At 50.5% G+C, this 134,046-nt stretch overlaps 14 protein-coding genes across 32 annotated transcripts in view; 8 read left to right on the forward strand and 6 right to left on the reverse strand.

The window, feature by feature from the left end:
* ptpn3 (protein tyrosine phosphatase non-receptor type 3) overlaps positions 1-12,629 on the forward strand; it is a 13,048-nt gene extending 419 nt beyond the window's left edge. The window contains exons 2-27 of one of the 2 annotated variants that reach the window (XM_086155325.1): positions 364-420; positions 873-1,013; positions 2,759-2,893; positions 3,036-3,078; positions 3,204-3,285; positions 3,817-3,861; positions 3,954-4,006; positions 4,225-4,339; positions 4,456-4,543; positions 4,635-4,723; positions 4,797-4,860; positions 5,192-5,397; positions 5,465-5,593; positions 5,672-5,833; positions 6,512-6,614; positions 6,693-6,770; positions 6,839-6,895; positions 7,328-7,484; positions 7,572-7,741; positions 7,993-8,083; positions 8,245-8,306; positions 8,421-8,567; positions 9,053-9,181; positions 10,234-10,379; positions 10,511-10,646; positions 11,855-12,629. In XM_086155325.1, coding sequence (XP_086011451.1) covers positions 945-1,013; positions 2,759-2,893; positions 3,036-3,078; positions 3,204-3,285; positions 3,817-3,861; positions 3,954-4,006; positions 4,225-4,339; positions 4,456-4,543; positions 4,635-4,723; positions 4,797-4,860; positions 5,192-5,397; positions 5,465-5,593; positions 5,672-5,833; positions 6,512-6,614; positions 6,693-6,770; positions 6,839-6,895; positions 7,328-7,484; positions 7,572-7,741; positions 7,993-8,083; positions 8,245-8,306; positions 8,421-8,567; positions 9,053-9,181; positions 10,234-10,379; positions 10,511-10,646; positions 11,855-11,923 — 2,625 coding nt within the window. In that variant the 5' untranslated portion in view covers positions 364-420; positions 873-944 and the 3' untranslated portion in view covers positions 11,924-12,629. The remainder of the gene's footprint in view (positions 1-363; positions 421-872; positions 1,014-2,758; positions 2,894-3,035; positions 3,079-3,203; positions 3,286-3,816; positions 3,862-3,953; positions 4,007-4,224; positions 4,340-4,455; positions 4,544-4,634; positions 4,724-4,796; positions 4,861-5,191; positions 5,398-5,464; positions 5,594-5,671; positions 5,834-6,511; positions 6,615-6,692; positions 6,771-6,838; positions 6,896-7,327; positions 7,485-7,571; positions 7,742-7,992; positions 8,084-8,244; positions 8,307-8,420; positions 8,568-9,052; positions 9,182-10,233; positions 10,380-10,510; positions 10,647-11,854) is intronic. The other variant, XM_086155326.1, reaches the window with a different exon arrangement.
* A 1,579-nt stretch (positions 12,630-14,208) lies between these two features.
* Positions 14,209-33,827, forward strand: epb41l4b (erythrocyte membrane protein band 4.1 like 4B). 2 transcript variants are annotated; one of them, XM_086155327.1, is made up of 23 exons: positions 14,209-14,511; positions 16,351-16,455; positions 16,558-16,600; positions 16,868-16,946; positions 17,212-17,256; positions 18,072-18,124; positions 18,753-18,873; positions 19,249-19,336; positions 19,420-19,508; positions 20,278-20,347; positions 20,433-20,602; positions 21,203-21,312; positions 22,172-22,205; positions 22,395-22,428; positions 22,571-22,692; positions 24,983-25,110; positions 27,518-27,636; positions 27,718-27,831; positions 29,144-29,187; positions 29,283-29,429; positions 29,639-29,759; positions 31,134-31,264; positions 32,473-33,827. In XM_086155327.1, the coding sequence occupies exons 1-23, from the start codon at positions 14,209-14,211 to the stop codon at positions 32,534-32,536; spliced, it is 2,334 nt and encodes a 777-aa protein (XP_086011453.1). In that variant the 3' UTR covers positions 32,537-33,827. The 2 variants fall into 2 exon arrangements, with proteins under 2 accessions (XP_086011453.1, XP_086011454.1); XM_086155328.1 differs by lacking the exon at positions 31,134-31,264.
* A 3,012-nt stretch (positions 33,828-36,839) lies between these two features.
* On the reverse strand, positions 36,840-47,433 carry esrp1 (epithelial splicing regulatory protein 1). Of its 4 annotated transcripts, none has more exons than XM_086155332.1 (16): positions 47,070-47,433; positions 46,405-46,551; positions 46,188-46,304; positions 45,896-46,007; positions 45,445-45,588; positions 45,036-45,090; positions 44,839-44,949; positions 44,626-44,758; positions 44,467-44,509; positions 43,878-44,197; positions 42,289-42,516; positions 41,962-42,202; positions 40,947-41,127; positions 39,373-39,499; positions 38,846-38,968; positions 36,889-37,129 (listed from the first exon to the last, which is right to left on the reverse strand). In XM_086155332.1, exons 1-15 carry the CDS (start codon positions 47,199-47,201, stop codon positions 38,867-38,869), a joined length of 2,193 nt encoding a protein of 730 aa, XP_086011458.1. In that variant the 5' UTR covers positions 47,202-47,433; the 3' UTR covers positions 36,889-37,129; positions 38,846-38,866. The 4 variants fall into 4 exon arrangements, with proteins under 4 accessions (XP_086011456.1, XP_086011455.1, XP_086011458.1 ...); XM_086155331.1 differs by having other exon boundaries at positions 36,890-37,129; positions 41,950-42,202; XM_086155330.1 differs by lacking the exon at positions 38,846-38,968 and having other exon boundaries at positions 36,840-37,129.
* Positions 47,434-48,179: 746 nt separating this feature from the next.
* On the forward strand, positions 48,180-62,693 carry virma (vir like m6A methyltransferase associated). Of its 3 annotated transcripts, none has more exons than XM_086155341.1 (27): positions 48,180-48,274; positions 48,705-48,817; positions 50,085-50,171; positions 51,724-51,772; positions 52,396-52,561; positions 52,646-52,765; positions 54,361-54,618; positions 55,048-55,778; positions 55,929-56,066; positions 56,158-56,402; positions 56,506-57,033; positions 57,128-57,282; positions 57,360-57,442; positions 58,395-58,488; positions 58,578-58,966; positions 59,042-59,197; positions 59,277-59,512; positions 59,586-59,835; positions 59,912-60,129; positions 60,206-60,338; positions 60,465-60,608; positions 60,679-60,833; positions 61,000-61,096; positions 61,306-61,472; positions 61,559-61,908; positions 62,008-62,154; positions 62,239-62,693. In XM_086155341.1, the coding sequence occupies exons 1-27, from the start codon at positions 48,212-48,214 to the stop codon at positions 62,457-62,459; spliced, it is 5,493 nt and encodes a 1,830-aa protein (XP_086011467.1). In that variant the 5' UTR covers positions 48,180-48,211; the 3' UTR covers positions 62,460-62,693. The 3 variants fall into 3 exon arrangements, with proteins under 3 accessions (XP_086011467.1, XP_086011469.1, XP_086011468.1); XM_086155343.1 differs by having other exon boundaries at positions 54,361-54,588; XM_086155342.1 differs by having other exon boundaries at positions 54,364-54,618.
* A 128-nt stretch (positions 62,694-62,821) lies between these two features.
* Positions 62,822-66,611, reverse strand: rnf41l (ring finger protein 41, like). 2 transcript variants are annotated; one of them, XM_086155344.1, is made up of 8 exons: positions 66,432-66,611; positions 66,158-66,307; positions 65,859-66,088; positions 65,636-65,775; positions 65,388-65,414; positions 64,614-64,776; positions 64,407-64,527; positions 62,822-63,450 (listed from the first exon to the last, which is right to left on the reverse strand). In XM_086155344.1, exons 3-8 carry the CDS (start codon positions 66,062-66,064, stop codon positions 63,073-63,075), a joined length of 1,035 nt encoding a protein of 344 aa, XP_086011470.1. In that variant the 5' UTR covers positions 66,065-66,088; positions 66,158-66,307; positions 66,432-66,611; the 3' UTR covers positions 62,822-63,072. The 2 variants fall into 2 exon arrangements, with proteins under 2 accessions (XP_086011470.1, XP_086011471.1); XM_086155345.1 differs by lacking the exon at positions 65,388-65,414.
* Positions 66,612-67,549: 938 nt separating this feature from the next.
* Positions 67,550-77,368, forward strand: rad54b (RAD54 homolog B). 6 transcript variants are annotated; one of them, XM_086155337.1, is made up of 16 exons: positions 67,550-67,837; positions 68,033-68,199; positions 68,284-68,446; positions 73,400-73,591; positions 73,666-73,965; positions 74,041-74,203; positions 74,287-74,512; positions 74,903-74,989; positions 75,082-75,202; positions 75,277-75,416; positions 75,492-75,788; positions 75,889-76,052; positions 76,133-76,394; positions 76,471-76,537; positions 76,750-76,953; positions 77,025-77,368. In XM_086155337.1, the coding sequence occupies exons 2-16, from the start codon at positions 68,053-68,055 to the stop codon at positions 77,246-77,248; spliced, it is 2,757 nt and encodes a 918-aa protein (XP_086011463.1). In that variant the 5' UTR covers positions 67,550-67,837; positions 68,033-68,052; the 3' UTR covers positions 77,249-77,368. The 6 variants fall into 6 exon arrangements, 5 of the variants coding, with proteins under 5 accessions (XP_086011463.1, XP_086011460.1, XP_086011462.1 ...); XR_015106816.1 differs by lacking the exon at positions 77,025-77,368 and having other exon boundaries at positions 74,944-74,989; positions 76,750-76,815; XM_086155334.1 differs by lacking the exons at positions 76,471-76,537; positions 77,025-77,368 and having other exon boundaries at positions 76,750-76,933.
* LOC147229724 (fibrinogen silencer-binding protein-like) lies at positions 70,570-72,115 on the forward strand. Its single transcript, XM_086155339.1, has 2 exons — positions 70,570-71,290; positions 71,565-72,115. The coding sequence occupies exons 1-2, from the start codon at positions 70,884-70,886 to the stop codon at positions 72,112-72,114; spliced, it is 957 nt and encodes a 318-aa protein (XP_086011465.1). The 5' UTR covers positions 70,570-70,883; the 3' UTR covers position 72,115.
* A 1,824-nt stretch (positions 77,369-79,192) lies between the features above and the next one.
* Positions 79,193-82,542, forward strand: gem (GTP binding protein overexpressed in skeletal muscle). Its single transcript, XM_086155918.1, has 5 exons — positions 79,193-79,615; positions 80,371-80,840; positions 80,926-81,002; positions 81,130-81,331; positions 81,413-82,542. The coding sequence occupies exons 2-5, from the start codon at positions 80,516-80,518 to the stop codon at positions 81,676-81,678; spliced, it is 870 nt and encodes a 289-aa protein (XP_086012044.1). The 5' UTR covers positions 79,193-79,615; positions 80,371-80,515; the 3' UTR covers positions 81,679-82,542.
* A 982-nt stretch (positions 82,543-83,524) lies between these two features.
* cdh17 (cadherin 17, LI cadherin (liver-intestine)) lies at positions 83,525-94,241 on the forward strand. Its single transcript, XM_086155919.1, has 19 exons — positions 83,525-83,664; positions 85,280-85,336; positions 85,454-85,549; positions 85,636-85,773; positions 85,857-85,995; positions 86,411-86,569; positions 87,008-87,160; positions 87,620-87,825; positions 87,929-88,060; positions 88,209-88,359; positions 88,461-88,670; positions 88,760-88,836; positions 88,910-89,098; positions 89,212-89,456; positions 91,029-91,159; positions 91,396-91,626; positions 91,708-91,818; positions 92,445-92,561; positions 93,655-94,241. The coding sequence occupies exons 2-19, from the start codon at positions 85,289-85,291 to the stop codon at positions 93,738-93,740; spliced, it is 2,619 nt and encodes an 872-aa protein (XP_086012045.1). The 5' UTR covers positions 83,525-83,664; positions 85,280-85,288; the 3' UTR covers positions 93,741-94,241.
* Positions 94,242-96,711: 2,470 nt separating this feature from the next.
* pdp1 (pyruvate dehydrogenase phosphatase catalytic subunit 1) lies at positions 96,712-102,722 on the reverse strand. Its single transcript, XM_086155340.1, has 9 exons — positions 102,587-102,722; positions 101,526-101,790; positions 100,484-100,651; positions 99,777-99,988; positions 99,135-99,216; positions 98,510-98,604; positions 98,256-98,424; positions 97,755-97,973; positions 96,712-97,674 (listed from the first exon to the last, which is right to left on the reverse strand). Exons 2-9 carry the CDS (start codon positions 101,775-101,777, stop codon positions 97,312-97,314), a joined length of 1,560 nt encoding a protein of 519 aa, XP_086011466.1. The 5' UTR covers positions 101,778-101,790; positions 102,587-102,722; the 3' UTR covers positions 96,712-97,311.
* Positions 102,723-103,368: 646 nt separating this feature from the next.
* Positions 103,369-117,365, reverse strand: tmem67 (transmembrane protein 67). Its single transcript, XM_086155920.1, has 28 exons — positions 116,937-117,365; positions 115,696-115,784; positions 114,676-114,766; positions 114,504-114,603; positions 113,499-113,562; positions 113,356-113,427; positions 113,210-113,272; positions 112,955-113,109; positions 112,770-112,878; positions 112,606-112,692; positions 112,355-112,420; positions 111,447-111,600; positions 111,242-111,362; positions 111,055-111,160; positions 110,860-110,916; positions 110,678-110,776; positions 110,009-110,107; positions 109,471-109,557; positions 109,299-109,389; positions 109,084-109,226; positions 108,803-108,943; positions 108,642-108,722; positions 108,445-108,561; positions 108,259-108,375; positions 108,064-108,171; positions 103,836-103,938; positions 103,578-103,720; positions 103,369-103,502 (listed from the first exon to the last, which is right to left on the reverse strand). Exons 1-28 carry the CDS (start codon positions 117,154-117,156, stop codon positions 103,422-103,424), a joined length of 2,964 nt encoding a protein of 987 aa, XP_086012046.1. The 5' UTR covers positions 117,157-117,365; the 3' UTR covers positions 103,369-103,421.
* Positions 117,366-118,667: 1,302 nt separating this feature from the next.
* LOC147229729 (uncharacterized) lies at positions 118,668-126,396 on the reverse strand. Of its 5 annotated transcripts, none has more exons than XM_086155354.1 (13): positions 125,539-126,392; positions 125,268-125,324; positions 122,929-122,959; positions 122,156-122,233; positions 121,916-122,055; positions 121,557-121,682; positions 120,666-120,711; positions 120,498-120,569; positions 120,310-120,424; positions 119,923-120,100; positions 119,736-119,840; positions 119,490-119,577; positions 118,668-119,206 (listed from the first exon to the last, which is right to left on the reverse strand). In XM_086155354.1, exons 2-13 carry the CDS (start codon positions 125,310-125,312, stop codon positions 119,163-119,165), a joined length of 1,068 nt encoding a protein of 355 aa, XP_086011480.1. In that variant the 5' UTR covers positions 125,313-125,324; positions 125,539-126,392; the 3' UTR covers positions 118,668-119,162. The 5 variants fall into 5 exon arrangements, with proteins under 5 accessions (XP_086011480.1, XP_086011479.1, XP_086011478.1 ...); XM_086155353.1 differs by having other exon boundaries at positions 125,268-125,401; positions 125,539-126,391; XM_086155352.1 differs by having other exon boundaries at positions 125,268-126,391.
* On the forward strand, positions 126,064-133,697 carry tex10 (testis expressed 10). The gene is made up of 16 exons (XM_086155346.1): positions 126,064-126,171; positions 126,476-126,675; positions 127,635-127,822; positions 127,913-128,239; positions 128,311-128,532; positions 128,618-128,870; positions 128,948-129,060; positions 129,146-129,393; positions 129,534-129,669; positions 129,899-130,068; positions 130,656-130,833; positions 131,246-131,456; positions 132,527-132,607; positions 132,691-132,875; positions 133,010-133,217; positions 133,293-133,697. Exons 2-16 carry the CDS (start codon positions 126,496-126,498, stop codon positions 133,413-133,415), a joined length of 2,823 nt encoding a protein of 940 aa, XP_086011472.1. The 5' UTR covers positions 126,064-126,171; positions 126,476-126,495; the 3' UTR covers positions 133,416-133,697.
* invs (inversin) overlaps positions 133,697-134,046 on the reverse strand; it is a 22,567-nt gene continuing 22,217 nt past the window's right edge. For both annotated transcript variants that reach the window (XM_086155347.1, XM_086155348.1), the window contains one exon: positions 133,697-134,046. This exon is cut by the window's right edge and continues 290 nt beyond it. The gene's annotated coding sequence lies outside the window, so the exon portion shown is untranslated.

Below are 134,046 nucleotides of genomic sequence, written 5' to 3' on the forward strand. Positions count from 1 at the left end.
GACCGAGGCTTGGAGAGGCGGGCCCGGGGAGCAGCTCCCCCGCGGGGCAGGAGCTGAGACAAACACACTTACCAGGTCAAGTGAGATTGTCGCAGGTTGTTTTTTTTTTTTTTTAAACCCTTGCTTTGGAACAAGTGTTTGTTTTGTGTGTCTGAGAACGTGAAAACTAGGTTTGTCATTTGTTGATGTGGATGAAACAGTTGAAAATCAGCCCCCCTCCTCCAACCATCACCCCCCCCCCCCCATGATGTTGCATATCCCTGTTAGCCCTGAGGGTCAGTCCAGGAGCAGCTCCCTGCTCATGAATTCCAAGTGTGTCACCGTGTTCAAACATTAACCCGAACACACTGTGTGCCCTTTCAGAAATAGGCCGGCGGGATCCATTAATCCCTCACCTGGACGCCAGCAGGACGCATGTAGGTATGCACACATGCTCACACACACACACACACACACACATACACACTCATTCACGCACCCGTACACACAGGAAGCTCCAAAAACAGGGTCATTTACAGATTTGCGTTGTGATCGTGCGCGGCCCTGGTCGTAGATGGGCGTTTTCAGCTTTGAAAATGTTTAACATTCTTATCATTCAGTTGCCTGCGAGAGGCGGAGAGATGCAGAGGGAGAGCGGCCGACGGAGCAGAGGGACATGTTCAGACCCAGGCTGAAAAATAAGGAATTAAACACACACACACACACAAGTGGAGTCACTCCTTCGCATTCATGGTGCATTACTCACTGCGGCCTGATGCTCCATCCAACACATATATTACTCACAACGGCGTGTCATCCAGAGGGAGGCGCTCTGATTGGTAGACAACGGCCTGGAAACATTTGACACTGTATATGTGTGTGTGTGTTTCCAGGTCCCTCTCAGCCACCGCCAAAGGGCACGCTGTTTGTCTTGAGAGGGAGGCAGAGTTACCGTGGTAACAGACATGCCAAAACCGGACCTGCTCTGCCTGGTTCAGCTGCTGGACGGAACCATCCAGACCTTCAGAGTCAGCGTGCGTGACTAACACACACACACACACACACACACACACACACACACACATTCCTATACATGAAAACACATACATGTATACACACAGACAATTATGCACATTTACACGCACATCTGTATACACAGAGTTTTTTTACACACAAACACATGTGCTGCACTTATACACACATATAAACTGTATATTTGTGTACACATACGCCGACACATGCGCTCATTTATACACAGATATTTGCATTCATGCAAACAGATTTCTCCTCACACACACATATACATGCGTACATACTGACATGTATGCCTGTATGGACACAGGCGCATACACTAGTATACACACATATGTTTTCACACACAAGTAATGTATATCCATATACACACACAGCATTCATATGAATACATGCGCTGGTATATATACACACACACACGCACATATTTGTGGAAACACACACACTTGTATGCACACACACACACACACACACACACACACACACACACACACACATGTAGAGCTGCCTGAACTTATATTGAAAACTAAAGATTGTTTAAAAACAATTTAGAAAGCACCTCAGCATTTACAGGGAAGTCTCTGTAAAGTCATATCTACACTGTAAATAGCACACACTCACACACACACACACACACACACACACACACAGAGTTTCCTGTCCATATCTGAGATCAGATGTTGCTGCTATCCGTCTCTATGGTCTGTTAATGATTTTATCGTCTGCTCACGATTCTTCCTCCTATTGATCCCCGTGTTCCTCACCTCTGCTCCGGAGCAGAGACGGAGGAGGAGCCTGGACCAGGTCTCCCACAACTCCAGGTCTGAGGTGTCCGACGCCAACAAATACACACAAACATAACCTTATAGTGACAATGAGACGGTCCCTTACAAAAAAGCGACAAAAGATAATCATGTCTATGTAATCGAATTAAATCAGCACACACACACACACACACACACACACACACACACACACGCACATACTGGACTGAGATCATATGTTGCGGTGATCTGTCTCCCTGGCAAAGGCGGCGTCGGTCCTTCGCTCTGATCCCCATCGATCCGCATCTCCTGTGCGGCGGTGACCTTGATGCGAAGGACGCCATCGCTCTCTTACTGCTCGCAGGCGGGAGCCGTTTACGGCGCCGCCGTGTTACTGCACGATCTGCACCACATCGACGAGGACGCATACACACACACACATGCACGAAAGGCAATCACAGTATTGCTTTGTTGGATGATGTTTTTTTTATTTGAATTGCTGGAGCGAGGGAGAGTGAGAGAAAGAGAGGGTGAGCAGGTGCTGTTCAGGTCCCGGTATACATCCTTCCATCTCTCCATCCTCCGTGACCTGCTTAGCCTCCTGCATCTCCTCTGGAGAACACCCAGTGAGCGCTGCTGCTGAGCTTTACAGTAAACATCATCGCCCTGGGTGGGGCGTGCACATATGAGTGTGTGTGTGTGCAATACATAGTAGTGTGTTTACAGCCGGGCCATGTGGGATTAGCCGTGTGAAACGAGTTTGCTATGTCACACTGCGGGGCCGGTTGTATTCCCGCCCCGGGTCTGGAGCACCTGCTCCCATCTCCACACACTGGCGTGTTAGACATTTGCACGTCAGTGCCTCTGAGCCCCCAGTGTTCGAGCGATGGGATGCGGCGCCGACCCCTCTCCTCTTCCAGCCTTCCTTTTCCCGCCTCCGTCTGTCTCTGGAAGTAATCCCTGTGTGTTGTCTCCTCCCTCAGAAGCAGGATGAAGGCTCGGTGCTGCTGGACCGCGTGCTGGACCACCTGGGCCTGCAGGAGCGGCAGCTCTTCAGCCTGCAGATCAGAGAGTCCGGCTCGGCCGTCCCCTCCATCACCGCCAACACACCCTCCCCTGTGAGCCTCCCCGCTCCCCCGCCAGACTCTTATTTGCCGCTCAGACCTGCAGACCCACAGGGTGCACTTATGTAAACCTGTCTATTTTCTATTTTCTAAAAGCCCCGGTTAGTCATTCTGCTTAATGAATTTCTCTCCCCAGCGGTGGCTGGAGCCCGAGAAACCCTTGAAGAAGCAGATAAAAGGTACTTGAGTCTGGAGCTGAAGGCTCTTCACAAGCACATGTGCACGCCATACATATCTTCATATATCTGCTATATATATTGGTGTGAGTGGACGGTAGCCGTAAGTGACTGACATTTCTCCGCAGGCCTGGCCTCGCCTTTCTATCTCACCTTCAGAGTACGTTTCTTCATTTCTGATCCCAACTCCCTGCAGCATGAGCAGACGCGGTGAGTTCCCCGGCCCGCGACCGCCCTCCGCTCTCATTGGTTGGTTTTTATAGGAAGGTTCTGACAGAAAGGTCACTCAGACAGAAGTCAGGCTTTTCTTCCTGTTATTTGCGTGTTCATAAATCACACACACACACACACACACACACTCTTATAAACACACAGCTAAGCAATGCTGCAATGGAACTAACAGAAGTATTTTGACTGATCCAGTTGGAGGATTTTGACACCAGCGCTGGTGTTTTGTGTTGATTATTACTGGCTTTATGTCCCTGTCGGGACCTTTAATGCCCCCCCGGGAGCGTGCTGCTTTTCAGTCCAGGATGGACTGATGCTGAGGTCAGCTCAAGGCCAGGGTTCGGCCAGATAGAGGTTGAGTTCAGGTGTCAGATGGTCCATCAGTTGTTACAAACTCAGCAGATCCCCTCAGGAGTCACAATCCCCCCCCCGGTGAGCCTGCAGGGGTCGGCCTTGCTGGGGAACCACGGCTCCCGGGCATGTGGTCCTTGAACTTCCTCCCCTCTCCTGCAGGCACTTGTACTTCTTGCAGATCCGTAGTGACATCAGGGACGGACGGTGAGTGCCAACACACACACACACACACACACAACGAGTCATTCTCTCCTGCTGCCTTCCTTAGCCGCTGTAACCATGGTGTCCGTTTGCAGGTTGCAGTCTCCGATGAGTGCAGCTGTGGTGTTGGCCTCTTACGCCGTGCAGTGTGAGTCTCCACGTGTCCATGAACAACAACAACTGATGGATGAGTTCATAATGACTGTGTGTGTGTGTGTGTGTGTGTGTGTGTGTGTGTGTGTGTGTATGTATAAACAGCTCTCAGCAAGCAGGAGCTCTGCTCGGGCATCCGAATGCCAGCTGCTCATGTGTTTGTTCTTCCCTGGACTTTTATCTTCTCCTTCCCTCTCTGTCCGTCCCGTGTAGCCGAGCTGGGGGACCAGGGGTCCCGTTGCCCCGGTTACCTCTCAAAGTACCACTTCATCCCTGAGCAGGATGAGGACTTCCTGTCCAAAGTGGAGGATCTGCACCCGCAGCACAAGTAACCACCGCCACCAGTTTGAACACGTTTCTCGCTGAATGTGACTTTCTTGACAGCTATGGGTGTGTTTGTGTGTGTGTGTGTGTGCGCGCGTGTGTGTGTGCACTCCCTCCCAGGGGCCTGAAGCAGAGCGAGGCTGAGCTGTGTTTCCTCAACACGGCCCGAACGCTGGAGTTGTATGGCGTGGAGCTGCATGCCGCCATGGTACGCCGGCCGCCTCCCCTGAAGCCTCTCTCTGCCTTCATGTCACTCGTTCCCTGGTTTCATCCCTCTCCTCCCCCCCCGACCCCCCCAGGACACCAACAACGCCCCTCTGATGGTGGGTTTGGCGTCGAGCGGCGTAGCGATATTCTGCAATATGATTTGCTCCAGTTTTTTCCCCTGGTGAGTGACGGTCCAACTGAGTGTTTAATTTGAAGTGAATAAGCCCTCACCGCGCTGAATTCTCCCACCACAGGGGGAACATTGTCAAGATTTCCTTCAAGAGGAAGCGCTTCCTCATCCACCTGAAGCGTAAACACGTGAGTCCCTGCTTTTGTCGTCAACCAGCTCGGTATGTTTTTATCGTGGGTCTCCAACCCTGTCACTCTGCGGTCCATCGTGGTCTCCTCATGGTGTTCCCCTGGCCACTGTGCACCCTGCCGTCCCACCCAAAACAATAAATATTTGGGAAATCCTTGAGAGTCTGTATGTATCACCAGTTGATCAGGGCCTTTGTCTGAGGGATGCTGTGGTGAAGAGAGGAATAGTCTTTCCATGGCTGCACCCAGTGAGGGAGGGACTGTGGACTTGTGAGCCAATCAGAAGGTCTGAGAAGGTGTGTGTGTGTGTGTGTGTGTGTGTGTGTCACAGGGCGAGACCCAGGACTGCGTGATGTCCCTGGTCCTCCCCTGCCCCAAGACCTGTAAGAACCTGTGGCGTTCATGCGTGGACCACCACTCCTTCTTCAGCTGCGGCCGGGCCGCCCGCAGCCCCAGAGCCAACAACAACAACAGCGTGCAGTCGTACAGGAAGCTGATCACGCAGCACCTTGGTCTGGGGAACAGCAGGAACGACAGGTGGAGGACCTTCACCTCCTCTGGGATGCCGAGCTCCTCCTGATCCGTTGTCCGTGTCCTCCAGCAGCAGCGGCCCGGTGTGCCAGCGCGTGGTGGGCGGGATGGTGTGGAACCCGGTCCTGCACAGGTCCATCTCCTCAGAGCACCTGGAGACGAAGAGCCTGCCGTCCAGATCCCCCCCGAGCACCCCCAACTGGTACGACCCGTCGCAGAGCTGGAGCGCCGTCCTCCTCGGCGGCGCTCGCCGAGCTGACCGCTGCGCCGTCGCCCACAGGAGGAGTCCACGGGTGCGTCACGGCGTCCGAAAGCCCCGGCCGTCTTCCATGGAGCTGACCAGCGACCTGAAGGACATGCCAGAGGGGGAAGACGTCTTCTACACCTACAGGGCGTCCGTCAGCAGCAGCAAAGACAGCGAGGGAGACCCTTCGCCCGATCAGTCAGTATTTGAGAGAATCAGAATCAGAATACTTTATTGATCCCCAGGGGGATTGTTGCTTTTCGTTGAAAGCAGCTCCCTCTGTAGAGTCAAGTGGGGAAGAAACAAAATAGAACTCAAAGAAAAATAAAGAATAAAATAGCGAATAATAAAAATAATAGTAAAGATTGAAAAAAGGAATAAAATTAAGTTAAAGGTATGTAAAAATATATAACATTTACATACCTTATAACATATAAAGTATGTATAAATTAAAATTTATATTTTTATAGAGGACAGGAGGCTGAAACGCTGCCTTTGCTGCGTCAATCTGAAAGACACAGAAGGCCAGAAGGTCCCTGGTTGGATTCCCACTTCCTGTGTGGAGTCCCAATGTTCTCCCCGGGTCTGCGTGGGGTTCCTCAGGGTTCTCCAGGTTCTTCCCGCTGTCCAAACACATGCAGGAAGTTCAGTGGAGACCCTACATTGTCCAGTAGTGATGCCTGGATGACCCTGTGAGAGGCTGGCTAGCGGTCCAGGATGAGCCTCGCCTCTTTCCTAATGACGGGCAGCGCGTGGTTTGTGTTCGCCATGGCGACCAGCGGGGCTGCGTCACCTTTTTTGTTGATGGGATAGAGGTTGTTTGAAACAGAGTTAATTTGCCTGTTGTGTGTCTCAAGTCCTCTCCTCCTCCCGCAGCACCTCTGGGACCTACACCCAGGGGCCAGATGACGTTCTGCTGCAGGGTGACGACAGCTTTGGAGACGAAGAGGGCGGCGGCGGCTCGACGTATGACAACAAGGTGCGTTCTCGCACGGCGAGTGGGTTTTGTGGGGGGTTTGGAGGCGCGCTCACAGCGGGTGCCGGCGTGCCCACACAGGGAGGCCCCGGAGAAGGAGACCTGCTCCTCATCCACATCACCCCCGACCACGAGGGCAAGTTCGGCTTCAACGTGAAGGTGAGTGACTCCGGCAGACGTCGCCGTCCTCCTCAAACCTTTGGTTTCACCTCTTGCCTCCTCCCCAGGGCGGGGTGGACCAGAAGATGCCTCTGGCCATATCCCACGTGAAGCCCGACTCTCCGGTAAGATCCTCCTCGCCCCTGTCTCAGCCGCCCGTGTTTCAGCCGCCACGTTTGCCGGCGGGTTTTCCTCTGAGTCTCCTCGGGCTGCTTCTCACTGCCTCGCTGCGGTTTTGTACAAAACTCTGAAATGCAGATAGCAGATGCTTTAGATGTTCTCATGTCCAACCTGCAAATCAGCTGTCAGTCAGAGCATTGCTATCTTTCCCCTCATTGGCCTGCCGTCAGAGATCTGACTGTGATAAGAGTATCATTAATCACACACACACACACACACACACACACCTGACATGATTTGTGTAACCACAGCACGGTGTTAACTCCTGAGCGTCTGACTGACAAGGCTTATGTAACAACCGGCTCGTCAGAGTCGAGGTGTGACGGCTCGCTCCGCCGTGACGGAGATTAAACTCCCGACATGCCGCTCGTCCGCAGGCGGGTCGCTGCGAGCCGAAGCTCCTGGAGGGAGACCTGGTGGTGCTCATCAACGGCCGAGACATTTCCGAACACACTCATGACCAGGTGGTGATGTTCATCCGGGCCAGCAGGGAGTCTCACTCCAGGGAGCTGGCTCTGCTCATCAGGCGCAAAGGTGCGAGTTCGACCGAAGCCGCTCGCCGCTCGGCATCCTGTCATGGCTCGCTCAAGACGCACGGCCTCCTTGCATCCCCGATACCAGGTCCCGGCCGGGCGGCGGTCCTGCTGCAGCTGCCCCCCGCCCTCATGATCAACAGCCAGGCGCAGGCGGACAGGTCACCCGGCCGCTCGGAGCGGGTCGCCACTCTGGAGGAATCCATGAGGCAGCTGGAGAGAGGAATCCAGTCGGGCACGCTGTGTTTCCACTTTGAGGTATTTCGCTGCGAGGGCTGGGATTTAAAGTGCTCGCTGAAATACCTTTATTATGACCAGGAATTAGTCTGTGCCGCTGCGGTAAGCACAGGGCTAAGTGCTGTTTGGGGGCAGATGTTGGCCCTAATCTCCACTGGAGAAGCTGGCGGTGGGACGCCGAGCCCTGCGCTCTGCCGCAGGGTGTGTGTTTACCCATGTGTGTGTGTGTGTGTGTGTGTGTGTGTGTGTGTTTGCATTCTTGTCATTTCCAGAATTTGTACCGGAGGAAGCCTGGACTGTTGCTGAGCTGCGCTCGGCTCCCCAATAACACCGACAAGAATCGATACAAGGATGTTCTGCCTTGTGAGTGCCCCTCTTTCGCCGCCGCCGCAACCTGTAACCCCCTCCCCCCGCAGCCAAGTGCCTCCTCGTCCAACCTTGGTCTTGATCCCGCCACTTTCGCACCTCATGAAATTTAATTGGCTAACCCGGCGGTGCGTCCCGCTGTCTTGCTGTGCTTTCAGACGACACCACCAGGGTCGTCCTCCAAGGCCAGGAGGACTTCATCAATGCAAGCCACATCACGGTGCGCCTCGCCGCCGTGGATTCAGACTTCCTGTCTGCGTCAGACTGTCAGTGTAAACATCCTGTGTATGTGTGTGTTTTTGTATGTGTGTGTGTGTGTGTGTGTGTCTCGTAGGTGGCGCCCCCGGTGTCTGGTGTGTGTTTGCGTTATGTTGCGGCTCAGGGTCCCCTGCCACAGACCTGCACTCACTTCTGGCAGGCCGTCTGGGAGCAGCGCTCGCACACCGTCATCATGCTCACCACCCTGACGGAGCGCGGACGGGTACACGTAGCGTCGCCGCACGTGCTCGCTGTGCACCTGCACGCGGACAACACGTCCGCCGTGTCAGCACACCCTTTTAGAAAGAGAGACGGCTGTGGGTCCCGGCGCCGTCTCAGCGCTGACTGTGGAATCTAAGATCGCGAGAACATGCAATATTTTCAAAAGGGGCGTGATTGAGTGAAGCCGTCTCCATCCCGGCTTCCTTGTTGCCTGGTAACCAGATTAATTGATCAGATCGCGGTTATACATCAAGAGCCACGACTGTCCCCCTTCTTGAGGATCACACACACACACACACACACACACAAATTGCCAATCAGCTCAGATCTCGCTCCTGATGAATTGCCTTTGTCTCCTAGACAACGGAGCGCCGGAGCTCATCACGCCGCTGCGGTTTGATTTCCAGGAGAGCAAAAAACACATCTGAAAGCGCCACCCCCGCTGATCCTCATCTGATCTGTGGGCCCCTGTGATTCCCTTTTCAGACCAAGTGCCACCAGTACTGGCCGCACCCCCCGGAGGCCAAGGACTACGGGCCCCTGCGGGTCCAGTGCCACTCGGAGGAGTGCAACCTGACCTACGTGACGCGGCAGTTCACCCTGACGCACACACAGGTACTCACGAAGCCTCAGTTGTCGTTGGAAGTGTCCGTCTGGAGATAGAGGAAGGCAGTGATTGGTGCGAAGGTGATAAACCCTCTGCGTGCAGCTCAGAATATAAAAGACCTGGAACGGCGCATGCAGTAGGAGATGGAGATGGTTCTTTGCTCAGTTTTGCCGCCCTTCACCGCAAACACCCCCTTAACCCTGTGGAGATTTTCCACTCCTGCTTGAACATGCAAGCCAGGCATGACCCCCCCCCAAACACACACACACACACACCCACACACCCCTGCCACAGAGACACACTTGCTTGTATGTTGGCGCTACCGTGAGCTGCTCCCGTGCCATATGTCACATGACAGAGCTCGCCGCGGGAAGCAAACACTCCTGGCCAACTGAAGGCCCGCACACAGCCGCGTCTGAGTGGGTGGGTGTGTGTGTTTACACACACACACACGGGCGAGCGGGCGGGTGCCTCAGTGTGTATCGACAGCTTCGCTTGTGCACATAGGTGGGCGTGCAGGTATTTATTTTTCATAAACCTGGTCCTTGCAGATTAATCAACCGTTTTCCTGGTTAACTTCCATGGATAGCAGGTAAATAAACAGATTATGCTCAAGGAGCCATGAAGTATGAATACACACACACACACACACCCACACACACACACACACACGCTCTGCTGAGCCCATCTGCTCCCCTGGCGGAGCCGGTTAATCCCTGCATGGACTCCCAGGACTCGGGCCGGTCCAAACACCCAGCTCAGCCTTTCTCCTCCGTGCTATCCCTCCTGATTCCTCACCCCGACCTCACCTGTTCATCTGTTTCCGTGAGCGTCCCCGTCTCTCCCTAATCTCCATATCACCCACTGCCTCACGTGCGCTTTTCTTTTTGCTTCGCTCACCTGTTTTTCCACAGCACCCCTCGCATGGAATAATGGCCCTAATCCTCCGCACAGGATGGGGACTTGCTTACCACGGTTTTCCATGTTCCACTTTCATGATGTGTGTGTGTGTGTGTGTGTGTGTGTGTGTGTGTGTGTGTGTGTGTGTGCGCGCGCTCAGCGAGGTGAAGAACGTTCAGTCACACACCTGCAGTACGTGGCATGGCCGGACCATGGTGTACCCGATGACCCGTCAGACTTCCTGCTGTTCATCAGCTCAGTGAGGGAGAGGAGGAGAGGTGAAGAGCCACTGATGGTGCACTGCAGGTAACACACACACACACACACACACACACACACACACGATCCTCTAATTGACCACTGCTTTTGCCCCCCCCCCCCCCCCCCCCCCCCCACTGTACAACTAATACTGCTTGCTTTGAATATCATCCGTCCAGCGCCGGGATCGGGCGGACGGGTGTCCTGATCACCATGGAAACGGCTCTGAGTCTGTTGGATCGGGGTCTGCCGGCGTTCCCGCTGGACATCGTCCGGACCCTGAGGGATCAGCGAGCCATGATGGTCCAGACCACGGTACCGAGACCTGCCGCTCGCTCTTGTAGCTCTCGCAGACTTGATGTTTGTCTGGTATCCCGTAATGAAAAACAAGCCAAGCGTTTAATTATTAGTGGTTTTTTAAGCAACGGCTTAAAATCATTTCCGCCTGCTCCCAGAGGAGGGCCGGAGCTGGTTGGATTACTGGCCCGTCCTGATTTACTTTCTTCCCTCTAAAACATTCACTCAACATGGAGGATGAATAGATGGATGAATGAATCGGCTTTCCTGCCGTTTGTCATCGACTCCTTCAAGCGAGGGCCTGTTTCTGCCCAAGATATGGGACGGTTCAGAGGAAAGGTCTGGCGCTGACATATACCGTGGTCACAATTCATCTCACCCCCCTCATGTTGTCAGGGCAACCTTGCCAGAAAGGGCGGGGGCCGGGAGTCCTGCCCGGCGGGGGAAAGTCTCCCCGCTCAGACGGGATGACCCGCTGCCAGGAACCGGCTCCAGAGCAGGTGCCGCCTCCCAGCGGCGCCCTTATTTTGAAGGGACGCTTCCTCCCGGCTGGTTTTCCGCTGACTGGACACCTTCTCGGTGTTTGGCCCGTACCTGTGCGCGATGGCGGCAGAAAACATGCAGCCGGTGGACGTCCTGGCACGCCGTTCAAACGTATTCATGTCTGATGCCGGGGGCAAAGACGTCCTGGAGGTCAGCTTCCGTTCAGAAAGGAGAAGAACGGTTTTCCTTCACAGCAAAACCAGTTCATTCCTTCTTAATTCCTCAGATTTTTCTTGTTGCTCTCCTGACAGTCACTTGTATTAAAAAAAAAAAAAAAAAAAAAAACCCACAGAGTGATTTGAATGCAAGGATCAGTTGGTGTGCGGCTCGGAAGGCGTCTGCCGGGAAACTCCCCAGGAAGATTCCAGAAGGTTGCATGGTGTTCTTCCTTTTGCAGAGCGATCACTGTTCGTCTGAAGGAGATCTCGGGTTCTGTTTCCTCAAATGACTTCTTTTTAGTTTGAAAACAGTCAAAAAAAATCATTTTGTGTCCGAAAAGCGTCCAGAAAGCTGCAAAGTGTGGTTTGTATTAAATGTTACTCAAACTGGATTAAGTAATCCCTCCGCTGGGGGATATTTTTAGCCCGGGATTATTAAAGTCTGTTGGCTGAGCGAGTCGGTGGTCCCCGTTTCCCGTTTCCCGGGACCCCCCGGTCCTCACCGTCCCTTCCGCTGTGTTCCAGAGTCAGTTCCAGTTTGTGTGCGAGGCCATTCTGCGAGTCTACAAAGAGAAGCAGGAAGGATCTGCGTAGCCTCAGCCCGCGGTCCGGACCCCCACCTACACCCTCCCACCTCCCGCCGGGGGGTCGCCGACCCCCTTCTGCTGACTGACTGGAGAGCCCAGGAGGACGGGCGCCGGAGAGCCAAGCTGCCGCCGACTGCGTCCTGCACCCAGCCCGCCTGCCTTACGTTTGCCGGAAGCCTCTGGAGGCGGACGCAAGGCTCAGGGCTGACGCCTCCGATCAATAAACCGCGGGTTTTCACTCAACCAACGGGTTGAGTGTGTGCGGCGGGCCGAACGCTGTGTGTGAGGTCGTCGTAGTGCAGCTAACCCGCCGGAGATCCACCAATCCACCTTCATCATTCCTAAATTATTAAGACACTAAATAAACACTGATTTCTACTTCGTCCTCCGATGCCTCCTTTGCTCCCGCACATCTCCGGGGGTCTCGGGGGTCCAGACGCTGACAAAGATCCCAGATCAGCTGGTCCACGGGTCAGTCTTCTGTTGACGGAATCGTGGAGAATTCCGACCAAGAGGGATAGAGATCTGACACTCATTTCTTCTTACTGCTCCTTTTTCCTGTGGCTTTTTAGGGGATTTCCCACACTATTAACTCATTTTGTGGTTTCCTCACAAGTCTTCCAACCATTTCCTCTTCTTCTCGACTTCCTTGAAATATTTCCTTGTGAAACAAACTTTATTTATGAATAAAAAGATGACTTCTTAGTTTCAAATTCAGCTTTCTCAAAATAGTCCAATTTGATTCCTGCAAATAGTTCTCTGCACGCCCCGCTCAGGGGTCAATGCAGACCTGAAACCTGCAGCTGCAGGTGACACGAGCCTCTCCGCCGCTCGCCCTGAAAAGATGCACTGACGTGAAGAGTGATTTACCCGTTTGACCTCGAGCCGAGGGCCGCCGTTTTAAATGATGACGCCGGCAAAGGTTTATTTGTCCCTGAGACCGGGACTCTGGGGAGGATATGTGTATGATGTTCATCATGCATCACGTCTGGAAGACGCTGCTGCACAAACACACACAAATTGCTGCATTTTGGGTGGTTTGATACCAAACATGGAGACAGATTATTACTTTTATTAGCATTATTATAATTATTTACAGGCGAGTTTCCAACTTGAAGGGTCATCCAGTGGTGTGAATACAGAACAGACTTCTTCTCCACCTTTGACCTGCTCCCTTCAGAGCTCTCCAAAGCAAATCATCTGTCTCAGACATCGAGCCCTTCCTGTCTCTTACCCTCCATCCATAAACCTCCTCTCTGGTCTTCCGCTAAACCTCCAACCTCAGCATCCTCCCACCCAGATTTTCTCCATCCCTCCTCTGTCCATGTGACTCCAGAACATCTACCGTGTGATGAAGTCCTTCCTGACTCTCTCCATCATCCTCACTCCCAAGGAAAACCTCCACATCTTCATCTTCAGCCTCCTGCCTTTTCAGTGTGACTTGAAACTTGAATTGAATAAAACATCATCAGTGTACTTCCACAGAATGCAAATGCATATGAATGTGTTGCATTTGTCGTTATATTTGCAATGCAACGACGGGGATTTGTCTGAATCCACCGTGTGTGTGTGTGTGTGTGTGTGTGTGTGTGTGTGTGTGTGTGTGTGTGTGTGTGTGTGTGTGTGTGTGTGTGTGTGTGTGTACAGCGACGTAGCCCTGGGATGCTCCCCCTTTAGGCGGGCGGCAGGTGGCGCTAGTGCGCCTGCGCCGTCGGGCCAGTCAGGAGGAGCAGAAGTTTGTTTCCGCGCATGCGCAGACCGGGCTGTTTGTCCGGTTCCACTGGTTGACTTTTACCTGCGAGGCTGGACGAGTTTCGCTCCGCCGCCGGGGGTTGGAGAGACGAGCCGTCCGTCCGCGGGGCCCCGAACCCCGGACCCGGAGCCCCTGCACTCACCGCTCCCTCTGCCTCCGCCTGAGGGCCCCCGGAGCGGGTGACTCAGGGCTTCCCGCTGCGGAGCGTCGGACGGGGGTTCTCCCGGAGCTCCGCGTCGGTGCGCAACAGCCGGGAGGACAGGTGCAGGAGGAAGAGAGGAGGAGGAGGAGAAACGGAGGAGGAGGAAGAAGAGGAGGAAGAAGAGGAGGAGGAGAAAGAGGAGGAGGAGGAGGAGGGCTGCAGCCCCGCCACTCACGCCGGATCGGATGGTTGTAAATCAACTGGTTGGCGGCTCGGAGCTCCATCCGCGGGACGGTCGCTAGTATGCGGCCGGAGTGACGGCCAGCCCGGAGGAGGAGGAGGAGGAGGAGGAGGAGGAGGAGGAGGAGGACACCGTTTTTACCGGGACACCGGGACCATGATGGGCTTTCTACGCCGGACCTTCAGCCGCCGCTCCCGGAGCCGCTTCCAGAACCGGGAGCGGGACGTGCGGGACGGCGGGGGAGGCAGAGGAGGGGGGAGTGTCGGCGGCGGCGGCGGCGGCGGCGGGGGGGTGTCGGGGAACCCCTTGCTCCTGGCCCACCAGCGCCAGGTCGTCCACACCCACGCCGTGGTGACCGGCGGCGCGTCCGTCCACATCCCGGCCGCCGGCGCGGCGAGGAGCGCCGTCACCTGCCGCGTCCTGCTGCTGGACGGCTCCGACGTCAGCGTGGATCTGCCGGTGAGTCCGCCGGGGGGAAGGTGGGTCGGTCCGGAGCCCGTGGTGCGTTCAGGGGTCCGGATCTTGCGGTGCGTTCAGGGGTCCGGAATCTGCGGTGCGTTCAGGGATCCGCAACCTAAATAGGGGTTTCTGCAACTTAATTGGAAGCAATTCTGAAAGTTTTTTTTTTTTTTTTTTTTTTTTTTGGAAAAAGAAAAAAACTATTTAAAATTCCAGCCGGAAAGTCGTAGGTTTTCCTGTTTACGTTTCATTACTGCTGCTCATTGGTCTTAAAGGGACAGTTTGTAACTTTTGTAATCAGCTGGCTCCTCACGCACACGCATACACGCACCGCAGCTTCATCCAGATGGACTCCATGCTGGAGGATAGGATGAAGATATGGTTGTAGAGTAGATGTTAAAGGTTTGGTGAAAAATAAAACCAACCTAGTAGGTCACCTGTAAGCAGGAGAAACACCTCCTCACACCAACGTTCCTGATGCTGGTGTGGAGGTTCAGGGTTTGTATATATAGTCTGGTAAGTCAAGTAAGACCTGAAGCACCTGAAGCTCCAAGATGGGTGAGCAGAGAGAAATTACCATGGGAGCTGCGGAGATGGACGTGGACCCGTCCTCATCCCATCGGTCTGACCTCTGACCTTTCGGCGTGTTAGCAGGTGTTAGCCTAGCGGTGGAGGTTTCCTGGTCAGGTCTACGACTATAATGGGACGTTTTGGCGCTAGCTGGTTAGCAAGCGCTAAGCGCAGACGCTGGACTTCGGCTGGTTTCTTCTTCCACCCTGCGAGTGCGAAGTTCTGAGCTGAAGGCCTTCTGGACGGGTCTGAGCTTTGAGAAGATCCAAGATCTGCCTGTGAAGCCAAAGCCCTACACAAAGAGCTCTGGACTGATAACAGAGTGGTCTGTGTGTGTGTGTGTGCGTACGTGTGTGTACCATGCACTGAAAGGTGTAAGTCCAGCCCACAGGTCACATTAACTCCACCTTCTCCACCGAAGATGGACCAGACCTTGCAAGCTGTTTTCTCCTCCTCAGCCTCTTCCTCACTCTCTCTCTGGGTTTATTTGCATTTGATTTCCCTCCATCCCTCCTCCGCCCGTCTTCCCTCCATGTGTCATCCTCCCTCCGGCCGTCCCGTACACTCCCTTTCCCGCTCATCATCTTCACTTTCACACTCCCCATCCTCTCTCATCCCCCCTCCTCAGAGCTCCCTGATCTGATTTAGCGCCGCAGGGCCTCTGCGTGACAGTGTGTGTGTGTGTGTGTGTGTGTGTGTGTGTGTGTGTGTGGGGGGGGCTTCAGTGCTCATTCCTTAGGTGTTTTCAGTTTCCAAGCTTGTGTGTGTGTTCCTGCGTTGCCTCCCAGGGCGGGATGGGAGGGCGCCTCTAGTCCTCTGGAGAGTTTGGCAGTAATAAGGCAAAGCGTTGCGGGTCGCAGGTGTGCTGGGACCGGTTTGCTCGCAGGTTTCCCCAGGTGTGCCTGCCTCACACCTGTTCCAGCCTGTTTACCGCCCGAAACACCGAGGCGGCGGGGGTGAGGTGGGGGGCGTGGGGGGGCACGGACCCTCCCTGCTGCACCCGGAAGGCTGTTTAGCCACAAAAACACGACCGTCTTCCTTAGACTTGCTGAACGAGGAGCCGCCCACATGATGCGTGATCCCCTCCCGACCCAGTAAACAAACGCAGGCTGCCGCCCCCTTCCTCCCCACCCAAATTATGAGAATTAGTTTTGGAGTCAAATTACCCGGAAAAGATGGGATTAACTCTCACAGAGAGTCCAGGCGCACACAATGCCCCCCCCCCGACCCCCCCACCGGAAACTACTGACCTTTTGTCCTCTGGTCCAGAGCAAATCCAAAGGCCAGGACCTTTTCGACCAGATCATGTACCACATAGACCTGGTGGAGACGGACTACTTCGGCCTGCAGTACATGGACGCCGACCAGGTCTCGGTGAGCGGGAGCAGAAACACACACACACACACACACACACACACACACAAATATGTCTATCACGTTGCATTCTAACTGTGGTTCTCTTCTCCACCCCGCCAGCACTGGCTGGACATGTCCAAGATGATAAAGAAGCAGATACGAGGTAAATCGCGTTTGGACCTGTGAGGCAAATGTGTGTGTGTGTGTGTGTGTGTGTGTGTGTGTGTGTTTGTGTCACATGCACAGGTGGCACATTACCAGATCCATACATGGTGCTTAGCGCGTGCATTTGCAGCTTTGTTTGCGGTCCACAATGGAAAAAAAAGAAGCAGTGTTTGGGTGATTGACAGGCAGGGGTGGAGGGGGCGGGGCTTATACAGGAAACAGGAAGTGATGAAGCAGCCCTCATCCTCCCTCCTCTGCCTTTCAGACGGGCCCCCCTTCAAGCTCTTCTTCCGAGTGAAATTTTATTCTTCGGAGCCGAACAACCTGCGGGAGGAGTTTACGAGGTAAGGAGGAGTGGGCTGCCGTGCACGCCCACGTGCACTGCCCTCCCCGGGGTTTCCTGAGGAGGTCCAAAGGAGGCGCCGGGCTAATTACTCTGCCGCCGCCGGCGGGATCCAATCAAGGCCGGACGGACGGAGACTTGAAACAGAGTGTGTGCGTCGGAGGCTTGGGATGCAGTCCAGTCACGTCCACCCTCTCACCCTCCTCTCACCCTCCTCTCACCCTCCTCTCACCCTCCTCTCACCCTCCTCTCACCCTCTCACCCAGGTACCTGTTTGTGCTGCAGCTTCGACAAGACATCCTGTCGGGCAAGTAAGTGTTTGCGAGGAGCGATGGTCCAGGTGTGACGCGGAATAATAATAATAATAATAATAATAATAACAACAACACCTCAGGTGTTGTTTGCATTGACTCCCAGGAGGAGGAGGAGGAGGGCATAGCGCCCCCTAGTGGTCGAGAAACATATATAACAACATAATGTGAATATAGATTGACCCAGTTTGAGTTTATAGGCTTTTATAGGTTGAAAGTGAGGTTGAAATACATTCATTTTCCGTCCGGTTGAATGTTTGAAACACTGACGATCACCTGAACGCATTGGCACCTCCTGCTGCGTCCCGTCTTGGACTGTGAAACGCCCTTAGCTTAGCATGAGCGAGCCGGGGACGTCGAACGCCGCGAGGTCACATTTGCGTTTGGTTTTAGAACAAACAAGATAAAAACGCACGAGCGACCTTTGGATGCCGACGAGCACCTTTTACCGGCAAAGTCGGGAGAGTGTGCCAGTCAGACACGCACACAATACTGACGTGCGCGCAGGCCGGCTACCGGAGGTTCCGTAAACTCGACACACACACACGCATGCACGCGCACATGCACAAGGTAGTGCGCTACCCTTTTCCGCGCTGCTCTATCTGGGCCACGGATCCCCCGAGTCCAGCTCTATTATAAAGCTCAAGATCAGGAGCAGCAGAGGGTTGCTTATTTTAGGAAAAAAAGGATTGCTTCACTTCTCCTTGACACACACACACACACACACACACACACACACACATGCATGCAGTGGCGGTGGGGTTTTGCTTTGTTGTGTCTGCAAACGTCAGTGTTTCTCCGTCCTCTCCGTCCAGGTTGAAGTCTCCGTACGACGTCTCGGTGGAGCTGGCGGCCTACTGTTTACAGAGTGAGTCCGTGAGCGGAACAGGCGGTCCTTTCCTGCCCTGAAGGCCTCCTCGGGTCCAGATGTCGGAATCGGGTCGATCGATTCCTCCGTCACGCGGATGTTAATGGAGAAGTTGACAGCAGGTGGATCTGCAGGGGGAGGATTCAGTCAAAACCCCTGAGCCAGTAAGAGGGCGGGTTAGAGAGCCAGTAAAGGCGATTATAATACCAAACGCAGGGAGAGGAAGCTGAAGACCAATTTGGGGATAAACGGGGGGGTCAAGATAGCACTGCTGGTGCGTTTGTGAACCAGACGGTTTGAGAAAAACGCCCGGGTTTTACGGCGTGTGACAGCAGAGGAAGGTGTGAGCGGATGAACCTTGAGCAAACACTGCTGCCGGGACAAAGTGCAGCAGAATTATGGGCTTCCTGGCGTCAGGCCGAAGTCAGGTCCTCCTCAGAGGAACCGGTGAAGAAGATTTCATCGGGATAATTTGTGCGTGGCGGCGAGAGACGCAGGCGATGATTTATTTTTGCAGGGGGGGGTCATCGTAAGGTCAACGGGTCCCTGCTGAAGCTCCACTGAAGTGTGTGTGGGAACCGCCCAGCGTTTGTAATACTATCCGTGTGTGTGTGTGTGTGTCGTCCAGGTGAGCTTGGGGACTGCGACCCCCTGGAGCACTCCCCCGTGCTAGTGTCCGAATTCCGCTTCACCCCCAAGCAGAGCGAGACGATGGAGGCGGACATCTTCAGCAGGTGGCTGGAGCTCAGGTGAGACCTGGATCCGCTCGATTTTCGGAACCGGCCATGGAAGTGCCGACTCCCCGACTCCCCCCGCTGTCTCCTCATCGTCGCTCCGCTTTCACCGCCCTCTGCGGAGGATTAGGGGTTTAATCCCCGGAGGGTCTTGATTGATTCTGGGCGTATTTAACCCGGCTGCAGTCCCAAAACCCGCCGCCGGGATTAGATTACACACCCATATGCTGCGCTGCACGGGAATGGGGGAGGGCTTACAGCGATCAACCAACGCCCTGGTGCAAACACACACACACACACACACACACACACATGCATACAATGCAAAGCTGGCCGAGGGCCGGTGCTTCTGCGGCGGTGGTTCTGATGCCGTCCGCTTACCCCTCCCAGGGGGAAGAGCCCGTCCCAGGCAGAAATCTCCTTCCTCAACAAGTGCAAGTGGCTGGAGCTCTACGGAGTCGACATGCACTTCGTCAAGGTGTGTGTGTCGTCCTCAGCCTCCCGCCTGAAGGTGTGTGTGTGTGTGTTGCTGGGAACTGAAGGTGTCTGCTGTATCTCCAGGGCAGGGACGGGGGAGAGTACGCCCTGGGGCTCACCCCTACCGGCATCCTGGTGTTTGAGGGATCCAATAAAATCGGCTTGTTCTTTTGGTAAGTGGTACAGCGTGTCGTGGCCGCCGTGTTTTTTGTCAAAGCAGAGCGTCCATGTTTGACGGCGCTGGAAACAAACCTCCGTGGAGGGAAGCGTGCAATTACAAATCAGGGATGCTGATCCAGGAGGCGCCCTGGTGTCACACAACATACACACTTCAAAAATGAAGATTGCTGTTGTGATGTGTAGTGAGAGGTGGAGGAACATTTAGAGAGATCCAGGACGAAGGGCAAGTGGTAGAGGGCAGGTGATTGGCTGAGGGTTAGATGGAGGCAGGTGATTGGCTAAGGGTTAGATGCAGGCGGGTGATTGGCTGAGGGTTAGATGCAGGAAGGTGATTGGGTGAGGGTTAGTTGCAGGCAGGTGATTGGGTGAGGGTTAGATGCAGGAAGGTGATTGGGTAAGGGTTAGTTGCAGGCAGGTGATTGGGTGAGGGTTAGATGCAGGAAGGTGATTGGGTAAGGGTTAGATGCAGGACGGTGATTGGGTAAGGGTTAGATGCAGGGAGGTGATTGGATGAGGGTTAGACAGAGCAGGGGATTGGCTGAGGGTTAGATGCATGCAGGTGATTGGCTGAGGGTTAGCCAGAGCAGGTGATTGGCTGAGGGTTAGATGCAGGCAGGTGATTGGCTGTGTATAGCGACGCTAATACAGGTTGGCTAACGTCAGGTGTTCAAACAGCGTGTGAATGAGTGCTTTTGTTTGCTAGCTAGGATGAGCTGGTTGAAGGTACGAAGTAACCGGTGATCTCTTGTGTCGTTCCTTCAGGCCAAAAATCACTCGGCTGGACTTCAAAAAGAGCCGCCTCACGCTGGTCGTGGTGGAGGACGACGACCAGGTTTGCCCCCCCGCTTTGACCCCGCAGACAGACCAACATGGCCGCCGCCCTAGTTGACGCCGTTTGTGTTTGTCGCCCGTTGAAGGGCCGCGAGCAGGAGCACACCTTCGTGTTCCAGCTGGCCAGCGCCAGGACCTGCAAACACCTGTGGAAATGCGCGGTGGAGAGCCACGCCTTCTTCCGCCTCCGTCAGCCGACCGCCGGAAAGGCCGGCCGCAGCGACTTCACCCGGCTGGGCTCCCGCTTCAGGTTCAGGTGAGCCCCTCCCCCTCGGCGGGCGCATTAGGCGACATATCAGGGATTACACGTCCCATAAAACAGAGGCTTTGTATCTATGGTTACTGGGTATCTATGGTTACAGCGGCCTGTTCCTATGGCGACTGATATCCCCCTTTATATTGTTTGTTTTCATCTCAGCCTTTTATCAGACGTGGCCAATGCATGTTCTGGTCAAGCGCCGGAGGGGTGTTTCCTGTCACGCGTCTGAGCCGCCGCTCCACGGCGTCCAATGTGTAATTTACATTTTTTCTGTTGTGTTTGGAGACGGCGGCCAAGTGACAGCGTTTACATGCAACAGGTTCGACTCGCCCTAATTACTCCCCCTGATCTCCATCCGTGGGAAATCATGCCGGGTTGAGCGACCGGAGGAGGGACGACAGTCGTGTAATTGAGCGTTTATCCAGAGTCGACAGCTGTCCGTGTTCCATGTGCAAACACAGCGCTCTGGTGTTTGACTCGTTTTTTGCGGAGCACCGCCGGGTTCCCTCCGGGCTCTCGGTTGCAACTTTTTTTTTGCACGTTTTGTTTAAAAATACAAACAAATACCGGAATCCACCCTTTTCTTCGACGTCTCAGCGGCAAGACGGAGTATCAGGCCACTCATGGGGGTCGGCTGAGGAGGGCGAGCACCTTCGAGAGGAGGCCCAGCAAGAGATACCCCTCCCGCAGCCAGTCGCTGGGTAAAGGTGAGTGTTATCAGAAGGAACGGTGTAAACCCTCCCTCCTCCCCCTGTGTGAAGGTCACACACTGCTAAAAAAAGCAGCAGGTACATGAAACAGACACAAGTCATTTAAACACCTCCGCTCTGGAGGTAATTACAGTGCGAGGTAATTATAATTACGCCATTAAAATACCGGCATCGCCCCCTTTTACTGTAAAACCCCAGATATTTGATTACACTCAGGTATGTAATTTCACTAATGTGACTCTTTGTCAGTTGACGCCGACCTGCAGGCTGTCACATTGACATTGTGCCTGGAGGTTCTTCAGCTGCAGGTGGTAATGCCGGGGGCACCTGCATTACTCACCTTTGCCTGTTTTCCTCAAAGTTTCCTGCTGAATACAGATCAGCTCCATGAATAACCTCATGCAGGAATTACCCAATGATTTTACCGGCTGGGTCAGTGCGTTAGGTTGGATTCCCACAGGAGGCCTTTCCGTGTGGAGTCTCCATGTTCTCCACGTTCCTCCCGCAGTCCAAACAAAAGCAGGAGGTTTCGGTGGCGACCCGAAACTGTCTAGATGTGTGCATGAGAGTGTGAATGGTTGGATGTCCCTGTGATGCATAAATGACAGGGTGCGTGGTCGTACCTCTCTATATGAAGCTCTGTGATTGGTCCAGGGTGAACTCCGCCTCTCGGCCAATCACAGCTGGGATAGGTTAGGAATAGGAATTTTACTGGCTACAATATCAACAATATATTCAAGTGATTGAATTGACTGATAATTCAAAGGTATTGAGGTCTCACGACGCCTAGATTTCTTGAAAACTTGACATTTCTGCTTCTCTTTTCTTTGCCGACATCCTCTCCTGATGCCATCAGCTGCCATTTCTCCAGCCAAGCTATCACACATCAGGTAAGAGCAACCTTCAGTCTTTTGTCCAACATCCTAGACGGGGATCTGAAATAGCCCCTTTGTAAAGCAAAAGGAAATAGGAGGGAAATATTCCCCCTCTGCCGCGGGTTTTAGAGCTGCAGTGCTTATTTGAAACACTGTGTCGTTTTGAGAAATGTGCCCCGAATCATTGTTGGCATTCTTCTGCAGCTCTCATGCCAGCCCTGATCCCAGCCTTCATCCAGTGAGTGACCTCAGATAACCTACTTTCTCTCTTACACAGACACACACACACACACATGCACGCACGCGAACACTGATCTGGCTTCGCCCTTGTGACAACATTTAATTTCAGCATCTCTTCAATCCTCCCCCTCCCCCTCCAGTACCAGCACAACATTCCCATCGGTCACGAGCCGTGGCACCTGCCTCACCCGCCTCACCCGCCTCACCCGACGCTCACTCCCCCCGTTTACCTGCAGCCCTCCGGACTCACGCCGCCACACAGGTAAGAGTATTCTCGTTGCGCAATCTCTCGCGGACGATGTGTCTTTCTGCCTCGACGAGAAAGTGACTGCGGGACAGGATGCTATTTTTAGCTAAATTCACTTATGTGGCGCTCCACGCTCTCCGTTCCATCGCGCTACGGTGGGAAAAGAATATCACCATTTTTACATTTAATAAATATACACAGTGTCGACAAAGATGAATAAAGCGAGCGTGTTAGATGCAACGATGACTAGTTTTAATTTACTTTAATTGGAGTGTTGACAAAGAAGAATAAAGGGAACGTGTTAAATACAGCGATGGCTAGTTTTAATTTACTTTAATTGAAGTGATTGCAAAAAGTTTTGCATAGAACATAGCGTCACATCTCAATTAAAAAATGACACAGTTAAAAGAGATGTTTCTTTTGTTCCTCATCGTCAGATTTATTGTGGTTTTTTCCTCTCTAACTGCTTTTCTGTCAGTTTGAGTGTATTTACATGGGATTTCTTGGCTACTATTGATATAGCATTGCTTGCTAACCGCCAGGATAATTCTGATTTCTAAATATTCTAAACTATCCAGTTTACTTATCATGTCAGGTGAAGTGATCACTTAATTAGCAAGAAAATGTGCACAACAAACTAAAGGGAAAGAAAAGGATTTTTCAGGTTTCAAGGTTTTATTGGTATCAGCCATATTTCATCACATCTCACATATCACTCATAAACGTCATGTGTGGGTTTGTGTGTCTCCACCTGCCTCTACTTATCCCCCTCCATGCATGCATGCATGTGTTTGTGTGTGTGTGTGTGTGTGCGTGTGTGTGTGTGTGTGTGTGTGTGTGTGTGTATGTGTGTGTGTGTGTGTGTGTTCAGGCGCTCTGTCATGGCAGCAAGCCCTGTGTCCAGTCACCCCCCTGCTCTGGAGCGAACCGGCACCAGCCTCTCTGGATCCGTCAGTATGGTTTACAAGGACAGGGTCATGACTGCCCTTTGACCTTTTGTTCGTCCCCGTGAAGCGTGACGCTTAGAAGTGACACCAAAAACAGACTTCTGCCTCAGAGAGAGAGGCGCCGCCAATCATCACCGCCATCATCCTCCACAGTTTCATCCCATCATGTCAGAATGAGCTCACCTTGTCAGAGAATCCACCAGAAGACAACATTAATGATGACAGGGGACATTTTTTGATAGCTCTGCGCCTTGGTTTGCCTGCAGACGGCCACGTTTAATCACTTTGGGTGTTTTTTAATCTCATCATACGTTTTAATGCAAGGTCTCAAATCTGCTCGGAAAGTGAACTCGTGTAAATGATTCAAATCCCCTCAATTACAGGCGAAATGCAGCGACGACCAGAGGGGTTATGACCTTTTACGTAGGCAGGCTGGTTTAGGGATTTAGTTGCTTTATATGTGATGCTCAGTGTGAAATAGAAGCAAACATACTGTATCTGGGGTTGTTTTTTTCTTTCAATCGAGGTTTCGAAGTAAACTTTACGAACATTATGGCTCCGTCAGGTTAGATTTTTCTAAATAAGGAAATTGTTTACAGAGAATGTGGCCAGTGTTTTGCTGTGTGAAAATGTGTGGCCTTTTAATGTTTACTGGAATCACATTGTGCCTTTAGGGACGTTGCCATGTTGCTTCTCTAATAAAGAATACGTTTCAAAAGCCAAAAAACTGGCAGCGCTTTGTCCTGTGATGTATTCTGTTTTGCCACGTTGATCGGCCTCTACTGTGTCGTATTTCTTTTTTAATGTTTATCGATTATGTTGGATTGGGGATACACCAAAATAAAGGCATTTAAAGTTACCTACTATCACAGGAATTGTTATAAACCAAATGCCGATAAAAGCCCAGGCCCATCCAAAATTCATGTTCATATATATATAAGCTGACCCTGCGGTTACATAGGAAAATGAAAATATATATGTATTCTTTATGCTTTTTATTGATTGATTACGATGTCTATTGCTGATTTTTAGATCATATTTAAATTTGTGTTGATTCTTACTTAGTTTAGTGGCAGATTTCTTGTAATTATTCATATAATTCACTTCTTACAGACAGCTCATTAATTTTTACCTCACTCTCCTTACTATTGTTTTCCAGGATTAGACATGTGGCCAAATTATTGAAGGAAATCAAAATATGAATAAAGCCACATGAAATAAGTACATCAATAAAAGCAAAAAATAAAAATAAAAAACCTTACCCCTGCTGTGGTTATATACTATCTCCTTTTCTGAAAAAGGTGAAATAATATATTTAAGTAGTTAAAAATGACTGTGACCACCTGTGTCCCCTCCAGCTACCCTCTAGGTGGTCTTGCCTCAGACTACCAGGTTAGCATCGAGGAGAATGAGACTTTTTACCCCGGCAAGTTCCGCCGCCACACACACAGCCACAACATGCTACGCCAAACCCACGCCGATAACGGTGAGTAATGACCGTCTTCCACGAAAAACTAGGTTATTTCTTTTTCTTCGTCTTAACTCGGGTTGTTTTGTTATCATCATAGCAAAGATGCTAACATACGTTGTCAGACATGAGCATCACTGGGTAACTTAAGCTAACACTGGTCGCTTTTTGGTTAAATTATACATTAACGAATAAATACATTTTAAATTTGTGATAAATATGCTAATTGGAATTGGTAGTGGTCTCAACCATTTATCAGAGAAATAATTTTGGAATGTATTCACGTTCTGTGGGGGTTAGCGTATCGGTATACACCCACCCAAGATTATGGGCAGGTAGGTTGAGGGGGGTCTTTTTAGCTCGTTAAGCTGGTGTCTAACAGTTAAGCAGTAGTAAAGTTTATTGTTTCCTACCACTGTGAACCACATTAATGCACTAGAGTTAACTAATGTAACTTTAGATTATGTTCTTAAGTGTTAACATTATTTAAAGCAAGCCTTAAATGACCAGTTGAAGCTACAGATATCCCCTTTAGTTTCACCAATTAAGCTAGCTTCGCTAGAAAGAGCATCGCGCCTAAAATTGCGTCACAATATTTCTATTTTTCTTGGGTTTCGACCTCCAATATTTGGATGAATCGGTCAAAACACCATTAATGATCACGGCTCTGATGGTGAGTTTACTTATTGTCAATTTTTCCTATTTGATAGTGAAGTTGTAATTTTGCGCAGTTATGCCAGCTGAGCATTATTTTAGCGGCTCCACTGCTTGCATCACTGTGCTCTGCCCACTGCAGGAAGCCAAGACCAATCAGAGCTCTTGTTACTGCTGGGCTTGACCCACTTAATTGCGGTCATCTATTTGAGCAGGCTTCACTCAAGCTTCCACACCTTGCCGGACTTTTGGTCTTAATTAGCCAGCTTCAGATTAATTAAAAGGGACTTTAATTGGTGTTTGGATGTTAAAAATCTATAAAAGTGAGCCTTAAATGGTTGTGTTTAGCTAGTAAGTACCCCATTTAGCTGCACCAACTAAGGAAGCTTTGTTCAGCTACTAAGACAATGCACTGAGCCAGCTTCTCTATAGCTTCCTGTCCATGCGACTTCTTTTAAGTCTTTTTTTTTTTTTTTTTTTTTTTTTTTTTTGGAAAATTGTCCCATATATACAAGCTCAAATTCAGTGACTTCAGTCATTACTTAATTCAGTTACTAAAATATGAGCCTTAGGTAGGATTAGTAAAACATTTAGCCCCTGTAGCATCATAAATTAAACTAGCTTATCTTTCCAAGTAAGACCAAAAAATCTAAGAGGACATAGTCACCTAATTCTACTTTATACTTGAGTTTTGACCTCAGTATTTGTACAAGTCTGTAAATTCACCGTTGTTTAACACTACTTAGTTGGTGAGTTGTCTCATTGCCTGTTTTTCCTCTTTGACGGTGAAGATTTAGATCTGCCCAGTCATGCTAGCTTAGCATGTTTTAGCGCCCCCACTGCCTGCATTACTGCTCTGCCCACTGCGGAAGGCCAAGACCAAACAAAACTTGTTACGTCTTTAATATGTCCGATCTTAAATATAAATAATGACCAGGAGTAACCTGCAGCTTTTATTTATAGTTGTATTACCAGCAATTGATGAGGATATTGTTTACGAAAAGAAGAAAGTTAGGCTCAATTCCAGCACAAATTTAAAACCCAATCTGACTTCTGCTGAAACCCCTGATATAGAAAATACTTAGATGATTTAAGTCCCACAATTTAGGAGCACATATATTAAAAGAAGGGGTCATGTGATAGTCTCCAAATTCCCTAAAGCCATACTTCGTAATTAGCTGCACCAGAGCTTCTTTCAGTGGAGTTGGACTTGAGTCATACTCCGGTTACAAGTATGACATCAGACTTGACTCATCATCATACATGACTTGCAACTTTATCTTCAGTCTTCTGACTCATCAGATTTGATACTTTCCACAAAAGTGTAAGTTAATCAGCTTTACGACTTGGAAATGGATGAATGAGAACATTAAAAAAGGTAATTTGTTACTTAATTGGCTTAAATCTTCTTCATGTCATTACATTTGCATTTACATGAGAACTTAACATTTTAAGGCTCCACTCTTGAGCTGCAACTACTCTTTTAATGTTATAAGAGAGTGTAAAGTGACCAAATTAAATCCAAGAGCTTTCATATCACATTAGCAGTTTTTTTTTTTCCAGAGAATTTCTCTGTTGGCTTCAATTGATATTTTATTTGCTATTGTGTGTTTTTTCTTTCCAGTTAGATTTCTAACTTACTTCAGGCCTGTTTGGCCTGTGTAAAGACCCATGATTTGTGAATTCTAATGACACATGCAAATCTGATACATGTACATGTGTCAGAATATTGAGAAATAGTTTCATTCTGTGTCCATGTTTCCCCCATCAGATACCCATCCTACTCCCCGTTCAGCCGAGGAATTTGATGTCTCAGCGTGTCTTCTCAAGCTTCGGGACTCTGATAGCGACTCTCCTCCTTGGCCTTCACTGCATGTCAACATGGATAAGGTGGGGAAAGTCTGTCACGTGTTCTTGTTCTCTTGCACTTTGGTGTTCATCACATCTCTGTGGTGGTTGCTACCTCTGCAGGGAGAGGAGAAGCGTCTGTCTGAGAAGTCCCTGCACCCTCCGGCATCGCCAGACATTCTCCCCAATCAGCCCAAGTGTAACATCCTCAAGGCCCAGATGGAGGTGCCATTCAGTGTAAGTTGGAAGCATGCGTTCTCTCTAACGTCATCACAGCAAAGTGGAACCAGGAACATGGGGTGGAGTCATACGTCACCTTCAGCATACCAAGACCAACAGGTTACTCTTCAATTGTGAAAAAGGTCAAAACTTTCCAAGACCTTAGTTGCAAACAAAAACATCACACTGGTATAGGAGAACGTACTGCAAAACCATAATTTTTATGTACCAATCTTTGTTTCCTTACTTAATCCTTATTAAATTGTTACTGTAACAGTGGTTAGGTTGTTGTTACCAGTCTTTAGGTTGTTGCTACTTTAGTTTATTCTTATAAAGTAGCTATGCTTATATTCAAAAAGTTTAATAAAATATAACAATGATTTAATTAAGATCTAAGTTGTTACCTGCATGACATCTGCTAAGTTGAACAAAATGTCATTAAGTTCCTTCAGTTGGAATTCAACATTATAACTAATTGTGGAAAATGTATATGTGTCTCAAATTATGGAATTAACATTGACCAATTGTTCTTAAGATTTGTGTGTGTGTGTTACATGAACAATCCTCACAGTTCTAAAATTATATTTAAAAACACAGGGTTGAAAGACAAAATAAGTTGACAAAAATCCGCAATTAAGTGCTACAAAAGTGACTGATAACTATCAGTTTGTTTGCCAAGTAGATTAATACATTACATACATTGATAAAGTAACAAACTAAGAAATTGAAAATCAATTTGTTATAAACTGAGGTCACCAATAATAGAATAGAAAAAGGACAGATTAAATGATTACTTCAAATTTTTATTCTTACGGTACATGTCTCTTTGTCCATGTATCCATGTAATCTTCCCATCTGTCACTCCGTCTGCAGAAATGTTGTTCGAATGAGGCCAAATGGCCCAGTTCTGTCAAAACATTCCTGCCAAGAGGGTGCCATTCATTTTTACAGCTTGCAGTTTTAATTTTCCGACATAAAGATCAGTCATTCAACAGATGACGGATGACCCATTATGTTTTTGAATCCCGACCCAACACGTAAACAAGAGACTCAGTCAGTTAAGGTGACTGTGGGAGAAACTGGTGCTAAAGAGACAGTTTTTCTCGCGCTATGTCAGACTTTAAAATGACAAGTTTGATCATTTCTTTTTTTTAAGGAATTTTTCTTTTTTTTTATGTTCCGTAGCTCATTTGTGTGTATTATCTTGTAAAATTTCACTGATAAATGGTTGAAGTTTTAATAAATAGAAGTAGATTTGTGGATGAAACTCTCTGTAAAACGGGGGGCACCGGCACAGGCGGACTAACATCTCCATTCCTTTCCTCTCCAGAATGAACATCCAACAACTCCCAAAGGAAAGCACTCCAATGACAGGCCAGTAGCCTCACCCTTTCTTTGCTTGTTGTCACAACCCACTGCCCATGCACACTCATGACATTGACCGTTTGTCTGCTGACACCCGTCTCCAGTCGCGTGGACTCATCCCAAGACTCTGCTGTGTCCAGTTCGACCGTGGAAAAAACTCCCTACAAACAGGAATGCAAGCAGACACCAGAGAATTCTCTACCCACATCTAACACCAATCGTAGAAAACGACTGGTCAGACAGTTCAGTTTGTAAGTCATCTTCGTTTATTCTTGACGGCAACCTGTGTTGAAGTGTTCGTGGGGGTACATTGCACCCAGGAAATAAATTCTTCACTGTCAGCTTGAGTGTTATTTGAAGGATGTATGAAAGTCCTATTTCTGCTCCTTGAGATCGACATTTCACTCTGCGGTCGTGCTTGTGGATATCCCACCATCTCTCTTTTTTTTTTTTTCATCAGTAACCATGAGGATGATGATGATCTACCTGCGGCGCTTGCAGCAATCTCCTTTCAGAGTGGAGCCAAGTCAGGCTCCAACAGCTCATTGGACAAACAGATACAACCATCCATCTACCCAAAGGTAAAACATGCTGGTGCAGGGGGAGTAACAGGTGGTTTCTCGAAGCCTCATTTAGCCATTCATTTATTTATTACTTCAAAAATAAATTACATTCTAAATGAATGCAGATTCTGATGTGTTTGGACAGGCCTATTAGTACATGTCGTGCAACATTGGTATTTTTCAAACACCTCCCGGGTGTGTGGGTCATGGGTCTCTGGCATGGATTAAGACTGCACGAGGCCGCTGGGCACAAAATCCTTTTCAGATGGCTTCTGCAAGAATTAAAGCACCAAAAAATGTGATAAAGCATCTCTGATCTGACCCTCAATGGTGTTCATTGATAAAGCCATTAAAAATGTAATTTCACTTTTTTTCCCAAGTTGTCTCAGGAATATTAGTGGGTTTGTTTTTTTCATCCCGAAGAACATTTCACCTGCCATTGGAAATGTGTTCTGTCAGTATTTTTAATTAGAGAACAGAAGAATTACATTAGATATCCTTCAGATAACTACTGATTGTAGTTGTTAAATCCAAATGATGACACTGGCCACTCAAGGATTCAAAGTGTTTGTCATATGCACATTGAGGAAATGTTTTTCACTGTACAATGAAATTCTTACTTTACTTTATGCAGTGAGTAACATAGAAGAGACCGGTAATTCAGTAAAGCCATAAAACAAAGTCAATAAAAGATGGAATAGAACTTAAAAACTCAAGTGTGTTTCAGTCAAAAAAAAAATCAACTGGGGGTGAAAAGAAAAATACACAAGTGTAGCCCTTGGTTGAAGCTTTCCTCCATGTGTAAATGAACAGAAACAGTATCTACAAAATAAGCACAACATTACTACAATTATACACAAAGACCATACATCCAAGTTTAACTCAATTTTGCTGAGACCACCTTCCCTGATAGAGACAGTGCTTTGGAGGACCCCTGGAGGCTGGAGGCCCTTGGGCTCTGGTTTTATGTGGCCTGATGGTTTATCCCTGCTTGCGTTGGTCTGCTTTATCTGCAGCCTAGAGATTTAGTTCTGCATTTTTAATTAATCCCAGCTACTTAGGCTCTGCGGGCCCTAAATGAACATAAAAAGTAAGTGCTATCTTTTAATATGAAGTCATTAATTGCAAAATAGTTATCCCTACATTGACAGATGTTGTTAGCCTGGCAGCCACTAGCAGGTGCAAACCATCTCTATATCTAAAAGGAATGGGAAAACAGGTCAGCGTTTCAAAGTTGAGTGAAACAAAATATAAATCATAAAGTACCCCAATTGAAAAGTCTTTGGGGCAGCAAGAAATCCATTGATAGACATTCTCTCGACAGATGGAAGGCAGTTTCGCCGGTCAGTCAACACAGGACTTTGATTGAGTGTGCATGAATGTGTGTTACAGGCAGAGAAAATGCCAGCTCTGGAAGTGGGCAGTCTATCCCGCCCCTCCCCCTTGCCTTCCCCTCACCCTTCTCCTTCCGACAGTAGCTCCATTCCTCAAGTGGTCCCTTACCTCGCTCCCCCTAACCACAGGTAACTCCCCTCCTGTCTGCGCTCTTTCCAAGCCTCTGTGTTCCTTCCTTTGTCCCAGCATGGACGGCTCAGTGCACACACCCTTCTTCCACCAACCCACTCCATGAATCAGTACTTCGGATTCTTATCAATGATACCATTGATCTCACAAATGTATGCAATGAAAACTCATGCGGAAAAGCTCTTTACTTTTGAACCGTTGGACAGTGGTGGATGGAATAAATGTTAAGCTGAGGTAATACATCAGAAACCATCGCTGTCTTGGTGTGTGTGTTAGTTTGGTTCTTCAAACGTAGAGTCATGTTCTGTTGAAATGGATACATTTATCAGTTAATTCTGAATAGTTACTGGCTCAAAGGGATATTTCCTCTCCACATTTTCATAAAAATCCTTACTTCAGCAGCCATTCCAGCCACCAAACTTTTATTTTGATTCCCTTGTATATTCTTAAGGCTTATAATGCAGGGGCTTGATCATGTATCATTTATGTCCTGATTATTTAACAACTTCTGTCTAGAACCGTCAAGAATTCAGATAATCTAGATGCTTGTTGAAAGAATTTCTGAAATCTTTAACATCCCCTCTGTGAAAACTGTCATCATTTTCAATATTTGCATATTGAAATGTATGCAAATGTGCAAATATATTTTGGTAGGAGAAAACCTTGTGAAAAAATCTAAAGTGTGGGTGTTAACTTGAAAGGAAGCAACAGAATAAGAAAAGAAATGAAAAGAAGTAGAAAATTATGAGCTTGTGAGATTCATTATCTCTTAAGAGCTATTCAGAAGATTCTATACTCTTAACAGTGGCAACACCAGTTATAATCATAGTAATAATATGGACTATTACAAACAGTATTCATGGTGGGAATATTTTATGCTAATTTCATTGATTAAAAATGCACTCATTACCTCATCTTGCTTTTTCTACTTATTTCCATCCCAAATTTACTCCATGAAGGAGTAAAATTACTAAACATCACAATATGAGGATGAAATCACTTAGATTCAGACAATTTTTTATTTTTTTATTTTTTACATTTGCTTCCTCTGGATCAAACCCTGCATGCTCTTCTATATTCTTTAATCACCTTAAAGTTGAGTGTTTAATTTTCATTTGTCGTGAAAGTGCTGCATGTCTCTTCAGCTCAAAGATGTTACTCTGAACTGAAAAAAAAAGCTCACCTTTGTTACTTGTTTGTTTCAAAGCGGAGAGGAGATGCTAGCGGAGAGGGAGAAGATCCTGCGCGCGCTGCTGATGACGGAGCTGTGAGACCCTGACCCTTTGGACCTCAGGGGACAGTTGCCAGGCCCGGTCGAGTAGCAGGAAGTGGACAGTGGTTTTGGATTGGTTCGTTTGCATCATCCGTTCGGCTTTAGATATTTCCAAAAAGGCTTTTGATATATTTGCTTGTTATTTTAAGGTTCTTTGTATTCATCAAACTGAAAGAGTATTTGGTAAGAGATGGGTGATTTGGTTTATTTGCTCACTGACTGTTATACATTACAGAAAAGTTGTAGATTTGATCAGTGTTGACCGCATGATGTCAATCCAGGTGAAATTATTTGCTCTTGGATTTTGTTCATAGTCACCGTGTCCCCTTTGACACTCAAACTAAGTTTTAGACAGTGAGTTTTAGACCATCGACGTCCATGTCAAAGGGTAAGTCGTACCGAAAGGATCACATTTGTCAACTTAACATCAGAACACAATATTAATATGAAGCGGGTGAACTCCAGTGTCTGTTCTTTCCATGAGAATATTCCATATTACTCATCCAGCTCTGTGAATGACCATTTTCTGATAACAAAGTGATGGACTTATGTTCTAAAACACCTGCTTGATTGGTGGAAGTGATGCACAAAACAAGACTGAATTCAGAAAATTGTGCACATTTGAATGTCAAAGGGATCATGGACTAAATTGAACATGTGTGCATGATGCAAACTTAAGAAGGTGAGTATTCTTTCAGTTCATACACGTTCAGATCTACTGAAAGTGTAGTCTGAGTTGTAATTGTGCTACTAACAGCAGATACTGTAAATCCATTTTTTTTTTTTTCTGTTTTTTCCCCTCAAAGTAGACATCTGTTTTGATGCCCTGAACATGCTGTGTTTTTCTTTGAAAGAAACTCCACTTTCTGGAGGGAGGGACGCTAAAACTAATTCTGACTGGAGTCTTTTCGGGGCGGGGGCTCTAGCCTGGGCAGCTTGATATGTGTCTGGATCTCTCCACTAGGAGGAGACAAATCTGCAGTAAGTGCTCCAGCGGCAGCTCAACTTCTGTATCTCTTACAAAAGGTTGCCAGGAGGAAAGTTGCAAAATGTATGCAGTTTGTTGTGTTTTTTTTTTTTTTTTTTACATGCAGTTTTCAACTCCAAATGCAAAAGTGACCTCAGAATCATGTTCATGGTCATAATTTCAAATGACTTAAGTTCATAATGACTGTTTTGTATTGTCATAATCCCATGAGGCAACCACAGATCTGCCACTGTAATGTGTGTGTTAATTGTTTTCTGGTCTTGACTGGATGGTATTAAAGGCCACATGTTCAGTTCAACTCCACGCAAGCAGCATCTCTGGTCTTCACGCTTACTTTGGGAATGTAGATTTGGCCTCGCCCTGCATGCCTGTGTGCTAGATATATGTGTGTGTGTGTGTGTGTGTGTGTGTGAGAGAGAGAGAGATGGACTTACCCTCCCTCTTCGGGAATGCAGTTATAAACGGTATTGCTGATTTATCCGTTCCAACACACCTACCTGGGACAAAACAATGAGTCAGACTTTAATTGCAGCTCTGTTCTGGCCTGTGAAACCTATAAGTCATCTCCAAAACGAGGAGATGAAGGCCTACAGATGGGAAAACTATCACTTGTGACAAATCCTAACTCCCATATGACCATTGACAGGTAAACTTGGAGTTGACATAAAGTCAAGAGGTTCACATCATTGATATTTGTTGGTGTTATAGTTACACATCTGAGGTTTGCATACTGACAGTTTTGTGTAAGTTTTTTTTTTTAAACTAAAGTGTGTGTGGGGTTGGTTGGTTAAAACAAACAGCTTTTTTTTAAGGAGGAAAATCAAGAATTCCTGCTACTGGAATAATGGAGTCATTTTAATCATAACAATGTGATCTGCAAAAACGTTTGTAAAAATTTGTGCAAATTTGGATGTTGCATTTTTGAGGTGGAACATCAGATTGAATATTTTTCTTAACTTATTACACTTTTTATTTTTCTATTTTTTTTTACATTCTCCATTTTTATGTTAAAGACATACTCTGGTAACTGCTAACTCAGTTCTGGCCAATCTTTGCTATTTGCCACCACTAATAGCCTTTAAAAGCTGATTGATGAGGACTAGAGAAGTCACGTGAGTGCTTGGATTCTGGGTAGAGTGAAGAAGTAACCACCCCTTGAATATTAAGTTGATCTCAACGCTGCTGAGGTATTTACGCAAGTTAGAGTAGTACTACTTTATACCTGAGGAGGCAGCAGAGTTTCATCCAGCCTGTCTTAGAAGCAGAGGGTGAAGAGTATTTTTTTGTCTATTGTGCTGCTTTAGATCCAGAAAGCTGGTGTCCAAAGTCCTTGTTCACATGTTCTGACAATATCTAATGATTTGTACTACATTACAACTTTAGTAATTTGTTGAGGATGTTGCCTAAAATAGCGAGAGTAACATTTTTGTTTAAGGACAAATCAATGGTATTTTCACAAGGAGCCTGTTTTTTTTTTTTTTCTTTCCCCACCCTAAAGCTTAGGATGATCGTAGGGTCCTGAATCTTGTTCTCCAGGTCTTCTAAACCTGATCCGTATAGCAAACAAACCAGTTGCGCTGACCTACATGCGTCTTTGGTGCTGCTAATAACAACACCAATCACACCGGATTCCAGCTCTGCCTTTTCCCACCCTGGAAGCTGTAACAGACTGTCACTTCATTATTCTAACTTGAGGTTTGTAATGCTTTGAGGAAAATATGTTTGACAGTCTTGTCACTGTAATTGCAGTATATATATATTCTAAAACAGCTGACTGAGGATCAATATTAGCAACATTGAGTGTTAACACGCCAAAAGGTGAAGGAAACCTCCCTAGGAATATGTGCGAACCTGCATGAATCCAATGTAATGCCCACATCAGATACATCTGACACAAGATGAGGTGATAAAAGTTTGTAGAGAAAAACACAAGTGTTGTGGACTTTGCTGAATGGATATTTATGATGTTGCCATGCTGGTTTAGGTGGTGTGTTTTTGTAAGTGGGAGAAGGAACATGTTTAAAAGGGATGAGGCTGGGTGGGGTGCACAAGATTGTGTTACACAATGCCAAATCTACCCTGAGGGGTCTGACACGGTTTTGTCTGCCCTCCTCCTCTATTCCCCCTTCCTCCTCACTATTCACTCTTCCACTCTGAGAAAAAAATCCTCTCAGATAATGTGTTTAGTGTGTCTGAGTGACAATAGTTCCTCTGCTGTAGTATGTGTGTGGGAAACAGGTAATCTACGTGGACTGAGCGAGGGAGTTCCCAGTTTTGCCTGCAGCCACATTCTGTCATCACCAACTCCACCTGCGTGTTTTTGTTCCTGTGCTGCGGCCAGCGCAGCAGGAATCCTTCAGATTAGTGTATGGAAAAAAGGTTAGAAAAATAAATTGAATGAAAAATAAGAGACGAGAGTGTTTCATGTTTTTTTTTATTTTTTCAGCAGGACATCTCGCGCAGGAGATTCAGATCCCACTTGAGGATGAGTGTACAGAAACCCCCGCAGTATCACTGCAGGACAGGCGACAATACAGGTGCTACTCACGTCCTTCTTTTCCTAACTGCACTTGTAAATGATGAATCTACTTTTAAAAATGTCTATCTTGGGATCTACTTGATTTTATGGCATCCGTTACTGGGATATAAACCATATACAGCGTAATAATTGTAATTATATGTTCTTAAATGTCGCCTCCTGAGATGGTAAACTGAGAACTTGTGACACTGGTGTCATACCCCGTGTGGTAAAGATACAGAGAAGTAGGGCTGTTCTCGGTTCAGCTGGGAGTCCAGAGCTGGACAACTTTGGCATGAGACAGACACATAGAAGGCAGAGGAGGTGGTAAATGAAGAGCAAGATGTTACATTAGAAGGTTTGGCTGTTCTGACTAACTCACAACGTAATTTGTGTTAGAAATGGTAGATACTGCCTTTACATCTATGAATGGTCAATCAGCAGTGCATTGGTATTTGGCATCATGTAAACATCTTAACAGTTCCGTGACTTAACTTCTTCATGCACTAACTCTCAGTACAATCAACTCGTACAATGTGTATCAAGTGTGTATAAACACAAAGAATATGGCATAAAACATATTAGGTATTAAAACATAGACACGGCTGTGTATAATACTCACTCGTCTGTCTTGCACTCAAGACACGCAGACTTTCACTCTTCACAAAGATTCTGCTTTGTTGCTACAAGTCGTTCTTCTCTAGTTCGGCTAGCACATATAACAGTGATTATTATAGTATAATAATACAAAAAAAATCTAAAGCTTTTAAAATAGACATTGTGCAATATAAGACAAAACAGCTATTATTGGCTATGGCCACAAGTTTTGGTATAAAATACAATAATTTTTTTTAAGATATAAATAACATCTAAAAATCTACTTTTGAAAACCTATCAATACAATACAAGTCTTGGACATGTACCAAATGGTCACGCGACCTCTGTGACCCCTACAGCAGGGTCAGGTCCAGGTACTGTCCCATCGGCTTGGCCATGTGGGCGGGGAGGGACATGAGAGGCGTGTCACTGCCGCTGGACTGACCAATAAGACTGCTGCTCAGGAGGGAGATGGACTCCACGGGAGTCTAGGGGGAGGAAAAGTATGACAAGGACAGCACTGTTAGCTTAGCACAGGTTCGATCTATTCAGAGCACAAGCACCAGATGTTACCCATCACCCTCTCAGCTGCCTGAGGCCACACCGGTTAAATTGGTGTTGTGGACTAAAGTACTGACGCCAGCCAAACTACCGCAGATTGCAAGAACCAAGTGGAAAACAACATTTATTTCATTTGTGACATGTTGACGTTGTCGCAGAGGGAGCACAGACGGCGGGGCTTTTGTCAGACCCGGATACCACTTCAAATGCCGCGAGATGCTTGAAATAGAAAGGGGAAAGTAGTAACACTACTCAGGTTGGCAGCTCGGCAAGCTGTCCTGGTATGCGTTTAGCCAGTTGGACAGTTCCTTGCTTGAAATGGCCCACCCAATAATAATTAAGGTGTTGTACTTTTGACCACAGTTAAGATTAACGAATTGAAGAAAAAAATAGATCACGAGGTGTGTTAGCATTATTATCTAACCAGGGATAGTGTGCTGATAACGACTGGCTTTAACACCCAGGAATAGTGGGTGTGCTTCTGGAGAAATACTTTAAGTTTGCAATAATATTTTTAATTTTGCGGACTTATTTAAGCTCTGTAATATCTGTTTAGACCATCCAGGAACGAGATAACTTCTTAATTGGTGAGCACGCAATCTCTAATGTTGACTGCGCTATTTTTTTTGTTGCTCTCAGATTGTTAGAAACGCAGGAAAAAAATCTGCCTTTTCAACACCAGCGGATATTAGATTTAACTCAATTTGTTGGCTTTATCTGCAATTGGAAGCACCACACCCGCCTGAGCCTAATTTCTGCAACATGTCCAGAGGCTTTTACGGTTACGTCTGTGGGTAATTTTGGCATTTCTTTGACAGCTCATCCACAAACTTCAAACTGCCATTCTCATTTCAGTTGTGCTTGAAAAATTAAATTTGATATCGAGACTCAAGTTGTAGAAGATAATCTAATGCAGTAAGAAAATGGTCACCAGGTTCCATACGGGTTACTAGCCCTGCTTTGTAATGTGATTAAAAAGTCAAACATGTTTACCAGCCAATTACACTACAAGAACCACCCTTTTCCACAACAGCCTTGCCAACATTTAAAAAAACAGAAAAATAATTTCACACTCAGAATTTAGACTGAAAAGCGATATGACTCTCTGCTCCCCCCCGCCTGCAAAAGTTAATTCTTGGGTAGTATGTGAATTTAATTCAAACTACTTGTAAGAACAGGCTATGGGGGCTTTTCATTGCTTCAATTAAGCGATGTTACTTTGACTGAACAACTCATAATAAAACACCTCTGGGAAAACTGTATTTAGTAAAAAGGTCTTGGTAAAAAGCCACTTCCCTCCACACCTGTTACCTTTCAAGCACCCAAGGATAGCTAACCGTCAGTTAGCAATTAGCTGTACCCAAACGTTAGAGAAGAAAGAAACATAGGAGGTAGAATCAGATCCAGACAATCACAATGAGAAAGAGCCTTTGTTCACCCTTCAAAACAATTCCAAAGGAAAGTCCAAGAACATTCCCCTAACCACCCAGAACAGCATTCAGTGTAGCTGCTGTTGGTGGTTAGCGGAAAGTCCTCTGTGCTAATTTGAAACGCGGCCATCCTGTCGTCAGAACCCAAGCCAGAGCTACAAGCACGGACTAAGGTGAAAAGAAAACCTTCCTGTAACCTCCGCTAATCCTTACCTGTTACCTGCCTCAGACACCTTAAATACACACCCATTCTTTGGGCTGCGTAAGCAAAGTCCTGGCCGGGTCAGGGGCGTGCACAGGCCCGTGGGTGTGCATGAGGGCATCCTCGGGGGCGTACTGCGGTGTGGGCAAGGGGAGGAACAGCAAAGACAGACAACTAAGGCAAGATAAATCACAAACACACTGGCCTAAAACAGAAGGGCACGTGAAGCTGCGAAAGTCAAAGACACGGTCTCCAATTCATAGCATTGCTGAGACTCTGCCCTTTCTGCCACGGCGAATTAAGACCGGGGTTCCTGATATTCAAGTCTAAGCAGGCAGAGATGTATGTGAATGTTAGACGAGGGAGAGGAGACAGGACAAACGAGTTTGCTGGCCTCTGGGCAAACACGGTGGATGCCTGACAGTTACACACCCACCACAAGAGGAGATTTGAATACTTGTTTCCCGGAGTGAGCAGTCAAAGCACGCTCGTGTGAACCCAACGCACCGATTATAAGCTACGAAGAGACACGCTTTACCTGATATCCTGCATTGAGGAGGTCCTTGCTGTTGTAGGTCAGACCCGGCATGCGCACCAACCCCCCGGGAGACGAGAGGGAAGAGGGGGAGGGGAAGAAACCCACGGTGGTTGGAGACCCGGGGGGACTGGGCAGGAGAAAAAGGAGGTAAACACAGGTTTGTAATGTGAAAAAGCCCAACAAAAACAAAGTGAAAACGGCTTATTGATGAGTAAACACAAATACAGGGAATGGCACGACCCCTAACGTTTGACCATCATCACTGAGTGACGCCTCACTCGATGACAAAAGGTTGAACGTGAAGTGGTGGAGGTCACCGATGTTTACCGGGACCTCTGATAAGACGGGGATCAGTCATTAACTACCCTTGCCCCACCCTTGCTCCTTCCAAAGGAACATTTCAGCCAAAAGAAAACCTTGTTCCTCTACACAGAAGGTTTTTGTCAGCTCTTTGCATATATACCAGTCTGCAGACCATCTCAACGTCTCTGAGCACCCGTGTTCTTCAAATTACCAGAAAAACCAGGTCCAGTTCTCGGCTTAAACGTAAACAGTTTTGACAGAGCTGAAAAAATCCCCTGGCTCTTGAATCTAGCTGGTACGGCTCCGGAGCGGGTCATTTCAGGATTAGTATGGGTTTGCAAACCTCCGATCTGATAATTCCATGGTTCTGCTTTTGAAGAAACAAAGCAGCCTGTAGAGGATGTGGGTGGAGGTAGAGAAGAAGTTTACAGAAAAAAACAAAACTAGTCAAGTGCTGAGAAAGTGGTTAAAGCCTGTTTCACTTAAACCTCACCCAGATAAGTGAAGGACATTGTCCTTAGTTCAGTAACCAGCATAAAAGACTGGAGGCCGCAGAGGTGGAGATGTGGAGGTTCTCTGAGAGTGAGGACGATTGAGAGGATCAGGAAGGAGTCCATCAGAAGGACAGCACATGTTAGATGTTCTGGAGGTAAAGTCACACTGAGATGGTTTGGACATGGACACAGGAGGGATGGTGGAGATCTGGGTAGAAGGATGCTGAGGTCAGAACTAATGGAGGGAGAGGAGAGTGGGAGTTGGAAGGAGGTGATAGGCTGTGGAGACCCCATAAGGGCGCGGAGAAGAAGTCAGTGTACAAGAAAAGACGAATGAATGAACTCAGGTTCTCAGCTCTCCCATCCTCACTCAACAAATGTGAACGTTCACCTCAATATCTCTGGGTCTTAAGACAAATAAGTGGATAGATAATGCACCACGTTCTGTCCCCTTCCCTAGAAACCTTTGGGTGGCCATCAGATGCATCACAGCTTTCCAAGCAATAGACTTAACCTATTCAAATCACCACCACACAATGTCCCGTCCTTATACACTAAAGCTAATACGGCTGTGTCGAAGAGTTAAATAAGAATAAAACAGAGGACTGTTTTGACCTGACGTACCAGATGACAGTATTCAAACTCACACCGACAGATTCTGCTTCTGTTTCAGGCTAAGATACGAGAATATATTTCCCGCTAAAGGTCACCTGCCAGTACACTGAGTTTCTACACTGGGTTTGCTACGTTAGCATGTAGCTTCCCACGATTGCATACCTTGGGTAGTAGGCTGTGTAGTTCATGTAGAGCTGTGCTGCGGCGGGGTAGTAGGTGGGCCCTGGCGGCAGGGGACGGGGCGTTAGCAACACCTGGCCAATGGGAGGGTAGAGGGCAGCGGCGGCCTCGGCAGACAGGACCGGTGGGGCGGGGGCGAAGGAGTAGGACGGTGGAGACAAGCCTTCAAGGGGAAAAGGCACACGGACAAAATGGGCTTTGAGCACCGAACCTGAGATGAGGTCTGCGTTCGGTTCGGCCCGGAGAGGCACTCATGCAAACTTGCAAACAATGACCACATTAATTCACACCTCACAAGCGTGAGCGTAGGTCGGTAAACAGTTTCAATTTCCTCTTCCGACAATTTCTCAAGAGGTCAAGTGGATGGATATTGTTTGCAGTTACATGCCTCCGTGGTATTAGCTAACAGGTCTACATTTCCCCAAGCAGGCACTCTAACAAATAATGTAGACACCCTCCCTTTAAGATCCACAGCATCCATGAAATCTCAAACAGACACAATTGCGATCCCAGGAGACATAAATCAGGCAGACGATCAGATCCTCGCCATTTTGGGCGAGAAGATGCCCGAACCCTCTCCGCTCGCTCAGATCTGCCCTGGGCTCAGTCTGTGGCTGAGATTCGCTTTTTAAAATTATGCCTCAGCCCGTTAGCCCTTGTGTCCACCCCTGGGTTTTCTCCTCAGCGGGGGGAATGCAGACGGGGACACCAACAGGAACTCAGAAGAGCCAATCAGGATGTGTGAACGATGTCCGATTGATCAAACGGTTAATGTGCATGCAGGCTGGAGAATGAATCACGCTGAATTATGTAGAGACGCACACAAACACACACACAGCTGTGAATCTCCTGGTTAGACCAGTGTTGTCCAACCCCCCCCCCCTCAAAGATCTAGATTGGAGAAAACCCAGCCATCGCTCCCCCGACGGCAGGAGCCCACCTACCCGGCAGTCCCGAAGCACCCCCAGCTCCCACCAGCACTTACGTCTGGACTTACATGGCGGCGGGTTGAGCCCTGTCCCACTTCTGTTCCGGTTGTGTGTGTGTGTGTGCGTGTGTGACAGCGAGCCGCCCATCAGCACCAGGCCCATCTCCTCGGCGCTGCAGGGGAACACCTCCACGTAGCGGGTGTTGGCCCCCCTCTGGTTGGACATGACGTGCTTGTGGAGCCGCTGCGAGGCCAGAAGTGCTCGCTCCGCCGACGTCATCTGGATGAAGCAGTCGCCCGACGGACGGCCCTGGAACCGGGAGACCCAGAGATGACTCCTGCGTTCTGGTAGGCACGCGCCCAAAGCCATCCTACCACAGGCGGTCATCTGCATACCTGCTGGTTGAGCACCATGTGCACGCCATGGGGTCTGATGTCATGCGTGAATTCTCCAAGGAAGTTGAGGATGTCCTCGATGCTCGCCGTGTACGGCAGCCCCCGCAGCCTCAGGCAGTCCCTGATGCTGCCAGGAGGGGGCAGGAGAGGGATCGCGGCAGGCAGGACTGACAACAGGGGGGCCGGGGCCACAGGGATCAGGGGGGCCGATGAGTAACGGTTCAAAACCTAGAACACAAGAAGACATGACAGATGACTCCACCTGCACCGTGCATCCTTAGTCAATACAAAAAAAGATGAGGGATAGCAGGGGAAACACACTGAGACACTACAGGCATTGGAAATAATTCAAACCCTCCTTGGTTTTGTTTTCTGGCTTTTTTTTTTTTTGTCCCCCCCGCTGCTTGAACATCCTTAAAAGTCATTAAGGCCTTTTTTGTGCTTCTGCAAAGCTGCTTAGAGGAGTAGCCTCTAATACACGCCGATGGTTTTTGTGGTTCATTCCACGCACGTCTCAGCTGAAAGTCCACATGTGGAAATATGCGTGGGTACTTTGTTACCTCGGATTCTAATTTATATGAAGAACTCATTATCTCACTCCTTGCGTTTTTCATAATGTGGAAAGCATCGTAAGTGCATCTGCCAGCCTTGTATTGACACACACACACACACACACACAGTGTATCGGGCCTCCTTTTATCAGACTCCTTGTTTAAACTGAGGACAAGTCGATGCAAAGTTATGTGTGTGTTGCCATGTGAGACTGGAGTCGGCTCATTGCCAACAGGACACCCGTGTGTTTACATTGCAGGAGCGAACCAATAAAAGCCCTCACGTCACCTAAAAACACAAGGCAATGTGCCTGCACGGGCATCCGTGTGCGGTGAATTTACACATTCGTGTAGCGAGGAGCGAGAGAGCATTCCCCTCCTGGCGGAAAGAACAAAAAGGAAAAGAGTAGCTATGGGTTCTGTTTATGTATCTTCTTGGAGGAAAAAAAACTCAGCCTGCTTAGCTGGTCTCCACCCTAAATACCTTTTCAGTATGTTCTACACTTAACGCCGGAGAAAAGAAACACGCCCTCGCTTCGTCACCTCGACATGCAAACAGAAGCACAGGATTCCTGTTTTTTCCATCTTAAAGATGAAAACAATTCTGTATCAAAATGGAGGAAACCCGGTCATAAGTGTTTTTAAAGGACTTATTTAAATACACAGACAGTGTTTTTCTTTCTTTGAAAAATCAGGATTCATTATTTTATTCCAAAGTACTTTTTTAAATATTTTTTAGGTATAGGAACAACTAAGTATGCATTTACATACCGCTTAAAGTCTGCAAAAAAAAAAAACGTAAAAACATGCATGAGAGTAATCACAGTAAAAATACCATTAAATAATGAGTGCATATCAGGGGAAGCATCATTGTTCTCACCTTCTTTGAAGAGTAAATCTTTACAAAAAAAAAACAGCCCCTGTTCCTAAGCTGATATGACACATCCGTGTAATAAAAGTTATCTGAATATCCTGGTATTTTTCCAGCCCCAGCTAAAGGATCCACATGCGCACACACACACACACACACACCCTCACCTGCTGGACTTCTGCTGCGGTGCTTTTGAACAGCTCAATGTATCTCCTCCCCAGGATCTCCTTGTGCTTCCTGAGAGCACACTGGGCATGTTCCTCACAGGAGAACAGCACGAAGGCGTCGCCGGTGGGCCGTCCATCCGGGTAGCGGACAAACAGGATGCCGTCCTTCCCGCCGCTGACCGGACACGAGTCTTCGGGATTATCCGCCGGCGAGAAGAAGGCGAGCACCTGCTCGTGCGTGGCGGTGAAGGGAAGCCCCCGCATCCTCACGATGATCTGGTCCTCGCGGGACAGGAAGGTCGCCACCTCGTTGGAGGTACCTGGCAAAAGCAAAAAGCACATTTTAAGCATTAGTGGTGACCCTAAACACAAGAATTGTGTGTTTTTTTTTTTAGTTTGACTGGCAGTTTGAGCTCTAGTTCCTATTTGGTTTTATGGAGGGAAAATAAGAAGGAACTGTTAAACTAAAGTGTCTTTTATTAATTTGTATTGATATTATGATGTTATGACAGTTTTTTCATTGTGATATTTCTTATGGTGTTTCGGAATAGTAGCCATGCAAGTCACAATTATGAATTCGATTTCGCACCTCCTGCAATCTTCAGGAAATCCTCCCCCGTCGCTTTGTAAACCTGCAACAGCATGAGCGGTCGTTGAGCCACATGGGCGGGGAGCGAATGTGGAGCGGCGCGCCGCGAAGCAGGGCCGTGGATTGTTTCGGCCCGTCCGCGGGATTCAAAGCGGTCACCTCTATGTATCTGTTGCCCATGTGGTGTTTGTGTCTCTGCAGGGCCAGGTCTCGGTGCTCCTCGCTGACGAAACGAACCAGGGCTTCTCCGTTCCTCCTCCCCTGAGCGTTCAGACACAGCGCGGCCCCTCCTCTGAGAATGCCAAAACACGCCGAGGGTCAGTCCACACGGCTGCTGTCCACCGCCATATTCCACGCAGATCCTCCACTCACTTGGCGATGTTCAGCCCTCTGAAGAACCGAGCGATGTCCTGGTCCGAGGACTGCCACGGCAACCCCCTGGCTCTGATCACCGTGTTGTCGGACACTTTCTCCATTTTACTGCTGCACGCAGCGGGAGCGAGACGGCGGGGCTGATTTAACAGGCCGGGAAGCGAACGGGATATTTGTCTTGGACAAACTTTACTTACCAAGTGCCCGACTCGAATTTCTCGCTGACTTTTTCAGGGCTGGAGAAGGTGTGACCTGCGATGAAGAGGAAGCGAGGTGAGCGTTCAGAGGACGACAAGCATCTTTCTAATGGTCCCCCGTTCCAACTGTGGAGTTGGAGCGCAGACACCATTCAGGATGTGTACGTTGACTTTTCTTTCAGTAATTTGGCGCCATGTTCTCTGCACCCATTTGCAAAAACACTTCAACATGAGAAAACTACTCGTATGCATATTTCAAAATAAATGACATCATAACTGTGCATGTAATTATTTCAGATGAGCTCACTTGTACAAGCAGCTGGGGATTTTTCAAAGGTACAGTGAGGATAAATTGTGATTAAACGTCCATTTCTCAGATGGTACCTTCACGGAGAGAAGAGATACTCACATATGGGCTCAGAGAGCAGGGCGAGAATGATACGGGTCATAGCCTGGACCTGCTGCACCGCCGTCTCCGGAGGTAGACCTTCTTGTGGCTCTGGGGAGGTGGAGGAATCCTGAGGAGCTGGGACTTCCACAGGTATACTCAGGGCTGGGGTGGGGGGCGTCAGGGAAAACAGACCAGAAAGAATAGAACGTGCAGGAGGAGGGGGATCGGGCGAGTCAACGAGGAAATGTCCAAGAAAAAGATGACTTTTCCCGCTCTGATGGGTTTGTGGGGTTTTCCATAATTGGATAAACATGCTTCCATTGAGCTCTGACCAAGGTGCTGTTATTGTTTTCGTCGAGTCCAGAAACCAACCCAAACCCCAAATCCCCGGCTGATTGAGTTGTAACTGAGCCTCGCCTCAGAAAGAAGTGACTCGAGAATACCACGATCTGGGAACACTGAAGGATACACTCCGCCATGGCGTGTACATTCAAAGGCTTGAGGTCGGACGAGGGGAAGTGCTTCTTGAATTCTTTACGGAGGTCAAAGAAAGAGTAGAAACAATCCGGGACCAGGATGTTCTGGCGAGAGAGAGAGAGATGAGCATCAATAGCTGCTTCCGCTGGCACCAAATCCATTCAGGAGCTCCCTGCTGACACCACACTACCCTTGAAGGTTTCCCGCAACAGCGAGCGATCATCCACCCTGGCTGTCAGGCCTTCACACACACACACACACACACACATACACACTTTGCTCACCTTGCTCGCGGCCTCGGGGTGAATTACTTGACGGATGTGAAGCTGCCCGTCGGTGCACAAAAACACTGACGTGCCTGCACCTGCGCTGTTCACGTCATTAGTCAGTTGTAGATGGAGCTGCAATGACAGGCAGTGAATTCAAATTTAAAGTAGTGCCGTACCCCTCTCACCTCCGGGGTCATTACTGCAGCGTCAAGAGGAACACATTAATGATTACCAGGTTGAGAGCGCTTTCCAGGCTGGTCGCCGTAAAGACGCAGTCGGCACCGGATCCATTTTCCTCCTCCTCCTCCACCACTACCACGTCCTCCTCCGCGGGATCTGAGCCGTCGGGCCGGATGACCAGCTCATTCACCCTGCCCAACTGGTTCAGGTCCGGGAGGGAGGAAGACAAGACACTGAAAATACCACTCGGAACTCTGGGTGTCACTGTATTCTAGACTCATTGTTGAAAACCGCAAGAAAATATCCCTAGCTCTTCTCAACGAGAGCATTCAAAAATGTACGGTGGGGGGGGGAGTGGAGTGTTTACGGCGAGGGGACACGTTTCCCTGCACAGCCAAAGGGTTACTTCGCTGTCTGCAGTGAAGCCAGGTAGTCTGAGTGGCTATTCGTGACACAGGAGATAAGGACCAGACAAATAAATACACGGCAGCACAGTGAAGGGCAGGGAATGAAAAAAAGCGGTGGGAACTTGGGCTCCTGGAATTAATCTTATAATAGCTGTACCCGCTGGGTCAATAAGGTAACCTCATCATAGCAGGGTGACACCTAACAACTTCATAAACTCATAATAACCAATTATTAACGTTTCTTTCCCTTTTATTTTCCAAAGTAGGTTCCTGCTCATAGAGGGTGTATAACCTTCTTCTACTCCTTTACCTTTTTGGACTTCACATCCACCTGCTGCCACGCCAACCGCGCCAGCTCCTTCTCGTCGGACCCCAGCAGCTCCCCACCGGCGCCACGCGTGACGACGCACACCGCCACCAGGTAGTCCACCTGCGCCGTCATCTGGAGCGGGAGCACCGGCCCACGGCGGTCCCGGCTGCACTAGAACTTCCTTCACGGGTGGGTGTGGGGAGAGACGAATGTTCGCACTCTCGCACGCACATCCACGGAGGACGGTGGGTTCAGACACCTGAACAGGTAAACAGAAACAAACAAACAAAAAGTGGGGTATGTGGATCCGGATCTTGTGAGTGTGTGTCAGGAGGACCCTGCCGTGGCCACCATCACGCAGAAATGGCTGCGCTTCCCCGCTTTTCAAGCGCGGCCCTACCTGTCTCACCACGTGACCTTCACCTGAAACCTCGCCCCTCCCCCGCCCGTCTCAGGTGGGTTAGAGTTTGGGACGTGGCACCCAAAAAGTCCGCCCATATATATATATATATATATATATATATATGTGGGTGTTTGTGTATGTGTGTGTGACGTGTTGGAAGATTTATCTTTTTATTGCGTGATAATTTGAGCTCATCCGGCTCATTACATGTGAATAGGAACAATATATTTTTCAGCCTCTTTGTCACTTTTATTGTTCGGTTTCATTTAAATCTGGACATTGTTTACGTGGGGTGTCCTTGAGTCATGAATAAGGTGCCTTAAAATGAATAATTGTTGTTTAAATCTGCGTTTACACAAAGTCCTCCTTGTCAATTGAATTAATAGATCATTCATCTGTAGCGTAAATCGAAAGAAATATAAATACTTCACTTTCAATGTCGGAAAAGTTGAAAAAAAAAACGAACCAACTGTTGATTTTTGGTAATGTTATTCATAGTCGAGTATTGTTGTCCTGATTGCTTCACTAATAAAAGTGAATGTTAGGGATAACATAATAAAACGACAATAAAAACGAAAATCTTTTCATGTAATTATAAATGTGATTTAAGATTGCGATTAATCATCATCCATATTATATTTCCATTCACCGCTTTTAGCCGCGGTGCGTTTGCGTCCTGCTCCGGAAGTAGTAATAACGAACCGGAAGTAAACCCCGGGCTCCGTGGTAGCGGACAGCGATGGCGGGGGATACGGCAACTGAGCTGCTTTTTCTCGAAACGTTTAAACATCAGAGTGCGGAGGTAAGAAAATACACGTAAACATTGATTCAAACGCGACGTTGGTTTGTTTAAATATCGAGTTATGCGGTGGATCTTGATAGATCAGCAAGAAAGTTCAAAGCTAACAAGCTAACCTCACCGTTAGCCATAGCATCATTGTCATAAACAGTAAGATAGTTTGTGCTCGTTTGTTTACTAAATCTCCCTCCGAAATGAAGAACTTCATTCCTTCATTGTAGCAGAATTCCACACTCTTGATAATTTACATTCAATGTGACTATTTTCTCTGCTAATTTTAAGCTGACGGATGCGGAGTGTAAAGTTTGGGCAATGTTTACACCCGAACTGGCTTCAAGAGCGGCCATGTTTATTGTGGTTCGCTGTGTTTACTTTGGTCAAATGATGGTTATTAACTGTTTCACTCCCCGTCTTTCCCTGCAACCAATCTCAGTTGACCAACATCGATGTGGTCCGCTTCCCCTGCGGGGTGCTGATCACGGAGCTTCGTGTCATTCCCCCAGGAATCAAGGCTCACAGCGGCTTACCCGATAGCAGGGCATTCGGGTAAGTCAAGTTCACTCTGTGATTTCACCTGTGGCGAACGCTGCAGACCATACTAAAGAGAATAAACGTGTTTAAACCATCTTGACTGTTGTAGTTATAGTGAACGTGAATACCGTTCAACAACATTGTTTCAGGACATGCTTCAGTTACACATCGGAAGCATTAAATACGTTCTTATCAACACTGTAGACGTTTCTCTCTGATGGTAGATATGAGAGAAGATCCTATCACAGATACTTCCAAACTCATGTTTACATTTTTTGCTCAAAGAAAGTGTGGTACAGACTGGACCAGTGAAATTGTTACCACACTTTTATTTTCAAACATTATTATTATTGTTTTTCAGTGTACCGTAGTTGCATTTGGCTCATTTATTTTTTAGCATTTCACAGCTATTACAGAGATCCTCAAGTTAATTTAAAAAAGTTTTAATTGGGCTGGGTCTGTAATGTGTCTCAGTGCTCGAGTTATAAGTGATGCACAGTGTGATAGCATGGTGGACAAGGGGGATGAAAGTCGGTGGTTGAAGGGAAATTTAAATATGAGATGCTTCTAGGTGGAAGTACAAACAACCATGTCATTCTTTGCATGTTATGGTGAAGTAGTTTGAGTGTCACAGGGGTACCTCCACCTTCTGTTAGCACCTCAACGCTAAACCAGCTAAACTAAACTAATGCAAAACAACAACAAACTCAAACGCATTCGAGCTGACAGGCAGGCGACGATAACATGTATGCTAATATCAGCAAGCATTCAACATTCTATCACATGTTGGGGTTCAAATCCGAAACAATATAGCTTCAGTCCTAGTCAGATAAAAAGCTTGACTGACTGAATACTCCTCATTGTGTTGTGGTGGTGAACTCAGATCTCATCAGTTTAGCCTTGAATATTTGCAAAATGCAAATCAGTTGTTCTAAACTACAGCAACAAGTTTCTATGACAAGTCAAATGGTGTTTACTCTGAAGATTTACATGAAACACATTTGTCAAATGATTTAATAGACCTTTGGAGATCTTCTGTCCCTGGGGCCGTGGTGCTTAAATCCTGTCCTGCCATCTGAACTTATAGTAAATCCTTCAAGATGAATGTTTTGATATGATTTGGCTTCTGTTAATCAACTCAACCAGGCCCGTAGAGTGGTATTACAAACACGATATCCAGGGTCAAACGTCTGCTCTTTTTTGAATTTACACTTTTCTCGTTGCGCCACAGAACTCAAGGAAACATGTCCTCCTGTCCCATTACTTGTCTTTGTATCTCCAGGGAAACCTCCCCTCACGCCTTCCAGCTGGAGCTTTTCTTCAATAATTTGGCCAAACTGAACAGCCCCACCTTCAACAGGCTCGGCAGGTCGGAATCACTTTTTCCCTCCCGTCTCCTTTTTTCCCCTCCCTGTATTCTTTGCAGCTCTGTTTTCTCAGTTGTTTCCTGCTCAAGTCTCAAATGTGTAGAAGATTTAGATATCTGTCTGACCCGTAGAACAAGTCGTAGTAGCAACTGAGCTGCTCTGGGAAGACGTGTGTGTGTGTGTGTGTGTGTGTGTGTGTGTGTGTGTGTGTGTGTGTGTGTGTGTGTGTGTGTGTGTGTGTGTGTGTGTGTGTGTGTGTGTGTGTGTGTGTGTGTGTGTGTGTGTGTGTGTGTGTGTGTGTGTGTGTGTGTGTGTGTGTGTGTGCGTGCATGCGTATGTGCTCATCCACCAACCGATGTTGGAGTTTTCTTTTGTCGTGACGTTGACCAACTGGTCACACCAGAAACTCCAGCTTAGGGCGACGTAAGAACTGAGTCTAAGTGGGATGGAGGAGCTGAGGAATGTTTGAGTCGAACCTCCTCATTAAGTTCATAACAACAGGTGTGCACGTCAGGCGGTGGGCACGTGTGTTCTCAGAGCTGGTGAAGATTGTGAATTCAACACACCCATTTGCTCAGGAAGGTGTGTGGAGTGTACAGACCCTCCCAGAGTTGAAAAGGAAGGGGACACTTTAATGGCTTCTTCTGGATTTATGGTAATTTTTAGTAAAATACCAATAGTCCAGTCAGACAGGAAGTACAAACTGGACTTGGAGGCCAAATTGAATATGTGTTACGCTTCCAGCGGCAGTTAGCGAGCTCTATACATTCCCTCCAACACTGCATCGTCATAGTTTTACGTCAATGCACATCATTGCGTAGCACTTGTGGAACCGGATAGGGGGGCAGAAATGTACATTGACAGTTACATGTAATTTACTATTTAGAAGATACATATTAATCAAAGCACATGCATTTATTTTTGGATTATATTCAACTTTGTTGTCATTACATATGTACAAGTATAAGGCGGTGTAATGTAATGCAGTGTAGCAGCTAACCAGAGGGGCTAAAAAGGAGCGTGGGGGGAAAGATATGATAGATAAATGAACAATATGTACACGGTGTATTTTGTCAACAATTCACGAGTGATTTACAGATGGGGTACGAATAACGTATTCTACACATGGATATGTGCATTAAATGGAGTAGACTTTAGACTGGAACTATAAATAAAGTAGAAACAGGTGTTAAGTTATACTGTACACAAATACAGTTGAAATGGATATTAAATAGAGCATAAATAAATATAGTATCCAGCATGTCCGCTGGTTCAGAACCCTGTGAGATGGGCGACTGAAAATCATTTCTGAAACATTCAGTGTCCACATACACACACACACTATGTGAGGCATGCCAGCAGCCGTCCGCAAAAACCTTTAACCCCTAAAAGCAACAGATTTAGGTTTCTCCAAACTGAATCTGCCAGACACACTGAGAACACATGCAACTGAAAAACAATTATATTTCTTTCAGTGTCTTTCGATTTGCTATAAGTGTCCTGGTGGACGGACTCACAGTTGTTTAAATTTCCCCCGTCTGCTTTCCCCCTCAGCTTGGAGTATGACGAGAACAAGTCCATTGTCTTCAGACCCAACGGAAAGGTAAGGCAGATGGTGTAGATTAGATTAGATAATACTTTATTGATCCCCATAGGGGGCATGCATTTGTCACAGCAGCGCAACAATATCAACGAATATGAATATAAATATGAGACACAATTAAAAGGACATAGACAATAATGTGGATCGGAACTGATGACAGAATGACAACAAGGATAAAAATACATGGGACTGTTCTGAATGTGAGTGCCATGAGTTTGCATTGTTTGTGGTGTAATGTATAATGGACAGACAAGAAGGTATGTGTTTTACATATGGAGTTTTGAAGGTGTTGGACAAGTAGGTAGTTGCAAACATCCTGGGACACTTGCCACAGTTGTGATAGGATAAAGAAGGGCCAGAGTGTGTAAGTTGCACTTCATCTGGACTTCTCAGGTGGGAATCCAGGCCCCTGAGGAAACTGATGCTTGATGCAAATTCGTTTTTCTTTTCCCTGCCCTCACCTCTTGCCCACTGCACTCATACCGCTCCATTATGGGATGTTCAGTCTGAAAGAGGGCCCTTTTTTTTTAGTTTTGTAATACAGAATCCTGATCGCAAAGACCTCCGGGGGTCAAGCTAATGTCCAGCTGAGTCAAACGTGCGGCGGTTGTGTTTGTTTGCAGGTGAACACAGATGGCCTGGTGCTGCGTGGCTGGTACACCAGCCTTACTTTGGCCGTGTACGGGACCGCCGAGCGCCCGCACGGACACGAACAAGGCTCGCCCCCTCCGCCGCCGCCCCCGCCCCCCCAGCAGCCTTGCGGGCCCAAGAGGATTGCTGTCAAACCAGGTGGATATGACGGGGCTGACGTCGAAGCGCTGTCTGGGAGACCTTCTTCTCACGCGGACATTTCTGCCGCTTCTCTGTTTGCAGAGTGGGAGAAAGATGATCAGTACAACGGTAGCCCGCCCAGACCGGCACCGCGGGGGCCCCGCACCCCGCCGGGCCCCCCGCCGCCCGACGACGATGAGGAGGAGCAGGTCCCCGTGGCGGGTCAGAACTCTTCATCTGTTTGCTTTTCAGTTCGATCCATCCAGATAAGATTTATTGATCCCCGTAGGGGACATTATTTTGTCACAGCAGTGCAACAATGACAATATCAATAAATATTAGTATATATATGAATAAAAGAGACAATTAAAAGATAGCAAAAGACATCCACCAAAATTAGACGGCAAAATGAACAACAAGAATAAAAATAGACCACAGAATGGGGGGAAAAAAAAACCAACAACAGCAAAGGTGAGAATAGACAACCAAAACAACAACAAGGATAAGAACAAAAACAGTGACAGTAACAATGACAGAAATAAACAGGATGCGACTCGTGTTAGTGTATGTACCCTGAACTAATCTCATATCTAGAAGGACTCAATCTGTTTTAAATCTGATTAACAGCTTCCCCCTGATAAAGGCATCTACATTTCACATGACTATCTATTTATGTAGTCTTTAACCTATCTTTTCTCATCCAGCCATCTATCAAATAATTGCCTCGCCCAGTAGAACCGACTAATCCAGCCAGTCTGGGCTGCCTTCTCCCTGACTGGTTGAACGACTCGAAAGCCATGGAAGCAAATCTACAATGAAGTTTCATGAAAAATAAATGCTTTTCACAGCCGGGCCAAAGATAATTCGATTATTTGCGCAGAACAGGCTACTAGGCGGCACAAAGGTGTAGCGGCTAGCACCACGTCTCCACGTTCTCCCCATGTCTGCGTGGGGTTCCTCAGGGTTCCTCCCACAGTCCGAACACATGCAGGAGGTTCACTGGAGACCCCACATCAGGGGTGTCAAACTCAAATACACAGTTGGCCAAAATTACAAACTGGGACAAAGTCGCGGGCCAACATTCATATTTATAAAAAGAAAAAATCTTCCTCCAAATATAACAGTGACCCTTTTCACCCAAACAAGTTGTGCTTAAAAACTGTAAATGGAACAAGCAAAGGTTAATACTCGGCAATATATAACTTAATATTGAAATTGAAATTTAAAAACACATCAATGGCATTTATTATTTAAATAAAACTTACATAAAAATTATGTGCTTCTTGTTATTTGCAACCTTCTGAGTTAAATTTTAACCTTTTATCACAGGCTCATAATAAATGTAAAAATGAAATAATAATAATGATAATGTAGTGCATCAAGAAAACACTAATTATAGCTCAGTTTGCTACACACCGATCTACTCTGATCATCTGCCTTTTTTTTTTTTTGCTATTTTTCCGAAGGGTAGTACGTTACCAGTATTAGCATAAGGTTGCTATGATAACTGTCAACAGAGGAGAAGACGTTTATGGGCCCTGTCATGATTTTCGTGCCAAAACACCAGCAGGGCATTCTGGGATTCGTGGTATAAGCGTTACATGCGCTGTCGGCCATAATACCGGCGGGCCGGCACATATTATTTGGTATGGCTTTGCGGGACAAAAATAATTACACTGCGGGCCAAAAGTGGCCCGCGGCCCAGAGTGATTCAAAAATGACGGTACTGCGCGGGGGGTCGTACTGGTTAAACCATCTGCAGCTCCTGTGGTGTGGCGAAGATGTATGTGCTGAATGAGGTGTCCTCCTGACCCCAGCAGTGGGCGGTTTGGTGAAGGAGGAGCCCGGCGAGGGCTGCGACGACTACCTGGAGGCCGTCTCTCCGGAGCGATCGCTGCCCGCCGACGAAACCTACTCGGACGGCGAGCAAGAGGAGGAAGGCGAGGAGGAGGACGACGAGGAGGAGCAGGAGGAGGAGGAAGACGCGAGGACGGAGGGCAGCGCACCGGATGAGGAGGAGGAAGAGGAAGAGGAGGAAGATGAGGGTGAGGAGGAGGAAGAGGAGATGGAGGAAGGTAGGGGAGTTCTTTTGTGAGAGTAGGATAGTCTACAGTCCCAAATGGACGCGCCGACCCGCGGCCTCAGCCGGCGGCCCCAGCGGGAGCAGGGTCCATTTGGGACTGGGCCGCGTCCTGAGAGAGAGTGTGTGTGCTGGCATGTTCATGCTCAGATCTGCGAGCTAGCCCTCGACCCCCGGCCTCACTGAAGGCGGAGGAACCGGGCTTGTACGCGGGTCGGCCCAGGCCTACGCTGCATGCCAAACTAACCCTGCATGTCCAGGAGCGAGGAGTCTGCCAGCATACAGTTCTTATCAGAGAGGGAGCCTGTAGATGTGAATGGCCGTCTCACTCTCGCTTATTTTAATATCCCAAGTGTGTAAAGCGTTTCATACATGTGCTTTAAACGGGCAACCGCGCTCAGATCCGCATCTTCTTGCCGGCCAGGTGACGACGGCTACGAGCAGATCTCCAGCGACGAGGACGACCTGGATAACGGCAGCTTCAAGTTGCCGACCTTTGACATGGACTACACCCCCGAAGACCTGGCGTCGGTCCCGCCGGTCCAGTACGACCCGTACGAGCGGGAACTCAGGCCGCTGCTTTACTTCACCCCGCCGTACAGGACTCGCTTCGACACCCAGCTGGAGAAGGCCAGCACCGAGGAGCCCAAGGACCCCGGCGGCTCGGAGGGGCCGGCGGGCGGAGAGGACACGGACGCCGTCTCGCAGCTGAAAGAGCTGCTGGGAAGCATCGGGGAGGACAGAGACGCTCGCTGGGTGGCGGCCCTGGAAGAAGCACCTGGACTTCTAAACAAAGGGATGGCTTATTTAATCAAACAGGGAGAAGCAGAAGGGGCCGAACACATTGGACTCCTCGCCCGGTGGGCTCTGCAAGCCCTCAGCATGGAGACGGCCCTCACGCAACCCATCGCCCTCAATCTCAGACAGCTGAAAGCCGGGGCCAAGCTGGCGTCCTGCCTGGCGGAGAGCCCGCAGGGCCTCGGCGCGTTGCTGCACGACGGAGCTCTGGGCGTGCTGCTGGAGCTCCTCAACGCAGACCACGTCTCGTCCACGCTGAAGCTCAGTATCCTGAGAGCTCTGGACGCTCTGACCAGCGCACCCGCCGGGGTGGAGGCCTTCCTGCAAGCCGGCGAGGCAGAGAAGAGCGGCTATCAGGTTAGCACTCGCTAGCGGCGAGTAGAGGCCGAGAGGGTTTTGTAATCATCACAAAGGATGCGGAGTGGTGAAACCCGACCTGACGCTCGCTGCAAACGTCCTTCTTCATCTCCATGTAAGTACCTGCTGTAAGTTGCGTGTCCTTCGCAGCGTCTGGTCCAGCTGTTCCTGCGTGAAGAAACGGTGAGGGTCATCACTGCCGGCAACGCCATATTGCAGAAAAGCCACATGTACGAGTTGCTGCTGGATCTGCAGCGCACAGCGGCAGCGTGGAGCGAACCCCAGCAGGTACACGCACGTTAGCGCATTCGTATTCGCTTCAACAAGACGAGCGTCCAGCCGGGAGACCTAGGTTGTTTTTTCTTCCATGCATTTACAGAACGAGTCTCACGCCCAGGAGGAGATGGAGGATGCTGAATGCCCCATGGAGGAGGAGGCCACGCCGAACCCCTCGCCCGTGAGCGAGGCCGAGCTGGATCGGCTGGCGGGGGTGATGGAGGAGCTGCACCAGCTGCTGGAGAGCGCCCCCTCCTGCATGGTGCAACCCCCGGGGAAGGCCTTCCCGACCTCTGCCAGAATAACCGGGCCGCAGGAGCGTGATGACCCCTACCCGACGCTGTACAGGTAGAGCTTATAAGCATACGGAAATGGAAACTCCACGTCCGTCCGTTTCACTTCAACAAGATTATTAGTGCCATTGATCTGATTGTTTTGCCGACTCTTGCAGGTACATGCATGCCTGCCGTTTCCTGGAGAGCGTCACTGTCGCCCTGTCGGCTTCGGCGGCGGCCGGCCACCTGGGGATCACCCAAGCCGTGCGGGAGCTCCTGCGTTTCCTGTCCCTGACGCAGTCGGGCCTGCTCTTCCTCCTCGCCCAGCCCACGCCCACCAACCTGCTCCTGCGGCTCCTGGCGTCCGTGGCCGAAGCCGAGGGGGAGGAGACGGCCTTCGCGGGCGCGGAGAGCGTTCTGACGGGGCCGTGGTTCGGCGAGGAGGGCTTCGGCGTCTGGTTGATGCAGGCCCTGCACGCTCTGCAGGGGGTGTCGGAGCTCATGAGCCACGTGGCCACGGGAGGGGACGGCGGCGCGGGGCTGGAGGAAGGAGACAACGCCGAGGTGCTGGGCATGCTCCACGCTCTCTACCTCATGACACACACCCTGACCGGGAGAAGCGCGGTGGCCCACGTCTTCAGTCTGGACACCAACCTGTCCTGTCTGGTCACTCTGCTCCAGCACCACAGCAAAGACGGACAGGGGTGAGGCTCACCTTCTCCTCCGTCGGTTGTTCTCGTCCAGCCCGAGCGCTAACCTCCGATCCCCCTTTCCCTCCCCGGTCGTCTTCCTCCGCAGCGAAGCAAAGGCCCGCAAAGCGGTGACCTACAACTACGCGTGCATGCTGGTCCTGCTGGTGGTCCAGAGCTCCAACGAGCTGAGGATGATGGAGCAGTACGCCGCACCGCTGCTCTCTCTGGCCAAGGCCGACGACACCAATGCAAAGTTACAAGGTGGGTTTTCCCCAAAAGAACGGGAATGTACTTTTTTGAGTGAGTTTGACGTCCCTCCCGTTGCGTCTGTTCCTCAGAGCTCAGTAAATGGCTGGAGCCTCTCGAGAAACTCCGCTTTGAGATTGGCAGCATCCCCGCCCTCATCGACTACATCAAACAGGTACGGATCCCAAACCGTCCGCGGAGGACAGGGGAAATACTAACCTGCCTCTCCAGACACATTTCAACCAGTACATCATCACTCGAACAACTTCGTCTGGAAGGTGTGAGTCAGGGTTCACGTGAACCTAGATCCATATTTCACTTTCTTTCCTACAACGTTCAAGTGTTGAAACACACTTTTGACATTTTTGGTTTCAAGTTTCAAGTAAGGTTCATGAACATAAGAAGCAGCCACGACCTTGACAGCAACATCAGAAGGGGAAGTATATCATTTGAGTAGTAAAGTTGTCCACCGTCTGACGGTTGAAAACTTGTTTCCCAGCACAATGGGACTCTTTCTGTGCCCGCCTACGCCGCTTATTCCGGGAATAAGCCAGAAATCAGGAAGAGATGGGCTCAGACTTGGGAAAGGAATATAAATCAGCCTTATTCACACAGAAATAGCTTAAATCCGAGAAGCCGTGTGGTTAAGGTGAGCAGTTGGTACCGCGCTGCATGTGTTACCTTCCATAAAGAGCATAGCGTCCGCTGGCAGGTGATTGAAATGAGTCTGTCGACAGGCGCCGTCCCCCCCCTGCCTCGGGAGGTTCACATTTCACGGCGCCTTATCTCCTCCCAGAGGCCATGAGAGTGAGAAAGGGGCGCGGGGGTGGTGCTGGTGGATGGGTGGGGTTTTTTACGACGCTGCCGGTTTGTGTTTGGGCCCCGCGGTGACGGATGTCCCGCAGACGTTCTCTCTCCCGGAGTCTGGCCCCGAGCGGCGCTGCTCCTGCACCACAAATCAGCCATTAGCTCTCATGGAAGGCTATTAAAACGAGCCTCGCCGCCCGCCGCTGTACACCGTCTCCCCTGGAATGCCGCGCTCCGTCGGGACTTGTCGGCGGAATCTGAGCGGAAACGGCGTCTCTTTTCGGCCGCGGCCGATAACATGTGCTCCCTCTCCTCCTCAGAACGTGGAGAACGTATTGACGGCGGAAGGAACGGGGCTGGTCACCGCCCTCAGGGTGATCTGTCACATCGGCTGCCCCCCGCCCGCCGTCGAGGGTAAACGACCCGCGTGACCCCGGCGGAAGCGTGTCACAAATTCAAAGTCCGCCCTCCGTCCAACACCTCCGTCCCTCTCCCGTCCTCAGGTCAGCAGAGGGACCTGAAGTGGAGTCTGGCCGGGGTGCAGCTGTTCTCCGGCGAGGGTCTGGACACGTGCGTGCGTGTCCTGCAGAAGCTGTGCGGCGTGCTGCTGCAGCCGTGGCGCGTGCACGGACACATGGGCCCCACGCCGCAGCGCTGCATGATCCTCAGCATCTGCATCAGCACCCTGCGCCTGCTGCGCGCCATGCTGATGGAGCTGCTCCGCGGGGGGGCCTTCCAGTTCAGGGACACCCGGGTGGCCAGCGTGCTGGTGACGCTCCACATGATCGTCTGCTCCATCCCCGCCTCCGGGCGGTTGGACGGGGAGGAAACCAGGGTGCAGGCGCTCATCGTGGACGTGCTGCTCACCTTCACGCAGGGGGTCAACGAGGAGGTGCGTGAATCGGGGACGGGACTGAGAGACGGACGTCTCTTCCGCGGGGTCTGACGCCGAACTTGCCGCCTCCAGGTGACTCACACCGAGGAGACGCTGGCCAGCAACACCTGGTCTCTGATGCTGAAGGAGGTGCTGGTGTCCCTGCTGAAAGCTCCCGAGGGCCTCTTCTCCGGCCTGACGCTGCTGTCTGAGCTCCTGCCTCTTCCGCTCCCGATGCAAAGCACTCAGGTACGGCCGCGGAACCCGGGAAGGATTCGTCTCACGCCGCCGTGCAACCGGTAGATGTGAAAATGTCTCCGCTGCGCAGGCGATGTCCATCCAGGACGTGTCCGTGGCCCTGAACACGCGGAAGCTGTGGAGCATGCACATCCGGGCGCAGTGGAAAGTGTTTTCCGAGGCCCTGAGGTGTGTGTGCGCCACCAGCTGCCCCCCCCTCCTGGCCATGCTGCGGAGAGTGTGTGTTCAGCTGGCCGACCTGTCTTCACCCACCGCCACGCTCATTATGAAGACCCTGCTGGAGCTGCTGCTGGAGGAGCTGCAGCCGTGAGTGGAGCGCAGGCGCACGTGCGTCCCGGTGCCGCGAGCGGCGTTTCTAATGTCGTCGTGCTTCCCGTAGCGCGGAGGGGAAGGGCGCCTGCTGGGGACAGGTGCTGCGCCTGCTGTCCTTGACGGACGCCCTGGTGTCGCAGAGGGCCTGCAAGAGCGCCGTGTTGCACCTCCTCTCGGGTTCGGTGTCCGGAGACGAGCAACTGGCCGAGCTGTTCCCCCTGCTGCTGTCCCTCCTGGTTCCCCCCGCAGAGCACTGCCTGCAGCAGCAGCAGTGCAGCGAGGTCATGGGGACGGTCTTACAGTCACTGTGTGACCAGGTGGGTGACGGAGCGCGCCCGACGTCGCCGAAACCCTCCCGGAGAAAGCTGAACGTCTCCCTCCTCCGCCCGCCAGGACATCTCTCTGGTGATGGCTCCGCCGGGGGAGAGCTGCCTGTCCGAGGCGGAGCAGCTGGCCAACGCTCTACCGGGGAGGGAGATGATGGCTTCGGTCTGCAACGCTCTCCTGGAGGTCCCGGGGAACGCCGACAGCAGCGTCCCGCTTCTCCTCACCTGCATCAGGACGTTGACCTTCCTCACGGAGCACGACTACGGGCTGTACCACCTCAAAGTGTAAATCGGAGGAAGCTCGCCCGTGTTTACCCCTCCGCCTGTCCCCGACCGCTGACACTTCCTTCCGTGGTTCCAGGGCTCTGAAGAAACACAGCCCGGGGCTGTGCGCTCTGCTGAAGAGACTCGTCTTCCCTTTCAACAAGGACTCTGCAGACCTGCTGTCAGCGCTGCTCGACTTCCTCAGGCAGATGGTCAGCACGGAGCAAATGGTGAGTATAGATGTGTGTGTGTGTGTGTGTGTGTGTGTGTGTGTGTGTGTTCTCCGATCTCAGAAATCGCTCATCCGCCGCCGGTTCAAGTGTGTGACGGTTGTGAGTGTCCGTGTCTCGGCCCAGTGCACCGAGGAGGCTCAGGGTTCCGGCGAGGAGCCGGCCTTCACCCCTTCTCCTCGGCTGCTCAGCGGCTCCGAGATGAAGACGCTGCTGCAGTGGGAGGAATCCGAATCCCACCCTCTTCCCACGCTGGAGAAGCAGATCACGGTACGCCGACCCGCTGCTTTCAGCGGACAAGTCGTGGTTGGACGTCGGTGGTGACGACGCCTCTTTGCAGAAGCTGTGCAAGGAAGATGACTCCCTGGAGACCATGCTGGAGAGCGTGATCGTTCTGAGGCAGACGATGGAGGCGGCTACCGACTCGCCCGCCACGGCCGACACCGAGCCCACGCTGCCCGTCCCCGAGACCCTGGGGGCCCAGTTCAACCACAGGTACCCAACCCACACTGCCCACCCATCAGGGAAGATCTCCATGGACCTCAGCGCTCCCAGAATACTTTGCAATGGGGCGTCGGTGGTTGACCCGGGCGAGCTCGGTTCTCTCCTTGCTCCAAGTCCTCGGATCGACTCCCCATTGTTGTTCTGGCTCTGCCTGCAGGACGGTGTTCGTCCTATCCGAGGCCCTGGACGAGCAGCTCAAGGCGCTGTGGTTCTCCCCCTTCCAGACCGACGACATAGACACCGACCTTGATATGGTAAGCGTGTCGGCGTGGCGACCGCCCCGGCCATTGCAGAACATCGAGGCATCCGTAATGGATGGAGATCACGTTGTTTTCACCATCCGTCCTCCTCGTGAAGCCGCATTTGCTCAGACTCTGCTGCGCCCTTAGAAACGTTCAGAAAGGACAAAGGGTATTAATGTAGGTGCTGAACCGGCGGCCTAAAGCAGACCTCTCTCCCCCAGGCCAAGGTGGACCTGGTGGGTCTGGCCCAGGAGTGCTGTCCAGAGTTGGACCTGAAGGCGGAGCTGGAGCGCTCCTTCCTGTCGGAGCCCTCGTCCCCGGGCCACACCAAGGCGCCGAAAGGCTTCCGCCTGGGCAAACACAAGCACGAGACCTTCATCACGTCCAGGTGGGGGTAGCGCCGGGTTCTCCTCGCCGTCGGCGTCCTCGGCTCCCGGGACCGAGTCGTGAACGTGTGCTCGCATGTGTTCGTAGCGGCAAGTCGGACTACGTGGAACCTGCGAAGAGAGCGCACATCATGGCGGCCCCCCGCGGCCGCGGAGGGCGAGGGGCCTTCGGGCAGAATGTCTCCCGACCGCACGACATCTTCCGCCAGCGCAAGCAGAACACGTCGCGCCCCCCCAGCATGCACGTGGACGACTTCGTGGCGGCGGAGTTCAAAGACATCGCCGCCCCCATCGGCCTCTTGCCCCCCAAACGGCCCCCGAAGAGCTCGCCGAAGCCCCCCGCACGGGGGCTCTTCACGGGGAACAGGGGCAGGGCCGCCTTCCACAGCCAGACCCGCTTCTTCACCCCGCCTCAGCCCAAGGGGGTCCTGCTGTCAGGTGAGGACCACCACAGCCGCGGACCTTCTGGTTCGGTCTGGACCGGGGCGGGTCCTCGGGTCGGCCCGCAGAGGGCGCTAACGTGCCGTGGCCTTGCAGGCAACTACACCCGCAGGGAGGGGGGCCGGGGTTCGTCCTGGAGCGGACAGGTTCCCGCCGTCAGCCACAGAGGAACCTACAGCGAACCTCGAGGAGCCCAGAGCAACTTCACACGAGGACCCTTGCCGTCCAGACAGATCCCCGCAAGTGAGTCGTCGCACACACCCCCGAAATGAATTTCCACATTCCGTAACAAACCGAACCTGACGACGCTTCCTCTCCGTCCCCCAGGCCCGTATCGCCTGGCTCCCCGGGATCGGGCCCCGCGGGGCCGAGGAGGCACGGGGCTCTCGTGGCTCAGCGGGGGAACAGGTGGCGGCAGCGCCGGGGCGGGCGGAGGAGGCGGAGGAGGAGGCGGGGGAGGGGGAAGAGGATCCCAGGGAAGCAAGTTCAGCGCGGGGGGAGGCAGCGGAGGAGGGAGGGGTAGACACGTCCGCTCCTTCACCAGGTAAACACACCTGGACGCAGACTGAGGCCTCCGGGGGCCACAAAGGGACCAATCGGAACGCTGTCCGTCCCGTCGCCACGGACACGCGGCAGCGGCGGGACGGCGTCGTGTCAGCGACCTACAACTTCACGTTGTGTTTTACCCGTGCGAGAAGAGGAGCCCGAACACAGGACCGCCTTTGTTTTCAACCAGCGATTGACTTGCTGAAACAAATTAAACCGACCGGTGAATTAAAAGACTGAACGGCTGAATTTTATTCATTTATTCATCCATCCATCCATCCGTTTTCCACACCACTCATCCTGCAGCCAGGGTTGCTGGCGTGCTGGAGTGTAACCCAGCTGTCCATACTAGGCCTGCATATAGAAACCCTTCACACATCCATACAAGTGTGTGTTGACCCTGCGGACTCTCCTCCGGACCAGACCTGGAAGCAGCGCTCAAGCGTGGCTGGACGTTTCCCTCCATGTAGCCATCAAACCTGAATGGAATTATCTCTCTTTGTGAGAAACATCACACTCCGCTTTGTCCATAAGATGTTTATTCCCGTCCGACACACACACACACACGCCTAAGAAAGCCTTTCTAGATTCCTAACCCCCCACCCCCCTGTCTGATCAGATGACCGTGACCTCCCGGCTCTTCCTCTTGATGCAGTCCAGGGTCAGGCTCCGGGTGCCGGCCTTGCGCCCGCCCTCGCCCAGCTGAGGAGACGGAGGCGGGTCCAGCGGCTGCGGTGAGTGAAGCGACGGGCTGGAGGCGTGCACGGAGGGCTCCCTCTGCTGATAGCTGCTCGGCTCCCAGCCCGAGGTCAGGAGACCTCCCTGGAGGTCGTCCCGGGTCTCGGCGGCGAGCGGCCCCCTGGCGGGCTGCAGGTCCCGGAGGAGCTCCAGGAGCTCCCGTTTCTCCAGCTCCGACTCGGCCAGCTCCTGCCTCCTCAGCCGCTCGGCTCCAAGCAGGGCGCGCACGTCACACATCACGCGGGTCAGCTGGCCCTGCGGAGACCGGGAACCAGGTGAAGATCCACAGATCCCCTCCCAGAAGGACATAAATTTTCCTGATTTTTAATTTACTATGTTAAAATTGTGGTGCCACAACCAATCACCTGCACTCATTAGTGATGCTTCCCAGTAGCAGTGATTCGCCATGAATGAATATTTTACAAGAAAAAGGACTCAAATCAGGTCCTGAAGAACATTCGGACTCAGATGAAGCCCCAAGTAAGAGTCGTGGTCAGAAGAAAGTAAAAAAGGTGGACCAACTGAGCCGACTCCTCACGGTTCCGAGCAAAACTTAAACGGCATTGAACTAAACTAAACACCCTCCAAAATAAGACCGGGAACTATTTTGTTCATTTTCATAAACAGACTGTGAAACAGGCAGCGTTGTTGAAGAAAACCACCAAGACGAGCGAGAAAGCGACAGAGTTATCGAACTCGTCGCTAAATCCAAACACCCGCGCACAACGTGGCGGAAATATTTGTACTACCTGCCTGCAAAATTTGCTTTTAAAGAAATAGCCCCAAGCTACAGTTTCATTCTATTTCACTGACGATGTTTCCGACATTTATTTGGTAGCGTGCCGTGTTATTTTTCTAATGTAAAATATATGCCGTGGCTCAAAAAAAGGTTGGGAAACTCTAGACCTCCTGTCTCCCTCAGCATCCTTCTACTCAGATCTCCTCCACCCCTACTCCGTCCATTTCCGAACCATCTGATTTTATCCCCAGAACACCTGACACGTGCTGCCTCTCTGACTATCGGTTTCCATATGAACTTCGAACCCTGGCTGTGGTCCAGATGAAGCGGACCTGCCGGCCGGGAGGAAGATATTGACGTTTGGAATCGATGTCTGTCTGGTCCACCAGACGGATGTTTCATGGAAAACAAACTCCGCACAGGCCGGTCCATCTGAGCAGTTGAGTCCGGTGTCTTTTGGTTGACACGTTACCTTGAGCTCCTCCACCTCGTTCCTCAGCTGCGACTCCTTCTGCACCATGTGTCTCCTCTGCGAGTCCAGCCGAGACTCCATCTCCCGCCTGACCTCCTCCACCTTGCACAGCATCTCCGCCCTGAAGGTCACATTTCCATTTTAGCCCGGTTCCGTTCCGAAGAGGCCGCAGCTCGCGCGGGTGAACGGTCACGGAGGTTCACGCACCGGAGCACCTCCACCTCGGTGCGCAGCTCGGCCACGCAGTTGTGTTTGGACGTTTCGATGGAGAGGAGTGTGTGGCCGCAGCCGTTGGGACACTCTCTGCTGCGGAAGCTGCACTCCGACAGGTGGGTCTCCAGGCCGCGCCGCTCCACCTGGGCCGGACAACCTGTGGACCAGGGAGGCGGGTTAGAAGCACAGCTGACCGGTGAGAAGATCCAGTTCGAGCCCGATGGTGTCGGCTGATGATAGAGGCGTATGTGAAGAAACCAGCAGCTGCTTCATGGAGAAAAACTGCACTCCAGCATGGAAAACACACATGCACACACAGCAAAGATGCAAACTCTTTCGTTGAACTCTTTGGCTTGATATATTCGCTCATCCTGCGCTGCAGGTCGTGGAAGTAAAGGAGCCAATCCCTGCTGTGATTAGGCCAGAGCCGGGGTTTAACCTAGGCCTGTCAATCACTGCAACATATCGAGACCCACAACCATTCGCACTTCTAGGGGTCTCCATTGTGGGAGGACCGTGCCGCAATATCTGATAACTCCTTAATTCATCGTGAGCATCTTCGATCCCAAACAAGCTCTCACATGAGTCCAGGGAAACCATCACATGGCATCTTCTGCCTTCTCCCGAGAGACATAAATCCCGGTGTTTCAGGTCAGGGGTCTCATATGTGAGCAGCAAAGATTTCACGGCACAGCAACCGGAGAGCGTGAGAAGCGAGCGTGGACGTCGCCGGGCGTCCGAGCTCCGTGCACGGGCCGGCTCACCTACCGCAGCTGCAGCAGACAAACGCTCCACCTGCCAACGACAGCGCAACATCTCACCGAGGACCTTCTCTGCTTGAAAACACTCATTAAAGAATGATGGAAAGTCGACCCTGGGCGCCTCCCCCCCCCCCCCATGTCATTCCCACAGGTGTGTGTGGTAGCCATGGCGACAGAGGAGACACCTGTTGCTCCCAACCCAAAGGTGTAATGTTGCCCTTTGGAGAACCACTGAAGCTGACGCCTTCTCCTCACCCGAGTTGGGGCAGAAGATGAAGGCGAACTCGCACTCGTCCTCGTGGGAGTGCAGGTTCTCCAGGGAGCAGACGGCGTCGCAGCCCTGCCCCGCGTTCACGCAGCGGATCTGCAGCCGGTTCAGGTCGTTCCTCATGTACCTGGAATCACAGAGGGCGACGCCTTCAGACGGCGGGGGGGGACCCGGTGCTACGAGGAGCCGCCGACGGAGTCCCGGCCTCACCTGTACAGCGGCTTCAGGCTCCCCACGTCCAGCGGCTGCCTGTCCTCGGGGCAGGAGTGGTGATGGAGCAGCCAGCTGCTGATGCAGGCGCTGCAGTAGGCGTGTTCGCAGGGGGCCTGGAGGGGGCGCTCCAGCACGTCCCGGCAGACGCAGCACAGGAGGCCCTCGTTCACGTAGCCCACGAACCTCTCCAGATCGTACCCCATCCCGGAGGCCCGCACCGGACTCTTCTTCACACCAAAACAACAGTGTTAGCTTGTTCTTTTGTAAGTCTTCTACTCTGAGAGGAATAATCCCACCTGACAACTTCCTCTACTCGATCCTCCTCGGGTGACTTCTAAGCTTTGACCTTCTGCATGCTCGCTCCTCTCTCCCCGCCTAACCGAGGGTCTCCTTACTTTCTGAGCCCTCCCCTACCTTTGGGAGCGGGTTTCCATGGCCAGGTCTCCCTGGCAACGGGAGGGGGGGGGGGGGGTGGACAGCTGTCAGACGAGGCCGGGTCCCATCAGGGGGACAAATGAGACGGAATTACAGGGGAGGGACAGAGCTGGAATATTGTAATCCCCTCCTTACCGATGCGGCTGTCCTGCAGGGCGACCTCCGGGACGCCTGCTGTCCTTCCACCGTCCGCCTCTCGGCACGACCCAGCCTTCCCTCGGTCCAGCTCTTCCCTCTCCCTCTCTGGAAGCGGGGATTAACGGGGATTACGCTCTCTCCCGACCTGATTGGATTACAGACGGCACAACATCAGATGACGAGGGAAATCAAAGGGCAAACCGCTGGACTCGTCCCAGCCTGTTTATCGTGTCCTGCAGAGGCAGGAAGCTTTGGATCGGTTTAAACTGGTGAAAGTATAAATACCCACGGAGTAAAAATACTCCAAAGATTCACACAGGAAATAACAAAAAAAATACATGTCAACAACTGTACATAAAGACATAGAGCTCTATGTTGATATTTTCGCTGATTTCTGCCGTTTATGCGTTACAAATAAAGAATGATTTGAAAACAATGAGAAGTGTTTATGAACCATTTTAGCCAGTTTGAAACTACCGTCATGACAAACATAAAAAGCCTGGTCCACATTCTTTCCCCCTCACCAAGCCTCTGAGCAGCAGCTCACCGGAGTAGCGTGCGACAATGTTAGTTAATTAAGGTTTAATTAATATACAATGTTATTTCTTTCATTTATTTGCTGTTTATCTATTTGCTCCTTTTCAGGGACATTGTATGACGAGAAAGCAGGGATCCGTTGAGGTGGCAGCCAAAAGAAGATTAAAAAAAGGCATAAAAATAAACAATTAAATAAGAACAAAAATAAAGGAGTACTCTTGAAGCACTACTAGTACATTTCCTGTCTACACAAACCTTGTGTAGCGTGAGGAGATTTAAGGTGCGCTCGATTTATCTTTATCGATAGAAAGGCAGCGGATAATGTATGGGGACTTTTTAAACCAGACACGCTGACACTATAAACCAAGCACACCCCTCTTGCAAAGCCACGCCCACCTCAGGCGGTCCAGCCAATCGGGTGGCAAAGCGTCATTCCGCGGGAGAATCAGAAAAGGGAAACTAGCGAACGAGCCGAAGGAGTGTGGCATCTCGTCATATTTAATCCTTTATTGACAAATTGCTTCAAATCATATGTTAATCGCCTCGTCGTGTTCCCTCACGAACTAAAGGGGGAAGTCAAGCTGAGGTTGTGCCGGCGAGATTTCATGACTGTTTCTCCTGCTAGTGAGTTAGCTAGCTAGCTAGCTAGCAGAGTAGGTAAGCTAGCAGCAACAACAAACATATCCAGGCTTTTGAGCGGAGACCAGGAAACCAAAATAAACAGCTCATGGCTTTATGTCAACGCTTTTAATTGGTAGAAAAAGCTTTTTTTATATGACCGGGTCCATATATGATTGAGGGGGAAGAGATAGCAAGTTAACTTCAGCGCATTGGAAGGAGGGTCCGTCCTGCTGCTTCCAGCCCCGGTAAGCCACCCACGACGGTCGGATGTGTTTTCTGCGTTTCTTAAACGCTAACATCGTGTTTTACCGCGTCGAGAAACCCGTTGTGACCCCGATGAGAGAGGTCTGGAGGTCTTCCCTGCAGCCTGGGGGATCAAACCGGGCCGTAAGATAAGATCAACAGCCGCTAACTGCAGTCCTCCTGTTCCCCCTCTGCAGTTCATAAAGACTTGTGGAGAATGAGGCGTTCAGCAGCTCCCAGCCAGCTCTTGGGTAACACCACAAAGAAGCCCCGGTTTGTGCCTCCAGGAGCGTTTTCTCCGTGTTTAGCACCAGAATCCAAGCCCCCGGCCCCGAGGCTGGCTTCCAGCAATGCCCTGAATAAGGTAAGGTGTGTGGCACATGTACTTGAAATGCAACTTTACCTTCCCACTTGTTTGAGCTTCTCCTCCGCGCTCCCGATCCTTCAGGTCCAGAGAAGCCTGGCATCAGCGGCTGGCGGTGAGCCCGTCGGTGCCGTCCGGCCCGGCCCGGCTCTCTCCAGGGTTCTGGCTCGGGTCCTCGGTGCCACGGAGAGCAAAGAAAATGAGGCCGGAGCAGGATACGCTCTCTCGGAGGACCGTGGAGACGGAGGTGAGGCCTTCTCTGACAGTCCACCCTGTCTTTTCCACCGGTTTCCATTGCTCCGCATATAAAATGCAACTCATCGGGCTATCACGCACATCCCTAAACAGACGGAGGGGGAAGTCAGTCCTCAGAAGCTGATAGTTTCCTGGAATGAAGAAATACGTTTTCAAGCTTTTTACAGATTGACTTCCTTGCCAATCATTAAACCCCTGGTTGAAGTCACCCCTGCCGAGCAGTAAATCAACATACTTCTTCTGACTGTGACACATCGTCCTGGTCTTTAAATAACCCGGGATGTGTGCAGGGAACATCCACGTCCTACCATCACCGGGTGACGCTGCTCAGCCGACACGACTCGGTCACCGTAAAAAGGTGTCAAGGAAGTCTAAAGCTCTTGAATGTGTCAGATGTTCTTTCACAGGAGCAGGACATGGCCGAAAAATAACAATTTTCCGGTCCGTAAGCCGCTACCTTCTTCACACACTCTGACCACTGCAGCTTAAACAGTACTGCGGCTAATCTATGCATTTTTTGGGGCTGCCAAAACATTTAGCCGTGCCACATAGGACCAGTGAAATTACGGTAGTTCTTCTCCTGCCATGTAGGACCAATAAAAGATGGTTGCGAGTTCGCGATGCGTGGGGTCGACTCAAAGCGCCCAGAAGCATGAAGCGCAGCTGGATGCTAAGCTAACAGCAATGTTAAGCGGTGGCTATTGTTACTACAACCATAGTTCATCTAGTGCTGAATGGAAGCGTTGAATGCTTAGTCGGTCTTTGCTTTGCCGTCTATATAGGTTTGTTTACGTCCTCCAGTGTCACTGCGCTGAGCCGTGGTGGCTCGCCAGCCGCCTCCGGGTTTGAACGCAGGCTCGTTCCTTTGCGCCGGAGTCTTATTTCAGATTAGCGTCTCAAACACAAAACAGGGTTTCCTCTGTTCCCTGAAGAGAAAAGCAACTGGATGGTCATGGGGGTGGAGAGACAGTTATATTTGAGAGGCGAATTTAATGAACCTAACTAGTAGTTGCTGAAGAAACGAGCAGATGTGAACTGATCCCAGCTGTGCCTCTGCCACTGTGCGTTCACCGGGACACTAACCATCAGGATCCTACACCTGGATTCCATCAGATTAGTAAACCATCGGTCCGTCCCCGACGCGGATCCACACTTAAATGGAAAAATGCGTCCCATAATCTGAACAATACATATCCTACATGGAACAACAGCCGTCAATGGACGTCGGGTATCCTTGAACCCGACGTCCAAGGATGCCCGCTGCTGTGATTCCCGTTATTCTGGGGTTACCGGTATTTCTAACCCTTCCGGTGTTCGGGCGCCTCCAAGCGGACACAATAAGCAGCGACGGAAACCACGTCCACTTCTTTGACCCGGTCCGCGGCCGGTTTCGGTGTCCACCCTGGCCGTGTGTGGTGTTCACCCGCCTCCCACCCCACCCCACCCACCCGTGTTTTTTTCGCGGGGGGGGGGTTGTCTCCATGCTGGCGGGGACAAAGGGACAAAGCCCGCCGCGGCTCCGGGCAGTGCATAGACGCGGGGCTGGGCTGCACCCCCCCCCCCCACCCCCGCACGATCCCGCGTCCGCGGCGTCTCTGCAGGAAGCAACTAGTGCCGCGCGTTTCCACGTCGACGCACACACACACACACATAGACACGCAATGTGGACGGCGCGGTTTCCGCTTGCAGCTCGCAACGTTATTGATGCAAAGCTTTTTTTGTTGTTGCTTTTTTTGGGCACCCCATTCGCGCCACTGTATAAAAAGGAGCCCCCCCCCCACACACACACACACACTCCCGCTCCCCCGCGGGGACGCGCAGCGCGCTCCCAACAACCCCCAACCCCCAATCCAGTTAGTTAAGCCTGCGCTATAACCGAGCATCCCCCCCTCGGAACTCCTGACCCCTTATAACCTGCGGTGCACGCTGTGAAAATGGTGTGTGTGTGTGTGTGTGTGTGCAGCCCGTGTTGTGTTGTGTGTTGCTGTTGTGGAGGCGGCGTGGCTGTGCTGTGCCTGGGTTGGGGTTTAGAGAGACCGAGCTGTAAGTAGGTCGGGCTGGGTTTAAGCGGCTTAGCTACGTCAGCCTAAGCTGGGAGGAATTCATCCAAAGCCCTGCGCGGTAGGCGGGGGCCTAAGCGAGGCTGGCCTAGTTAAGCCTGATTCTTATTGTGTGCGGCGCAGCCTGTTTTTATTGTGCCACCGGGGCTGAGAGGAGCCCGGGAGAAGTGTGAATCCACGCACATGTTACAGACGCTCCATGTTTGACATGACGAGGAGGAAGAAGAGGGGAAATGAGCCGTCCGAGGGGGTTAGGCCGCCGCTAGCTTTGTCCTCGCCCGGCCGAACGCTCCAGCAGCGGGGAGGAACCGAGGCGGGAGGACCGGGGAGCCTCGCCGTCTGAGGGGGCCGGCAAGGCTATGCGCTGAGATGGCGTCCGGCTCGGCGTTCCTGTCCAGCATGGTGGGCAAAGCCCGCTCGTCCAACTTCACGCTGTCCGAGAAGCTGGACCTGCTCAAGCTGGTGCGGCCCCACATCCGCATCCTGGAGGAGCACACCAACAAGCACGCCGTCATCGTGGACAAGAACAAGTGCTGGGACACGGTGGCCGAGCAGTACAACGCCCTGGGGGGCGACAGGCCTCACCGCACCGCCCAGGGCCTCCGCACCCTCTACAAGAGGCTGAAGGAGTCCGCCAAGCAGGAAGTCATGCAGCGCCGCCACGCCCAGCCCGAGTATCGGGCCAGCATCTCCGAGCCGACCAGGAGGATTATGGAGATGATCCCTCACCTGTTCCACCACGTGCCGATCCAGGAGAAGGACCAGGCGCTGCACAGGTACAACGTGACACGCGCACACCCCACACCTGAGGAGACTCAGATCCCACTCTGCATCCAGATGTTTACAAACCAGGTCTGAGGTTCCGCGAAGAACAACCAACGTGGAATCGCGCGTCTCGCCGGTGGAGCGGAAAGGGAGCGTCCGCACCCGCGAGGTCGTCCGTCTCGGCTGTAGATGAGCGACCTCACGCGGAGGTGTCTTCCGGCCCCGGGTGGATCGGTTAGAAGTTAGCTCTTCCGATTCCTCCTGACCCCTCCCTCCATCCCCCAGGTTGATCTACAGCAAGCACAGCTCTCCGGTGGACCACCCCGGCAGCAGCTCCTCCCTGGCCGGGCTCCAGGACTTCTCCTCGGCCGCCCCGGCCGTCCCCCACGAGGTGGTCCAGCTGGACGCCGAAGACGACGTCAAGCCTCCGCCGGACCTCCCCGCGCTCTCCATGCAGGCGGCGCCGGACGCGTGCCGGGAGCCCGAGGCCGAGCCGGACCCGGGCGGCGTCCGGGACTACGAGGCGTCGCTGTCGCCGGCGCCGTCCTCCGTCAACATCCCGCTGTCCGCCTCGCCGCTGCCCCTGCGCGACAGCCTGTACCCCGGGGACATCTACCCCCACCACCAGCCCGACAGGCTGCGCTCCCTGCACCTGGCCAGGGAGGAGCACGAGCTGGTCCTGGCCAATCACCGCAAGGTGGCCATGTACCTGGAGGAGAAGAGGGAAGGGCTGAAGAGGAAACAGGAGCTGGAGGAGGAGCTCCTGAGGGCCAAGATCAAGGTGGAGAAACTGAAGGCGGCTCGGCTGCGGCACGGCCTCCCCGTACCTCTGTGACGGCCCGGAGACGCCCGCCCTTGGACGGCGTCCCCGACGGAGATCCCCGTCAGTGCCTGAGAACGCCGTCTCCGAGGGCGACGGACGCCGCCGCCGCCGCTAGTCACGCTGAACACCACTGACACTGACCAGCAAGGAGGGGAGAACTCGTGGAAGTTCAGAGGTTCAGTAAGGGAATATCTGACCACTTCTGACCCTGCTTTGAGAGAGAGAGAGAGAGAGAGAGTGTGTGTGCCTGTGTGTGTGTGTGTGTGTGTGTGTGTGTGTGTGTGTGTGTGTGTGTCGGCATCTGTCATGCGGTGCTGTTGACCTTCATGGTCCAGGGCGGTCCAACACTGTGACACGGCTCCAAACCAGCCTCCACTTGATGTGTGAGAACTGACCAGGCCTGAGGAAACATCAGCTGATGAAATGTCAGATACGCTGTCATGGAAACCAAGATGTTTTTTTTTTTAACTTTTTTTTACTTTATTGTTCGACTGTAACAGCATGAAGTTTCAGATGTTAGAGCGACACCGGGGTGAATCTTGAGTCGAGCCGGCGCAAATGTATCAGTCCACGATATGAAGTTCTTCAGCTTTCTGGAGTCGTGAGTCCATCCAGAAGGTCCCTGTTTTGATTCCCTCAGGTTCTCCAGGTTCTCCCCCGTGTCTGCGTGGGGTTCCTCTGGGTTCTCCGGGTTCCTCCAACAGTCCAAACGCACGCAGGAGGTTCAGCGGAGACCTCGCGTTGTCCAGGAAGTTGAGTGAGAGGGTGAATGGTTGCATGTCCAATGCGGTCCCGCGGTCGGCTCAGGTTAAACTCCGCCTCTCGGCCAGGTCCCAGCTGCGATAGGCTCCGCCCCCTGCCACCAGACTGCAGGATAGGCGGCGCAGATGATGAAGGGATGAATGAAAAACAAGTAGCGCTCATCTGAAATGTGCCCCCCCCCCTCAGTGAACAGTTTAACCAGTGACTCTGGAGACACGGATTCCGTCTTCTGCCTGGAAGGAGGCGGCGTGGACCTTCTCGCTCACTGTTTCTGACCTCCGTCATGGATTGTGTTGTTCTGTTTCTATTAAAGAGGTTCTTATTCTACTCCTCCTGTGGTTTCTAGAAGGCCGGGCGAACGGCTGCCTCAGAAAGAAGTGTGTGTGTGTGTGTGTGTGTGTGTGTGTGTATGCGCAGGCTGGTTTGTAGTGTGTGTTGCAGTTCTTGTGCGACAGCACCCTCTGCTGCTCATCTGCCTGCACCAGCTGTGGTTGTACCTGCTACTGAGCTCCATCTGCATCTCCTCACCTTCCAGGTGGGCCGAGCCCCAGGTCCCCGCAGACCCCCCAACCTCCCGTCACCACGGCGACGGACCGGCGCTACTTCAGCGTGATGTGGTGTAAAGCCAGCCAGAAGAAGCACAAGCGCTGGGAAGGCGACGCCGTCCTGGTGACGAGGGGACACACGGCCATCCTGAAGGACATGGAGGGCAAGGACATCGGAAAGGGTGAAGGTCCTCACGCCGGTTGCAGGAGAAGAAGGAGGACGGAGATGGTGATGGGTGTGTTTGTGTGTCTGCAGGAAGTGGCTACAAGGTGTCCACGCTGGCCTCCCTGTCAGAGGGCGACACCCTGATGATCGGCGGGAAGGAGGTGGAGGTGATGGGGATCATCTCCGCCGAGGACTTCACCAGGGGACGCTGCTTTCAGGCGGAGGCGGAGGAGCCGCTGGGAAAGGCGGCGGCGGCGCCTCCTCCATCTCGCAGCTTCGCATCCAAACCCTTCTGCCCTCCGACGTTCCTGGGCAGAGCGGAGAAGCGGGAGTCCAGACCGGAGGAGGAGCAGCAGACCTGCAGACCCCGCCACGACCCACAAGCTCCAGGTCATATCCAGATGTTCTCCAGCTCCCGTCCAGATCCCTTTTTATGAACAAGGATCTTCTGGATCTCCTCTTCAGGTGCACTGGTGATGCCCCGTCCCTCCACCGGCCACCAGTGGTCCAACAACAAGGCGGGACTCCCCGTGCTGGACGTGGTGGTGGACCCTCACCTGAGCGCACGTCTGCGTCCCCACCAGAGGGACGGCGTGCTCTTCCTCTACGAGTGTGTGATGGGCATGAGGTGACCGAACCGCTCCGCCTGATCTTCACAAAGATCACACCCTTCACCCGGATTCAAACCAGTGTGTGTGTGTGTGTGTCAAGAGTGTCGGGTCGCCATGGCGCCATCCTGGCGGATGAGATGGGCCTGGGGAAGACCCTCCAGAGCGTGACCCTGAGCTGGACCCTGCTGAGACAGGGGCCCTATGGGGGCCGGGCCGTAGCCAGGCGGGTCCTGGTGGTGGCCCCCGGCAGCCTGGTGCACAACTGGGGGGCCGAGTTCAACAAGTGGCTCGGCCGCGAGAGGATCGGCGTCTTCGCCGTGGACCAGGTGAGAGAGGGGCTACAACAGGGGCGGGCAATTACTTTGGCTACTGGGCCACATTTCTTATTTCGTTTTTATGCATGGGCCAACGAGGTGTCATAAATTGAACAAAAATAAAATTGCAATTTAAATATTTTTATTTATTTTTTTTGATGAATTATATCGCAACTTTTAAAATAAATAACCGTATAAATGTACCGACATTATTTTGTATGTAATCATCCATGCTCTCACCATGTCTGCTATGGGTTCCTCAGGGTTCCTCCCACAGTCAAAACACATGCAGGAGGTTCATTGGAGACCCTATAATCAATGAATTGATTATCAGTAAATGAATTAATCATTGTCTTTTATGAGAATGTTTAATCAAAAGCTTGTGTGTGTGTGTGTGTGCAGGACCACAGGATAGAGCAGTTTGTTCTGTCCCCTCTGCACAGCGTCCTGGTGATCAGCTACGAGATGCTGCTGCGTTCCCTGGAGCAGGTATGGCTCGCTTTGCTCTTTGTTTATCTTCTACGGGTGTCTTCAGAGCTGAGTGTGTGTGTGTGTGTGTGTGTGTGTGTTCTGGCCCTCAGGTGCAGAAGGTGGAGTTTGGCCTGGTGATCTGCGACGAGGGTCACCGGTTAAAGAACAGCAGCATCAAGACGTCGTGCGCGCTGAGCAGCCTGGGCTGTCAGCGCCGGGTGCTCCTGACGGGTAGGTGGCGTCCGGCCGAGCGTCTCGGAGGCGGGCGCAGGCGGGACGACTGACCCCTCGCTGGCGTTTTGAAGGGACCCCCGTGCAGAACGACCTGCAAGAGTTCCACGCCATCATCGAGTTCGTCAACCCCGGGGTCCTGGGCTCGGCGGCGGCCTACAGGAAGGTGTACGAGGAGCCCATCCTCCGCTCCAGGCAGCCGTCCTGCTCGGAGGTAGGCCACCCGAGCGGATCCGATCGGTCGCTAACCTCAACGTCCATGACCGTTACCCGTCGTCTTGCCCAATAGGAGGAGAGAACCTTGGGGGAGGAGCGAGCGGCGGAGCTCTCCCGTCTGACCGCCACCTTCATCCTGAGGAGGACGCAGGAGATCATCAACCGCTACCTGCCGCCGCGCCTGGACTGGACGCTGTTCTGCCGTCCGTCAGATCTGCAGCGGCGCCTGTACGAGCACCTCCTCGGCCAGGGGGCGGTCAGGGCCTGCCTCCACGGCGCCGGCCACACACACACACACACACACCTGGCCTGCATCACCGCGCTCAAGAAGCTCTGCAACCACCCCGCCCTGCTGCACGCCACGCTGGAGGTCAGATCGGCCGCAGCACGCCGCGGAGCTTGGAGGGAACCTCACAGTGTGTTATTGTAATTGGTAATGAAAAGTGTGTGTGTGTGTGTGTGTGTGTCAGGACCGAGCGGAGCGCGGCTCACTGGAGAGCTCCCTGTACGAAGGTCTTGCAGATATCTTCCCCGAGTCCTACTCCTCTGGCAAACTGGAGGCGGCTCAATCCGGGAAACTCCTGCTTCTGACCGACCTGCTGGCGGCCATCAGACACCTCAGCCCCTCAGACAGGTGTGTGTGTGTCTTTGTATGTGTGTGTGTGTGTGTGTGTGTGTGTTTGAAGACACTGAGTGTGGACACCTCCCCTCCAGGGTGGTGGTCGTGTCCAACTACACCCAGACCCTGGACCTTCTGCAGGAGCTGTGCGTCCTCCTGGGCTACACCTTCTGCCGGCTGGACGGCCACACGCCCACGGGCCGGCGCCAGCGGCTGGTCGACGCCTTCAACTCCCCCTTCTCCAGCAACTTCCTGTTCCTGCTGAGCTCCAAGGCGGGCGGCCTGGGGCTCAACCTGATCGGCGCCTCCCACCTGGTGCTCTACGACATCGACTGGAACCCCGCCAATGACATCCAGGTGAGACCGTCTCATTTCCACGACGTCCAGAGATGCGAGAACGCCGCCGTGACTCTGACCGGTCCTCTGCGTCCAGGCCATGGCCAGGGTTTGGAGGGACGGACAGAAGAAGACTGTGCACACTTATCGCCTCCTCACCGCAGGTCTGGACACACACACACACACACACACACACAAGAGCAATCAGTTGAGCCCTCTGGAAGTAACCTTGTTTCCTGGATATGAGAGTCCAGGGCAGGGTGGAGGTGTCCACCTCAGAGAAGATGATGGAAGCTCGGGGTTGGAGGTCTTACCTCCAGAGATCCCCGAGGATTTCATCCCAGTGAGCAGCTGTGCACGTGTCTTTTCTCCCCAGGCACCATCGAGGAGCGCATCTTTCAGCGTCAGGTGACCAAGCAGGGTCTCTCCGGGACGGTGGTGGACCTGGGCAAAGGCTCGGAGCACGCCAGCTTCTCCGCCGGCGAGCTGCGGGACCTCTTCAGCCTGACCGAGACGCCGTCCCTCACCCACGACCTGCTGGGCTGCGGCTGCGACGCCAGCGGCGCCGCCGCCGCCATCCGTAGGTTCAACCGCCGCGCCGTCCTCCAACGTGGCCGGACCGGACCTCACCGCGTCTCTCTCCGTCCTCAGCCGTCCCGGACGATGAGGAGCCGGCGTCCAGCAGGCCGTGTCAGCTGGGTCGCCTCGGCGACCGCGGCGGGCCGGCGCAGCGCCACCTCAGCATGTCGGAGCTGATGCGCTGGAGACACTTCTCCGGGGACGCGCGCACCTTCTCCGACCCCTACATCGATCACAGCCGCCAGCACATCTCCTTCGCCTTCCAGACCACCATCTCCCAAGCGGACGCTCAGTAGACACACACACACACACACACACATTTCTTTTACAGCCTGCCGTGTCTCGTTTGTATTAATTTATTGTCAGGACATGGATCTAAGCAGAGGGATTGAATGAATAAACCGTGAGATGGATGATGTGAGGAGGTTCTTCTGGAAGCGGCTGCTGGTTCAGTGCTTTTCAGGTCATTTCACAGCTTCGCCGATGTTCTCTGTCCTTCCTGGGATTTGTGCGTCGGTAATCCCCGCTGATCGACTTTCCCTCCCCCAAAAAGTGTGTCGGCGTGTTTCAGAGGTCAGGGCCACCATCTCCTGTCCCTCAGAACCGGCCTAGAAGATCCTCCTGCCGAGGCTGAGGTTTGACTCGGAAGAACGAAAGCCTGATATTTGCCCTCCCGGGTCTGGATTTCGGATGTGATCCTCCTGATCACGCTCCCTGATCGGCTGCCATCGTTCCCCGTCCGGCGTGCTAGCGGCGTGCTAGCGGCGTGCTAGCGGCGTGCCCGCAGGACGCCTCTGGCTAGCTTCTCCACGCCGTCGTGGCACAACCGGCTGTTTTGGGACGCGGGAAGCCGATGCCTCCCGCCGGTGTCACTTTAGGGCAAGTCTCCGCATAGCAACGTGCCTCCCCGCGGCGCCCGCGGCCTCGACGCCGTCTCCTCTGTGGCGGGACACGTGTGGGGCGGGCGGGTGTCACCCTGGCGGCGGGGTATCGATCCAAACGGCCTCAGAGGCCATGTGAATCCCGCCGTAATGCTCTTAGCGTCCGCCCGCTAAGCCCTGAGCTCCGCAGCGGCGGAGGAAAGAGCCAATGAGCGCCCGCCGCCGCCAGAGGGGGCACAGATGTCAACTCCAGTCCCTGTGGAAGATCTGAATGGAGAAGCGCGACGGGCAAATCCTGCGGGATTAACCCTCGCGGGGGCTCCACGTCTTTCCCTTCATTCATGGAGGAGGCATGGAGACGCCACGTGCAGCACATCTGGCAGCAGATGCTGAACATGCCGTTCGGGCCAGGCGCTCTAATGTTCTGATAATCTCCAAGGAGGAGCAGATTATTCATAAATCTCCGTGGGTTGACCTCTCAGGAGCCGCCCGCTGGACCACGGAGACCTCTGGACCCACAGAGGTCCTCAGGAGGAAAGCGGACTAGATGATGGACAATGATGACACCGGGGTTGTCGGGAACCGCTTTCTCCAAGGGTGGAGCAGGGAAGGACGGTGCTTCTGTGGGGTTTCTCCAGGTTCTCCAACCTCCTCCCACAGTCAGAACAACCAGCAGGTTCACAGAAGACCAATGTGAACGGTTGGCCGTATCTCTGTAGGCCTCAACCTTCACATCATGTCTCTGGAGCTCCTCCTTCTGGTCCTTCAAGGCAGAAGCATGAAGAATCTCCACTGTCCTTTACAAACACCTTCTCTCTAACTGGGTTCCATCTTCACCAGCATCTACACGGAGCTGACCCTGGTCCAGAGGGTTCCTTCATTAGATCCAGAGGAACATCAACCTCCTGTCATTCACATCTCCTGCACATGTTTGGACTGTGGAGAACATGGAGACTCCACACAGAGAGGAGTGGGACCTTCTAGCTGTGAGCCAGAAGCTCCAACCCTGGACATACAGAGGAGATAAACTCTTGGTTCTACCTTCTGACCTGATCCGGTCCACATGCCGCCTTCATGATCTCCACTCGGTCCCTCCACCGTCCAGAGAAGGTCACTTGAAGCTCAGCATCCATCTCTGCAACCCTGGTCCACCGCTCTGCCCGCTCCAGCACTTAGCGGGGATTTAGCTCGCTCATCTGCCAGGCGGATCAGATCGGAGCTTTCCTGCAGGGAGAAGGTCCCAGACCATGAAGCCTGCAGCTCCATGTGTGAGTCACACACACACACACACACACACACACACACAGCAACAACAATGGCTCGGCCTCGACCTGCTCGGCTAGGCCTCTCCAGGGAGAAGAACCTCAAGAAGAAGCTTCAGACACTTTTAAACAGTTCTCAGAAGAGTCCAGCTCCTCTTTGGTTCCAGGAATCAGTCTCCTCCAGGAGAACCTTCTAGAGCGCTGCTTCTGTCCATTGTTTCCCTCCAAGAAAACATCTGACCAGCAACTAGGAGAGCTTTTAAAAGTGACGCCCTTCTAGAAGTATCTTGTAGTAGATATGGATTATGAGTTCCACTGATCTCCAAACACCTATGAAGTCCCATGGAAGTGTAAGGAGACCCTGAGGGAGGAGCTGAGAAGGTTCGAGGAGCTGAAGGTCCCTGGTTCCTCTGCTGAGTGAACAACCGGCCTGCCTCCTGAGAAGGTTCTAGGAGCTGGAGAAGGTTCCTGCATTGAGAACGGACCTTCTGTTACCTTCTTTCACTCCAGTGTGTTAAATGTGAGTCAACCTTGTGAACACACACACACACACACACACACACACACACACACACACACACACACACACAGTAGGTTACATATCAGCAAGTGGACGCAATCATGGACGTCTCAGCTGCATACTTTAGGTGTGTGTGTGTGTGTGTGTGTGGAAGCGGAAGCACAGCTGTGAAAGCTCCATATCAGTGGAGTCCGAGAAGAACCTACAGGTTCTCCATGAAGAACCCCAGTCTGATGGACCTCCGTGGCCTGAGCTTCGTGTCTGCAGCAGCACCCACGCAGCACACACACAGTATTTGTACTTCTCATCGTGGAAGCTGAGCAGGTTCTTCTGGTTTGAGCGCTTCCTGTTCTCGTACAGTTTTGTCCACAAGTGGGCGCTTTTCCCCCCAAAGTAAGACTCAGACAGACACTTGAGGTGAACACACACGCACAGGGCCACGTGTGTGTGAGTGTGTTCATCTTAAATGTGTGTGTGCATCTTAAATACAGAACTCAACCCCGCATTTCTGTGCATTTTGCGTGGATGAGATCTATCTCATCCCCACGCTTTAGGTATCTCATGGCCACAACATCCAGCACAGCTGGCTGGTCCTGTGGAACGGGTGGGGTGGGGGATAACTTGTGGCCACGACTTAACAAAAAGCATGGGGATGATTGGATGGTCTCCATGGAAACCGAGCTGGAGTCCGGAGCCCCCCCCCCCCCCAGCCCCCGGGGGAGGACCTCCGTATAAAGACGCGCCCCCCCCCGCAGGACGCACTCTCCGGGATCCGGCGGCTGGAAGAGCAGGAGGAGATCCACAGCGCCGTGAAGCCGTGAAGGGACGCGGGTCTAGAGGATCCCCGGACCCGAACCCGAACCAGACCTTCACCGGAGCCCCCGCCGACCCACCCCGGCCATGCTGTCCCGCGTCCGCCGGCGCAGCCTCCGCCTGCCAGCGGAGCTCCACCGCTGGAGCATCTGCGACCCGGGCGGCCACCTGCTCCCGGAGCGCCTCCCCGCCTGCCTGTCCCGGTCCCGGTCCCGCTCCGGTTCCAGCCGCGGGAGCTGGTCCTCCTCGGACTCCGTCCTCTCCGACGGCTCCGCCGGGGGCCCCTCGGGGGCCGCGGGGCCCTTCCGGGTGGTGCTGCTGGGGGCCAGCGGGGTCGGGAAGACCGCCTTCGCTTGCATCTTCTCCGGGGCGGCGGACAGCATGGACAGCGACGACTGCGAGCTGTGCGGGGGTGAGCTGGGCGTGCACACACACACACACACACACACGCACACTAACACATGCACGGGGGTTGATTTGGTTTTCACTTCTCCCAGACGAGCAGCGGGAGAAGGAGGTGGAGGTGGATGGAGAGCCGGCCACCATCACCCTGGTGGACACCTGGGACGCGGAGGTGACACACGCACACGCACACGCACGTCAGAAGTACTCCTCGGATGTACTTTCTTCTGCATCCTGGTATTTCAATTCTGGTGTTGATCTGTGTGTGTGTGTGTGTGTGTGTGTTTGTGTGTGTGCAGTTGGACAGGTGGTCCCAGGAGCCCCACCTGGAGACAGGTGACGCCTACCTGCTGCTGTACTCCATCACGGACCGGGCGTCCTTCCTCCGCGCCGCCGAGCTCCGTGTGGCGCTGCGGCGCCGGCGTCCGGCACGCCACACGCCCATCATCCTGGTGGGGAACAAGTGCGACCTGGTGCGGCGCCGGGAGGTCTCCTCCAGCGGTGAGCGGAGCTCCAACCGCGGCGATGGCGTGGACCGGGCCGGTGTGTGTGTGTGTGACGGTGTGTCGTCTCCCCCCGCAGAGGGCCGCGCTTGCGCCGCCGTCTTCGACTGCAAGTTCATCGAGACGTCGGCCGCCATGCAGCACAACGTGTGGGAAGCCTTCAGGGGCGCCGTCAGGCAGCTGCGCCTGCGCCGCGACTCCAAGGAGGCCGACCGCCAGGCCCGGCGCCGGGAGAGCCTTCCCTCCAAGGCCCGCCGCTTCCTGGACAAGATGGTGGCCAAGAAGAACCCCGGCGTGGCCTTCTGGTTGAAGTCCAAGTCCTGCCACGACCTGTCGGTGCTGTAGGAACTCCCGAGTCCGAGGAACGTTTCCGCCTTGCGTCGGCCCGCGACCTCCTGACCTCGCCGCGCGGCAGGAAAGCAGATGATGGATGCTGTGAGGAGGTGGCGGTGGCGTGCTCGCTCCCCTCCGACACAAACACCCCAGGTTACCATGGTTACCGTAAGGGCATCAGTCACCGCAGCGGCGTCCGGTCGTATCCGTCGCTTTACCCAACCTGTAAGACGATAAGCGGTAAGAACCGGTTAATTCGCGGATTCCTTCAGTATCAAAGTTGAGGCTGTTCTGTTTTAAAGTTATAAATACGCGCACAGGTTAAGTTCAGCTATTTAAAGGTTTTTATTGTTGAATTAAACATAAAGATCAAGGATCATTAAGCCATATGTGGTTGACACGGCAACCTGAAGACACTTTATTTTCTTGAAATAATTGAAAAAGGAAAACAAATACAACTGTGATGGAAAGTTTTTAGAGTGTCCTGATTGGTGGACGGCGAGGCTGTGAGGCCGGCTGTGATTGGCCGGCGTCCTTAACTCTTTTTATGACAAATACAAAAAGATAATTCAGACTTAAGCTGTTTTTATAAACGTCCTTGTAGTTTTACCTCTCAACAACAAAGTCTCCATCAGATCTGATGGACTGTAAACAATAACTAATTACAGTACAATAACTTATAACAACTAAATAACTACAATAACTAGAAACAGTAATAAAAATTAGTTAGCTGTGAGTTGATGCTTATTTCTGCATTAGCTAGATTCGGTCGCTGGGATGTGGCAGTCAGACGGCGTTCCTGGACGTTTGCCTCCAGGGTGTGTGGCGTGTGTGTCCTTTCCTGTAAATATAGATTGAAATATAAAGTTGTGTATTTTGCTACCTGGAATTTTTCAGTGTTTTATTGAAATAAAGACTTTGGTTGGACTTCTGTCTGCAGCCGGAGGCTTCATCGTCACCAGGTGTTACTTCAGAGTGACACAGAGGACACACTGACACTCACAGAGGATGAGTCAGGCTGCTTGGAAGTGTGTGTGTGTGTGTATGTGTGTGTGTGTGTGTTCCAGCTGATTGGGTGCTGAGATGTGAGATTCGGGTCAGAGATTTGCAAGACGGCGCGTGATTCAAGAAAACACGTTGCCAAGGTAACCCCTGAGCAAACTCTCAGGGAGTGTGTGTTTGTGTGTGTATGAGAGTGTGTGTGAGCATGAGTGTGTGTGTGTGTGAGTGTGTGAGTTCTGTTTTGTTTGGATTCCAGATTCAGAAGGCGTTGGATTATGTTGGACAGGGGACGGTTTACAACTCACACACACACACACACACTCACACACACCGACACACACACATACACTGGTTATGAATGGATGTCCCGGTGGGTCTGAATGGTCACTTCCTGCGATTGTGAAACGGCGAGGCTGGTTGCCCGCTGGACGCCTGCAGTCTCGCCCTCGGCCTCTAGAACACTGAGCCTGGATCCCTTTAACCTGCAGAGGTACCCAGGTGAAACACACACACACACACACACACACACACACACACACACACACACACTTCCGGGGTAATGGACTGTGGATGGGACCCATCATGCTCATTGTTTGACACAAAGCTCCTTATCAGGCTCTAATGGAAAAGGTGACAGTCTGTGATTGGCGGGTCAAAGTCCGGCATCAGAACCGGGTCAGAACCCCCCCCCACCCCAGGCCCCGCCCCCAAACCCCAGGCCCTGCCCCCAAACCCCGGTCCACTCACACACCGCCACTTTTATCATCTGGAATGACGTCAGTGTCGGGTTTGTCCCAAAAAGGACATTGTTCTCCCCCCCACACACCCACCCCCCCACACACACACACACACACACTTTACAACCCAAGCGTATACATTAGAGCGGGTGTTTGGACAATAATTAAATCCAATAAATGTGGTTAACGTTTGACCAGCGAGGCCGAGCCTCCGCCGGCTCCGAAGTCTGCGGCTGACTCTCCAGACGTCTCCCAGGAGGTAAGGTTCCTCGCCTCGCTCTCCTGCTGCCGCGCTTACGGGTCCGGACGTGGGTTCGGGTCCGACGCCGATGCGTGGGGGCGGCGGCGGCGGGGGGGTTCAGCACCGGTTCGGTTGGGTCTGTAAACGGACGGGATAGGAAATCGGACGTGGAGTTCAGACGGCTAGAGGTCACGGCGGCGGGCAGAGGAGACAGGAGGCTCTCCGAGGACGGAGGGAGGAACCGGATCTCCTCCGGTCCCGCCTCGGAGAAACTGGTCTCTCCTGGCGTCGGATCGGGGGTCCGGACTCAGACAGGCTCAATGTCACCTTGAGCGTTCAGCTCCCTCCCGTCGGCGCCGTGAGTACACACTCTTCTCCAGATCCCGGGTTTTCTCCTGTGCAGGAGGGGGTTCCGGTCCAGGGCCGCTTTGCATCTGGGGCCCTTGGACCCCTTTTGTATGAAGATGTATTTATATTTGGATGCAGGACATCTATGGAAGATTCCATGTGTCTTTATGACAGCTCGACCGGAAAGCGGCGGCGTCCCTCAGAACGCCATAAATCAACCCGCTTCTGTGAAACTCTGAGATTAGCCGTCTGGATATGACAGGGTGACCTTTAGCCGGCTGTCTCTCACACACACATGTGCAGGAAAGGTAGCCTGTGGAGTGGAAGGCGTTGGTTTCACCTTGGCGTGAGGGGGCGGAGCCTCTTTGTAGGACGCCGACCTGCCTTCCGTGAACCTTCTGAGGAATCCCGCCGTCTCCACGGGAACCGTCTGCCCGGACCTTGGGCTCGCTGACTGATTAACCGGAGGCGGGGCCTCTGCGGCAGGGAGGGTCGCAATCTGCTCACGGCAGCCATGTTTGCCAATAATCAATAATTGCTGATCAATGATCAGTCATCGGTGATCAATATGTCGTTTTTCTCCAAAAGTTTTTTCTGTGGTTCAGTTTTATCTGTTAGCTTATTGCTACTACTACTTCTGCAACTACTAGGACTACTACTAACTACTACTATTACTAACACTACTACTAGTACTACTAGCTACTACTAATACTAACACTATTACTATCTATAACTACCAACTACCACTAACACTATTGTAACCATGTAAATTATGGTTAATTATTGTAAATTAATTATTACTATCTACTTCTACTCATGCTACTGCTTCTGCTAACACTGCTACTATTGAGGAGGTTCTCCAGAACTTTCCAGGCCAGTGAGTAAATGCGCCCCGAAGGTCCTGGTGCTCGAAAGGCACCTTGAAATTTCGTTTTTTCGGTGAAAGCCAGAAGGCTCTGTGAGCAACTGCATCTGCTGCACCTGCAACTCAAACATTTCCGCGTTGTTCCAACGAATGACACCCCATGAGCATACCGACCCCTGAAGATCAACTCTTCCATTTGGACAACAAGCCACCATAAGCTGGATCCACCTAAAACCCCGGCAGTTCGGAAACTTCCCATAGGTCACATGGACGAGGGCTGAAACGTCTTCAAGTGAAGAAATTTGAGTCCAGTTACCAAGACAAGAAGATTTCGCCAAGAACACACCATGACTTGGATGACTGAGGACCTCCAAAGACAACTCAAACATGTCCTTCATGGCTCCTCTTTCTCCTTCCCAGGTTGTGATCATGGCACCGAAGCTGCATCTGCTGCTGCTCCCGCTCCTGCTCCAAACCGTGAGTACCCCGCTCTGCCCGTGGCTCCGCCCATGACTCCGCCCCCTGCCCCGACCGCGGCCACGCCGTGGTCGTCAGTAGCTTCACGTGGTGACCTTCGATTCTGTGCTCCTGTAGGCTAACGGGATCGGCCTGGAGATGAAGAAGGTGCCCTTTGAGAACATGGATCTGGCCGTCCCTGAAGGGACTCTGGTGCCCCACATCATCTGCCAGGTAGACTCACCTGGACTAGATCCTCCTCAGGGACCCGAGCCAAATGAGTGTGAATGGACGGGTGATGTTGTTCTCCCCCCTCTTAGTTCCAGGTGACCCAGGAAGATGTGACGGGGTTCCGGTTGGGCGGCGATGGTCTTGACGCCATCATGATCTCCAGCGACGGCTGGCTCTACTTGGACAAGCCCCTGGACTGGTCCCAGCAGGAGAACTTTGTGATCACGGTGACCGCCGCCGTTTGCCGCCGCGTCTCCACGCTCGTAGCAAGTCAGAGGACCTGAACCGCCGTTTGCTGTGGCTTCTCCAGGTGGAAGCCATGTCGCAGGACAACACAGTGGTGGCGGGACCCGTTCACATCACCATCACCGTGGTGGACATCAACGACCACGCGCCACACTTCAACCAGACGGTGTACACCGCGGCGGTCCGAGAGGGCAGCCTGCAAGGTTTGTGCTAACTTCCTGCTTCCTCTCCTGCCTGCACCCATGAGTCCTTGAGCTCTCTCATTGGTCAGCTTCCCAGGGGGCGTGGCTTGATCTACTGCAGCGTCTCGCCAGGCGTCCCCCATTCTTATTCCTCTATAAACTTCCAAAGCTATAAGTGGATCACATCTGCTATTAGCATGTAGCTGCAAGTAGTAAGAGATGATTTCTCCCTCCAAACCGTCAACTCTTCTGACTCTGTCCTTCTCCCTCCGTCCTGGGCCGGGCAGAAGGCCGCCCAAATTCTGTGCTCGGGTATGTCTCAGGTTTCTGCCCAAATTTGGGTTTCTGTAAACCGGTGAATAGCCGAAACGCGGCGGCTTCGGGCAAAGCAAGGTGTCTGTCCGCATCTCCATCGGCTTGTCTCTTGTGGTTCCAGGTGTCCCCTTCACCCGCGTTTACGCTTTGGATCAAGATGACCCAAATACCCCCAACGCCCAGCTGGTCTACAGCCTGGTCAGCCAGATCCCGGACAAGGACCGCATCCCCCTGTTCCAGATCGACCCCAACACCGGCGAGATCTCCACCACGAGAGAAGGTGCCCGGCGCAGACGCCTGAGCCTGGCTGGAAAACAAAAACCCATAATCTGCCGTCTCTGACTGTAATCCGGCGGTGGAGTGCCACCGCAAACCCAGATTATACAGCTCATCCCGCCTGCCAGAGATTAACGCTGATTGGAGGCAGATTGCCTAAATGTGTCGCGTGAGGTCGAACACTGATTACTGTGCTGAGTATGTGTGTGTGTGTGTGTGTGTGTGTGTGTGTGTGTGTGTGTGTGTGAGAGAGAGACCATGTGAGTGTGTGTGTTCCAATCACTCACCACTAATGGAAAGTTTTATCACATCTGTCAGTCACTGTGAGATTGGAGAAGTTTATCTTTCCCTCTGAAGGCCATTGAACTCCATCGGCCCGGTTGGGGGTGTCAAAGGCCGTGGACGCTTGAATCATTTCTCTCTCTTCTCTGTTGTGTCTCAGGGGAAAACCTGCTGAAGGCCAGGGAGTCCATCCCGTACCGAAGGGGAGAAACTCTCGGCATCGATGTCCTGAAGGAGAAGTTCCAAGACTACTGCCCTGTTCTAACCATCCCTCTTGAGGACAACCCCTTCTTCACCTGTGTGGAGCGAGCAGGTGAGCCCGGAGCAAATCTGCCGCTGTTTCCATGCCCGTCAGTGATCGGAGATGAAGGCGGACCTCCCTCCCATGGACCGAGAGGGAGGTTTTTCAAAGAGGGACAGATGGATGGATCTGGTTTGTGGACATGCGGATCCAGGTGGACAGGACGGAGGGACGCAGTACTAGAGCCTTCCAGATGGCTGAGCTTCTTCATCGGCTTTTCCACAGACAGCTCGGATGAGACAGGAAATAACAAGTCCCATCCTTTTCCTTTCCTTTCCTTTCCTTTCCTTTCCTTTCCTTTCCTTTCCTTTCCTTTCCTTTCCTTTCCTTTCCTTTCCTTTCCTTTCCTTTTATTCCCTTCCCTTCCCTTCCCTTCCCTTCCCTTCCCTTCCCTTCCCTTCCCTTCCCTTCCCTTCCCTTCCCTTCCCCTGGAACATTTTATCAACCATCTTTGCCTTCCCTCTCACCCAGAGATGAGGCGGCAGAATGTGAACCCGCTTCAAGACCCGGACTACACCCTGATTGTGCGAGTGCAGGACCTCGGAGGGGCATCTGAGACAGCGCTGAGCGGCAGCACTAAAGTTCACATCGTGGTTGACCCAAACCTTTGGATCAATCCTGGGCCCGTGACCATCATGGAGAACCTACAGGAAACGTACCCACTGCTCATTGCAGAGGTGTGACCAAGAAACCTTTCACGACTACTCACGCTAAGATACTTTTGGGTACTATAAGTACTACCTCCAAAGCTGGCTAAACCCTTGTCTCTCTGTGATCTAGGTCCAGTCCAACCAACCAGAAGCTGTCTACCGGCTTCTGCAGAAAGAGCGGGAGCTGAAATTTCCCTTCCAGATTTCAGTCGATGGCAAAATCTACCTGACAGAGGCACTGGACAGAGAAGAGAAGGACTCGGTAAGAGATGAAGAATATAGAAGGGCCTCTGTGGAGAACGGGGTTCTCCGGTTTGCTCCCACATTATTGAGGTCCATTGGAGAACCTGAATGGTCTGATGTGAATCAAGGTGACCAGGTGGAGTATCAATTTTGAGTGTTTGTTCCAGTACATCCTGGTGGTGCTGGCACAGGACGAGTATGAGAAACAGGTGGATCCACCTATGGAGATCCTGGTGATGGTGGGGGACGTGAACGACAACGAGCCAGAGTGTGAGAGTCAGCAGACTGTGTTTGAGATCCAAGAGGACGAGATGGCAGGTAGGAGGCAGAGCAGAGACACGTTTGTCCTGATCGTCTTCAACGTCGTTCATGTCGCGCCGACTTTCAGCGGTTTGTTTCACGGGTTCTGGTGGTTCCAGGCAGCCCGGTCGGGACGCTTGTGGCTCATGACATGGACCAGGAGGGGACACTGAACGCCCAGCTGACCTTCGTCATGGCCTCGCAGCAGCCGGCCGCCGCCGCCCCTGCCTTCGCCATCGACGCCACATCCGGCCTCATCCAGACGCTGCGGATTCTGCAGCGGAAGGAGAACAAGATGTACAACCTCAGTGTCAAAGTCAGTGACTCAGGTAACACACACACACACACACACACACATACACACAAATAAACGCTACCTTCGAGTGACGCTGGAGCGCTCACCCTCTCCGCCTATCAGATTTCAGCACAGTGTGTGACGTCATCGTCAAGGTGATCGACGTCAACAACCAGCTGCCGTTGTTCGAGAAGAACGACGTAAGTATGTCTCGCCGTGGTCGTGGTTGCCGGCGGCGACCATGTTTGTCACCCTCTCCCTCTTCTCTCATAGTACGGCGAGCATACCGTGGGTGAGGACACTCCCATAGGGCACACCCTGCTCAGCATCCGAGCCACCGATGACGATGAGCAGGACAGTGGAAGTTCCTTCATCAACTTCATCATCTCCTCCGGCAACGAAGAGGAGGCCTTCACGGTGGAGACCGATGGTTCAGGTGTTGGACACCTGGTCATCGCTAAGGTACACACACACAAGCACAAAGCGATGGTCATACACACCTATGGACCCAAATGTGCACTAGCTGTTAAGTACTTCAAGTGACCTGACATGTGTGTGTGTGTGTGTGTCTGCAGCCTCTGGACTTCGAGTCCTTCCCGACCTACAGGCTCCAGATCGACGCCCGGAACCCGGAGCCTCTGATGAAGGGGCTGGAGTACGGCAGCGGCTCCACGGCCTTCATCTCCATCTCGGTAACGGACGTGGATGAGGCCCCGCAGTTCAGTCAGGAGGTGCTGTACGTGGCGGTGCCTGAAGATACAACCAAGGGAGATCTGCTGGTCACCGTGAAGGCAAAGGACCCCGAGGGCAAGGAGATCCGGTAAAAACACAATCGCCGCATTTCCAGCAGTCTCACACATGAAGAACCTTCAGTGACCAACAGACACATTGGGGTTGATTCTTCTCCTTTGGGCGGCTCCGTTTGAGGGTCATCACTTGCCTCTATCGAACCAACAACCAATCATCTGCCTCTACCTAAAGCCTCACACATCTCATGACAACTATCTTCTGGTCCTCTCCCCCTCCATCCATAAACCTCCTCTCTGGTCCTCCTCCAAATTCAGCATCCTTCTACCCAGATCCTCTCCATCCCTCCTCTGTCCAGGTCCAAGCCATCTCAGTGACTTTATCTCTAGAACATCTACCATGTGCCGTCTCTCTGATGGACTCCTTCCTGATCCTCTCCATCCTTCTCACTGTCAAAGAGGAACCACCTCACCTTCATCTCTGCTGCCTCCAGCTCTGCCTACTGTCTTCTCCTCAGCGCCCCCGAACCATGGCTTCCTCTCACCTCCATCTTCTGATACTCTTTTATCACCCCTGACACTTTTCTCCACCCGTTCCAAACTGCTTGCATACATTCCTCCACCTCTCCTCCATGCTCTGGACCCTTGGTACTTGCACTCCTCCACCTTCTTCATCTCCACTCCCTGTAGTCTCACCATTCCACTTGGGTTCCTATCATTCACACACATATATTCTGTCTTGTGCCTAACCTTCATTCCCCTCCCCCTTTCCAGAGCATACCTCCACCACTGCATGTTCCTCCGTCGCCTCCCTCCTCTCACTACAGATCACAGTGTCATCTGCAAACATCATGGTCCATGGACATCATCTTGCATACATGTCCTGCACCACCCTAACATACTTCTCTGCCACCCCAGACTCATACAACCATAGGTCCTTTCTCTGCTCCCTGTTGTATGCTTTTTCCAGGTCTACAAAGCCCCAATGCAGCTCCCTCTGACCTTCTCAATTCTTCTGTAACAGTATTCTCAAAGCAAATACTGTATCTGGAGTACTCTTTTGAAGCCAATACTACTTGTGTAGTACTCTTTTAGAGCAAATACTGCATTTGTGCTGGGCATGAAAACCTACTTCTGCTCCCAGACACTAACTTATGCTCTCAGTCTAACCCCACTAATCTTCCCCATAATTTCATTGTATGGTTCATCAACTTCATTCCTCTGTAGTCTCCACAACTCTGCAACATCTCCTTTGGTCTCAAAGATCAGCACTAGCACACTTTTCCTCCATTCCTCAGTTGTCCTCTAACCCTCTAAGGTCCTAACACATAATGATATGAAAGCTAATTTAAAGCCCTAGTAGTACCAGGACACTGACTTTTTGGCTGCAGATCAGCAGCAAGGACGTCACCCTGGAATAAACAGATCCTCCAGAAGGGCCCGCCAGGATATGTGATGCAGTGATTAGTAAGAGTAGACGTAAACAGGCCCTCTGGATTGTCAACATCGCCATTCTGGCCTCGCCTCCAAAGGGGGCCTGGTCCCTGGCACAGAGTCTGGATTGTTCTTCTCACATAGAACCTGTGTGTTTGTTTGTGTTTGTTTGTGTTTGTTTGTGTGTTCTTGACCACCGCCTTGTATGTCAGTTTCAAGATGGAGGGTGACGATCAAGGTTGGCTGGAGATCAACGATGTCACTGGAGAAGTCAGGAGCAAGGCAAGGCTGGACCGAGAAATGGTGGAGGTTCTGGAGCTGACGGTCACCGCCTTTGAGAAGGGTGAGAAGAGGTGGACGGGTTCTGCTGATGCTGCGGTCGGTTCCACAACTACTCTTCTAGAACCTCGAGAACGAGATCTGAGAGGAAGCAATCTGCCAAGGGGGTCCTCAGAAGGCCTGGAAGAGATGTTTGTAGAGCATTTATAGAGCCTATTGGTGTCCAGGGGCTACTCGAGGTCACATCGCTGAAGCGTCTCACGTACCTGTGTCTTCATACCATGTTCCCTGTCCCTCCAGAGAACCCCGAGAAGTCCTCGGAGCTCGCGCTGACAGTGAGGATAATGGACGTGAATGACAACGTCCCCAAGCTGAAGGAGAAATCGGCCTTCATGTGCCTTAAGAAACCACAGCCTATTATCATCGAGGCCCAGGACCAAGACAGCGACCCCTTCGCCGGACCCTTCACCTTCGCCTTATCTTACGGCGGCGGCAAGAGGTCGCCCAACTGGGACCTGAAGGCTATTGATGGTGCGACTGGTGTAGCGGTGGGCGAGGGTTGGTGAAGCGGGAGGACAGCGTTGACTGATGGCCATCTTGTTTGTGGCGCAGGCACCAGAGCCAAGCTGAGCCTGAGGAAGACGTTGCAGGACGAGAGGACCTTCACGCTCCCCATCGTCATCAAGGACAACGCGGGGATGGGGGTCACGCAAGGCTTCGAGGGTGAGCTCGGGCTTTTCTATTCAAGGATGTCCTCATTTGGGGACCATGTGCTTCCACCTGTGCTCCTTCTGCTGATTCCATAGCATCGCGTGCGCTAAAGCGCTAATGCGGACTAGTATCTTGAGAACCTCCAACGGGTGCTTCTCGATTAGCATTCACAGCTCACCGACTGGCAGGAAGACGAGAGGAGGATGATACTTTATTGATCCCCATAGGGGAAATTCATTTGTCACAGCAGCGCAGGACAGAGGACAGGTAGCAGAGACATTAGCCATAACAATAACAATAAATATGAATAGAAATAGAAATAAAAAGCAGCTAATTTAGCTTTAAATCCACAGGAAGGTTGACCTGATATCTTCGTCCGATATCGCTACACAGAACTAGTACTTCCCTTTCCTGAGCAGAAGTACAAGTCCTGTGTCCATCCGCCGTCCCCCACAACCAATGGGAAACCAATCACAGGCTGGCGTGGGTTGCCACGGGCGACAGGGAGGGCTGGACCTGACCTGATCTTCACCCCCACTTCCACCATCTCCTACAACCCCGGAGGACTAACTGTTTTCTTTCTGTGTGTGTGTGTGTGTGTGTGTGTGTGTGTGTGTGTGTGTGTGTCCACTCCCCAGTCAAAGTTTGTAACTGCACAGTGATGGGTCACTGCTACGTGGCTGCGGCCGAACGTTCCTTCAGATACGGGGTTGGGCCCACAGTGGGGATCCTGGCCGGGACCATGGGAGTGGCTGGTGAGTAGGATGCCTCCTGATCCTACCTCCTACCTCCTGCCTCATGTCTCCTGCCTCCTTTGTCCTGCCTCCTCCCTCTGGTCTCCTGTCTCCTACCTCTTGCCTGTTGCATCATGTCCCCTGTCTCCTCTCAACTGTTTCCAACCTCTTGCCTCCTGTCTACTGTCTCCTGTGTCCTATCTTCTGCCTCCTACTCATGTCTCCGACCTCCTCTTTCCTACCTCCTGTCTTTGCCTCTTATTTTCGCCTCATGTCTCCTTCCTCCTTCCTCCTGTCTCTTACCTCATGTCTCCTGTCTCCTGTTTCCTAACTCCTCCCTCCTTCCTCCAGTCTCTTACTTCCTACCTCCTGCCTCTTGCATCATGTCTCCTGTCTCCTATCTTCTGTCTCCTACCTACTGTCTCCTTTTTCCTGCCTCCTGTCTCCTATCTTCTGCCTCCCACTCCTGTCCCCTACCCACTCTTTCCTACCTCCTCTCTCCTGCCTCCTGTCTCCTATCATCTGCCTCCTACCTCCTACTCCCGTCTCCTGCCTACTCTTTCCTGCCTCCTACTTCCTACCTCCGACCTACTCTCTCCTACCTCCTGTGTCCTATCTCCTACCTCTCCTGTCCCCTACCTACTCTCTCCTACCTCCTGTGTCCTATCTCCTGCCTCTCCTGTCCCCTACCTACTCTTTCCTACCTCCTCTCTTCTGTCTCCTACCTCTTGCCTCTCCTGTCTCCTGCCTACTCTTTCCTGCTTCCTACCTCCTGCCTCCTCTCTTCTGCCTCCTGTGTCCTACTCCCGTCTCCTGCCTACTCTTTCCTGCCTCCTGCTTCCTACCTCCTGCCTCCTCTCTTCTGCCTCCTGTGTCCTACTCGTGTCTCCTACCTAATCTTTCTTGCCTTCTGCTTCCTACCCACTACCTCCTACCTCCTCTCTTCTGCCCCCTGTGTCCAACCCACTCTCTCCTACCTCCTGTGTCCTATCTCCTGCCTCTCCTGTCCCCTACCTACTCTTTCCTGCTTCCTATCTCCTGCCTCCTGCCTCCTACTCGTGTCTCCTACCTAATCTTTCTTGCCTCCTGCCTCACCCTTTCTGTCTCCTTGCAGTTCTGTTCTTCGTGGTGGCAGTGAAATGCTCCAACAGCGGGAAGAAGACAGCCGTTGCCGACGACGACAGGAACGCCGTAATGTAGCGATGACCTGCTTGCACGTACACACACACACACACACACACGCAACCTTTTTTTACCGCAGCCCCCCCCCCCCCCAAAAAAGATGAATGAATGAAAATCATGATTCTCTCAGTTTGTAAAGCAGGATTTCATACTAAGTGCTTTACGAACATCTGGAGTCCAGATGTGACCCCGGGGTCGCGACCCCCGGCCATGAAGGCGCGCTCTGTTGATTAAGTCGATGTGATTGGGTGGGAATCTCACACACACACACACACACACACACACACACACACACACACACACGGTCCAATCACACCTGTCCGCCTCCTCTCAGCTTAATTTATTGAAATGAAAGTCCTGTGTTAGGATTTTATTTTCTTGGTTTTTGTCACCGACCTTCTGGTTGTTGTTGAGAAGTTGAAAACTTGTGATGGATATGATATATAAATGGGGGGAGGGGGTTTATTAATGTGTAATAAGACGCACCTGCCCCCATTTCCCAATAAAGGACAAGAAAAACAGGAACTGCTCTTACAACAGCGTCTGTCTGTGTGTGTGTGTGTGTGTGTGTGTGTGTGTGTGTGTGTGTGTGTGTTTTCAGCGCGTGGTGCAGCAGGTGATCGCTGACATAAAACATGAGCAACGACTTTTTATCGCTTCTGTCTTTCACCACCACGACTACCTTGCACATTTATACTTTTACGTTTTCACCTCCTCTTCATCCACCTCCTCCACCACCACCTCCTCTTCTTCATCCTCCTCCTCCTCTTCTTCTTCGTCCTCCTCCACCTCCACGTCCTCCTGGTCGTCGTCCTCCTCGCTGCCGGCTTGTTGCTGAGCAGTCAAGGTCAGCTTGCGACTCTGTGACTCATCTATGACAGCGGGAGACGGGCGGCAGATTGTGGCCGATGCTGAAAAGTAGGCATGATTGTTGGGCTTTTTGTGCCTTGTAACAAAGGAGTAAGTAACACACACACACACACACACACATACACACACACACACGCTCATGGTCATGTGGGAGTTGAGCGTGGATACCACATGTTCTGTCAGGTATCTTCTTCAACACATCACGTTTGTGAGTTGTAGGGTGCGTGTGTCTATGTTTTTGGTGTGTGTGTGCGTGTGTGTGTGTGTGCGTGTGTGTGTGTGTGTGTGTGTAATGAGTCATCCAACGTTCCGGAGAGTGTCCGAGTCAAAGGAGTGGATCTCTGCATGGAGTCGGTCCAGTGCTTGGTGTCTGCATTTCGTCCTCATTGGTATCCTGGCAACACTTTCCACAACACACACACACACACACACACACACACAGACACACACACACACACAGTCTTGTGGAGAACAAGTAGAAGTTGGGAGTTTGAGGGATGGAGACAGAAGAGGTGGAGGAGAGACACACAGTAAACAATGTAATGGACGGCGTGGCCTTCGTTGTACACACACACACACACACACACACACACACACACACACACTCTCTCTTCACCCTAATATAGACTGGCTGGACCCGGCTTCACATGAAGGCAGTTTTTAAAGGTCCTGCAAAACACAGCCGAGCGAAAACGTGCAAAACACGTGCAACGTGCAAAACACACACACACACACAAACACACACATAAGCACTTCAACTTCACTTTAAAATCGTTTATTTTTCTCAAATAAAAAAAAAAATCTAATTCAAATCCTCGAGTAGATCAGTGAAAACGGGAAAGTACTTTTACTTGAGTACTTAACCTGGCGGTACTTCTTTACTTCCACTCCTAAATTTACACCCCTCCCTCCATTGTTTACACACACACACACACACACACACACACACACACAGCGGGTCAGTGTTTGTGATAAGTTGCGATGGATCACACGCGTTACAAAATGTCTGCTCCCCTCCCACACGAACAGTGAGCGTGGTGGAGGACGGTTAGGTAATAACACAGTTATTACAGGTCACAGGTCAGGGTTTCTGCTCCACTGACTCACTTCCACTGAGGACTTACAAAACACCGACGCCGGGATTGAACATAATAACAAGATCATTTGCCAGAAGGTCTGTGGTTGGATTCCCACGAGGCCTTCCTGTGTGGAGTTCCTCAAGGTTCCTCAAGGTTCCTCCAGTCCAGGAGGCGCATGGAGACCCGGCGTCGTCCAAACGTGCCGATGAGAAGGTGAACGGTTGGATGTCTCTAGATGCGTCCCTGGGATCACGGCGGACCGTGATAGGAGTGTCTTCAAGTGAAGAAATTCAAGTCCAGTTGGCAAGACAAGAAGATTTCGACAAGAATCCACCATGACCTGGAAGACTGGGAACCTCCACAGAAATGTAGTATTACCTTCAACCACCAGGAGGTGGTGAAGGTCAGCAGACGAGGCCCTTAAAGGCTCTGGAGTGGACGAATCCTTCTACTCCAGTCGAGTATTTCCGATCTTTGTGTTTGCAGATCTGCAGCGAGAGCAGGGAACAGGTTGAGGAACATCTAAAGAGGTGGAGGTATGATCTGGTGAGAAGAGGAATGAAGGTTAGTCGCGACCAGACAGAATAGATGTGTGTGAATGAGGAAGGATAGTGAATATATTGGTAGACGGATGCTGGAATTGGAGGTGTAGAGGAAGACCAAAGAGAAGATTTCTGGACGCAGTGAGTAAGGAATACGGTTAGATGGAGAGGTGAATTCGCTGTGGCGAAAAAGCCCAAAGGAAAAGAAGAGTTTCTTGTACTTCTGTGCCAGAAGGATACTTCTTATACCCCTGAGTCTCTGCATCCACTCATGGATTCATTTGGAAATGAATCCATGTTTGCATTGAGGTGTCCATAAGCAGTCAGGCGGCGCAACAGCGCCATCTAGTGGCAGCATTGATCATTACAGCTGGTGACACAACTGTCCGTGAGACACAAAGTTCAACACACTCTTGTGTATTTACACTCAGCGGGGGCAGGAACCAGTGAGGGCCACACACACCAGCCACACACACACACACACACACACACACATATGGCGTATCGTCAGTGTTTTATTAAACCACTGTGTGTACAAATTTGACCAACATAACTTAGACTGTATACAAACTCCCGCTGGCGCCGCCGTGCCTGGACGGCTGCTCTTCTTCTGAAAGCACATTCTGCGTCCAGATTGTGCCGCTGTCCGGGGATGAGACGACTGAGAGACCATCCCTTTAGACCCACGTCCGAGGAGAGAAGCTGTCAGAACGAGCGGCAGCCGAGGAGCACGCTAGCTCAGGCCGGAGCAAAAACGATAACAGACGCCGACTGGGTTTCGGAATTTTCGACCGACGTCCCTTCCTCCCGCGTGAGGAGACAAAAGGATCAGTAACAGAATCATTCACTTCTTTAGGTCTTTCGTGGGGCGTTCGCCCTCGTCTGGGTTTTTTCTCGTGTCCAACCGCCGGGGCAATTGGCACCTCGAAAGTAACCCCCCTTTTGTCAGAGCGCCCCATTTTCCGCGAGGTGACGGCGTGTGTGTGTGTGTGTAACAGCGTGAGAAAGGTAACATGTTAATTGCCATAAATAATGTTAAATCGTATCATTTGGATCTGAATGATACGGCAGATGTGTGTGTGTGTTTGGTGTGTGAGATCACTGCGTCCCGACCACGTGTGGGTTGAACTGGGAGATGATGATGGTGATGTCGTCGCGGTACATGCGCGCCAGCTCCTCGGGCAGCGACAGCATCTTGGAGAGCCTCTCGTGGTCGACGGTCCCGAACTCGTTGTTGCCGACAGCGTGGCGCATCAGGTGGGTGGCCGAGTTCTGGTCCTCGAACGCCGAAGACACGCGCGCCTTCCTCTCCTCCAGCAGCCCCTGCATCTGTCCCAGGGTGACCCTGTAGCCCCCCACTTTGAGCGGCTGGTGCTGGTGCACGCCGGTCAGGTACTCCCCGACGATCCGGACCACCTCCTGCCGGTGGAGGGTCTCCCACAGCCCGTCGGAGCCGATCACCTGCAAGAACGCGATGAGGGATTACCGTTGGCTCTCACACACACACACACACACACACACTGGGTGGGCTTTACTCTCACCATGAAGCGGTCCTGCGGACGCAGCTTGTGGTAGGTGATCTCCGGCTCGGCCGTCAGGTACGGGGGCGAGTGGTAGTTCGGGGGGATGAACTTGGTGTGCTCGTTTTCGTGCAGCTGGTCGGGCCCCGACTCCAGCACGCGCTTCTGGAGGTCGATGCTCCACTTGAACTTCACGTCCCCGAAGGCGCGGAACGGCATGAGGAGGCCGAGCAGACGGTCCTGGCGGGAGGAAAAGGCCGAGGGTTTGCTGTGGATCTAAGATGCCGAATTTTACCGCCACCTCCCCGCAAGGTGAGAAGACCCTTGAAAAGACCCGGCGTTGGCGTGTATTTGCAGTCCCTATGTCCTCTATTGTAAGTAGCTTTGGATAAAAGCGTCTGCCAAATGCAATGTAGTGTAAAAAAAAATGCCCCCGGTGGACAAAGAGTGGAACTGCAGGTCTGAGTGTGAGGAAGTCCAACGTCTCCGTGGATCCCAAACCCGAAGGCCGTGCCGTCGTACCTGTCGGATCACGGTCTTCCTCTCGGAGGGCGGGTGCTCCCCCCGTATCCGCGACGCCTCCTCGTCGTTCTGGGCGTTGTGGTCGTTGGAGAGCGTGTGGCAGCTGAAGGAGCCGTCGTCCTCCTGGACCCCGAGCACGGCACGGGCGTCGCCGGCGTTGGCGATGTACCTTCGGAGACAGAGAAGAGCTTCAGCCACGATCGGGAGGTCACGACACATATATGTGTGTGTGTGTGTGTGTGTGTTATTCATACAGGTCGGATCCATCGATGTGAGCCACGCACGCTGTGGCGCCGGAGAAGGCCACCCTCAGAACCCAGTAGTGCAGGAAGGCATTGGGGTCTCCAACCTGGACGGAGGACACGGACAAACCGGGGTAGAACTTTAACCCTGGACCTTCTCGTGTGAATCCAAAGATTCGACCGTGACATTCAGAGCTCAGATCATCCGCCTGGCGACGGAGAGAAGGTGGTGTTATGTAACAGCAGCTGCCTCAGGGCGGGGCCTCCTGAGGGAGCTCCACATTGTGAGTGTGTGTGATGGTCTGGAGAAGTGAGGAGGGCGTAGAGGTTCGGGAAGGAGTCCAACAGGGGGACGACACATGGAGATAAAGTCAAACTGTGATGGTTCGGACATGGACAGAGGAGGGAAGATCTGGGTAGAAGAAAGCGGAGGTTGGAGGAGGTCTATGTCCGAGAGGAGGTAGATGATTGGCTGTGGAGACCCGAGAGGGGAGAAGAAGATACAGATTCCTTGTTATGGACCTTCTACTCTCCGTTTATGTTTGGAAGCTTTTCACAAACCCCGTCTGGACCTGCAGCTTCAGAAGGCCTGCTCACGGAGATCGGAGGAAACTGTCGGCGGACGGCGGGTTCTCACCTGGGCCTCCAGGGAGATGTCGCTGTCCAGCCTCTTGAAGGCATTCAGCAGAGCCTCCCTGGTGTCCGGGACATCACCTGGGCTGGAGAAGGAGAGGAGAAGAAGAAGAAAGGGCTTCAGACCAGTCGCTGTGATATTGTGAAAACAACGCGGGGAGGAGGTGGAGGTGCTGCAGGCTGTGGAAGCACAGAGAAGAACCCTGGCAGGGGAGGACGGCGGGTTCTGGCTAATCTCTGGAACTATCTGTTTGAACAAAAACAGCTGGGAGGAAAGTAGGTCATGTGTTTGGTAAACACGGGCTGGGCCAATTAGCCGATCCGACCGGTTGCCACGGGAATACGGACACCACTTCAAGCCGGAGGAGGCCCTGGATCACGTCTCCACGTCTCCGGAGACTCCCACCTTTGAGCTCCGGCCTCCTCCTGCACGTCCCGTGACGGCAGGATGTCTTTGGAGGAGCCGGAGAAGGTCCGGGCACGCTGCTCCTCCTGGAAGCCAAAAAAAGACGGGTGCCAAACTGGCAGGAACTCCCCACCGAGATGTTCCCGAGAGATCTCCTTTCACCAGGTTATTTATACCGGGTCTCCGGCAGGGCTGCTCCTTTGGTGCCGACCTTGAGATGATCCAACCGCTCCCGCTCACCTGGTCAGATCTATCAGCTCCTGCCAGTAGGTGCGCAGGCTGTTGAAGTAGAGGGTCTGAGCCTCCCGGCTGAAGTAGTCGTTGGGGTGTTTGTGCCACTGCAGGATGGGGCTCAGGGCCCGGCCGGCCTCCACCGCCGCCTCCAGCTCGCACAGGGTCTCGTGGGGCAACAGTGACACGGCGATGTAGTAAAAGAGACGCTCGCTCAGCGCCTGGGTGAAGGAGAAGAAGAAGAAGACGGGCTGTGAGCAGGTCATGACGTGCAAGGTTACATGTTGGCTACGGATCGAAAAATCTGGGACAAAAGCAGGGGCTCCTGTGAACCTCATGGATGTGTTTGGACAGTGAGGAACCTGGAGAACCCTGAGGAAGCCCACGCAGACACAGGGAGAACATGAAGACCAGAAAGACCTTCTGTGGGAATCCAACCAGGGACCTCCTTGCTAACCACCACATCGCAATCCATTACATTTCATACAGTGAATGAATTACGACTAAAAGGGTTCGTATTTACACCCGAACTAAACCTTCTCCACAAACATCATCCGATTTTCCGTCACAGGTGCAAAACACAACCTATAATATCCACTGATTCCACCAGCAGGTTCACAAAATCCAACGTTCTTACCTCTTCTATGAATGTCAAAGATGTTGTTGTGTCACGTTAGCTGTTAGCACTGACTGACGAGGAGCGGAGTGTGTCGTACCTGTGCGCAGGCGCAGCCGGCGTGGCCGTCAAACACGCCCAGCAGCATCCCCCGCGTCTGCAGGCAGGTGGCGGCGCTGCGGCGGTCCTCGATGGGGGCGTTGGCCGGCAGCTGGTTGCTCTCGAAACCCATCACCGAGGAGACGTTCTTCCCGTCGAACTCTGGGACCTGGAAACAGCAACATAAGGTCTGTCATTCACACAGCATTCATGTCATTCACATCCCTGGACTATTCGCGACCCTCGGAACAATATTTTGGTGCCCCCCCCCCCCGCCTGAAATCTTTGTATTTTGCATGTTGAGTTTTTTTTCTCATAAATCTGGGGGGTTTTATATAGTGGGTTTTAGACAAAAAAAAACGGGCGAGGAAAAAAATGAAAAAGTCGCTTTGCAATGCATTTTTTGCTTCAAAATTTGAAAACAAAATGATTTTTTGATTGAAAACGTCTAGTGACGTTGTTAAAACAATCTTTTCTTTTCTTATTTCTATAAAAACCACAAAAACGATAGCAAAAAAAAAGGGAAAAATTAAAAAGATTGACTTAATAACCAGAATAGCCACCATTAGCCTTGTAAACATTATACCTCCATATACCTCCATGCTATCAATCAATTTTCTAATAAATTCTAGTGGCAAATTTTCCTGCAGTGACAAGATTTTCTCTTTTTACTCAACAATATTTTTTGGGTGTAATTTCATCAATTCTTTTTTAATATTAATTTTTAATATTAATTTGTCATGTACTTTTTAGAGGAACAGTTCATTACCTTTAAAGATTTTTATGATTTACCTGCGTACCTCCTTTTACACTAATACAAAGGAAAAATTTGGACTTAGTGCTACTTCTAGGTAATAATTTTACTGGTCCAGCCCCCTTGACATCAAACTAGGCCGTATGTGACCCCTGAACCAAAATGAGTTTGACACCCCTGATTCAGGGTCCACCGTGGTCACCTCCTTTCTGTGACACAACAATCAAAATGAGACAAACGAGAATGATGTCCTTTTAGTGTTATTTAAAGTCCCTTCCCCTCCGCCCACCTTGAAGCTGTACTCATTGGCCTTCAGGATGGAGTTGACCTGCGGCGGCGTCAGGTAGTAGCTGCGGAGCGCCGAACCGGTGTGGTAGCGCCTGGCGTGGCCGTGGCCGCGCCACACGCGGGACGGGCGCCTCCAGGACGGCTGCTGAGAGAGCGGACACAGCGGGGGCTGGTTCTGTTGGCACGGCAACAGGCTCGTCGCCAACACCTTGGCCCTGGGCAGATTCCGGAGCAGCGGGGATGTCATGGCCATGGTGGACAGTGCACTGCAGGGACACACACACACACACACACACACACACGACGTAAACACAGGTGTCTTACAGCTCTGACTGTGAGGTTGCGGTTCAATCCCCACCCCCTGTTCTGGGTAGCACCTTGCATAAGAGGAGATACAACTTAATTAATCCTAAGGGAAATCGTTGTGCCAGATGGCTCCAAAAGAAACCCCCCTTCCTGCATTGGACACAGATGAGCCTGGACAGGACAGCTAGGTTGGACACCCCCCTAAAAATAACCCCCCGGCGTGCCAGCACCGGGATCTGCAGAGATGTTTCCCATCCTGCTCTACTGAGCTGGATCCGCTCCGGTTATGTAACATCCACCCACTGCAGGCTCCAAGTATGCGGTGTGCGTGTGTGTGTGTAAACACTTCTCAATGCAGTTTAAATCAACCAAAAGAATATCAACCCCCCCCCCCCTCCCTCCCCAGAGGAGAGGCATCTAGAAAGTTACACTGTTTGTTGACATTCCTAGCATTTCCTAGCTAGCAGCCTCGGGGAGAGAAACACAGATAGGTGGAAACGGCAGACAGGAGAGCGACAGACACGTTTATGTTTGTAATGAAGCGGTGTACGATGGGATAGACGGCTTTTGACGGCGGCTGGGGGGAAGATAAGAAGGGAGGAGGAATGGGGGCGTCTAAGCTAACGGTGGCTACACCCGCTATTATGAAAACAACCGAGGCGCGTCTTCTCGGCTAAAACGCGCCTGTGCAGAACAGAGACAACTACAAATGTGTATAAAAGTCACTCGTGGAGGTGGTGAGGGACCTGCTCCTACCTTCTCGGTTGGATGTCCGGGAGCTGGCGAAGTTCATGTCTTGCCGCCGACGCCTCCCGTCGGTGGAGTGACGGAGCGTCGAGGCGGACGCCGGTGGGCGGAACCCGGCGCCCATGACGTCATCCCCGGCGCACATACCGCCGGAAGTCCCTTTCAAAGTAAGAGCTCCCCACTTCCGGTGGAGGAGGGTCACTACAGACACTCATTTCACTCATCACCATCCTACAAAATAAGTGTTTTCAAAAGATACGTAAATTATTTTAAAACTGGAAAAAAAATAATAAAAATAAAAATCGAGTAAAAGGTTTATTTAATTTAACTTCCTGGAAGTGTTCCCTCAAATGCTTGTTTATTGGCCCCATTGGCCTGCGATCTTTCAAATAGATATATTATTAAAGTTCAACAAAAGAAAACAAAGTGGAGATGCTATTATTATCCCAGGGGATAGTGTTAATAAATAACTGTTACAAGCATTTGGGTCACCAGAGACAGGCTAATAATAGTGTCTTTACGAGGACAAGTCCTGGTAAAGTATGAAGTCTAAAGTTTAATGTCCTCAACTGGGGACTCGGCCCCTGGAAGTTAAGGTCAATGTTGCAAAGTTGCAGAGAAACTTAACTCCCTGACATGCGATGGACCTTCAAAAATCATTTAAAACCCAACACTGTTCTCAAATGTCAAACGCTAGAAACAGGAGGTTTCACTGGTTTCATGTCTTCAAACCCTGAGCAATTTAGGAAATTGATTTCATATCAAAACTCTGACAGTCATGGACCCGGTAATGTATAAAAGGTTTAATCGATAAAAACATCACATTATCAACGGTAGCAAACATTTATATCAAAAATCTCTCGTCCAGCAGTGTCTTGTTGACCAGGTTCTTCCTTCCCAGGGATTTGCGTATGAGGCGGAATATCTGTAAAGAACAACACGTTAAAAGTATTCAGTCTCCTTTTTCAACACGATGATAGCAGCCTCCCTCGGCCCTGACCATTTGCTGGATGTATGTCAGCACCGCAGCCAGGACAAAGTTCCGCGATCCAAGGTCGACGACACAGAAGAACAAGGTGTCAAAGATCAGCAGCGTGGCCTCATTCCCATAGAAGAGTGTATTGCTGAAGGAGTGGGCCTCATCTATAGTGGACAGTACACACACACACACACACACACACATAAATATATACAGATATGATATATATGTAAACACACAGACAGATATGTGCAGCATGTCTAGGCCAGAGGTCATCACCGTTATAGAAGATGCTCTTCTCATTGGGTTCAAGGAACTCCATCCCAATGACCCTCTCCAATGCCAGTTTGTCCTTCACTATGTAGTCCATGTCTGGGTGGGCCTGAGGAAAAAAGTAGCATACAGGTCAGATCGTCAATATTCGACAACTTCTGGGCCAGAGGTCGGCAACACCATAATAAGTACTGCATTTTGGACTTATTTTACTTAAGTTCATTAGCTTTTTTTAAATTGCATTCGCTATTTGAAGATTATGATGACCAAATAACACTATAAGAAAACATGTAAAATTCATAATATGGACTGATGTGTCTTTTTGTGAGATTTTCAAGCCCTAATGTACAGACACTGTGCGCTGAGGTTCAGGAGAAAAAAAATCACATTGACCAGGTGAAATAGGCATTTCAATGGCCTATTATGTGGCAAATGTTCTAAAATAGGATTTTTTCATTCAGGCTGACAGTTGACAGCTGGGATTTTGTGATTGCTGGAGGTGGACTCATTGAAGTTGGCAATTTATTTCCTAATGCGAGGAAGACTCAAACAGACGAAAAGTCAGCTCTCAAAAAAAAACACCTCAACTTACTAAGGTGTTTGTTTTGGGTTTTTTTCCCCACACAGAAATAAAAAATTGTTTTTTTTGGAGCTGCTGTTTGTTGTTTTCATAAATGCAACAATGCAACACACCACGCACTTTATATATATATATATTTACATTGATATATATATATGTATATATATATGTCTATATGAATATATAGACATATATATACAAATATGAATAAAAGCATATATACATACATAGATATATACAAACATACAAATATTAATACATATAGATATATACACATATGTGTATACATACATAGATGATTTAGATACATTTGTATATTCATATAGACAAACATGTATATGCACATATACATAAATATATGTACATATGTATATGTACATAAACGTATATATGTACATATTTATCTATACGTATAAAAATACATATATACAAACATATGTATAAATAGTTATACGTATATTTACACTCATGTGAATATAGATATACATGGATAAACGTACACATGTATACATCTATACATAAATGTATATATCCATAAAAACATAAATACATGTTCATTTGTGGATGAACAGAAAAAAAACATATATATGTCCATTTATATATAAATATACAGATAAACATGACTATATCATATAATTACATACACATGCATACATATGCATGGATACATACACATAAATATATATATAAACACACATCCATATTTACACATACATGTATACATAAATTGATATATGTATATAAATATATATACATATATTTACCCATGTATACATATGAATATATATATATGTATACACATGTATGAATACAAAGATAGACATTTATGTATGTATTTGCATATATACAAATAATGTATAAATGTATATATACATACATACAGACATGTATTCACATATATATATACGTATATAGAAATACGTATAAACATACATCTTTACAAACATATACACATGTATAAACAAACATACATGTTTACAGATATATATATATATACATATAAATACATGTATACATACCTATATATATTAATATACATATAGACATACTTATATACATATATATAGAAAGTTATATACTTATAAATTCATATTTACACACAGACACATATATATGTATATATATATTAAAACACATATAAACATACATATACAATACTCTTTACATACATGTATGTATGTATATAAGATGTATAGATATATGTATATATAAACATATATACACGTATACACATATATACATCTATACATACATGTATGTACATAGATAGATAGATATATACATTCATATGCATATACATACATATAAATGTAGATATAGATGTATATGAAAACATATATATGTATAGAAATATACACACATGTATGCCAATATATATATATATATATATACACACACACACATTCATATACATATATACATGTATTCACACAAAATTTATACTCAGCCATACACATATATACACATATATATACATACATATATACTAATATTTATATTTAAAAACATATACATACATATATACATACATGTACATTTATTCAAATATATAAATGAATGTACCAATATTCATTTACATATATATATATATATGCATTCATACATATACATTTATACATATTTACACATGGATATACACATACATATAAACATGGAAAAGCACATACGCAAATATATATATATATATGTATACAAACATATATCTATTCATACATACATATTTACACTTATATACATATAATGTACACACATACATATATATGTGTAGAGACACACATGTATGCATACATATGTACACTATATATATACATAAATATATACATAATTAGATACATATATGTACATATGTATATATATACATATATATGTAAACAAATGCACATATACACATATACATATATATATACAAACATGTATATATATGATTACATATAATATATTTACATATATACATGTATATATAATCATATGAATATATATACATGCATTCATACATATACATTTATACATATTTACACATGGATATACACATACATATTAACATGGAAACATACATATTCATATATATATATATATATATACATACGAAAATACATCTATACATATATATATGTATATACATACATACACGTGTGTACATATATACAAACATAGGTACAAATTCATACATACATATTTACACATATACATATACTGTATACACATACATATGTACATGTATACACATACGAATACGTATATAGACACACATGTATGCTTATATATATATATATATATATACACATAAATATATATATATATATACATAGATACATATATGTATTTATATAAATGTATATATATATGCAAACATAGAGAATATATTGGTAGATGGATGCTGGAATTGGAGCTGCCAGACAAGAGGTCTCGAGGAAGAACAAAGAGAAGATTTATGGAGGTTGTGAGAGAGGATATGAAGGTAGTTGGTGTGAGAGAGGAGGATACAGAGAATAGAGTCAGATGGAGAAAGTTGACTATTTCACAGCCAACTGTGGGTCGCCACAGTTGGCTGTGGCGACCCCTGACGGGAAAAGCCGAAAGGAGAAGAAGAAGATATATATATGCAAACATATCCATAGATATATATACATATATATACACGTAATATATTTACATATATACATGAATGTGCATATAATCATATAAATATATATATATATACATGTATTCATACATATACATATATACCGTACACACATAACTATATACGCATATATATGTATATATACATACATACATAATTTACATATATGCATTTATACACATACATATATGTACGTATATACATACATGTACAGATATATGTATACAGTTATACATGTATGCATACATATAAACATATACATGAAAAAATACATTTATATATAAATGTATGTATATATGTATATTATACATCTATATAAAAAAAAATATATACATACACATATATGTATATAAATACATGTAAATATATACATACACACATCTATATAAAAGATATATATACATGCATATACACATATATGCATATACATATTTAAACACACATATAAATACACATATATACACATATACATACATGTACACATTTACATACATGTACATGTACATATTTACATATATGTACAAATATTTTTACACATATTCATATATACACATATACAATACATACATACATAAATTCATACACATACATACACACATATATATCCATACATACATATATACATACACGTACTTATATATGTGTTTGTATATACACATATACAATACATACATACATAAATTCATACACATACATACACACATACATATCCATACATACATATATACATACACGTACATATATACATGTATACACACACATATATACATATTTATATACACACATTTACATACATCTATCAACACAGACACGTATATATATCTATATACTAATACATAGATATACCCACACTCACACACATCGTAAAAGTAACAAAATTACACATTCATATTCATTTTTTTGGCTTTTAATTGCTTGTTGTCTTCTCCCTGGGTAGTGGGTCCAAATGGAGAGTCTAAGTCTGCAGACCCTGACCTAGGCTGTTGGACAGCAAAGAGAAAAACCGGTATTTTGTGTGACTTTGTACTCACGTGATCAATAATGGAGCCCAGGAAGTGGTTCATGGTGTGGTAGACCCGAATGTTCTGCTCAGGCTGGCCGGCCGAGGAGGAGTCTGTGAGTCTGGACGGCCCGTTCCTCTGGAGAAGGAAAGACACACTAAAATCACCCGAAGGTCACTCATCCCGTTTGTCCGAGAACTTCCGGCTACGGGAGCCGCTACTGACCCGAACGAACGAGTCCCGGATCCTGTCGTACTGCAGCCGCAAGCGGTCGGTGAGGGACACCTGGAAGGTCTGGATGTCCGACTGGGGGAGGAGACCTCTCTGACCACACAGTGACTCCTTGAGAAAGAAGCAGGCAGCTGAAGGAGGAGGATTCACACAAAGAGAAAACGCCGTCCGCGTACGCACCGCCTCTCTTTTCAGATTATTACTCATCTCCTCCATGTTGGTATCGGCGTGGCCGTGCACGGAGTGCCCGTGGATGTAGTAGCCGTAACACCGCTCGGACAGAATCAGCACGGAAATCTGCAACGACGGAGAGCGTTAAAAAAAACCCGGGGAGAAACGAGGGGTCGATGAAATACCGCCATCACGTCCCCACTCACGTTGGTGATGGAGCAGAGATCCACAAACTGGCGGATTTTGTCCCCCAAGATGTGCTCGTGGAACAGAGTGCAGAAAATCACCTGGACGGACGGATGAATACGGGTATTTACGGGACACACACACACTCAGAAACAGCTGGAGGGAGAGAGGCTGGCCTCACCTGCAGGAGTCCGATGCCGAGCCACAGCGTGGTGGCCAGCCCGTAGCGGAGCGTCAGGCTGGACGGGGGCATGTAGGCCTGCGGGGACGGCCTCAAGGTGGCCACCGGCTCCCTCAGGGCGAGGTTGGAGAAGCCCAACACCTGGACAGCAGCAAAGGGCGTCAGACGTTCACAGGTTAGTGGACGACAGGCGAAGGTGTGGAAGGAGAAGGTCAACACTCAAGTGACGGTGTGTGATGTGTGTCCATGAAACTGGATCCAGAGATGTGACAGAGATTTACCTCTAGGAAGAAAAGCACGGCCAGGATCTGGAAGGTGGGGTTGATCTTCCGGATGGTCTGGATCTTGTTCCACTCGTTTGCCACGAAGTAGGTCCTCCAGATGCTGACCGAAGTCGGGTCGGGCTTCTGCTCCCCCGACGCCGCTGCGGGCGGAGGAGGTTTAAGGGTCAAAGACGGGAGCGCTAGCGGCGTAGCGGGACCAGGCGCGAGGGTACCTTTCACCGTCCTGCCCCGCGGACGCTCCCAGTCGATGAAGAACACATCCACCGTCAGCTGCAGCAGCAGCTTGTGGAGGAACTGGAGTGCCTGCGCACACAAGGTGGCGTCCACGTTACTTCCGAGAGGAGCCGACCTCCCTGGCGCTCGCCGCCAGCGTTAGCGTCTCACCTTGAGAGCGAAGGCGCAGCTGATGTACGTCACAAACTGCTCCTCCTGGGCGGGCGTGGGCAAAAACACCGACACAAACTGCTGCGCCTGGGAACAACACGGGGCCGTTAGCGAGCACGTCTGCGAGAACGCCGGCGGGTTCCAACAAATGTGTCAGAGTTATCGACTTGCCTTTAACGTCTAATGACAGCAGAGAAAAAATAAACATGAAAAGGCAAATATGAAGAGTCAGCGAAAGGAGGAAGAGAAATCCAGCAGAGACACAGCGGGCGCTAGAGAGTAACCTCAGCGGAGACGCCGCAGGAACGCCGCAAGGCAAAATTCAAACTCAGCGACGGAAGATCGGACGGAGTTTCCCGCTTCGCCAAACTCTCGCTTGGACGGGAAACAACTATTACAGCTCCCGTCCTCACTGTGAACCTCTAAACCGTGGTGTCGGAAGATTTTGGAGATGACAAGACTGGCTGAGTTTTCATTTTGGGGTGAAGCGTTCCTTCAAACATCTCACGCGTGAGAAGCTGTGTGTAAAAGGGCGAACCTTGTAGAAGATCAGCCAGTGGAGTCCGGTTCCCACGGTGACGACAAAGAAAACATTGGCCAGGTCTCCGGAATAAAACAGGAGGAACTTCACTATGGTCTGGAGGAGGAGGAGAACCGGGAGAGGAGGTCAGATCACGTGTGGTTTATGAGGTTTGTATTGAGAGCGGTTGGTAGAACATCTAGAGAGGTGGAGGTATGGTCTGGAAGGAGGTTAGCTGCAGCAAGACAGGAAACATCGGTGGATGAGAGGAACCTAAGGGGAACGGTGAGTGGAGATGAAGAAGGTGGAGGAGTTTAAGTACAGAGGATTAACAGTCCAGAGCAACACAGGGTGGAGAAGAGGTGGAGAAACATCCAGGCAGGTTGGAACCGGTGGAGAAAAAGAGTGGAGGTGAGAAGAAGCCATGGTGTCTTTAGCATGGAGACGCTGAGGAGACAGAGCCTGAGGCAGTGGAGATGAAGATGTGGAGGTTCCTCTTTGGGAGTGAGGAGGAAGTGAGGGGTGAGGATGGTAGATGTTCTGGACTGAGATGGTTTGGACAGAGAAGGGATGGAAAAGATCTGCGTAGAAGGATGCTGAGGTTGGAGGTCTAGAGGAAGACCCGAAAAGAAGCTCACGGATGGAGGAGGAGAAGAAGAAGAAGAAGACGGGTGATGGTCCTCCTACCCCGGCGTCGATTAGCGGCGAGGCGACCCTCCTCTTCCAGCTCACGGTCTTCAGCAGCGAGTAGAGCATGGCGAGGCCGCCCAGCACGCCCAGGGCCGTCTGCACACACACAAGCGCACCGGTACCACCTGACACCGGCTCACAGTCCAGCCGTCCCGTACGTGCACGCTCCACACACTCACATTCATCTTCATGTGCACCTCGCCCTGGTCCATCTCGTACTCCATGGTGAAGGTCATCTGGAGGCAGAGGCGGCAGTGAAACACGTTAGCCAAGCCCGCTCCAGACGTAAAGCACGTCTCCGAGACGCGAGCTGAACACCTTCAGGTGAGGAACACACTGATCTGCTGGTGTGTGGAAGTGTGTGTCACACTCACAGACACAGTTTGTTTGTCCATATCCGTGATGGGAACGTCTCTGTACTCCACCGTCATCAGCGGCGGGTAGACCTCCCCCCTCTGGGTGTATGGAACCAACTGGAACCTGCCGAAGACACACGCGTCAGCGCCGACCCACGCCAACCAGACGGTTCCTCCGCTGGTCTTCTCCTGACGAGGTCCTCACTGTATCCTGACTTTGGCGGCCACCCGGATGACTTTGGGCGAAGCGCTCAGGCTCTTCTCCCTTCCGCTCAGCGCGTCCACCAGGAACATGCGTCGGGAGAGGTACCAGTTCCTTATGTTCTCTGCGCACGGGGGGGGGAAACGTGGTGAAGCCCCCGAAACCTGGACGGCTATCTACATGCACACTGAGAAGATGGGAGGCCCACCGTGGTTGATGAACTGTCCGTTGTACTGCTGGTTGAACACCAGGGTGGGCAAAGGAAGCAGCCTGGTCTTCTCTCCTCCGCCCAGGTTCATGAACACGTCGTAGAACAACGGCTCAGGGTGACTGTGCACCAGCTCTGCTACCAGGAGATCACACTGCACGCAAACACATTACATTACATTACATTACATTACATTACATTGCATTTGGCAGACGCTTTTATCCAAAGCGACTTACAATAGAGGACATAGGGACTGCAAATACACTTGCAAATACACGATGCACAGGAAATATACAGAACCGTAAGCTTGGGTGAGTGAGGTTTTTTTTTTTTTTTTGACAAAGACATACACAAACGTACACACGCACACTGCATAGCCTAACTTGCTGCCTAACCTGATCTGGGGCATCAGCGCAGTAAAAAGTCCTGAAAGAGAACAGTTTTTACCTGTTTCTTGAAGGTTGAGATAGATGATGCTCGTCTTGTTGCTTCTGGAAGTTTGTTCCACCACTGAGGTAGTAGAACTGAGAGCAGTTTTGCCTGAGATCGCTTAGAGCGAGCAAAAGGTACTGCTAGTAGGTACACACACACATTACACACACACACACATTACCTCATGAGTCTTTGTGAAAGTAGATGCGCTGATGCTTGAGCTGCCCCAGATCAGGTTAGACACCATGTTAGGCTATGCAGTGTGTGTGTGTGTGTGTGTGTACGTTTGTGTACGTCTTCGTCAAAAAAACAAAAAACAAACAAAAAAAAAAACAAAACAGCTTACTGTTCTGTATATTTCCTGTGCATCTTGTATTTGCAAGTGTTTGCAGTGCTTATGTCCTTTATTGTAAGTCGCTTTGGATAAAAGCGTCTGCCAAATGTAATGTAATGCAACGTTTTGGACTTTAACTCACGCTTTCTTTGTAGGCGGTTCCAAAGTTGAAGGCTGCCGCCCGCTTCAGGTTTGTTTCTGGACAGATCTTGAGGGAGAGGAGACACCTCCGGTTCAGAGTTCACTAATGTACCATGGGGAACCACTAATAACATTAATATTCTTGTTGTGGTTGTAACCTTCCGGCAGAGACGCTGAGAACGTTTGCCGGAGGAAATGCCAGGAAATCTCACCTGGCTTCCATTTATTCTTCTACTCCTGAGAAATATTTACCTGGAGGTTGTTTCCTCCGATGCTCTCCCACCTCAGGAACTCTCCTCTGACGTTGTAAACGGCGGCGAGCAGCCTGATGTCGGTGTTCTGGCGCCGGCAGAGGAGGAAGCAGAGAAGTGAGCGGTCCGTCTCTGGAATTAGCACCTTCTAGTTCTCCCTCCTACCTTCACGCTCCCTCTGAAGCTGAACTCCACGGGCAGCGGATCGGTCTGGAGGACGCGGCTGGCCAGCCCCGGCTCGTCTCCGTAGTACAGCCAGGGCAGGCTGACTCTCCTGGAGGCGGAGAAGCAAAAAGGGAGCCCTGAGGCCGGAGATACCGAAGTAACTCCGGACGCCGGTTCCCGCCTACCAGTAGGATATGTCCTGTGTGGAGCTGAGAGCCGCTCTGGCTCTGAAGATGGTGTTGAAGAGGCCGCAGGAGTCGGTGTTGACCGTGCTGAAGGAGTGCATGTTCATCACGCACATGTTGCCCAGAGCCTGGCACGCCGTCAGGTTGGAGAACACCTGGAAGGAGGGGAGGCGTCCGGAAAAAAATGAACCCAGCGCTCGTTCTGTCCGTGGAGGACCGCCCGGGTACGTTGAGAGGCGGGGAGTAATCTATTACCAGGCATGCTGCCGACGAGGCGTACAGATTCTCCACGAACCAGGCCGACTGGACGCTGAATTTCTGCGAAGGGAGGAACGGAACGGCGCCGTCAGAGCGAGCCGTGGAGAAAACGTGGAGAAGAAGAGGAGGAGCAGGAGACTCACCAGCTGAGCAAAGTTGACGCTGGGATTGACGCTGGTGGGGAGACCGCCTGGTGGGAGGCACAGCCCCCCTGCCTGAGGGGGATACATCATGGGTATCTGCTTCACGGAGGGTGTGTGGGAAGAGGACGCCTGCCGGGACCTACCAGGATGTTGGGGGAGCTGCAGCGGCACGACGTTCGGATGAAGGACGCCTGGCATCTCTCGCACCTGAAGGACCGTTGTGGAGATGTTATGAGCCCGCAGTGTCGAAAAAAAAAAAAGCAGAGGACGCACCAGGATATGTTGCCGTTGTGACGCCACGGTTGGAACGCAACAGAAATACTAAAACATACCTCACAGGACAGTATTGTTTACATCCAGGTATTCTAGTATGGCATGAAGATACAGAACTTGCTTTGATTTATCAATTTATCAACGGTCGTGTCCACCACGGCTATGGAGTCACTGTTTGGACATGAGGCAATATCTTACCCATTTCTTCTCAATGTTTTCTGTTAGGCCCCCCTAGGAAGAAATGCGCCCCCCCCCAACTCTTTGCTGTAACTATCATTTGTCTATAAAATTGTCATATGTAAACCTCTGCACAACACTGCATCCCTATTAATATTAAAGAAACGAAAAAAAGATTATTACTTTATTAATATTATTTTTTAGTCTGTAACAGAAAAAAAATAAAGTGAATTAATTTGCATGAAATTTAAAAAAAAAAATGAATCCCTATTTAAACAAAACATTTTTTGACCGACTGACGCATTTGATACTGAAAAATAAAATTCAATAAAATCGATAAATAATAATAAATTCAAATTGATCAGCGACATTAACTCAGGAGCATAGTACAGAAAACATTTTAACCTACAAAAATAAAATGTATTTTTATCAAAATGAGGATTAATGGCTACAATGAGCTCATTTTGCAGTGCACAGCTTTTCCAAGCGGGGTTTGAAGCATGATACTGCAACTCCCAGCTCATAGTGACCACGCCAGACATACGCTTGTCACATTTCCTCGTCTTAGCTTTCGGGTGACTTTCATTTGTCTCATTATCTCAATCTCTCACCAACTTTCTTCTCATCCCTGTTCAATATTTTTCCAAGATGTTATATACGTGTTGTGAGAAGCTCCAGGCTGTCCAGGCTGCGCTTACCTGTTCCTGCACCTGTTGGGCACGGAGAAGGCAGGCTCGCTGTCCTCACAAGGCTCACACCTGGCCTGGCTCAGCAGGCTTCCGTTCATCTCCCGCTCCACTGGAACACAGAGCTCACGTTCAGCCGTTTCACACCTTGGATGAAGAGCATTTCCTTTTCCCGGCTCCTCACCCAGCACATTCCTTGCCGGACAGACGCACTGGCCCTCCTCGCTGAGGTTTCCCGGACAACTGATGCATCCGAAGCCATCTATGGTCACCGCCTGTGAAGAAACGGCCTCGTCAGCCATGCAGCAAAGCTCCTGCAGGTATTATGGGATTCTTGAAGAAGGGATGGACGTTTATCCTTCCCAGTTTCTTTATAAGTCTAGTGCAGGGGTCGGCAACCCTTAACACCCAAAGAGCCATTTGGACCCGTGTTCCTCGGAAAAGAAAACACTGGCAGCCGCAATCACTTTTTGACGTCTAAAATAAAGGTACCACTGTATATATTGCTTTTTATTACCTTTACACTTTGTATAAACAAGTCTGTAGTGTGTTGCTCCTGAAATTCACAAAGTATTATAGAGAAAATTAAATTTCATTTATGTAATGAACTCATTTTGAGCTTTGGGCTTTCAGAGCATGTAGCGGAGCCTTGACCTGAATTTTAAAAATTAATCGGGAAAAAAAATCACTGTGTCAGTAAACAATAAAAAAAATAAATATTTGCAAAATATCTTCATAGATATTTATTTTACCAGGTTTATGGGACTCCTGATCCTGAACTTCTGAGCACAGCATCTGCAAATCGGGACTTTACCGGCTGGCGGGTATACCGGCTTCCGCGAGTGTGACGTTATTTTGAGCGGCGAAACATAATAAATATTATTTTATTTAATATTTCAAGAGCACAATAATCTTCCAACTTAGAACTAAAAGTTAAAAAACAGAATTAACACAAATGAAATACACTTCAATTGAATATTTATAATTCATTTTCCCAAGCCACTCTGAGCCGCAGTGTAAAGATGAAAGAGCCGCGGGTTACCGACCCCTGGACTAGGGATTGAATTTTCTGGTTGACTGTCACTCACTTGGTTCTTTGTCAGTGCTAATCCTAACCCCAACTGTAACCCCGAAGCCCTAACCTCAATCCCACATCTCACCCCAGTCCTGACCCTGCCAGTCCACCCCAGTCCGCGGTACTTACAGGCTTGTCGGAAGGACAGGGCTGGCAGACACTGGATGTGTTGTCAGCTGTGATGGTCTGGAAGCCAGTCTTGCAAACACAACTCACTCCTAGAGAAGAGCACAAAGCAGCACAGCGCTCAGACTCAGGCTGGTGTTTTGCAGGAACGTTCGATTTCGAGCTTCTAGCAGCTCGGCGGAGTGCACACCTCCACCAACTCATCACACAGACACGGGTTTAACATCTACTTGTTCCTTTTAGTATAAAACGGAATAACCGCTCTCTGCCCTGCTTGTTACAGTTTTGAATTTTGTTCGGAAAATGGGTAACCAAACAAACTAAACTAAAGAAGAACTTCCTATTCTTCTTCTTTGGGCTGTTCCTCTCAGGGGGAGAGCAGGGAACAGGTGGAGGAACATCTGGAGAGGTGGACGTATGTCCAGAAAAAGAGAGGAACAAAGGTTAGCTGCAGCAACACAGAATACGTGAGTGGATGAGAGGAATCCAAGGGGGCTGGCGAGTCTACAGGGAGTGGAGATGAAGAAGGTGGAGGACTCTAAGTCCTGAAGATCAACAGTCCAGAGCAATGGAGAGGGTTGGGGGAGAGGTGTAGAAACATGAGCAAGCAGGTTGGAACAAGAAAAGAGTCAAGCCACAACGTCTGGTTTGGAGACGCTGAGGGGAAGACAGGAGGCAGAGCTGAAGGCACCAGAGATAAAGTTGTGGAGGTTAAAGTGAGGAGGATGGAGAGGATCAGGAAGGAGCCCAGTTTCGATGTTCTGGAGGTAAAGTCACAATGCGACGGTTTGGACATGGACAGAAGAGGGATGGTGGAGAGCTGGGTAGAAGGATGCTGAGGTTGGAGCTGGCAGGCAGGAGGTCTGGAGGAGGACCAGAGAGGAGGTTTAGGGATGGAGGGGAGACACAGACAGGAAGTTGGTGGGAGAGGAGAGGGTTAGATGGAGGCAGGTGATTGGCTGTGGGTTAGATAGAAGTAGCTGATTGCCTGACGATTAGGTAAAAGCATTTGATTGGTTGACAAGTGAAAAATGAAAACGAGGGGAATCAGTTTGCACACCTCCATATAAATGACAATAAAATACAGAAACAAACTGCATGTTTTCGCATAAAAATCAAATGCTGCTTATCTAACGTTTTTCTTAATTTCATAGATTAAAGTTAAAACCCTGGATCACCCTAAAAGCACGTTTCCATCAAACCCGCCGCTGCGTGCTCACGGCTAACGGCTAACGCCAACCGACCTGTTGCGCTCCGCCGCTGATTCGGACCGCAGGTCACACAAGACAGGCTGGAGATGTCGTAGAATTCCTCGGGCCCGCAGTCCGAGGGGGCCTGGAACGGGATAATGAACTGCTGGCAGCGGGTCCTGCCGCTATTTCCGATCAGAAGGGCGACGGTGATCAGCGGGAGTAGCCACCGGCCGTTCATGCTAGCAGCCCGCCGCCGCGTCCCCGTCGCCATGGTGAACAAGCGGTCGCGCTCGTCTACAGGGAGGTACGCGATAAACGTACGGCTAGATTTTACGATTTAATAACCCAAGAACGAATGTAAGTCGCTTTTCCCTTAATTTCTCCCTCCTTGTAAAGACGAACACTCTCATTTTGGAAATTAAAGCTTGTTTACATGTGAACTCGAGTCTATCATTCGTCCCTTTCTCTTCTTCTTCTCCGGCGGCTGACAACTAGCGTGACGGCGATTAGCGCCACCTACTGCGTCAGAGTACCTTCGTTTTTTTACCACAAAGGAAAAATAAAAAGACAGTGAAATAACTAAATCAACATCAAAGATACATTTGACACCGAGTTACTTTGTCTCAATTTTCTGCACCATATTAAAACGCTTCAGAATCTGATGGTAAAGCCAAACGGCTAGCTTTCTTCTGTGTCACTGCCACCTAGTGGCCGTTGTGTGTCATTGCAGCCTTTAAGTTTTCAGTTTCAGTTGTTTGTTGACGGAAGTTCGAATGAGGATTAAAGTTGTCCGCTTTCCATGACGTTAGTAAGACTTTGAGGAATTCAAGTTTAAGTTTACAAGGCTCAAGAGATGATATAACATTTGGTTTACTTTTAAGCAACAAAAGAGAGGAACTCTGTGTCAATGTTATTTTAGGCCTGGCCAAGTTCGACATTCACAAAAACGGAACGCAAAAGTGTTCCCCCAATTTTATGTTCTTTATAAACGGTTTTAAATTATAAAAACAATCCTTAGAACTTATGGAAAAATCCAAAAAACAAAAATTATAGTTTGATGTCTGAGATTCCTTGTGAACCACCAAGTTAAATACATACTATATTCCCCTTGCAAGTTTTTTATTTTTCATTTTATTTATCTATTTATTTTCTTTTACTTTCTTTTTTGTCCAGCATTAAACATTTCTCACAAACCTCAACACTGTTAACTTGTACAGTTAAATGATTACATACAGAACGAATGTCCTTATGTCCTTTGCTTCCTCATCCCCAGTTGTTTCATTGACATTCAATTCTACTTTGCCGTGTTTATTTGTACAAATGTATATCTGTTTGTACTATATATGTTCAAAAAAATTTGGTCACCAAAGAATTGATAAACACATGCATTTATCAAGTAAAGGTTAAAGACCAAATACAAATCTATTAAAACAAAACTTTTTATCTTGTTTGGTTAGTGACAGAAAAACCGCAAGATTTCTTGATTTGTCAATATTCCAATAAAATATAATAGTTGGACAAATAAAATTGACATGAACAATTAAAAAAGTGTGGTTTACAAGGATCTCTTGGGAAGAAAAGAGCATACCTCCTACGTTCACCCAGTCAAATGAAATCGAAAATACTATTACTTTTATTTTTTGTTTGACTTGTTTGAACACTTGTTTGCTTAAAATTTTCTAAATGTTACTTTTATAATAAGTTGTTCATCCACTATTTTCAAATCTTATTTAAAATAATCAATACTACCAGGGTAGTTCTGGTCTTAATCGTCAAGGTTAACTTAAAATTTCTTTAATCACAGGAAAATCTTGGAGAACAGAGAGCAGCCGCTGCGATGAGAACTGATGCTTAATCAATGACGAAATACATCAGTAACTTCTAAATATCCTCTGAGAGACATGGAAAACATCCTGACTGCTCCTGGAGGCCTGACGGTCTCCCCAAGGCCGACCTCTCCCATCTGTTCTCTCAATTCACAAATTCAAAGCACACGGTCAAACATTATTCACTTTAATAAAAATAACAATGATTGTGTGAAATAAGGTGCACCCATTCCAATGAAACATCTGGAAAATCACACAAAGTAACCAGAAGTTGTAAACTGTCCCATGAACTGAAGACTTGTTTGTGTTAAGAACCAATAAAAAGGTGGACAAACATGATGTGCTTCGAAGAACCAACTCAACAACATATCTTCTGATGATTCTCAGGTTAAGTGGGTCGTCTGACAGAATCTGGCGAGAAAATGGCGAGAGCGGGGTGTGGCGGCAGCCATCAATGGTAGAATCTGGACGGACCGTCAGAAAACCCTGGGGAACCTGCAAAACACCACACATGCACACGCAAGAACGTATTATCGGTAAACTGTCAGAATAGCGTCCAACCAAAAATTCTAATTCACGCGGCGTTGCAGCGACACGCTCGGTTAAAGAAGACAATTTGAGTAGCCTGACTGCATAAGACAAGGTGCTTGTTACCATGGAGACTCACGTCCAGATGTAGGGTCTAACTCGGTAGGTGAAAAAGTCTGTTTGCAATAAGCTCAACCTGGTCTGGGCCTGCTAGACAGACAGTAACCGAACGAGGTTAGTGCTAACGTACCCCAGAGACTGAAGACTTCATCGGAGCCGTCCTGCAGACTGGAGAAGGAAGAACTGTGGTCCACCATGGAGTTGCTCATAGGGGAACCCTGAGGGGTGAAACGGAGAAGCTCCAAGCGCCAAAACACACCTTGGTCTCAATGTGATGAAAACAAGACTCATCTCCAGTTCCTTTGTGAAGATGTTTGTGGAAAGAGCGAAACTGGAAATAATGAAAGAGTGACAGGAGGCCTCTTGGATGTCATACCGTGGACTCACTCCTCTGCCTGTACGCCATCAGCAGGTCCGTCAGCCTCTGCATCACTCTCAGCACCAGCTGGGCGTCGTTCTCGTTCTCGATGCGGAGGGTGTCCTGAAAACACGCCGAGAGCCAAACATGGACGGCTGATCAAACGCCGCGGCGTGGGAGTGCGTGCGTGACGGGAAACCTGTACCAGGTTGTTGAGGAGGGCGTTGGTGTTGCCGCCCATGTCTGGAGCCCATCCCGTCGGGCCGGGCCAGGCGTTCCACTTCTCCGGCGTCGTGTTCATGAAATCCCTCTCCGTCTGGGATCTTCGGAAGTTGCTGTGAAACACCCGCCCTCTGCTGAAGCTGCCTTCTCTACAGCCCGGCCTGGGGGCGGGGGAGCAGGGAAAGTAAACTCGCAACCACAAAATCCCAGAGATTTCCCAGAATTCCACCAGTTTGAAGAGGATTCAGATCCATTCTGCAGAAAGTGAGCCTATCAGAAGCAGGTGGGGCCTGGAAGTCGCTTAGAAGTATCTAACGTCAGGACTTTGAATCAGAAAGGATCCATAAACTGGCGGTTCTGGAGACCTAACCTGGATGAGAAGCCTCTGAACCCTGGTGGCGCACAGTTACCCGACGGATGCTGGGAGAAAGGACCGCAAGCTGCAGGAAGACCATCTTGAAACCTCTGGTTACACAACCTGGAGCCTGAGACAGAGATGTTACAACCGGGAAATCAGACCCAAAGGACCTAGGAGGAGAGGAATAAACTGAAACTGACCAAAGGGCTGACAACCGAACCCAATCCTCTGCAGTGGCGGCGGAGGAGGCACGGGCTTCGGAATGGTGGACTCTGCAGGGAAGGAGGAGGAGGACATGCATGACCCTGAGAGGCAACAACAAAAACAAACAGGTATTGGCCAAGAATGACGTGAATGGAGTGACTTACTGAGTCCCTTGAGGGCGGGAACGTCATAAGGTTCCCCCAGGATGACCTGAGGGACGCAAGGAAAACGTCACGTCCAAAGCCACCACACAGGAGACCTCGGCTGTGACGGTCACAATCTTTAAATGTCAAGAGACAGCGCATCCCTGGTCAGAGCACCAAAGGGACCATGTTGTTCCTCTTTCATTTCAAAGAGAAAAGTAGCATCACAATGCGGTAATCAAGTGAAGTAGCTTAGAGTGAGACGTCTCGCTTTTCCCAAATCCTCCATGCACTGACCCAGGAGGGGGCGGCAGTGGTGGCTCCAGGCGTCCCAAGGCAGGCTAACACCAGACAAATGTCCAAAGTTCTGGAACGTTTGGTTCCCACTAGACCAGGAATTGTTTCTTTTACCACCGATTGAAAGCTTTATGTATTAAGTCATTGTTTAACCGTACGTGTTACACACATTTTGTTCGATGGAAAGAAAAGCATTTTGATGCTGCAATACATCTAAATAGGAGCCATTGTTTTTTTTTTGTACAGTTCATGGTCGAAACCAACAAAACAATGAAGTCACGTGTCACTTCTTGTTCGTATTCCTCAGGCAAATCAGTCAGAACTTCACACCAGGTCCACCTGGGTGGACAAATGCTCAGTGGACACCAGTGTGAGGTTTTTAAACCAGAGCCAAGATGGCGGCGCATGTCTGACCTCAGTCGACACAGTCAGCACCACGATCCAGCATCAGCATCAGCGCTTTCATGCAACTGGAAGAAGATCTAACTGGACAAGGATGGGAGTGCGGACACTTCTAACCATCCAGTGAATGCAGAAGACGTACATCTGCACCGGAACTTCCGGGGCGGCACACACATATGAAGTACATGTCTGAAGGTTCCTCAAAGCACTCGCCTTCAACTGCCCCCTGCCCTCCATCTTCTCCACGTCTGCTGCAATCTCCTTGATGTTCCTCCGGACGGCGGGGTCGCTCGCGGCCTCCTTCTCGGCACAGCTGATCTTGTCGGGATGCGTCTTTTGCTGAATGCGGGGTGGAGAAAGTTTCTGAGGCTTCCGGACCTGAAGGGGTTTCTGACTGACGACTCAAAACAAAACTCCGACTCTATTTAGCATCGACGACCGAGTACTTTCTAAAAAGGAGTACGGATACTGCGTGTTGCAGAGTCCTGGAACCCGGGCATCTCATCACGCCGTCCACGACAGATGGTGAGTTAGCGGCGGTGAAAGCCGGGGCGCGGGTTAAACGGACCAACCAGGTATTTCAAGATGTGTTTCCATCCCTTCACGTGAGCCAGCATGTCCTGTTGCAGGCAGAACACGTGGCACAGCTTGCACTGGTAGTGCGGCTGCACCGTGTTGCTGGGGCTGCGGTACTCCCACACGTACTGGAGGCCTGCGCGCACACACACACACACACACACACACACACATACACACCAGGGTCATTACACACTTCAGCACTAATGGTCTTTGGAGAGAAGACTTGGACGTACCGATGACACAATCTGTGACCGTCTCCAGCAGTTTGCTGAAGTGGGGCATGTTCTGGATGGACATCCCTCGGGTGAAAACTGGGGGGGGGACACAGCGGTCAGGACAGGGAAAAGCTTTATACCGGCCCAGAACCCCATTTTAGGAGAAAACAAAACAAGAAGGGTCTGCAGGGTTCACTCCAGAGATGGAAAAGGGGGAAACAACGGCGGGCCCGCGGTCTGATATTCCGCTGACAGCACTTTGCCATCACAACGGATGTCCTCGTGTCTACGCGCCAACGAGGTCCACGACTACCACCCACCAAGTGAAGCAGGTCCAAATAGAAACAAGTCCCAGCTCTGGGATACTTGACCTTTTAGCGCATTCGTTTCTTCTCAAAGTGCATGAGGGTTTTGGTGGGGGGAACCTGCAGTGTCTGGAAGCAGCTGTCAGAAACCTAACCTTCCAGTTAGGGCTCTGGAACCCCTCAGGTGACCCCCGTTTTAACCCCCGCTGCGCCGTGGGACTCGACTCTGAGGTTAAAAACAAGAGCGTCCCCTAAAGGAGCAAAATGATCTACGGTAGAAAAAAAAAAAAAAATGAAGGATTTCCTCAAGGAATGCTTCAAGACTCCAAATATTCCAACCGTTGCAGGAAAGGCCTCAGAAGGACAGGAGGACATCTCAGGAGGACAGACGAGTGCACAGGTTTTCCAACAGTTGTTTCTTTGGTCAGAGAAGACGGGAGCAGAAGATGGATGAACCAACGTTGGGAGCTTTGACTTCACACTTACCCATGTCCTGAGAGGGCTGCAGCTGCTTCCTCTGTTGGTGGAAACATAGATGTTAGTAACAGGACACCACAATCAGGAGGCCACGATTCATGCTCCCTGACGCTCCCACTAACACTACCTTGGACTTTCTGGTTGTGAAGCTCAGCAGCAGGATATTAAAGTTCATGAAACCACAAGTCAGTGACCCGGGTTCCAGACCTCAATCTAAACTCAACGACCAACCAGAGCATTCAGGAGAATCCAGATGTAAAAAGGTGAAATTGTGAGCCGAGGAAAAACATGACAATCCGGAATAACAGGCGAGCATCCCGGCTGAGTGAGGCAGGTCTCAGTCATCCAAGTCACGGTGAATTCAGAACTGAAGAAGCCTCTCGGACCAGGGCTGAAACGTCTTCAAGTGAAGAAATTCAAGCCCGGTTGCCACGACAGGAAGATTTGGACGAGAATATCAACGCTACTCTGATCCCTGCAGATCCCAGAAGATTGAAGATGGCAGCGTGTCCTTCAGTGTTTCCCTGAAGAGCTTTGTGTTTCACTTTGTTGATTTAATTTAAGTACTCTTCCAAGTTGCCTGTTTACTCTGAGTACTATGACCTGCACTCTGGTACCGAACCAGAGATCCACAACTGTGGCATCAGCATGGTAACAGGCTAGACATCTTCTGCAGCACCCTGAGGCCTGTGCAGCTTGCTCTCGGTGGTAACTTTTATGAATTTATTTTGTTTACTCTCCATGAACTAATTGTCCGGCCCGTCCATGGAGCCACCGCACCTTCAGAGCATGGTTAGCTCACGTTTCATGAGATTTTGGTTTAAACAAATCAAATGTCAGATTCAATTGTCAACGTTAAGTTTATTGTGCTTCTCCTATCTGTTAAGGTGTCTCCTAATCCTGGTCCTGAGCTGCAGTAACTCCTCATCTGGTCTCAAAACTGTCTGTCCAAGATGGACGTGGTCAGGATTTGGGTTAAGACTGATGCAGATATTATTTCTGAAACTTGCCTGACCAAATGTTGTACGTTTCTCCATTTCAGAACATCCACAAACCCCTCAAAGCTTCAGATACAAGAAGATCTTCCAGACCTAATTTGATGTATCTTTACTTTTTGAAACTTGCAGCTGGTATCATAGCAGAGCCTTTTTAACCTCATTATGGTTAGAAAAAATTTAATTCCCTCTGCACGGGAATCAGCTCATGTCCTCTTGTTATTAAAATAAGGGCGACCTTGTGATTTGAACCAATTATTGACCAATAGCCAATCGATCAGTGTCAGACAAATACTAGAAGCTGTTATGGGTGAAGTTTTCACATTCCTTTCTGTTCCATGAGCTCAAAATGAATCAGGTAGAAGGGCTTTCCATTTTGCACCTTCTGCATGGAATACATTGCAGAAAGACTAGACTTCCAAGCCATGGTATGGTTCGTGGAGGCCAGATCTCACAGTTGTTAAGGTGTGATTTTTTTTTTTGTCTAAACATGAAAGCTCTGTTGATATTCGCATCACTGTGTAGATTCTTCTTAAACCAGAGTGCAGAATAAGAAAACAACCTTGAAAAAGACATGGCGACGAGAACAACCAAATGACAACATCAACATGATCTGCATGAATGGTGTTCGGACTCTGCTATCGATACTTCAATAGCTGCCAGTTAATATTTTGGAATCGATACCCTTTTAAACATGGCGATGCCACTGCGCCACTTCTAAAATTTTAGGCAACAAATTTTTATGTGAAAACCAGCTGGGCATCTTTTTAGATGGCCTCCCATGGCACGAGATTCCTGGAGCCACTCAGATGTCAGAGACCGTGTAGACAACCAGCAAGCCTCAATATCGTCTACCTGTCTGTTAGAAGACATTGCAGGAGCTTCATGGCGAGCAAAGGATATCCAGGAACAGCTGAGAATTAATGTGTTATAAGTGACTAAAAACTAAATGAATTATTGTTTCATTAAACAACCCCATATACGCCGCTGATCTCGGTAAGTCTTGAATGAAGCCACGTTCGCCACTCTTTTCATTGAACTGACAAAAATCAATTCAATAGAATGCATTAGAGTCTAATTATTTGTAATATGGGAAAGGTATTTTTATTAAATTACTCAATGGTTGATTTTATAAGCATTGATGTTCATGGCTGTTATTACTGTTTTATATTGCCTCGAAATTAAGTTATTAGTGCTCACAGTATGAAAATGCAAAAAGTAAGGCTGGAGAGGTAGCATGGAGAGATGTTTTGGTTTGGACAGGAGATGCTGCTGCCCATCTCTTCTGGGTAGCTAGCACCACCCCATTCACTGCACTTACCTGGGCGCATTTATAAGGCATCTTTGACTCACCTGCCCATTATTGGCTTGCTTTTGGTCCGAAGCTTGACCCGCCATTCGCTCCAGTGTCTAAACTCCGGTGAAAAGACAGTGCAGGTGGAAGAATCTGTGTTATCCCTCGTTGCTAGCAAGATACAAGCTAACACCTGGACGGGAAGGGGTTGCGGTGTTTTGGTTTCACTTGCGCGGGTTAAAGCGAAATTAATTTTCGAAGTGTAACAAAAATATGTAACGTATGTTTAATAAAAAAAGTGTCTTTGTGAAATTCAACAGAATTATTTACCTGTGTGTGTGTAAGTGTGTGGAGAAACACTGACGCAGCAAAAAATAAGTCGTCACCTTAGAACTTTGGAATAACAACCTGAATTGAGCAGGTTGTCAAGAGTCGCCTGTTCAGAAAGGCGTCCAAGCCAGTGCCTGATTTAAAATCGACACACCTGTTTTTATCCACATTCATTCGTTAATTTTAATTTAAGTCATATTTAACGGAAAGCTACAAATCTAAGTTGATTTAATTTAAAAATGCAGAAATATTGTTATCGAGGCACTTGGAAGGACAACAATATGATGCGCTTGTATTTTATACCATGGCGTGCCGTTTAGCTTCGACCGGGCGGAGCTAAGCAAGGAAAGTAATGTGTTAAACTTTACAGTGCCAATATGGAGAAAATTCTCCTATTAGCTAGGCATTGGATGTTAACTGTTGTTCAAGTTACAGAAAACTTGGATGGGAATGTTTGCGATTGAGGATTTTTACTGTAGGCACCGCATGGGTAGTAACCATGTTGTCGCGGTGTTGTAAACATGCCCACTGTTAGCGGACCTGATGCTTTAACACGATATTGAGCACATAATGTTTCATACTTCACACTGATAATCGTAACCTGGACGCCTTTCTCCATCTACGGACACCAAGGTGCGTTTAATATTATGTAAACTTCACCCAGAGTAGCCGGTGTTTTTTTTTGCGGATGTAAGAAATGTAAGAAAATGTGCACGATACACATGTAGCTAGCTTCTCATGCTATGTTGCTGCTATGCCTGCTATGATGAAAATGCTTGCATTGCATATTGAACCTTTTTAAAACACCTCACCAAGTTATCTTTTACTTATCACTCTGTGCGTAGATTGCCTGTTAATTTTGATTAAAAGGGCACTTATACTTAGCTTCCGAGAAGGATGCGAGAGTTGACTTGGTCTCCTGTGTTGGATGGTGCAGTTTAGCAGCAGACTGCCAACATGAAATCCAAAAAGAAGAAGAGACAGGATGACTTCCAGAAGGTCAAGTTAAAAGTGGGGAAGAAGAAGCCCAGAGCTGACAATGCGACCAACACCAACTTCAGATCCAGGGCAATCCACCTTCCTGAGCAGCTGAAGGAGGAGAGTGGCCCCACCACCCACAGGAAGCTGGGCATCAATGTAAGCCCTGCACTTTGCTCACATCTGCTTCTTGATTGAACCTGACAGTAAAACTGCTTCTGGTCTGCAGGCAGACTGAAGTAGAGCAGCAAACGTCAACGCTGCAGATACCAGAATGAATGGATCGGCATCAGTAAATTCGATTCGCAATGCAATACTTATCTCATTTACTCCATTCACACGCCGTTGTGTGTTGGAGATTTGCTCCCTTGAGGGTCCGGGTCACGATAACAAATCGCAGAATCTCTGTGCTTTTTAGTTGACGATTCGCTGATGAAGCTAAAGTCACTTCTCGTAGAGACTGAAAGAAACAGACAAAGTAAAGCTGAGTAAAACGAGCCCAGGTTCGACACAGAGTCGAACACAGTTAGTGCCCGGGACACATAATTAACAGGAGACAGAAAACTATGCATATATTTCAGACCGGGCTCATATTTCTAGACGCATTATTCATTTGCTCATTATCCATTTGTTCTCCTAATTCAACAAAGCTGCACTCAACTTTCTGCACTTTCTCAACATGCAGATTGTGTGAACAGAACTGTTAACATTTGCATCCTTTCTTTCAACCTGCGCATCCCGTTAATACGCTTTACTTTTCCCTGCACTGTTTATATCTAGCTGCGACAGTATGTTTATTATTTATTCATTACTACTGATCTGGCAGCACTGCTGACGGCAAGTAGAAAACAAATGGTGCTGGGAAACACTTTTTCAGATTGTACATGTTAGAGGAAACATTTTGAACCCTGAATTTCCTGCAGCTTTACAGAATCCACATCTTTGTATATTCAAGGAGTTTATTGCCATATGTTTCATGAGAGTGTGACACAAGTATTAGCATCATAGTGGAGACATCGGGAATATGGGACAATGTGGAATCTGTCTCTCCTCTTTCCTGTTAACTGTTTAAAGAAGCAACAAAAAAAAAAAAAAAAAGTTTCACTTCCCATCGCCAGGACCTGCTGTCTCAGCTCCACCACTACAACGCCAACGTGAAGCACGGCGCCCTGATGGGCCTCCGAGAGCTGCTGTCGCTGAACCCGTCCCTGCTGGAGCAGCACCAGTCCCGCCTGCTCTCGGAGGTGGCTGCCGTTTTCACCGACAAGGACTGCGACGTCCGCGTGGCGGCCACACGCCTGCTCAGGTTCGGACTGGCCTGCGAAAACGGCGCGGATTTTCGTATCGCGGGCGCGTTTATATAAAAACAACATTGTCGTCAACATCCCGATCCCAGGTTTATAGCTCAGTCGGTGCCGGTGGAGAAGGTGGCCCCGTTCTTCCCTCTCCTCAGCGCCCACCTGTCATGCGCCATGACTCACATTGAGTCGGCCATCCAGGAGGACGCCATGAAGATCCTGGACGTTTTGCTGGATCACTACCCGGCTCTGCTGGCGGCGCGGCCCGCCGTCCTCCTCACCAACTTCCTGGAGCTGATCTCGCACCGGCACGGCAGCGGGGGAGCTAAGAAGACGCAGGACGCCAAAGGGCGCTCCTGGTCGCTGACGGTGAACCCCAACAGGGGCGTGACCAACCAGCAGTGGCGGCTCTCGGTCCTCCTCAGGTAACTGAAAGCGGATGAGGCTCTCGTGACCCGTCCCAGCGGTTAATCCCCTCGGTTCTGCTTCCACCCAGGTTGGGACACTTCCTTCAGGCGGTCGTGGAGGAGCGGCCGGCGGGGGAAGGGGAAATGTCCGCCGCCGGTGGCGGCGGCGAGGGAATCTTCGGCTCCCGCGGCGAGGGCCGGGTGACGCCGCTGAACCTGGTGTGGGAGGAGCTGACGTACAGCAAGGTGGGCGTGAAGGTGTATGAACATTCCGGAGCCAAACCCACCCCGCACTCCACCTTCAGACTCAGGTACCTCAACGTCCTTCTTCGATATCATCGCGAACGACCTCGGGAGACTCAGGTTATTTTCTGCTCGGGGTTTCCGGCGTCTCAGACCGGATTCGGACCCCGGGGCGGCGCTGAGCGAGGGGCTGGACTCGGCCGAGGCCGTCCAGAAGTTCGCCGCCACGCTGGTGCCCTTGCTGCTGGAGGTCTGGGTGGAGGCCAGCGCCGGAGAGTCGCCGGCGGGCCCCGCCGAAGCCGGCCGCCTCCTGCCGCCCGAAGCCATGTCGGTGATGTTCCAAGTCCTGACCGTCCTGCAGCTGCTCAGGAAGCTGGCCCCGCGGCAGGAGCAGCAGGAAGCCCTGGTGAGGAGATGGACGCGGAGCTTTCTGAAGACCGACGGGCGGCGCTGACAGAGCAAACCCTGCGTTTCTCCTCACAGGACGCCTGGTTCCGCAAAGAATACCTGGGAGACTTCAAGCAGCACTTCATGAAGAACTTCCCCTACGGCGTCCAGGACACGCCTAGGCAGAAGAAGAAGGTCAATCTGAAAAGGTGACAGGAGGAGAACCGGGTCCCGCTGCGGCGATCCAGACTCCGGTGGGAAGCGTTGACGGCAGCTCCTCCGTCTCCTCTGCAGGGGGAAGCAGGCGACGGCCGTCCCAGGCTCCACGGTGGACCCTCTGGCGCTGAACATCACGCTCTGTCAGGTCATGGTGTCCCTCAGCCAGAAGCAGGCCGTGGGCCGGGAGGCCGACGGGGACTGGCTGACGCCCCTGAGAACCTTCGTCCGGGACACGCTGGGCGGCGAGGTGAAGCTGAGCTACAAGCAGCTGCACATGCTGCTGGGCACCGTCTGGAAGATGGTCCTCACTCAGAAGAGCAAGAGTGAGTACGGAAGCTCCTTATTCGCCAGATATCTCACCTCCGGAGTGAATACTAGAAGAATAAAAACTGAAAAACATGAGGAACTAGATGAACTCTCCTGTGTGTGTGTGTGTGTGTGTGTGTGTGTGTGTGTGTGTCAGCGGTGACGGAGGAGCTGCTGGCCGCCGTCTACTTCCACTACCAGCAGCGGCACCTGCTGCTCCAGACCAGGTCTCTGCTGCTCTCCTTCTACAGCAAGATCTACCTGCAGGAGCAAGGACACACACACATCGCCAGGTGAGCTACCAGCGCGGAAGGCCGGCAAATTAAAGTGCCATATTCTGGGATGCAGCCGACCAGAACCGCAACAACGATGTCACCGCTTGAAACACGGATGGGTGTTGAAAGCGACCCTGCGAGGTCGTCAGGTCTCCCCGAGCACCGTGAGGTTTAGCAAACAGCGGGTGAACGTATGGATCCATGTCAGGAGCTGTGCTAACCCTTCATGTCCTCTGTGGACCTGCAGGAGCAAAGTTCTGGGCCGGTGGCTGGCGTCCCTGCCGGTGCAGCTGGCCCAGCTGGGCCACCGCAACCCCGTCCTGTCGGCGCGTCTCCTCCTGGCCATCCAGGCCGCCGCCTCCAGAGGCAACGGTGAACTGCTGGGCAGCCTGCAGACGCAGGCCTGCAGGCTCTACGGTACAGTATCTCCACGGGTGTGTGTGTGTGTGTGTGTGTGAGAGAGCTTTGCCGGGTCGCCTCCAGGAGGCGGTGTTGCTCCACGGGTCTGCAGCTCTCTCAGCGGAGGAGGGAGGGGGGCAAAACGAAAGTGCAACCAGAGGCGGGGAGTAGTAGCTGCATGCTGCCTGAAGCCCCCTCCGTAACCCAGGAGGGAGGTTGTTGTGTAATGAATGTGTGTGTGTGTGTGTGTGTGTGTGTGTGTGTGTGTGTGGAGGGGGGAGTCCAGGACCCTGATCGAAACAGCCTCGGAGCCAGAGATTCACCATCACAAGACTCCTTTTGTCTGTGGGCCTCTGACATCAGCATGTGCGTCAGAGAAAGACAGAAAGCCACCGGAACACACACACACACACACACACACACACACACACACACACAGATACACACATTATCTAAGAGGCTGCGGCCCTCTGTCCAGTCTGGTATCACTGGAGCTCTCAGACATCCATGTCTGGAGGGAGGGTTCACTTCCACCCATCGTGACACAGTGTGTGTCTTTCTTTGTGTGTGTGTATGTGTGTGTGTGTGTGTGTGTGTGTGTGCAGACCCCCAGGAAGGAGTCCTGGTGCTGTTACCCTCAGAGTCCCAGCAGCTCATGGTGCAGCTGCTGTACTTCCTGCCCCAGCTCCCGCGGGCCCTCCTGTCCAAGCTGAGCTGCTGCTGCGGCGCCGGCCGGATCTCCGCCAGCCTGGCCGCCTCGCTCATCCGCATCATCCACTTCAGGTGAGGCCGCGCGCACGTGTCGGGACGCCTTTTCCGACACGCCGCCATCAGAGGGCAGTGTGGCGCCGTCGCCCTTCGCTGTTTCTGTCCCCCCCCCCCCCTCCTCCCGCAACGGGAGTTCACTTGACTTCCTGACTTGCGGCGGCTGCTAGTAGGGCAGTGTGACGCCGCCGCCGCCGCCGCCGCCGCAGAGGTGAGGCTCTGGTCCAAGATGGCCGCACACAGGAAACACAAAAAGCTCATTGGGAGGCTGGAATGCGGCGGCGTCAGGGGAGTTGAGATAGTCACCCAGGAGGAAAACAGCTGTTCACACACACACACACACTGGCTAACCCGCAAACTGGCGCCCTGGGGTTTCTCCGCAGGGATTGCCGTGACAACCACGACTGTAACGGTGTTTTCGTCCCCCCAGGTCGTCGCTGAGCGGCTGGTCGGTCGGCAGCCAGGAAGCGGCGGTGCAGGACGTGGACTACGTCAGCTTCCTGTTTTCCGCCCTGACCGGCTTCTCCTCGGACAGGCTGGCGGCGCTGCAGGCCGCCGCCGGCCCTTCCTCGCCGCTGTCGCCCCTCAGCCTGTTCCCCACCTCCCTGGAGCAGTTCACACACCACTGGGATGTAGTGGAGGTCTGGACCCCCCCCCCCCCCACACACACACACACACAAACACACAAACACACACTCAACGGGAACAGGAAGTAGGAGCTGGTGACGGCGTTTTTTTTTTTTTTTTTTTTGAAATCTCAGCGTTGATATTCTGGACACAGCGGCGGTCTCGCCGTCCCGCCCGGCCCCCCGTCTCCCGCGCAGGGCTCAGAGGGTTTGGGTGCTTTATCGTGTCACTCCACCTCGGGAAGGGGGGGGCTTTTATCGCGTGGCGCAGGCTGGAGACGCCTGGTTATCGGCCACGGCGGATATGTACAAATGCTAATGAGAGCCCGTGGCGTGATGGGAGTGTGACATTTCTTCACAGAAAATTACCGCTAACGTAGCTCGCCCCGGGGCGAGTGTGTGAGCGAGCAGGGGGGGGGGGGGGGCAAGGTGGGGTGGGGGGGGTACAGGCTGGAGGAGGAGGAGGAGGAGGAGGAGGGGGCTTATAATCACTAATTCAGCTCCTCAATTAAGGCCTCAGATCCTGCCTCTCTCATTCCCCCTGTCTGAGTCAATCACAGGCAAGTGGCGGCAAGGTGTGTGTGTGTGTGTGTGTGTGTCAACTCCGTGTTAGACTAATGAGATGGGATTGTTTTTAAAGATAGAGGGGGTGAATGCCAACAGGTGCACCGCGCTGACACATGCTGCCCAACCCACGCACACACACACACACACACACACACACCTTGATTTGATTTTGGATGTGGAGCTCATCAGAAATTGCGTCTAGAAGTCCAAATTCCTGGTATCTCCAGGAGTCTGCCATCTTTGATCCTCTTCCACTCCCACAGTGGACCCCCCCCCCCCCCCCCCTTGCAGCCGCTCTCCACCATTGTCTTGATATTTTCAGTCCATTGTCCCAGAAAGGTCATCATGGCTGGTCCTGCAGGTCCAGATGTTATCTGCTGAGGGATCTAGGCGGGCTTTTCCTCCCACAGCTCTGAAACAGCACGCTAACCGCGGTTGATAAAGTTTGCTGAAAAAGATAAAACTTGAGTGAACATGAGATATGAGATGAAACTTCTCCATCTTCACATCCTCTGCAGGAAATCTGCCACTGCCTGGAAACCCTGGGCTCCAAGTCTCAGTGCTTCGACCTCCTGCAGAACGGGATCCACGAGCACCTGGTAAGACACAGTCCAGGTGCACGCTCTGTCTGTGTGTGTGTGTGTGTGTGTGTTCACGAGCACCTGGGTGTTCTGCGTTCCAGATGAAGCTGAAGGTGGTTCCCGACAGCCTGGCGGCGGGGCTGCTGCGGGCCGTCTCCAGACTGATGGACCAGGCGGCGCTGCCGGCAGAACCCGTGCTGCGCTTCCTGTCCCGCTGCTGCCTGAGCCTGCTGACCCTGCTGGTCGCCCAGCAGCAGGAGGCGCCCGCAGACACCAGCCACAAGAGGTGTGTGTGTGTGTGTGTGTGTGTTTCCAAGGCGACGGGTCACCGCTGCGAACTGATCTATGCGGCTGTAAATCGTGAAGCGTTGAGAAGTTAGCATGGATCCGCGGTGACCGGCGCGCGTCTCCTCCGCACAGGGAGGCGGTGTGGGGGGCGTGCGTGGCGGCGCTCGCCGGCGTCCCCCGCCTGCTGAGGACCGTCCTGCAGGTGCGCGTGGCCGAGCTGAGCGAGGAGGAGCTGCCGCGGCTCGGCCAGGTTCTGTCCACGCTGCTGCAGAACACGCTGCTCCACAACCAGCTGCTGGCCAACGCGACCCTCCTGCAGGAGATCATCCAGCAGCTGACGGTAAACGCCGCTCCGCTTCCCGCCCGGCGCCGTGACCTTCGACCCCCCTTTAACCCGCCGCGTTTGTGTCCCCAGAGGTTTTCCCGCGGCGCCACCCGGGAGCAGTGGCTGACCGACCTGCTCTACTGTTACAGCGTCACCGTGGCCCACGGCTCCTCCGCTCACCGCGGCAACCTGGGCCACCGGGACGTTTACTGACGGACGCCGCGACGTAGCAAACACACACCTCACTATACACACACGCCCGCATCGGCGCCACAGGTGCTCACACACACGTGGACCTTCCTCACCTCTGACATGTTTGTCCACTGAATACAGGAGTGTGTGGCAGCAGGAAGCAGGACCACACACACACACACACACACATATGTGTTCCACCAAGTTTGGACCACGAGCTCCCCGGGTCTGTCTGTCACATGATGGATTTTGTTTACGAAATACGGAAAAAAAAAAACTGAGAAATAAAAACAAATAAAAGTGTTTTGCCTGTCTGGGTTTTATTTTATATGGGATAAAATAAAACCAGCCTCCGAGCTTCACATCAGAAGAATCAGTTTATTTTTGTACAAAAGGCAGAATGATGTCATAATTATTAAAAAAAAAAGCAGAGCTCAGGGAAATTAGTGGAGTGTGTGTGTGTGTGTGTCTGTGTGTGTGTGTGTGTGTGTGTGTGTGTGTGTGTGTGTGTCTGCAGGTGGGCTATCTGTATGACCGGCTGTTGATAGACTGCCTCAATCGCCGTCACAGGATGAAAGGTTATCGTGTGTGTGTGTGTGTGTGTGTGTGTGTGTGTGTGTGTGTGTTCTCCACAATGGCACAAAGGTTATCT

Source organism: Fistularia commersonii, chromosome 11 (assembly GCF_037954325.1).
Source record: "Fistularia commersonii isolate RoL2024-O1a breed Wild chromosome 11, RoL_Fcom_v1.0, whole genome shotgun sequence".
NCBI lineage: Eukaryota > Metazoa > Chordata > Actinopteri > Syngnathiformes > Fistulariidae > Fistularia > Fistularia commersonii.

Excerpts from the sequence above, each read along its gene's own strand:
- epb41l4b (XM_086155327.1), top strand. The coding sequence starts at position 14,209 with ATGATGGGCTTTCTACGCCGGACCTTCAGCCGCCGCTCCCGGAGCCGC. Across the intron at positions 20,603-21,202 it reads GGCTCCCGCTTCAGGTTCAG|CGGCAAGACGGAGTATCAGG; the intron begins GTGAGCCCCTCC and ends TCGACGTCTCAG. Across the intron at positions 21,313-22,171 it reads CAGCCAGTCGCTGGGTAAAG|CTGCCATTTCTCCAGCCAAG; the intron begins GTGAGTGTTATC and ends TGATGCCATCAG.
- esrp1 (XM_086155329.1), bottom strand. The coding sequence starts at position 47,201 with ATGACGGCGCAGGTGGACTACCTGGTGGCGGTGTGCGTCGTCACGCGT. Across the intron at positions 42,517-43,877 it reads CCGCAGCAGAAGTCCAGCAG|GTTTTGAACCGTTACTCATC; the intron begins GTGAGGGTGTGT and ends CTTGTGTTCTAG. Across the intron at positions 41,128-41,949 it reads GCCGCCATGTAAGTCCAGAC|GCTTGTCTCCACCGTCCTAC; the intron begins GTAAGTGCTGGT and ends TTCCCCTTGAAG.
- virma (XM_086155341.1), top strand. The coding sequence starts at position 48,212 with ATGGCGGGGGATACGGCAACTGAGCTGCTTTTTCTCGAAACGTTTAAA. Across the intron at positions 52,562-52,645 it reads GAGGATTGCTGTCAAACCAG|AGTGGGAGAAAGATGATCAG; the intron begins GTGGATATGACG and ends CTCTGTTTGCAG. Across the intron at positions 58,489-58,577 it reads CCCCCCGCCCGCCGTCGAGG|GTCAGCAGAGGGACCTGAAG; the intron begins GTAAACGACCCG and ends TCCCGTCCTCAG.
- rnf41l (XM_086155344.1), bottom strand. The coding sequence starts at position 66,064 with ATGGGGTACGATCTGGAGAGGTTCGTGGGCTACGTGAACGAGGGCCTC. Across the intron at positions 65,415-65,635 it reads CATCTTCTGCCCCAACTCGG|GTGGAGCGTTTGTCTGCTGC; the intron begins GTGAGGAGAAGG and ends TGTCGTTGGCAG. Across the intron at positions 63,451-64,406 it reads ACGAGGTGGAGGAGCTCAAG|GGCCAGCTGACCCGCGTGAT; the intron begins GTAACGTGTCAA and ends CGGTCTCCGCAG.
- rad54b (XM_086155337.1), top strand. The coding sequence starts at position 68,053 with ATGAGGCGTTCAGCAGCTCCCAGCCAGCTCTTGGGTAACACCACAAAG. Across the intron at positions 68,200-68,283 it reads CCAGCAATGCCCTGAATAAG|GTCCAGAGAAGCCTGGCATC; the intron begins GTAAGGTGTGTG and ends CCGATCCTTCAG. Across the intron at positions 76,538-76,749 it reads TTATCGCCTCCTCACCGCAG|GCACCATCGAGGAGCGCATC; the intron begins GTCTGGACACAC and ends TTTTCTCCCCAG.
- LOC147229724 (XM_086155339.1), top strand. The coding sequence starts at position 70,884 with ATGGCGTCCGGCTCGGCGTTCCTGTCCAGCATGGTGGGCAAAGCCCGC. Across the intron at positions 71,291-71,564 it reads AAGGACCAGGCGCTGCACAG|GTTGATCTACAGCAAGCACA; the intron begins GTACAACGTGAC and ends TCCATCCCCCAG.
- gem (XM_086155918.1), top strand. The coding sequence starts at position 80,516 with ATGCTGTCCCGCGTCCGCCGGCGCAGCCTCCGCCTGCCAGCGGAGCTC. Across the intron at positions 80,841-80,925 it reads CGACTGCGAGCTGTGCGGGG|ACGAGCAGCGGGAGAAGGAG; the intron begins GTGAGCTGGGCG and ends CACTTCTCCCAG. Across the intron at positions 81,003-81,129 it reads TGGACACCTGGGACGCGGAG|TTGGACAGGTGGTCCCAGGA; the intron begins GTGACACACGCA and ends GTGTGTGTGCAG.
- cdh17 (XM_086155919.1), top strand. The coding sequence starts at position 85,289 with ATGGCACCGAAGCTGCATCTGCTGCTGCTCCCGCTCCTGCTCCAAACC. Across the intron at positions 85,550-85,635 it reads TGCCCCACATCATCTGCCAG|TTCCAGGTGACCCAGGAAGA; the intron begins GTAGACTCACCT and ends CCCCCCTCTTAG. Across the intron at positions 87,161-87,619 it reads CACCTGTGTGGAGCGAGCAG|AGATGAGGCGGCAGAATGTG; the intron begins GTGAGCCCGGAG and ends CCTCTCACCCAG.
- pdp1 (XM_086155340.1), bottom strand. The coding sequence starts at position 101,777 with ATGGCCATGACATCCCCGCTGCTCCGGAATCTGCCCAGGGCCAAGGTG. Across the intron at positions 98,605-99,134 it reads ACATCTCCCTGGAGGCCCAG|GTTGGAGACCCCAATGCCTT; the intron begins GTGAGAACCCGC and ends TCCTCCGTCCAG. Across the intron at positions 98,425-98,509 it reads CACATCGATGGATCCGACCT|GTACATCGCCAACGCCGGCG; the intron begins GTATGAATAACA and ends CTGTCTCCGAAG.
- tmem67 (XM_086155920.1), bottom strand. The coding sequence starts at position 117,156 with ATGGCGACGGGGACGCGGCGGCGGGCTGCTAGCATGAACGGCCGGTGG. Across the intron at positions 113,110-113,209 it reads CCTCGTCGGCAGCATGCCTG|GTGTTCTCCAACCTGACGGC; the intron begins GTAATAGATTAC and ends CCCTCCTTCCAG. Across the intron at positions 109,558-110,008 it reads ACTGGCTGATCTTCTACAAG|GCGCAGCAGTTTGTGTCGGT; the intron begins GTTCGCCCTTTT and ends TGTTGTTCCCAG.
- LOC147229729 (XM_086155354.1), bottom strand. The coding sequence starts at position 125,312 with ATGGCGGGTCAAGCTTCGGACCAAAAGCAAGCCAATAATGGGCAG. Across the intron at positions 122,056-122,155 it reads GGTCACAGATTGTGTCATCG|GCCTCCAGTACGTGTGGGAG; the intron begins GTACGTCCAAGT and ends GTGTGCGCGCAG. Across the intron at positions 119,841-119,922 it reads ACGCCCTCCTCAACAACCTG|GACACCCTCCGCATCGAGAA; the intron begins GTACAGGTTTCC and ends GCGTGTTTTCAG.
- tex10 (XM_086155346.1), top strand. The coding sequence starts at position 126,496 with ATGAAATCCAAAAAGAAGAAGAGACAGGATGACTTCCAGAAGGTCAAG. Across the intron at positions 128,871-128,947 it reads AGGAGCAGCAGGAAGCCCTG|GACGCCTGGTTCCGCAAAGA; the intron begins GTGAGGAGATGG and ends TTCTCCTCACAG. Across the intron at positions 130,834-131,245 it reads ATCCGCATCATCCACTTCAG|GTCGTCGCTGAGCGGCTGGT; the intron begins GTGAGGCCGCGC and ends TCGTCCCCCCAG.